Below are 106,488 nucleotides of genomic sequence, written 5' to 3'. Positions count from 1 at the left end.
CATGACACTCAACAACATGTACTTGTTGTAGAACTAGGGAAGATGAGTGATCATGACACTCAACAACATGTACTTGTTGTAGAACTAGGAAGATGAGTGATCATGACACTCAACAACATGTACTTGTTGTAGAACTAGGGAAGATGAGTGATCGTGACACTCAACAACATGTACAGAACATGTGATCATGACACTCAACAACATTGTTGTTGTAGAACTAGGGAAGATGAGTGATCATGACACTCAACAACACGTACTTGTTGTAGAACTAGGGAAGATGAGTGATCATGACACTCAACAACACGTACTTGTTGTAGAACTAGGGAAGATGAGTGATCATGACACTCAACAACACGTACTTGTTGTAGAACTAGGGAAGATGAGTGATCATGACACTCAACAACACGTACTTGTTGTAGAACTAGGGAAGATGAGTGATCGTGACACTCAACAACACGTACTTGTTGTAGAACTAGGGAAGATGAGTGATCATGACACTCAACAACATGGACTTGTTGTAGAACTAGGGAAGATGAGTGATCATGACACTCAACAACATGGACTTGTTGTAGAACTAGGGAAGATGAGTGATCATGACACTCAACAACATGTACTTGTTGTAGAACTAGGAAGATGAGTGATCATGACATGACACTCAACAACATGTACTTGTTGTAGAACTAGGGAAGATGAGTGATCATGACACTCAACAACACGTACTTTGTTGTAGAACTAGGGAAGATGAGTGATCATGACACTCAACAACACGTACTTGTTGTAGAACTAGGGTTAGATGAGTGATCATGACACTCAACAACACGTACTTGTTGTAGAACTAGGGAAGATGAGTGATCATGACACTCAACAACATGTACTTGTTGTAGAACTAGGAAGATGAGTGATCATGACACTCAACAACACGTACTTGTTGTAGAACTAGGGAAGATGAGTGATCATGACACTCAACAACATGTACTTGTTGTAGAACTAGGGAAGATGAGTGATCATGACACTCAACAACACGTACTTGTTGTAGAACTAGGGAAGATGAGTGATCGTGACACTCAACAACATGACACTCAACAACATGTACTTGTTGTAGAACTAGGGAAGATGAGTGATCGTGACACTCAACAACATGTACTCACTTGTTGTAGAACTAGGAAGATGAGTGATCATGACACTCAACAACACGTACTTGTTGTAGAACTAGGGAAGATGAGTGATCGTGACACTCAACAACATGTACTTGTTGTAGAACTAGGGAAGATGAGTGATCGTGACACTCAACAACATGTACTTGTTGTAGAACTAGGGAAGATGAGTGATCGTGACACTCAACAACACGTACTTGTTGTAGAACTAGGAAGATGAGTGATCATGACACTCAACAACAACAGAACTGTACTTGTTGTAGAACTAGGTTGAAGATGAGTGATCGTGACACTCAACAACACGTACTTGTTGTAGAACTAGGGAAGATGGGTGATCGTGACACTCAACAACACGTACTTGTTGTAGAACTAGGGAAGATGAGTGATCGTGACACTCAACAACACGGACTTGTTGTAGAACTAGGAAGATGAGTGATCAACATGGATCACCTTTGACACTCAACAACACAATACTTGTTGTAGAACTAGGGAAGATGAGTGATCATGACACTCAACAACATGGACTTGTTGTAGAACTAGGGAAGATGAGTGATCATGACACTCAACAACATGGACTTGTTGTAGAACTAGGGAAGATGAGTGATCATGACACTCAACAACATGTACTTGTTGTAGAACTAGGGAAGATGAGTGATCGTGACACTCAACAACACGTACTTGTTGTAGAACTAGGAAGATGAGTGATCGTGACACTCAACAACACGTACTTGTTGTAGAACTAGGGAAGATGAGTGATCATGACACTCAACAACATGTACTTGTTGTAGAACTAGGGAAGATGAGTGATCATGACACTCAACAACATGGACTTGTTGTAGAACTAGGGAAGATGAGTGATCGTGACACTCAACAACACGTACTTGTTGTAGAACTAGGGAAGATGAGTGATCGTGACACTCAACAACACGTACTTGTTGTAGAACTAGGGAAGATGAGTGATCGTGACACTCAACAACACGTACTTGTTGTAGAACTAGGGAAGATGAGTGATCATGACACTCAACAACATGTACTTGTTGTAGAACTAGGAAGATGAGTGATCGATGACACTCAACAACACGTACTTGTTGTAGAACTAGGGAAGATGAGTGATCGTGACACTCAACAACATGGACTTGTTGTAGAACTAGGGAAGATGAGTGATCATGACACTCAACAACATGTACTTGTTGTAGAACTAGGGAAGATGAGTGATCGTGACACTCAACAACATGTACTTGTTGTAGAACTAGGGAAGATGAGGAACATGCAGCTGTTGACAACGCTGGTGGCTGCTGTGCTGCTGTCATCTGGGGCTGACGGGTGCCCGCGTGAGTATTTAAGATAACCCTTCTTACCCACAGTGATTCCCCTGTAATATTGAGAGGCGGCCTTTAGAATTCACCACCAGAACTGAACTGAAAAATATTTTCAACTCAGGTTACATATGTTTTACAATATATAATACATATGGAAATATTTAGATGGAGTATTATTCCCGGAAATTCTTAAAAACATTTATAATGATATTACAGAATAGAGCGAGTTTTCTAAGAATACCTATCTCATTCTTATTGAATAATGTATACATTTTATGAAAATTTTGTCTGGTAGAAATATATGGCTTTACATATGAAATTTTAACTCGTGCATTTATAAAGTGTGAACCAACAAATAAATAATGAAATTCATCACCAATGTTGTTTCCATTACAACATTTACATACTTTGCAAATACGTCATAATACATTTTGACGTAATTTGTAAAAAATAGTTTTTAAAAGCACTGGCAAAACAATGCACTGTGTCGCCTGACTGTTGCTGGGTTATAGAGTGTCTAATCTCGCCTCGGAACAGGACAAAGTCAAAGGGACTGTATGAGATGTTGTACTTTATTACACTCGTTTTTATGCTACATGAGTATTGTGATGCATCGGGATATATCAGCGCTTGTGGGTTCCACTCAACCTTCCCAGTGTGACGGGACTGGTCATGGTTATTTCATTAACTCATGACATGCAACACAGTTTATCCAGTAAAGAGCTTAACATATAAGATAGACATGTATCACATACAGCTGCAATTCCTTTAACTACAATATTAAAGGAGTTTACGTTTCTAATCGTTTTTGTTCTGCACTGCTTGTGCTTCAGCCTACGTGGAACTTGCTACGACCACAACGTACAACTACCAGTCCCTTCACCAGCAGGGTGTGGAGTTAACGCCTGGAGCCACGTCGTTCAAGTTCAAGGTAAATCAGGAACTGACGTCATGCTTGCTTATACGTATTATTTTGGATTCCTGTATAAAAGGAAAGTCTAACTATTTCATTCATTGTGATCATAAGACGATAATATATTGAAAACATAAACTTGTTCTGTAAATTCGGAGTTGTAACCTTGAATCGTTTTCCGAGATCAGCGCGTCAGTGTTATTTAAGGGCGATGGGGTAGCCTAGTGGTTAAAGATTCCGCCTCTCGAACAGACGACGCAGACGACGCGGGTTTGATTCCCCACATGAGTAGAATGTGTGAAGCCCATTTCTGGTTCCCCCGCACCGATATTGCTGGAATATTGCTAAAGGCGGCGTAAACCCATACTCACTCACTCACTCAATGTTATTTACAGGTGGAAAAAGATGATTACAAATATTGTACATAGCAATGGTGTTGAAGGTCAGTTGTTTTCTCCAAGGTCCGTGCGTCAAACGATGCTCACGTGGCCCTGCTACAGGATGATGGAGTAACCGATCGGTACATATACGAGATTGTGATTGGTGGATGGAGAAACACCCAATCAGTGATCAGAACAGGCATGCAGCATGACAACAGGGTGACAGCTCGCCACCGACCTCTGAGTGCAACTCGGTTCCGTGATTTCTGGATTTCTTGGGATAGCGGTGTGATCTCTGTTGGAACTGGCACGGCTGTTGGAGCTGGGAGGTTCATGTCGTGGAGAGACCCCTCCCCTCACCCCGTCAGGTACATCGCTGTGTCTACTGGATGGGGGTCAACGGGTGTGTGGAGGTTTGGTAAGTAGTTTGGCGTGACCGTTATTAGTAAACTAGTAGCCTCTAGGTGGCTGAGCGAGTTATGCGTAAAAGCTTACAGTACTTCACCAATTGGTAGACGCTGATTGTAGACGCTCACACATTTTTACGAAGAGCTAGCAATTGTATCTAATGCAACTCCAAGAAGACAAGTGAACTACTCGTAAACTACAAGCAATTTTTGTGTGAAACCCATATCTGGTGTCCCCCGCCGTGATTTTGCTGGAATATTGCTAAAAGCAGCGTAAACGTTAACTCACTCAGTACATCCTAACTTCTTGTTGAATAAGGGTAGAATTTGTGTTTGACTAAAATCATTTAAAAAGTTCTATTGCACATAACAGCACTACAAATGTCCTGACCCTATTTTCCCTGCTGCATGGGTGCCGCCAGTAGGTTTTATGTTGCTATGGTCATGTTACAGAGCCCAACGTTCCATCAGCTTGTCTGGAAACGGGTGACGACTACCACTACCATTCCCTCGAGAATCTCGGTTTTCAACTCAACGGACAAACATCCTTCACCTTCTGGGTAAAGACCACTAATGACGCTCACATCGCGTTGCTTAGCAACAGAGACAACTACGATCACAGCATGTTCGAAATCGTCATAGGAGGCTGGCGAAACACCCAGTCCGTCATCAGAAACAGGAAGCAAGGACCAAATCTTGCTTCTGTGCGCCACATGCCGCTTTCTGGAAGCAAGCACCAGCCATTCTGGATAAGCTTCAGTGGTAGTAGGATCTCCGTAGGTTCTGGCAGAGTGGTCGGGAGACGTACCTTCCTGTCGTGGATAGACCAATCAGTAACACAGATCAGATATGTGAGCGTCGCCACTGGATGGGGCTCCACAGGAAAGTGGATTTTCTGTAAGTAAACCTCATGACGTTGCTGACAAATTGTTTGTTGTTTCACCTCAGGCTTTAATACAAGCCGTGTGGTCGTCTGGTATTCCACTATTAACTTCTTTGAGTAGCATTTCAAAATGTCTGTGATGAACAACGAGGAGAGTTCTATGGATATACAACTTTTTTATTATAAATATGAGTGACGTTTCTGTGTAGCTACTAACACCGTTAAACATCCAAATGGTGTGAGATCAAGATTTATCACCAAGATGATATTGCTACAATGAAATGACATCCAATTGCTTGATAACGGTTTTTGTAGTTACAATGAAAGCTCACTCACATCAAGAATAAAACAGCTGTATATCCACAGAACTCTCCCCATTGTATTTATTCCATTATTGTTGCTTGCATTCAGTAGACTTGTGGCTTACACTACAAAGCAAATACTTCTGGTTACCGCTATCTGTCAGTCTCACGCATTGTACAGCTGGAATAGCCACAAGTGACCACATGGTTTTGATATTTCTGTCGGTGTCTCCTTTACGTATTTATACAGATAATGAAGCTAGAAACATAAAGTTTATAGAAATGTGCAACAAAATTATACATGGTGCAAGTTCTAACATATTGCATTCCTGGCAGCATTGTTTTCAGTCAACCAAATAGTGTGAGATCAAGATATTTCCAATTAGGTATTGCTACAATGGAATGACAGATTGCGTGTTGACCATTGTGACGTTATCGGTTAGCATGACATCACAATCAATCAGTCTGAAACTCGTCTGCAGTACGTGTTACACTCAAGTCATTGCACATGACCTATTTTGAAACGATTGATGTTTTTCATTACGAGTTTAAGATTTTAAACCCCAAGGTTTACGTTCTCAATAATAGTTTAAGATTTTAAGGTGTACATAGATGTTGTAAGCTTTCGTCGTGTCGATTATTTGATGAAAATATACTCTGGTGACTTTTGCTTGGTTTGCATTAATGAAATATGTAAGGGTCGCTCATGGCAAAATGTTGTCCGTTTCAGAGTCAGTCGATCCACAAGAAGACAACAGGACTTTTCACTATTGTGAGCATGGGAGCAGCGGATACCTGGCCCCACCTGTAGACATATGCATATGCATAAACATACATTCTAATTCATAGGCAAAATAATACAGCCTTCCAAATATGAAGGATAATACTTTTTTCTGCTTATTCTGTTTTAAACAGATTTATTCTTGTATTTACTAAGAAAGTGTAATTCCAAATACAACTTATGTTAACTTATGTTAGATTTCTTTTATCTGATATAGTGGATTAATATTTGTTCTGCTAATTCTGTTTTTAACAGATTTATTCTTTATCTGATATAGTGGATTAATACCTTTTCTGCTAATTCTGTTTTAAACAGATCTATTCTTATCTGATATAGTGGATTGATACTTTTTCTGCTAATTCTGTTTAAACAGATTTATTCTTTATCTGATATAGAAATCCAGTAAGTCCTAACATTCATCACAATTATTGTATTCAATTTATTTACAGTATTCTTGTCCGTGCTGTTATGTACAAAATACAACGTGCATAAATTGTTTCGTACTGAAATAAAATTACTGAAATGTGGATGGGTTTGTGTTATACCAAATAACGTTGGTGTAATGTATACTTTATACCGCACTCAACATGGCTGCATTGTTCGGGGTATGACCTTGACATTTGTATATCTACCACCGATTCATGGTAGTTAAATTAGAATATCTTACCTCAAACAGAAAGGTTGTTTTCTGATTAACTAAGCGCTCTTCTATTATTTTCAATGTGCCCCGCTTACAAGCCAGTAACATTTTCTGTTACCCTTTGGGAATGTCGAATTGTGGGGATTAATTTGGTACTTCGTGTTAGTAATTCTTTATCTCGAATAATTGAGTGACGTATGATATACGGAAATAACCGATGTTTTGGAAATGCAAATCGATGGAAAGGAGATAACTCTAAATTTGTTTTTCTTGTCGTCTGACGTCGGTATTGGCTAATTGCCTAACTCTGGTACTCCTTGTTATGATTCGATACCCGTGCTTCAAACAGTTCAAAATTAAAATTGAGGTGTTCGGTAAGATAAATACGTTGTTCACTGGTCCCTCGGGGCGCGTGGGTTGATGTACCCTCTATGTTTGTTTGTGTTCCCGTCATAGAGGGTACATCAACCCACGTGCCCTCTGAGCAAACACTTTTCATACTATTCAACTGCCAGGAATATCTCTTCTTAATGCTCTTAACTCATTAAGGCCGAGAGACGCATATATGGGGCAAATTAATCAGCTCCTCACAGCGAGTGACGTGTTTATGGGGCAGGTAATAAGCAGTTTCTCACAGCGAGAGCCACATACAGTCGTCAACAGAAAGCACCTCTTATTCAGCGAGAGACGCACATGTGTGTTGTACTTTTAAAAATCGCACTGTACCTATTATTTCAACCAATTTAGCAGTACTGAGCAAATGTTAGCTTTTCTTACGGGAGATCCCACCTTTAGTATCAATCAGAAGAAGTATTTAAAGTGATTTGATAACAATTGCTAATCATTATCATAGGCTTGTACAGCGTTTAGCAAATGGACGCATGTCGGCGAGAAAGGGGATTATGATGTTTTTACAGAGGTATGTGTCTGGTACTCTTCCTTGGGAATGGATACTAAAATACTTCGTATGCACCTTGATTGAATTAGATGTAATGGTTTAGAGGTTACTAAAAATTATATTTCCTTCAACTGCCTAATAAATAGGAAACAATATACGAAATTTCAAGGACATACAAAGAATTCAAACACAATAGAATAGTTTGAATTTACTTTTTAGGCATCATTACGTTGTCATGTTTCATATACTGAAACATAATGTATGAACACAAGTAATTATACATCCAAGCTCGAACAGATTAAACATAATTGAACTTACTAATTTGAAGTTTACTGAATTGTAACTAGTTGTTTCCCATAATCTAAAGTTCGTAATGTTACCTAAGCGAATATAAAGTGATAAGTCGCGCCTTTGCATCCAATACATATATACATGTCAGTGTTATTACAACAATGAAATGTTTTACTACGTTTGTTACAAAAGACAGTAAGTTGGTAATTCAAAACATTGTCACACATGGACAGAAGTAATATCGTAAGTTATTACATGTAAGCCATACAAAGGTATTTCAAGCATTTTTGTTCAAGCTGTTGAAAGTTTCATGTTGATTTGAATTGTCAGTTTTCTATGCAATTTACATGAGCATTCTGTAAAACGTTTGTATTTGATCTGTGTAATTATCAAATCCGGTGCAATTATCACGTGTATCAATCAACTCAGTCTCTATTGATCCATCGTCAATAAAAGCTGGATAGTATATCAGTTACGGTATCGATACACATGCGTATAATCATTCAAGCAGATTACAGTAATGAGATAATTGAACGCCTCTTTCGACCTTGAAATAACAGCCTCCGGTAGAATGCATATGTAGTTACGTCCTTGTTGAAAGGTTTGTCCCGTGACAAGTTTGTCCCGTGACAGATGCGCTGTTATATCATTGGACATCTTGCTTTATGGAGTCACGCCCCTCTCTGTGATGTTTATACATGCATGCACATCTGTAATCTTATGAACCTCGTTTGCATTCAGTAAAGATATAGGCACGCCAACCTTCATAAATATTGGGGGTGGGGGTGTCAACTGCAAGTTTATACACTATAATAATTCAGTATAGTGTCACCTCGTGAATTCTGTAATGCGTGTACTCTAGTTTGGATAGCCATTCGTATCAAGGTGAAGATTATATTTACATGTACAGCAAACCATTATGTTTTATGTACTAGTTGTGTGCATAAAATGTATATGAAAATAAATACTACCTCTACTCAGTGGTTGGATTTCAATCGCTTTGTTTTACTTATCGAAAAACACTAAAATGAGGACAAATAAACTCGCCAAAGTGACTATCTACTCCTATTTGTCTTATGTGTATATTTCATACATCGTTACCAGTGTGTATGTTTACAATACACAAACTGTTACATGATAGCTTGAGTTGATAAAACCGAAACCCAGCATATCGACTGGTCAAGGATATAGCCAATAACTAATCTCTATCCAAGCTGCTGAGTGACCAAACGTGCTCTTCAGAAATTTCGCCCACGCCCCATCACCTGTCCTTTCCTCTGTGACAGGTATCTCATGATACGTTTGGTCGCAGACAACATATGACCAGCCACTGCATTGAACAGTTGAGATACCGAACGTTCTATTCGGGAAATGTGATGACGCCCTATCACGTGACTCCTTGTTTTATGTCTATGCAAGGAATATGTAGTATACATTTTGTATATGTATGTTTGTATGTTCACGTATGTTTTCTGCATTAAATCTGTATGAAATAAAGTGCAATGCTATGAATGTGCTTTGTGCTAGTCACAGACTAGCGTTATAGTACTTTCATTAAAATAATTCGTAAACACTAGAAATGTATCGGCAAAACCGCTATTTTCGTCGAAGATTATAAAGTATGAAAGTAAATTCTTCTTTACAGTATGTCATTGTCATAGATGTTTTGTAAATTTAAACCTCACACAATGATATAAGAGAGAGAATTTGTTAACGTGTGTCTCATCTGTTACATACAAAGAATACATGTGTATGCATATTGACAGACAGACAGACAGATAAGTATTTGTTAACATCTGTATGAAAAATAAATATACTCTCAGCTGTTTGGAAACCATGTCTAAAACCTGCTTGCTCTGGGGTGAAAAACTCTTCTTGCTCAGCCCATGCATACAATCTGCTGTTAATGACTTTACCAAATATCTTTCCTGAGACTTCCAAAAGTGTATTCCTTTTTATGTAGAGGAATAACAACACCTAGAGTCTAGGCTGACGGGTATGAAGATGGTATGGCATTGAATAAAAATGCAACATTTGGAAGCAACTGATTGGAGCATTTTTAAGAACTCTATGCTAATACCACTAAACCCCGGCGGCGCTTTACCAGACTGCATACCATCTACGGCATCGACAACTTCCTGCATGGATATTTCCCTATCAGTGTATTCCTGATCTACAGTAGGGGTAATGAAATCAACATCGATAGAGTCTACAAACGTTTGAACTAGTTCATAAAACTCTGCCTCAACATTTGACGTGCAAACACCTCTAAACAACGTTTTAAAGTAGTCAACCCACACAGAAGCATTAATCTTGTTCAGTTTAAAAGAACGTTTCTGATTAATGATTGCCCAGAATTATTTATTATCCCTCGTACTCAAGGCTTTATTAGGTGTTTCAACATACTCTTGAAACTGGCAAGACATTTTTGATGAACAAAGCTGCTTATAAGACTTCCACGCATCGATATACCGTTGTCTATCACTGAAACTGTTACTTGTATGAAATGCACGAAGAAAACGACGAGCCTCACAACGAGCTCCAATGCATTCTCCATCAAACCAGTTAGCTCCCCTGGCACCTGAAGAAACAACTTTTTTACAATGCATAGGCGGATCGAGAGGGGGGTGGGTGGGGTGCAGGGGGCGCACCCTCACTTTTGTCCTAGAAGTTTATTAAATTACTATTGAAACTCTCGTAAAACGAAGTGTGCAACCCCTTGCACCCTTTCTCAAGAGTGGGCGACTCCACCACCCCACCACCCCCACCCCCACCCCCACTTCTAAAAAGCTGTATCCGCCCCCTGCAATGCTCAGCACACGACTGTATCAAAGTAAGAAACAAATTCAAAGCTTGGGATATTTCACCATTATCCACCAACGAGTAGAACACATTGATATCTTCAAGACTAACTTTGTCCCAATTTCCATCAGACAGGGCTGGAACGCTCAGTGTTAACAGAGAGAGTAAACTGTAGGAGGATGTGAAGATTCCACTTCATCATCAGTATCAAAACTGTTAAACAGTTCAAAGGCATTTTCTTTACAGAGATCATAGTCTACAATACTTTGTCCATTATTTGTAAAGCACGTAATTTTGCCAATACCCTTATCGTTAAACAAACGACCATTACAAATTACGTCCTGTAGTATTACAAAAAGTCAACAGCTGATGTGCACGTTTGTTGGTTACACAGTCCTGGGATACACGTGGCTCAATCCCATCATCAGATTGGTAGCTTATGTCCTCATCAATTGGTAGATAGGTGGGGGTCATCGTTAATTATAATAATATGAAACGTGCAATGAGCAGTGGATGTGTATCTTTAACCACATTATTTATGTACAGCAACTGTTAAATAGAGTTACACATTTTGATATCTCTATACTGATATATGTTAAAATTCCTCCTGAATTCCGAATAGCACGATCAGATTTAGTGCTAACTTGACTATATTGGACATAGCCAGAAAGGGTGATAGTATCTTCCTCACTAGCCCATGTTTCAACCAATGAAATGATATAAAAGTCTTCGGAAAATTAATAAACGGTAGTTGGAACTTTCGTCTTAGTCCTTCGATTTTCCAATATGACTCATTGAAACATGTTTTTGAGTAACATGGGCCTTGGTCACGGCCCTATTTCTTACTGGATTGTCGTGTTGTATATCATCCACGTTTCCAGTGTTTTCACATGTTGAATATCATTACCTGATCTATTGAGTTTGTATAGCTCGTCATCAACTTCAATATGGCAAATTTATTTTCTGATCTGGCCTTGTCCATAAATGGTTTCAGTTTTTTACGGGTAAGCCGAACTTTCTCACTGTACTTGTGATGTGCGAATAGGATGATCCTTTAAACACTTTGATGCAGCACGTGCGCTATTCAGAGCGAAACTACACACAGTTTGTGTACGTGTATGAACACATTCAACATTTGTGTTTATTTAATGCAAACATAAAAAACACCATATGTTTAACAAACGGGGATATATTTACTTTTTGTGTCTATTCATTCTGTGGTACCCTAATTTGCTTTTAGTTTATTACATCGTTGACAACTATTGTCATGACTTGTTTCTTAACACAAGGAACTACATTGTTTTTCAGGAATTACAATGTTTTGTATTATGTGTATCAACATTTTACCTAATGCCAAATAACTTGACATCATACGTGTATTTTCTATACACAACGCTTAGTTTAATTCGTTACTGTATATCTTTGTATGAGTCCACCCATCAAAACACTTGTATTTCGGTTTTTGAAAATGATTGATATTATGCAATATAGACAAGCGGTGGGCTCATTTGTTTCTCATATTCATAGCAAATCTGCCTGTAAATTTAGAAAACAGTGTTATCATTACTCGATATTATGTCTTTATACAAAACAATTTTCTCTGATTATCATTTTTCTTCTTTTCACCTGTGGTGACGTTCACCCAAATCCCGGACCATTGCGAAACTCTGATCTTAAGATAATACATTTAAACATACGGAGTCTTAGAGATAAGCTAGATATACTTCAGGCTGAACTGGAATCATACGATGTCATTTGTTTTACAGAATCATGGCTGCACCATGGTATAGACAGCAATGATACATATAAAAGAAAAATCTATGATTATACTTCAACCGACATCGAAGCCCTTACTGATGAACTTAGTTCTCTTGATTGGAATACAATACTTCCTTCTCGTGACATGAATCAAGTAGCAGATCAAGTAACCAATACCATGATTAATCTATGTAACAAACACGTGCCTAACAAAATTGTAATTATCAGGCCAAAAGATGTGCCATGTCTGAACAACGAAACTCGGAGTTTGATCTGAAAACGTAATTGCTTACACAAGATTGCTAAACGGCGCAGCTTACCTTCCGATTGGGCAAAAGTCAGATTATACCGAAATAGAGCTACATCATCCGTCTGAACAGCAAAACAACTATATACAGACAAAATTGATAAATTAATTAATGACAAGCATGGAATCAAAGTCTGGTGGTGTCTGATTAAAAATATACAAAAGGCAAAATTCACCAAGCTCCTTTCCTCCAGTATTAAATAATGATCAACTTTATCATAATAGCACTGGAATTGCAAATATAATGAATGAATATTTCACAAATCAAGCAAAAGTTAGGTATCCAGACAGGAATATTGAAGAGGTTATTTTGTATACTGATAATTCTTGATGTGACGTTTATCTGAACCAAAACGAAGTTTATGATATTCTTTCTTCTGTAGATACAACAAAAGCAATAGGTCCAGACGGAATTAGCAATAAGTTTCTGAAAATGAACGCTCGATTGTTGGCTGCCCCTCTATCAGATGTCTTTAACCAATCCCTTTCTGAAAATACCTTTCCTCAAGTTTGGAAGGAAGCCTCTGTCGTCTCAATTCATAAAAAAGGTAGTATAAATGACTGTTCCAATTATAGACCCCTTGCACTCACAAGTTGTCTGCCTAAAGTTTTGAAAAGTTCGTTTTCAAACACGTCTTCAATTATTTCAGAGATAACGATATAGTTTCTAATCTCCAATCAGGAGTTAAACCAGGCGATTCTACTGTTAATCAACTAACGTATTTATATGATTTCATTGCCGGTGCAGTAGATAAAGAAAAGAAATAAGAGCAGTATTTTGTGATGTAAGCAAAACATTCGACAGGGTTTGGCACAAGCGTATCATTTATAAATTAAAAAGATATGGTATAAAGATATGGTAATTTGTTAAAATGGTTTGAGAGTTATCTTGAAAATAGAGAACAACTTGTCATAATTAGTGGATTTAGACCTGATACAAAAGCTGTATTTGCTGGAGTACCCAAGGGTTCAGTATTGGGGCCGCTCTTGTTTATTGTTTATATAAATGATATAGTTGAATGTATAAATAGTAATATACGCCTTCTTGCGGATGATACTTCTTTATATGCGATCGTTGATGATCCTGGGGTAACTGCTATTGTAATGAACGATGATTTACAGCGAATTGCCGAATGGGCAAAAAATGGCAAGTATCTTTTAATCCCAATAAGACAGAGTCAATATGTTTTTCTCGTAACTTGCAACCAACTCCAATGCCGAACCTATCCATGAATGGTAATGTCATTAATTCCGTACAAAGTCATAAATATTTAGGTCTTATACTTCAGCATGATTGCTCATGGAACGAACACATTAACGACTGTGCTAAAAAAGTTGCACCAATGGTGAATTGTCAAAGAAGTCTCAAATATCGTTTAAACCGAAAAACATTAGAAACCATGTACAAACACTTCATATTACCAGTTTTTGATTACTGCAGTCACATGTGGGATAATTGTACTAAACAGCAAGCAGATATACTTCAAAAGCTCAATCTTGATGCTCTAAGAACCGTGTGTGGTTCTGTTCGTGATATCAGCCATCATAAAATATACAAAGAAACTAATTGTCACCCGTTGTGTCGTAGACGGTACCTTCATAAAATGACCATGTTTTACAAAATGGTTAATAACACTACGCGAAGTTACCTTAGTAACCGTGTTCCGCCTAGAGTGTCAGATATCGTTGGTTATGATCTGCGCAGTGATTCAAATCTTCAGACTATAAACTGTAAATCTGTAAATTATGCGAGGTCCTTTCTCCCAGATACTGTTAAATTATGGAATTCATTACCGGCTGAACATAGAGAATCACCGTGCTTATCGAGATTCAAAATGTACTTTTAAATAATACTAATATCTACAGTCATTTTGACTTAAATTTCGGTAGCAGATTTTGTCAAATCATACATTCTCGTCTCCGACTTGAATGTAGTGACCTAAATGCGCACAGATATGAAAGATTTATCTGTCCAACATCATCTTGCTCTTGTGGCCACAACTATGAAGACTCTGCTCATTTTTTCTTCTCATGTACTCTTTACAACGATATACGTGTACGTCAAATCATGTATTTTTATACTAAAGGATTTGACCTAAATCAATTTTGATTGGAAACCAAAGCTGTTCCTCGATAGGAAACAAAGAACTTTTAATTTCAGTGCACTCGTTTATAAATTTATTAGGCAGATTTGATCCAAATAATTTCTTCATATGACATATACTGTTTAACAATGATTGGCGTTATTTCTCGTTTTTGCAACATTTATATAATCATTCACATTGTACATTCATTATGACATGTTAACTCTTCCTCTCCCCGGAGTGGTATTCATATAAGCTTATGCTTGTTTACCAATCCGGTTCCTTTCTTTGGAAATAAATATGTTTAAATCACTTTGATGCTTGCAGGATAGTCATTTTCTGTCTGAAATCTTCAACGTTACAAGGATAAGCCGGGATCCATGGGATTCAGACGGAAGACGTTTTACACGTTCCATGTCAACAAAGTCAGTAATATGCATGGTATTTTCAAGATCATCGATTACCTTTCTTGTCGTTTTACAGTAGGACTCCTTGGCTGATTCGTCGTTGTTAAAGAATATAAGGTTGTTCTGTCGTGAAGTATTTTCCAACATGTCCAAATTCGTGAGTAGACTATCAACTGTATTTACGTAGTTCAACATTCTCTGTGGTAAGTTCGTTCATGGTATGTTCAATGGCGTTGATTCGGTTCGTAAGTTTTGTGAAGTTTTCGTTTAACTCGGTCCGCATCTCTCTTATTTATTTTATTACCTCTGAAACGCAGAAATCTCCCTCTAATGTGGTTTGTTTCTTCGGTGGGCCAGGATTATGCTCAACGTCATTAGAAAGTAGTGAGAACAACGAACAAGGAACGAACAGCTTTTCAAGAAAGCACTCGCACATCTTAGCCCTTACAGCACGCGGGCACGCATGTTTGACTTGAGTTGTGCCTTCTTTATCTGGAGCAGGATAACAGCTGATTGGAAGCAACCATTTCGGCATCCAATAGTCTCAAAATCGCAGCCCATATTGTTGACACACAATACCTTGAGTAAAATTGGGTTTAACGTCGTCATCGAGAATATTTCGCTCATATGACGACGTGCATGCGTGTGTATGTGCGGCTTGTACTATCCCAAACTTAAGCTGGTTTCATAGTGCTAGCCCACTGAGATACCATGCCGCAGTGTAGCATGAATACCCCACTCAGACACATTATACTGACTCCGAGCCGACCAGTCCTTGTTGTACCCATTAATGCCGAGCGCCAGGCAGAGACCAACAAGTACCATATTTTAACGTCTTTTGGTGTGACGCGGTCGGGGATCGAACCTGCGACCTTCCGCTCTTCCGCGACACCACGGAGGCGGTCCACAATACCTTGAGTTAATTGTGACCTTCAGGTTTTTGAAAGTTGTTATCAACTTCATAATTTTCGACATTTCGTCAGAGCCCTGGGCCACGCGTCCTGACTCAACAACAGCTACTAAACTGCTGGATTTCACCAAGCAGAAAACCTGTACAAACGATGTTTTCGCTGGTATGTATTTGTATATCTGCTGATCAATAAAGCGTGATGGGGAATAGAGAGTTGTACCCAACGTGAAGTTATCATAATCGCTAAGTTAAATTAATGAACGAAGGCATTCTTCTTACGTATTTCACTATCGCATTGTTTTACGAAATTTGCTGTTTTTAATGTGTTATTACATTGCATATATACTCATGGAAACGACTAAGGGAACACAAGTACAAGTGTTCCTTTATTCTTGTCTAGGTTTCTTCACAAGGTATGTATTGCACTGCGTGAAATCTTGAAATAAATACAGGAACACTTGTTCTATCATGTGTTCCCTTTTTCGTTTCTATGAGTATATATCTTGACACATATTTATATATTTCACACATTAAATTAGCTGCTCAGCTTGTATGTCACTGTTGTACACGTGGTGCATGTGATAAGAGTGGTGATCAAAATAGCCGTAAATACAGATAAAGGCATTGTACCTTGGATCTGTAAGCTTAACTCTATCTGACTGGCATATTACGAGATACTGGTCTCTGATTATGTTCGATGCTGATTATCACTTATGACCCTTGGCAGGTTTAAGATAGTGGAACGTGGTCTGTTTGTTTGCACTATTTCTAAACTTACAATAAACATCTTACGGTTCCTATATTTGGGGCACAAGAGAGATTAGCTGCATAAATGCTGTACGGAATAGAGCCTGTAGGTTCGTTCTTGCCGTTGGAAAGAATCTAGCTGTTCCAGGTGACATGGGCTGGCCTTCAACAATGAATAAACAAAACATCGAAATTCTACGTTTTTGGCGTACATTGCGTTCCACGGAACAGAATAGAGTTTTGAGCACAGTCTGTAACTGGTCCAAGTGCGAAAATCTTGGAATAATAGTGTCTAAGCTGTACTCCGGGGTTTATCGCTGCCAGTCTGGAACTTACATGACATAGCAAGTACTAAATTCGCTCAATGAAAACTTTGGATAATCAATTTGGACTACTACTATTGTCTGCGTACTCTTTGGAACGACAGTGGTCAATTACATGGTATAAAACTTAGAACATATAAGGCAGTTTAAGTCAACTGTCCGTGCTGTCCGTGGAACAAGCCATGAAAATATTTATCGCGAAACTTCCTTCACTTCATTGAGTGAAAGGCGAAAATACTATAAATTGCTGACAATTTATAAAATGTATCATCGTTTATTACCGGACTATCTGTGCAATATGTTACCCCAATTAGTCGGGGAAAATAGTCGTTAGCCCTTACGTGATAGCACTTATTTGAGAAGCAGTTACTGCCGAACAACAAGATATGCAAAATCATTCATTCTAGACAAAACTCTGGAATTCACTGCCTCTCGAGGTTAGAATTTGTACGCCTCTATCTGATTTTAAAGCCCTTATCAAAGAACAAAATAAATGTAATGTTTACTTTGATGTATATTATGGTAGTAGAAACTGTCAAATAACTCACAGTCGATTGAAACAAGGATGCAGTGATCTAACTGGGACAAATTTCACAGATATATATCAGAAAACCCGGTCTGCTCTTGTGGGCACCAAATTGAGAATTCATATAATTATTTCTTTACTTGTACTTAATATAGCGAAATCAGAAATGCTTTCTTTTACATCCACGGATATGATCTAGAAACTATCATATGTGATAACAAGTTTTTATGCAAAAATCTGTTCATCACTTCATCACTAAAAGCAATCAATTTGTAAAATGCTTTCTAAAAGGCTAAACTCTTGTATGCCTGTATGTTCATTTGTTTTCATTGCAGCGGTATTTATATAAGCATAGAATGCTTGTTTACTAACCCAGGTTTCAGAAAATAAATATGTTTAAACCACTTCATTTCTTGAACCATACGTTTCTATGTACCTGTGCCGCTCTCGCCGTAGTATTATGAACAAGTTCCGCTCTGGCACTTTAGCCTTAGAAATAGAGCATGGCAGATTGATTATAGGAAAATAAGTCCTCGGAATAAAGTCCGTGGTAAAAAAGTACCGGAAAAACAGATTAAACTGATGTTGACATCAAAGTTATTGTAAAGAAAACATAAGGCGTTTGTGTATAATGACTATAACGAAGAACAATGATATTTTAACTGAGCATATCTAATACAGGATTTAACTTGAGTACTGTTTGTCAAATAAAATGCCATTTTAGCTGAATGAATCAAACAATAATTAGTGTTCACAACAAGATTGTTTTAAAAACCAACTAAGAGATCAATCCCCGAGTTTCTCCATGGTGTGGCCACCAATATTACACTTAATAAAATTCAGTAAATGTCAGCAAATTCTTGCAAATGTATCAGTGCAGATGCAAATTTACATTGTTGTATGTGAATAAAGTATTAAAACCCCGCAGATCTAAGTTTTTTCTTAACATTTGTTATAACAAAATAAAAGTAGGACTTTTGGGGAGGACCTTTTTCCAAGGCAAAATTAGTACTTCTTTAAGTTTCCTTTTTCCAATGACTTTTTGACTGAACACCGGCAGATTTACTCGTCCGAAAACGCCTTCGTGTGCCCGTATTTGCAAATGTGGTTGAAGATGAGGTACACTTTCTCGTTAATTGCAGTTTTTATTCGGATTTGCCATCTGATATATGGCAAGAAATAGGATCAGTTCATCCAGGTTCTTCACAGTTTACACCACTTGAGCAAACCGTGTTCGTCATGCGGAATCACTTGTTAGTAAACCCTCTAGCTGCATTACTTACTCAAATGTACAAGAGCCGGCAGTTCGTGCGGCAGTAATCAGCTGTAGCTACCACATCACTCTCACTCAACTGTACAAGAGCCGGCAGTTTGTGCGGCAGTAATCAGCTGTAGCTACCACATTACTCTCACGTTTGAGATTTGGTTTAAACATATTTTTATTCATGACAATGAATTGAGATTGGTGAACAAGCATTACTGCCTATGTTAACACCGCTCCCATGCAACATAAATGTAAATGAAAAATGAAATGGAGGATGGGATGTGATCGATATCGACCATTGCATAAATGTAATATATATACATATACATAACATCAAGCAAAACTATTCTATAATTATAGAGTTACAGTTGTGTGTCAAACAAACCATTGTAGAAATATAATTTTTGAGATATATATCTTCAACTTTTTAAATGTGTATACGTGCTTTGTTGTCGGCCTGTCGTAATGTAAACAATGACACGGTGTAGTCTCGGTTTGTTTAGTGTTAGAATGTGATAGACAGAGTGGAGTAGTTATAACATAATCAACCACAGATCTGTCTTTACAGGTTGCCTTACCAACATTATGATCTATTCCTTAACGACCATTACATATTAATAAATTAAGATGTTTACACATGTCAATAAGTTTGACTCCAAAATTATTTGTCCTATCTATATCCTTTGTTGATCTCTCATGGGGTAGGTTTAGTTCGTCTAGAACCAATTCTGGTTTAACACAATATTCAGTGCATTTAAGTTTAGTTCAAATTTATTTATAATGTGTTCATCAAATGCACAAAAATCACCCATATTTCAAATCTGTCTATGCTCCAGCTAATTCCAAGACAAATCTGTATTTCATCTTTGTTGATCAATGCATGTTGTAGATTATCCCTGATCAAGTAAGAAAACTACCTTATACTACCAATTGCGCTTAGGGGTGGAGCAGAGATCACAACCTAGTCAAGAATTCTGGGATGTTGTCCGAGCATCAGCAGGACAAAAAAGAACAATAACAAAAGCAACAACCACTCTCTGATAACTGCTCTAGATCAGTGTCTCTTTAGCAAAGTAAATCCGTATATGTGCAAGTTGTTGTCCATAGTGTATCGTGTTTATAGCCCCACTTGTCAAGCGTATCAGGAGCCAATTAGCAAATGCTTCCAAGCCAACCAAAAGGAAATTAATCAAAGATGAAGTTAGAGAGCTGTGTCGGCACCGGCCTTTCTTGTCTTGTACATCCCATCCCTTGTTCAAGACCACATAAGTATTTCCATCCAAGAATATGTATGTTATACAATAATTGAGATAAAAATCTTACCACCCTTCCCTCCTGTCGTAAATGCCATGGTCAATCGCTGATAGTTTTGTTAGCAGGTTGGTCCGCAGACACGCCATCTGGGGTTGTTAGGTAATATTGCGATTATCTTCTTACCACCTACATCGCGTAGTAAACTTTGACAGCATAGGGTAGATAACGCATCTGGGAATTATTACACCAGAGTAATCGTAAATGATAAACGGGTAGAGCTGTGAGGTATAAAATCATGAGGGGTTGCCATCTCAGGCACACTAACTTGAATGAACCTAAGGAGATCACAACACCGATCTCTCTTGCTTAAAGGTAAGAAACATTTAAACTTTATTCGTTTTTAGGTCTAACTTCTTATTTCGTTGTAATTATTGTCTAGAAATGTTAGAGTCGAGTTTGAAACATGGCTACGATATTGAAGCACTTTTTGAAATCCCACTCTAAATGCTAGTTCCAAATGACCCACTTCTTCTTAAGCACGATCTAGTGATGTTCCGTGCAGACTACGTCGGGGGTTCCTCAAGTTAATATGTCTTTACTGTACAAACGAATATGTCTATGTCAGTGCATCCACGTGTTTTCCCCGTCTACGTTTATACCTTCAGCGTGAGAGATCATCATGTCCACAACAGCTTTTAAGCGAATTGTATCACCGTAGTTATTTGTATATGTTATTTTTTCTTTACCCGACTATATGCAATGCCTTTCAAACCCACATGGTTTAAACATGCAATTATAGTTTCCATACCGTTTCTATTTATAAGAAATACGCGTAGTCAATGACAACACCGCCGTCCTAATACATTATCATAGTCATTTAACTAAGTTATTGTCTTGTTTCATAAAATGCAACTTCCGACCTGTTTCAATATATTTTTAAGAACAGAATTACCGTTTCGTCTCCAATCTAAGATATTGCCTAACTCCGTATGCATCGAAATTGCACTTTGCCACATACAACCAAAGGGTGTCTTTATATCAAATTTCAGAACCTTTTCGAGTGACATTATTTGATATCAACACTCCCTGGCTATTACAGGAAACAATGTGTATTGTACCTCATTATCTCAGTGATCATGACTCTCAACAACATGTACTTGTTGTAGAACTAGGGAAGATGAGGAAGATGCAGCTGTTGACAACGCTGGTGGCTGCTGTACTGCTGTCATTTGGGGCTGACGGGTGCCCGCGTGAGTATTTACGATAACCCTTCTTACCCACAGTGATTCTCCTGCACTGGGTACAGGTCACAGATAACTAATGAAGGACAGGTTTAGCATAGGATCACTTACGCTTGTGTTCGATTAAACACACAGTCGTTGCAACTACGAGCTCTTGTCTCAAATCACTTTTATCGCAGGCGATAATTCACAGCAATTTACATTCTCGACAATGGACAGGGACACTCAGAGCTGATATTGAAATGTTATTATTGGCACGATCTGTCGCAATCCTGTGATGTATAATTCACTCAGAGATAACATTACTTATATCTCAGTGGCACCTTCTGCCAGAAGGTACTATATACCTATGTACGTGCAAGCATCATACAATTATAGACTTTGTCGGATGTTAATGCAATGACTCGGATCAACCGAAAATGAAAGCAACAACTAGTATATTTTTTCCATGAAACTTAGCTGAATCTTTGTTTCATCAATCAACCTTCTCGTCGGCTATTATTTATAAAGGGAAGTAACTCTGAATCAGGATCGTCACATGGACGTAGCGACGTCTACCTTGTGCAGGTACAACAGACACGCAGGAGCAATGTTCAACCTTATAGTTTTGTCTTTCTATGTTAGTTGTTAGTCTATTAAGCTGGCGTGAGGTTAACATAACGTCCGACAAGTCGTCCAAATGAACATCCAACTGACCAGATGATGGAAGTTTAGGAGTCATATAATAATGCTACAACATCAGAGCCACCTCCTGCCTGAGGGTAATACCTCATGTTCCTGGTAGCATTACTACGAAGTCAGTAAAGCATATCTTCATATCTGATAGTGTCAATGAATAATTCATGGGAAGAGCAACGAAAACGAGAGAGAGATATAAGAAACTTACTTTTGCTAAATAGTCGTCGAAACATATATCAGATTTCCATTGATTATAATATAAAGAGTTGTTGATAGATGTAATGATTCATACCCATATTGGAAATACATATCTTTCATTCTTTGTGCAAATGCTATGATAAAATTTGGATTGGGACTGAACACTTCGATCACACCACACATAACCATAACCTGTTTTGTACAACAGTTGTACAACAGATCTCTAACATCAGTTATGCAATTTCTTTTCCCATTTTCGTCATACAATTTCATCATATCATATCATTTTTTCGGAAACCTATGGCATGGCATATGCAGTAATCTTGCTCAATACTTTATGGCTTTAAAGGAGGAATCTATAAACAATTGGAATCTACCTAATTCTCCGTAAACCATAATATTACATGTGTTCGGTTTTACACCAAGAAAGCTTTGCATGTATGTAAATGAATTCTTTCAATAATATCATATTGCAGTAATCCCCATATGTCACAGCCATGTAGACATATTGGGTTTATCTTCATATTCAATATTTTAAGGAATGTGTTAAAGGACACTTCACCTAATGATCTCATATTTTTACAAACACCGACTAAAACTTTCGAGGCTTGTACTGACGCTTGTTTTGTGTGTTTGGACCAGGAAAGGTTATTAGAGAAAGATACGCAAAGGTACTTAAACACTGGAAGTTTTGAATAGTTTCCCTTTATAGTACCAGTTTCCTAGTTTAGAAAGTGTTCCACATTTCTTAAATACGATAATTTTGGTTTTGTCTCTGTTAACACACAATATATTCTGGTCAGAAAATGTGTCTAATTCATCTATTTGTTTCTGTAAACCGCTAACAGTACTAGAAAATAATACAATATCATCGGAGTAGCAGAAATAGTTGTATTGTATCTTGGTGTAGTTGGATCCGATTCGTAAATGTGTCATATATTTGCATTGCCAATTCATTAATGAAATACGCATAAAGGAAAGGGCCTAAAATACAGCCTTGTCTAACACCGAGTTCACTAATAAAAGATACATATAATTTATGTTTATTCCTTACACACACACATTTTCGTGTATAATCTTCAACATTGTATTCATTTTACTACTAAGACCGTGCGATTGCAGAAGTTCCCATAGTCTATTCCGCTGCACAGAATCAAAAGTCTTTGCAAAATCCACGGATAATGCGTAGAACTTTCCACCTTCTGGGCTGAGATATCTTCGTATTAGACTATGCAGTATAAAGATATTATCCCTAAAGCCCGCTTGACCCTCTTATATCTTATTCATGACATCAGCCCATTTAACTAATCTTTTGTTGATAATATACTGTATGTATAATATCTAACTTGCTAAATATACTAAGTACAGTTATTCCACGGTATCTTTCGGATCACCTTCTTATAGATTTGAACAAGAATGCCACCTGACCAAGATTCAGGATAGTTCCCAGTGTCGAGAATAATGTTGAATATAAACTGCAGATATGGAAGTAAAAGATCAGATGAATGTTTGAAAAATTCCGGGAGGTTGTTGTCTATACCTGGTGATTTATTATACTTTAGATGTTGTATACTGTTTAATAGTGATGCAAGTTATTGTGCGAGCGCTCGTAGGTTCCAATCAGCCTTCTCAGTGTGGCGGGACTGCTCATGTTTATTTCATTAACACATTTTCTCCAGTGAAAAGCTTAACATATGAAATAAACATGTATCACAGAGAGCTAACTAAAGTTTGTTACTAAAACATTCAATATTAAAGGAGTTTACGTTTCTAATCTATTTTCGTCTGTACTGCATATGGTTTAGCTTACGTGGAACTTGCGACTACCTCAACGTACAGCTACCAGTCCCTTCACGAACAGGGGATGGAGTTATCTCCAGGTGCCCAGTCATTCAAGTTCAAGGTAAATCAGGAACTTACGTCATGCTTTCTTAAAAATAAATTGAATTGTTGATTCCTGTATAAACGGAAAGTCAAACCATTATTTCTTTCATCGTGATCATTAGAAGAGTATATAATGGAAAACACCTGGTTCTGTGAATTCCGAGTTGTAATGTTAAGTTGTTTTCTCCAAGGTCCGTGCGTCAAACGATGCTCACGTGGCCCTGCTTCAGGAAGATGGAGTAACCAATCGGAACATATACGAGATTGTGATTGGCGGATGGGGAAACACCCAATCAGTGATCAGAACAGGCATGCAGCATGATAACAGGGTGACAGCTGGTCACGGGCCATTGAGTGCAAGTCACTTCCGTGACTTCTGGATTTCTTGGGATAGCGGTGTGATCTCTGTTGGAACTGGCACGGCTGTTGGAGTTGGGAGCTTCATGTCGTGGACAGATTCCGCCCCTTCCCCCGTCAGGTACATCGCTGTGTCGACTGGATGGGGGTCAACGGGTGTGTGGCGGTTTGGTAAGTAGCTTCGCTTTACTGCAACTGATAGACAGTAGTGTTTGTGTGTATAGATTTAACTATTTGACTGCACTTTATCAACCGTAAATCTGTTATCACCCATATCAACCGAACATGTAAGATTGGCAACGTCATTTGCTAAGTCCAGTGAAACGGGTTAACATTTTACAATTTTCCTAATATGTCTAACATTTTCTGTGGATCAGCTCCGACTTCCGATGTCTCACTCACGACGAACACAGATTACCAATACCAGTCTCTGCACAGTCTGGGTGTGGATGTGGCGTCTAGAGCCACGTCCTTCACGTTCAAGGTGAGCCTTGTCAGATGTTTCTTGAACAGACAGCTAATTCATGCTAAATGACGACTTGTGAAAAGTGGAATCTGGGTCAGAAATCCCGAATGACCCTGTAGTAACATATGTTATATTTGGGTTTACACTTTCTTAGTAAAGTACAGATTCTATTACTTTTGTTGGGTTGAGTCCCATCCGGGATTCGAACACCCTCTCGAGGTATCCTGTAGTAGATAGTATGACCAACGCCCTAAAAATCATGTGAGTGCGATCGCAAGCTTGACCACGCGACGTGATTGCTTTCCACGCTAATGGCAATCAGGAAATTACTTTGCACCAATTCGCAGCTGGGTCCAAACCTGGAACAGAAGTTCATCATATATATGGCCAACAGTACAATGACAAATACTTACATGATTAAGTATAGCTTTACGAGGAGTAATACACTTCGTTTGTAAACATGCACTAGATAGGTCAGCAGTTGAAACCAGACACTCCTTCATGTCCTTTAAAGATAAAAATAATTCTGATTACAAATATTGAATATATGTCAATGGTGGTAAAGATAAGCTGTTTTCTCCAAGGTCCGTGCGTCAAACGATGCTCACGTGGCCCTGCTACAGGATGAAGGAGTAACCGATCGGAACATATACGAGGTTGTGATTGGTGGATGGGGTAACACCCAATCAGTGATCAGGACAGGCATGCAGCACGCCAACAGGGTGACAGCTCGCCACCGACCACTGAACGGCACTCAGTTCCGTGACTTCTGGATTTCTTGGGAGGATGGCGTGATCTCTGTTGGAACCGGGAAGGTTGTTGGCGTTGGGATGTTCATGTCGTGGACAGACCCTCCCCTCACCCCGTCAGGTACATCGCTGTGTCTACTGGGTGGAGGGCAACGGGTCTGTGGAGGTTTGGTAAGTAGCTTAGCGTGACCGTCATTAGTAAAGTAGTAGGTGAGGGAGTTATGCTTTGTACCTCTTTGTACAGTACTTCACCACGTAACAGGCGCTTATTGTGGACGCCTACACAAGAAATGTTGATGGAGCTGGAGGTTACATCCAATGCAACGCAAGATGATGAGTGAGCTACTTGTGCACTGCAAGTAATATAATCCCAACTTCTTGTTGAATAAAGGGAGAATCTGAGTACGACCGAAATCATACAAAGATATTATAACATAAATCACACCACGACAACTCACCCGAACCCATTTTCTCTGCGGTAGTAAGTAACAGGATATATTTTGATATGTTCATGTTACAGAGCGCATACTCCCATTGGCTTGCCTTGCAACGGGCAACGACTACCACTACCATTCCCTCGATGATCTGGGCTTTCACCTCAACGAACAAACAGCCTTCACCTTCTGGGTAAAGACCACCAAAGACGCTCACATCGCCTTGCTTAGCAACAGAGACAACTACGATTATAGCATGTTCGAAATAGTCATAGGAGGCTGGGGAAACACCATGTCCGTCATCAGAAACAGGAAGCAAGGACCAAATCTTGCTTCTGTGCGCCACACACCGCTTTCTGGAAGCAAGCACCTGCCATTCTGGATAAGCTTCAGCGCTGATACTATCGCCGTAGGTTCTGGAAGAGAGGTTGGAAGACGTACGTTCCTGTCGTGGACAGACAGAACCTTAACACAGATCAGATATGTGAGCCTGGCCACTGCATTCGGGTCCACGGGAAAATGGCTTTTCTGTAAGTAATCGATCTCTCACCTCATGAAGTTACTGGCTTAGGTTTTTTGTTTTCATTTCAAACTTTAATGCATGCCGTTTGGTGGTCAAAGGCATTCCACTATTGTTGCTTGCATTCAGTAGTAAAACAGACTTGTGTCTTACACAACCGATACAGCAAATATTCTTTTGTGTACATACGGCTATCTGCCTGCCGCATCCCCATTGTTCCGCTTTAATAGCCACAACTGACCACATAGTTGTGATATTTCTATTTATTTATTTATTTCTTAATTTAAGAATTTAGAGGCGCACCGACTGTGTTACTAAAAACATAATAGATCACAGATCTTTTGTATGGATCAAGTCTTGAAATACTTCATTAATGGTTGGTAATGTTTTCCATCATCCAAATTGTGTGAGATCAAGATTTGTTACGTTTGTAATAAAATTAACACGTGTTTATAAGATTTAATACGGTGAGGTGTAGCTTTTCGATAATAGTTTACAACTCCGAGGGGTATAGAGATGTTGTAAATGTTTGATATATTTGATATCTGATGCCATTTGCTATGAGGGAAGCTCATGGACAAATTGTGTCTGTTTCAGAGCCAGTTGATCCACAAAACAACAGGACCCTTCACAGCTGTTGCAAGAATGGGAAGAATACCTGGTTCAACTTCAACCTAAACATCACGTTCAGATGTACATACATACATTCCAATTCACAGACAAAATAATACAGCCTTCAAAATATGAAGAACAATAATATCCCTGCCAATTCTGTTTTAAACAAATTTATTCTTCATCTATATAGAACTCGTATATAGAAATAATTGCTAACATTCATCACAATTATTGTATTCCATATGTTTATAACATCTTTGTGTTGTTATATATACAATGTGTATAAGTTGTCTTGTATTGAAATAAACTGACTGCGACGTAGAAAGGTTTGTGTTATACCAAATAACGTTGGTGTGAGGTATACTTTATACCGCAGTCAACATGGCTGCTTTGGTCGGAGTATGACATCTGTATGTCTACCACCGAGTTATGTTAGTTAAACTACACTATCTTACCTCACACATAAATGTCGGGTTTTTCATTGGCAGAGCGCTGTATTATTTTCAATGTACCCCGCTTACAAGCGAGTAACATTTTCTATGTTACCTGCTGGGAATATCGAACTGTGGGAATTTGGTACTTCGTGTTAGTAATTCTTTATCTCGAATAATTGAGTGATGTATGATATACGGAAATTATCGATGTTTTGGAAATGCAAATCGATGGAAAGGAGATAACTCCAAATTTGTTTTTCTTGTCGTCTCACGTCGGTATAGGCTAATTGCCTAACTCTGGTACTCCTTATTATGACTCGATACCCGTGCTTCAAACAGTTCAATATTAAGATTGAGGTGTTCGGTAAGATAAATACGTTGTTCACTAGTCCCCCCGGGCGCGTGGGTTGATGTACCCCCAATATTTGTTCATGTTCCACTCATAGAGGGTACATCAACCCATGTCCCCCTCGTGACCAGTGAGACCCGTGAAGATCCGGGGTAGAATAGGTCTTCAGCAACCAATGCTTGCCACACAAGGCGACTATGCTTGTCGTAAGAGGCAACTAACGGGATCAGGTAGACAGGCTCGCTGACTTGGTTGACACATGTCATCGGTTCCCAATTGCGCAGATCGATGCTCATGCTGTTGATCACTGGATTGTCTGGTCCAGACTCGATTATTTAGCGACCGCCGCCATATAGCTGGAATATTGCTTAGTGTGGCGTAAAACCCAACTCACTCACTCACTCGTGACCAATGAACAACTGGTTTGTCACGAGTCCTGCCTTGACAGACACGTGAATATCTATCACCAAGTCATGTCAGTTAAGCATACAATGTTTGTGTGGAATGTTGCCTCGAAACTTGTGTATCTACCCGCGACGCTCTATGAAGTTCATCCACAATGTATGCGTTTATCTGCGGTCAATTTGATAGACACAAATCAAACTCATACATGAAAGAGAGGAATATTCTTGAAACTTAATTTTACCTCAGCTCACCTAAATAAAACAATGACATGACATTCGCATTTTCATCCTTGTAAATTGCCAGAGACATATCCTAGTTAGTAAAGTTGATGGTACATTGACAGGAAAACATTGTGAAACCACTCATACTCACCAATATCAAATCCAAAGCATATTCATGACATAGACATTAAATATTCAACACAACAACTTGAGTAGGGCAGTTGTTACGTGTGGCAGGGTGTTTGAAGGACAGATGATAAGCAGTTTCGCATTTGGAACAAATACAGTTTTGTTAAACCATACCCATGGTAAAGTCCAACCGACTTTAGTGAGTCAATATGGGGGCATGCCATTTTGTTTCTGTCATCACAAGCAAGCAACTTATTGTCCAAAACTGAACTATGTTTTAATAAGGCAAGCGGTGATGTCTATTTACTGATATCTCTTACCGAAATCTATATAAATGTCTTAATGAAATAAAGTATTATGTGCTTTTATAAATGTTAGTCAGGCCTTAGCTAGTGTTTGGAGAAATAGATTGTGGGTTAAATTATTGAAAGTAATATTAGTAAAACATGTTTAAATATACTTTCCAATGTATCAGCAAAGTTTATCCTGTGTAATTTGGGTAATTAATTCTATATCACCACTCTCAAGTATAATTATTCCGCTCTAATGTTGGCGTTAGACAGGGAGAAAATCTATCCCCTTCTTGTTTGCTCTCCATCGTGATTACTTCGCTTATGTGACAATTGTGTAAATGGGTTTTGTATTGTACATAGATTTATTGAGGAACAGCTTGGCATGTATATAACATTATTAGCATTATTATATGCAGATCACACTGTTGTTATCAGAAAGTGCTGACAATTTGATATTAAGCTTAGACAATTTTCAAAAATATTGCACATAGTGGAAACTTAAAGCTTTTTTAGATAAACCAAAATGGTAATATTTTCTAAAGGCTATGTACAAAACAAATTTAGACGTACACTTTTTGACGAGGAAATTGCAATTGTCCGAGTCTAGTTATACTTGGGAATTATACTTTACAGGAATTTACGAACTTACGCTGCTTTTAGCAATATTCCAGCAATATCGCGGTGGGTGGACACCAGAAATGGGCTTCACATATTGTACACATGTAGGGAATGGAACCCGGGTCTTTAGCGTTACGAGACAAACGCCTTAGCCATTAGGCTACCCCACCGCCCCCAATTTAGTTACAAACGGACTGAGATAAGTTGCCAATCACGGAGATTTGGAGTTTAACTTCATGCAGCCTGTTATATAAATCAATTATCTACAAAGTCAGAACACACCGATCTCCCGACAACCTCCAACATGGACCAGAGATTACACAGAAGCATCCCCGAACACTCCCAATGACGTCAATTCGTTTTACAGAGTTGCGTCCCTTACTCGAACCAAGATCCGAGATCGACTATACCATGATCCATATTTTGTTAGCACAACACTTTGTGTTTAACGATTTCACTGCAGTTGTAAACCACAATAAGCATACACGTTGTGACATAAGAAGTACGAGATTACTGTCCACGTACACAGCTACGTGGAGGTTACAACAGACAGCGTTATCCCCACGGTAATGTTTCATATATCTTGAATATTAACATATCAAATATAACATTAAATGAAAAACAACGTTTCTGTTTTTATTATATTCTCAACGGTGTGTTCCTCTTTGTTGCCATGGTTACAGCTGCGTTCATGTGCCGCCCTACCTCCAGTCTATAGTAGCACCACGTAACACTGCAGTACGTATATTATTCTAGTCGTACGTCATACTGTGATATTACCGACATACGATATGTAAGTGATGCTGCAGTTTGTACTTCATGCTGTGCATACGTTATACTACAATACGTACAATACGGTGCCGGATCCACTTTCAATGCGTAAAACCGCCTCCGTGGTGTAGTGGTTAGAGTGTCCGCCCGGAGAGCGGAAGGTCGCGGGTTCGATCCCCGACCGCGTCATACCAAAAGACGTTAAAATATGGTACTTGTTGGTCCCTGCCTGGCGCTCGGCATTAATGGGTACAACAACGACTGGTCGGCTCGGAGTCAGTATAATGTGTCTGAGTGGGGTACTCATGCTTCACTGCGGCATGGTATCTCAGTGGGCTAGCACTATAAAACCAGCTTAAGTCTGGGCTAGTACAAGCAGCCGCACATACACATGCACACGCATGCACGTCGTCATATGAGCGAAATATTCTCAAGCACGGCGATAAACCCAATTTCACCTCACATCACCTCACCTCACCTCACCTCAATGCGTAATACTAAACTATAGTTGCTGTACGTATTGTTGGGTTACATCCACCATTCTTGCCTCATGCCATATTCCAATGCGCAAAGCACACCTGGGGCTCCTTTCACGAAGCAACCTTTACTAAGGTTAACCTTAACTCCCATTCTTTAACATTGCACTCAGGTTATCTTAGTAACTTACGATCATCTTAGTGCTTTGTGAAAGGAGGTCCAGGTACATAATACCGTAAAGCGCACATAATATCATATATACGTAACTCTGTAATACGCGCTCCATACAAAACATACGTAAGTCTGTAAAGCGCAGACTATACAGAGCATACGTCATACGGTAATAGGCACGAACACAAGCCTACGTACAATTGTAATACGCACGGCACAACTGCAATACGTATTACTGTAATAGATACAGTATACCACCCATACGTGAGTGAGTGAGTTTAGTTTTACGCCGCAATATTCCAGCTTTATGGCGGTCTGTAAATAATGGAGTCTGGACCAGCATAGATCTACACAATTGCGATACGGTGACGTGTGTCAACCAAGTCAGCGAGCCTGAAAACCCGATCCCGTTGGTCGCCTCTCATCCATACGTAATGGGTAATGTTGTAATACGCCCAGGACACCAGCATTACACAATACTGTAATACGCACCACACTGCAATACGTAAAGCTGTAATACGCACGGTACGGCCGCAATGCGTAGAGCTGTTATACGCTCTGGATATGAGCAATACGTAGAACTGGAGTACGCTCAGCATACAATCCATACGTAACACTGAAACACGCACTACCCACAGTATGTCGTACTGTAACAGTCAGTCATCACATGAAACAAACCACGCGTGTCAGGATCTTAGAGAATATATTGTATCATACATTAAAACGTTGAACTGTACAGAAGTCCATACATATCAGGACGTCCCCATCACACACAGAAAACCTCAGAGCCGAGCAACTGACCGGCGGTTCCATATCCTAAACTGACTGAGTTTAGTTTTACGCCGCTTTTAGCAATATTCCAGCAATATCACGGCGGGGGACACCAGAAATGGGCTTTACACATTGTTCCCATGTGGGGAATCGTCCATATCCTAAAGAGAGTCTGGGACACAATATATGGGCCAAACACTGTAATGATGTCTCAGACAGTTTGTCAGAACATCGACTATGATATTTGTGATAATTGGCGTCCGAACCTTTAGGTCACTGACAGAAATGCAACGTTAATGACCAACACATGGCCAAATTTGCAGGATTAGTCTTGCTTCATGGACTTTGCCAAAAGACAAGACTTTAAGGTAGTTCTTCGGTGTCCAAATGTAAATACGAGGATGGAAGATGAACTGTCCAAAACGAATATGTATGTATTTCGTCTTTAACAGTCACGGATTTTGGTATGAACAACGTCATTCTTTACACACGAGTTTGCAAAATAAACTGTAAAAACCGAATACATGTATTTAGTATTTAGCAGTCACGGATTTTAGTACGGGCAAGGTCGAATCTTTAGACAGCACCTCGCCCGTGTCCATGTCATCCTTATGCATCTTCCTCAGGTGCCGCTGCAGAAGACCCCGGACAGTGAACTGCTTGCTGCACACATGACAGGCAAACGCCTTGGTGAATCGCGGCACTCGAGCCCGTCTCCGAGCCTGCCATTGTCTTATAGTCCCAGTCTGTGCCAATGCCTGATGTCTCATCCTGGCTGGGACAGGATTACTAATAAACTGGGTTTCGTCTAGTGCTACGAGTTCACAGTGAGTTTGGGCGGTTCTGCTGACATCTTCCTTCTGAACGTCCACTGGAGGTTTAGAATGTCCAGGGTGTGTTGGTAATAACTGTGAATGTAACACTTGTGATCTTGACTTCTGAACTCGGAATCTTGCAGACTCAGGGATTGGGTCAACATTGCAGCCAGTGAGATGATTCTCCACGTGTTTTGAAAGGACACGAACACTTGTTGAGCGGTAGAAACAAAGAGCACAGGCATAAGGCTTCCTTGCAAAGTCGTCGAAGTCTGAAATGAGTCTAGCAAAACGACCAGTATCAGGAGGATGAGCCAGTATCTCCCCTGGACTGGATGACAGTGAGGAGACAGACTGACTTGTGTCTGCTTGGGTTGATCTGTCACTGTGGACGGGTCTTTGTTTGGATGTGGAACATGGGATTTTGCAAAGTTGTGTTTCCGTTGCAGAACAGCATCAGAGGACTTGGTCCTGTTTCTTGACAACCCGGATTGCCCAAACTTCATCCTAACTAAGGAATCAGCCATTGCTTTCCGGCAGAAGGGTTTATGTTTGATAAGACTGGCTTCTTTCAAGAAGGGTTGGTTGCAGCCTTCACATCTAAACACTGTCGCAGAATGTTTGCTTCTGTGTTTCTGTAACGTCAAAACATTGTATGTCTGGAAGGAGCACAGACTGCAGCTGTGAATCCTCTGTGCTGTCTTTGATCCAAGGCAGGATTTCTTGTGGTTCATTAGCTCTTTGACCGAGCCATATATCCCCCGACAGTTCTCACAACAGAATTGCCTGATAGGCACTGTGACGGTAGCCTGCTTGCTACTGTTCAGAGACAGAAGCTCTCTGACTCGGCTCTGTCTCTGTAACTGACTCTTGCTACCCATATCAGGTGTTACCGATCGACTGGTTTTACCATTTTGTTTTGCTGTCTGACCAATCCGGATGTTTCCCTGAGAGTTGGCTGTGACAAGACCCGGTGCAGGACGAGAATGCACATAATCTCTATTCATTGGGCGATCGTTAACACTGTCATCCGTGACAAGTAACTCAGGGTCAGGTTTAGCCTTCTCCTGTTCATCATCTTCAATAACCACACAATCCCCGGCTACAGCATCCACGTGGATCCCATCACTGTATGGCGCACCTTCAATCTGATTTACAATCTGTGCATCTTCGTAGGTGAGAGTTGTGCTGCTTGTGTCTTGGAGAAATATCATATCAGGGATCGAGCCGTGTCAGCAGTGGGTTGGTGGTAGGGGTTGTAGTGTTGAACCATTGAGGTATGCGTTCCTTCAGCCCCAGCATCACCGCCCACGATGTTGTGAACCGTCAGTCTGTGATGGTCAACTAAGGCTTGTACTTTGAATGGCTTCAGACAAACATCACATGCAAATTCGTGGGTATAGTGACTCTTCATGTGACGGGTCAGGTCTGACTTGTAGGAAGTGGAGTAGGGGCAGATCTGACAGCTCACCATCACATTTCCTGATGTGGGGCCGCGACTGTTTGGGCATTTCATCTGGTGGAACACAAGTGTGGACTGGGATGTGAATGAGGCATGACAGTCCTTACACGACACAAGCTCTCTCCCATTAGCGTGACGTCTCATGTGTCTGTTGAGGTCAGATTTGTAGCTGGTCTTGTACAAACACAACGCACATTTGTACTTCTTGGGAAGGAACTTGGAATTGAGTTCCACCTCCCCGCGGGCGATGGTGTAGGTGGGAAAGTGGGAGTCCTGGTAATGTTTGCCCCGTGCCCCAGGGTGCCCCTGCTCCCTCCCCAGCAGAATCTCAGACACTGCACTGTGGGGTTTCTCCTGCATGGGCTTCAGCTCGTTGGTTTCCTCACAAAACTGGTCAAGGTTACCACTTTGTAGGAAGCTCCCAGATGTGGATGCAATGATGGCGTCGATGTCGTTATTGATGTCTCCTGCCATGGCAAGGGGGTCTGTCTGTTCTATGTGAAATGCTCTATTGTTTTGGGTTTCATTCTGAATCAGCTGCATGGGATAGACGGACCCCTCTCCTTCAAGCTCCATCGGCTCCGGTTTCATCGCCATGGTTACTAGCTGCAGCAAGTACAGCTATACCTGAAGTAAAAACATGCAAAATTAAGGCCAATCGTTCAAAATAATTTTGCATGCAATTTGAAGTTAGAATACACAACATAATGTTTATCATGACAACATGTAGGAACGATTGTCACCACCATTCAAGCACTGACAAATTACTAAACTAAAGTAGAAGCAACACACTGACAATTATCGCAGTGACTGGTACTTACAGCCATTATTTGAAGTACGGGCGATTACTGATTATTTGAAGTACGGGCGACTGCTGAGTCTAATTATGATGGGTTGCTAATTGTGTGTAACACCTCTGACACTCGCAAACAACATGAGTCGTACACTACGTGATGGGTGATTTGTTCTCGCAATTCTATGTGAGGCAGGGCTAATAGTTTGCACTGAGTCCGACAGAGACTACTAGTGTAAGGCAGCGAAGTCAGTCGGACACTTCGGCAGCAGCTGGACTGGATTGGCTGGTGGGTGTTCGTCCCTCCTTGTCCCTTGCTTGCCTTCTACTGGTCTGTCCGCGCTCTTCCCGCTGTCTGGCGGCTCCCCGATCCTGTCTGCTTTTAAAGGCAGATAAACGACTAACATTCTGCTTAGCTGTTCGCATTTGTGAATAGTTTGACACATATCTGACCAGTGTTTCTCGTGGACATAATCTGCATAGCAGCTGCTGGTCATATTTTCACCAGCTTGTCATATCTGTGACAAGGGCCCTTTCCTAATCAGAAACGTTACCGCTACAGATTTTTCTATTCTACTAATTCGTTTATGTAGTTAATCAATCATAACATACGGTCCTTATATATCACAAAAGTGATCGACAAGGAGTATCCATCGATTTCACAGTTATTCCATAATCAGAGACCATAAAATAAAACTACAATCATAACTAACAGGCGAGGAATAATACTGTCAGAATAGTAAGTGCGTTTGGTGTAACGCCGCCTCGAAGGGTATCTCATTTATCACAGAGTGTTAGCTTCATGTGGAGGGACAGCGCCAAAACTTTCATGATGATAATGATTTTGAGATTTTACGTGCGCTTTCCGACATGATGCGTATTTCGCACACGGGCCCTCAGTCTGTCATACAGACCCTGAAGCAAATATATCGAAGAAAGCCCACGCAAGTCTAGAAAATGTGGCAAGTCTAGATTTCCACAGCTTCAGGAAAAATTAAAATGAAGAAAGTCTCAGGGCTCCTTTTCATTATATTTTATTTTTTTATTATGAGCTTTTTTGTCTGTAAAATAATGTTCATCAGAGACTAGTTGTTAGTCTAACGGGCCCTCCAAGCCATTTGGTGTTTTAATCGAAAGATATGGTCATCTGAAGGGGGCGTTAAGGGCGTTAATTTTTGCATGAATCTTGTATTTTGAAATTGACCCGAAGTAATAGGGGGAGCTGAAGTAATAGGGGGAGCTGAACTATGGGGTTGTTTTGTTTTGTTGTTCAGCTTGTGTGTTTTGGTTTTTATATTGGTTCCGGTTGGTTATGTGGGATTGCATGCAACCTGGATGGTCGGTTTTGATCGGACTGACTGACTGACTGAGTTTGGTTTTACGGCGCTTTTAGCAATATTCCAGCAACATCAGGACGGGGGACACCAGAAATGGGCTTCACACATTGTGCCCATGTGGGGATTCGAACCCGGGTCTTCGGCGTGACGAGCCAACGCTTTAACCATTAGGCTACCCCACCGCCCCGGTTTTGATTGGAAATATACCTGGGGCTTTGGAGGTTTGGCTGTTATTTTGAGGGCTCAGGAGTGTTTGTAGTGTTGGGTGTGTGTTTGTGTCCAGTGAATTCTGGAGAACCATTCTGTGTTGGTAGTACATGCAGTGTAGTAGGACGTGTTCGGACGTTTCTGCTTCGTTGCAGTGAACGTATGCATTTGTCTGTTTGGGTTTCTATATTTTAAGCAGATATGAATATAAATTTGTGTGACCTGTTCGCAATTTGGTTATAGCCCTAAGATTATTTTTAGATTTATGGTAGATTTTTAGTTTTTGAGTGGTTTTTGGTGTAAATATTTTGGTTTAGGATATAATTTTTGGTACTTACTTTTCCTCTTTTTTGACGGTTTTTCTTTTGATTGGCTTTGATTTCGTTTTTAGATAATGGTATGTTCCAGTTACTTCTGAGAGTTTAAGCGCCGCTTTGCCAAACATGTCGGCATGGGATGCACATGAACCCCTTTTCCCTAAGGCTTGTAGATCTTGAGTGCTTTTGAATATTTCGTTTATTATTTTAGGTTACTTTTTTGTTTTTTATTGCTTGGAGCACCTGAGTCTTTAGGAATTAAAATTCTACTGTGTTGTAAGACGAGCGGGACATGGAGTGCTGCTACTTTACCCATTAGTTCTGTAATGATAATAAATAGGCTGTCTGGGAGTCTGTATGGTTTAGTTGGTCTTGACGGTTGTGATATGTGGGTGCCGAAACCTGTGCGTTTTGTACCCGGGTCATAGGATCCGTCTGTGTAAATGTAGCACCAATTTGCCCAGTGTTTATGTATGTAGACAGTGTTGTGTTTTTGGCATTGTTTTGGCATTTTGTGTTTATTTTATGCATTTTCGGTGTTTTGTTTTAGCTTATTTAGGTTGTGTTTGGTTATGGGGTTTGTTACGCGTTGCGATACAAAAGTGTCTTTTGCGAGGAAGCGCCTGGAGTTTTGGGCTTATGTTGGTATTTATGAGTTATTTGATTAAGGGTTTGTTTGGGTTGATGCCCAAAAACGTATGGTCCAAATTATGCAGGCCTTAGACATCATTTATCATATTTCTACATGTCCTGGTCACAGTAAGGAAGGCAACTCCGTACAGCGGATTTCCGCGTCTTTGTTGACATGGCCTTCGAGCCTACAATACACCGGGTTCCAGCAAGACGAGGAAAGCACGGGACAGTTGATAGTTTGCTAGGTGTCTTCCTATTCTGCCTACAGTCCCATTCTGCCTACACATTAAAACAGCATGGTACAGTCCACTGATCAGGAAGTAAGGTGCTGACCTGTGCTATACCCTTACTAAAATGAACTTTGTGAAATTGTTGAAAATTTTCTACACATCCTTTGTACGAAGCATCTTGTCTTTTTCCGTGCCATGTTGGTGCGGTTCTCTTCAAAACAAAAACAAACTTCTCAAGATTGTGAATATAAGTTACAAAATTACCTGTACACATTTAGACCATCATTCGTCCATAAATGATGGCAAAATTTTATCACATGACGGGAAAATTTTATCACATGACGGGAAAATTTTATCACATGATGGGAAAATTTTATCACATGACGGGAAAATCATTTCAGATTCATCACAATTGTTAAACTCTGAATATTCACTTTTGCCATCGGGAAGACATTGAAAAATAATACTTGAAATGTTTTTAAAATATACTTTCATGGACACTGATATATATCTGTACATTTGTTGAGTTAGTGTATGTGATTTATAGGAATACAGAAAAGTGTGCATATATGACTTGTATAATTATGTGTGTTGGTGTGTATTGAGCGTGTGGATTAATGGGTGTATTAATTTTATATTTGTGTCCATATTACAGTCCGTTTGGCTCAAAAGCGGACCGATGAATTGTAATCTAACTCGAAAACTAATAAACATAACATACTCAATGAAACGCTGATCATAATCAAAACATCATACCCACTCTGTGAGGTTTTTGCAGAAGTTTTGTCCTAAAAATAATAATGTTGTTTAACAATCTATCATTAAAATATTGACACAGTACACTGTTTGTTACGAGGGAGGAGTGCAGAGAAAGGGACAGCCAGGTGTTATTTATGCATTAACCTGTGCTGTGCCGTCTCCATCCGTTCTCGAACACCTGGCTGTCCCTTTCTCTGCACTCCTCCCTCGTAACAAATAGTGAACTGTGTCAATATTTTAATGATAGATTATTAAAAAATATATTTTTAGGACAAAATTCTGCAAAAACCTCACAGAGTGGGTATGATGGTTTGATTATGATCAGCGTTTCATTGAGTATTTTATGTTTATTAGTTTTCGAGTTAGACTGCAATTCATCGGTCCGCTTTTGAGCCAAACGGACTATAATCATCTATTATCGTAATTGCCATACATACTTTATTGTATCATGCTCTGTTTGATGCAAAAGGAATTCCCTTTCGGGTAATAAAGTGTTGTCTCATCTTATCTTATCTCACGTCACGCCTGGGCTAACAAACTGAACCTGCTATGAACACGCATGTTCAACCCTGATAGGGCCTCATTGCTGAGTCGGTCACTGTGACCCAACAAAGAGCGTTGTCGGCGATGTGCCTTGCTACCAACAGTATAATTACGTAACAAAGAAATAAATGGACAGTGTCTTTCTGTGAGCGCTTTTTCTAACGGTACATGAATGGCGTTACTGACTTTCAAGTTATATGAGGCGTAGCAGTCCGTGCTGTTAGTTTCTGAAAGTAGGTCAACCATAGAGCGAAATGCTCGTGAGCGCTAACAACAGCCATTGATCGCCACATCAGCAATGCTTACACCGCTTAGCTTCACTGTTCACAAGAAAATCAATCCTTTTGAAATACATACCAGTGCTTTTACAGACAGTGGGCTTGTCCCTTGGCGATTTTTGCTTGATATATCGTTGAAGCAGTTCTGCTTGCTTTGTGCGGGGAGTAAACACACTCCTTACCGCTCTCAAGCTTAAGTCGGGACGTCAGCTGCACAAGCAGTCTCTCTCTCGCTTAGGGTTGTGTGGTTTGAGCTTAGTCGCGAACCAACTACGAATGTGGATTTACGACTGAAGGAAATCATTTTACAATTCTTCATGAATATATGTAAATGGAAAGGAACGTTTTATTCCATGTTTTCATGTTATTTAAGTTAAGAGGTGATAAAATTTTAATTTTAATATATTTGATATTCATTTGTAACTTGAAACATGTTGTGTGTACAATATTAGAAACAGAAGTATGCATATGACGATTTAATCAATATTTTAGAATCATATTTTTAATAAAAATACAAATATCAGTAAAATGATATGTTTTATACATGTATAATCATAAATGAAAGAATAACACGGTATATTTCTATGGCTGTAATCAAGATGTTTAATTGAGCATGTGATCAGCAAATAATTAAATAGGCATTATTATTATTTTACCCAAATATTACAAAACCAAAATTACCTTTCGCGTATTATAGGTCATCAGACACGGCATTATTTTTGTTTACGTTTATTTTGTAAATCACGTCTTGTGAAAGTACTTTCTTCTTAATGCACACAAGTATCGGGTTATAGTTTTTCCGTTTTGTATTGTTTTGCATTCACAGTTCATTCCATGAAATGGGTAATTTAACATACAGATGATTGGCGAAATTCATAATCATTGTGGTTGTATTTTATAATGTACTGTGAATTCGACAGTCATTTTCCGTTTCTTTGCTTCCGTTGTTTTCTATGCAAGCACTTGTCATGACGTGACCTCTGACCTCAACGACATTCCAACATGGCGACCCGCTGTGTTTGTGTGAGTTGTGCTCGTGTGGTAAGTCACATTCTGTTGTTTCCGGAAATTGTGTCGAAAAAATTGTAAGAAGACTAGACGGTCATAAGTTACTTGTTACTTCACTTAAATCTCATTGAAAAATAGTATGTCTTTGAAACACAAACATTCTTTTTACATCTTCGAAATGTGTTCAACCTGTCAATGTCATTGTTGGGCAGCGAGTATCGTACGATGAGCTTTGTGAACCACGCGCCACTCAGAACGTGACTGTGAGACTAAATATAACACGACTAAGATTATTATGGTTCCTGTCACGTCTATGTGTTCAATGGTCCTGATAATCACCTCACAAAATATTGTACGCTGATTCATTGCTTCGGCAGTTCAGATAATGGCATTGCACGAGCACTGTATAAAAAAAAATTAAACCGGGCATTGCCCCTCAAAACTTAATTAACTTGCCTGCAGAAATTAGTGACCTGTAACAGGCTTGATTTTAGCAGATGATCATTTCATGTGTCATATAGAACAATTTTTTATGGATAACAACTTCTTTATTCCGTGAGTGTGACGTTTCGATACAGATTCTTGTACCTTGTCAAGCAAGAGTGATGTGTCTATTCATAATAAGCAAGCAAGGGGCAGTGGGTTAGCCAAGTGGTTAAGGTGTTGGCCCGTCACACCAAAGACCAGGTTTGATTCCCCACATGGATAAAATGTGTGCCGCAGATTTCTGTCACTGTGATATTGCTGGAATATTGCTAAAGACGTAAAGCCATATTTTATGTTGTTATTCATTTGTATTTTCGTCAAGCTCACCAAAACGAATTCCTTTTAACATGTTTAAGGTAATACAGTATTGTCTGTCTGTCTGTCACCACTAATAATCAGCAAGATAGGTCGATCAGGTACATATGCAAGTGACCAATTACCAATTGTGCAATGTTTGTTTGGTGCTATCACATTATTGATAAAACTATGTCGCTGTTGTAGCTTTTAGCTCACCTGCTGGGTCAGCATCAATCTTAGCAGCTCATCTCAAGAGACAAATAAATTTGAACAAGTGATCATGGTGATCTGATTTGATGATTTGATTTCATATATATTTTCATCATATCAATCACTGGTTTGTCTGGCCCAGGCCTAAAAAATGTTGTGGTTCCGATTACCCGACCGACCCTTAAATTCTGGTGCCGATATTTTTTTAAGTGGTATGAATAAAATAAGCTTTCGATACCATTGTTTTGCCCGGCACCAATGGACATTGGTCCTTCTGATAGAGAAAGTCGACATTATGGCCGCTTTGATTAAATAAACAATTGTACATTGATATATATATGTATATGTTATTATTAGTTAAAATGTAAGAAAAAAATTCCTACCTACCCTAAATTTTAAAGAGGTGTAATCAGAACCACAACATTTTTTTATTTGGCCCCAGATATGGCTTGAATATTGCTGCCTGTTTTAAACAATAAGAAATCTCTGCAGATCTCTGAAAGTACATCATCAGGACATGATATCCTGTGTCAGTCATAACAGACAGCATGGATTGTTGCTCTTGATGTTGACCACTGGTTTGACCAACCTCAGATATCTACAGGTCGTCATGACACAGTCCAATTATTGTTTACTCAGCATTATCAATATTCACTCATTCATGAGGGTCGGTGGGGTAGGGTTCGCTCATCACGTCAAAGACCTGTGTTCGATTCCCCACATGAGTACAATGCGTGAAGCCCATTCCTGGTGTCCCCCGCCATGATATTGCTGGAATATAGCAAAAAGTGGCATAAACCAAACTCACTCATTCATGTTCTTTTTTTCTGCAGATGTTATGAGGCTGTGTACCCCACCTGCCTCAATGCCTTACGTCTGTGATATTACCTGTGTGAGCGACACCCTGACGAGTCTGTGTCGCCTAGTCAACCATAATGAAAGGAAAACTAGTAAGCCACGCCAAACTACAGTACTACCGACACAACTATTGCCTCGTCTGTATGACAGGCATGCTGGGATGCCGGTGGCATCGATACAAGCAGTCTACAAGAGATAGTCGCAAGGTAAGGAGAAGCTCATCTTATGTTTAAACCATGTTTTTGTATAATATTGAACAAACTTTACGTAGGGAGGTCAGGCAGGGCGGCCATCTTGTTTTGAAAGTCAAACTAATCCAAATTCATCACATTTCACATTAATATCTCAAAAAGTTTTGACATAAATTAAAAGGGAAAAGTGGTTTTACTCACTTATGCATGAACTAAAAAGTGTGTACACTCCTGAATAATAAAATGCATGTACAAATTAGGCCTTCAGCAACCAATGTTGATTGTTTAAGGCTCCGTAATGGTTTGGATTTGCCATGATTGGTTGTCTCTGTACTTACGTCAGTGATTGTTGTCTAGGACATGAATCACTGGGTTTTCTAGTCCTGGGCCCTGTTCCTCAAAGCGATCGTAGCGCTAAGGTGATCGTAACTGCCATACTTTAACATAGACTTACGACTGTCGTAGCGCTACAATCGCTTTGAGGAACGGGGCCCAGATTGTTTCACAGTCATGGTAATATGGTCTGAATATTGCAGAGTGACCCTGCACATCGAACAAACAGACAAACCAGTTTTAGATATCAATCATAGGTTTATCTGGTCCTGACTGGGCAAGATTATTTAGATGCCACAGTCATATGGCTCGACTATTGCACATTAAGCAAATCCACTAATTGTAAAATGATGATAAATCTGAGGGTTCCAAGATATACTGGATTTAAATCTTGGGAATGTATCTACATTCAGTTGAAGCCACAGTGACTCTGAATGTGAGGCATGATCCGAGTGTTGGTAGTACTGGGTATACTTTGCTATCCTAAATCCTTCTTGTAAAGTCTTTACATATGGGACAGTAGTGGAGTGGAGGGGTGATGAGCTGATTATTAGTCGATGATCGCTGTCCCTACCCCATACTACTGTCACTGCGTGTATGCTCACCTGTCACAATTGACAGATTGCCATATATATATTTGCTGTAAGAGCCAAGCTCCAGTGGGGGCATGTCAACAGGTCCATTTTGAGGTGCATGTTTTAATCCCCTTATCAGGGTGAGTGAGTTTAGTTTTACGCCACACTCAGCAATATTCCAGCTATATGGCAGCAGTCTGTAAATAGTCGAGTCTGGACCACACAATCCAGTGATCTACAATATGATCGATCATGTTGATCTAGGCAACTGGGATACGATGACATGTGTCAACCAAGTCAGCGAGCCTGATACCATTAGTCGCCTCTTATGACAAGCATGGGTTACTGAAGATCAATTCTAACCCTGGATCTTCACGGGTCTCCCCTGATTAGAGAGAGCACAGACCAGTATTACCGACACACAGGACTACAAATACACTTTTCAAACAAAATTGTGATATTTTTTCTGAGAACTAATATATTGGGTAAAAGAATATAACAAGTTTTGTCATTACTATACTTTAAGCTAACATTTACACAGAAATTCATTCACAATTGATTAAACTCTTTGAAATTAACTGACAAAATTGCAAGAACAAGGAAATGATATTTTTCCCAAGTTGTATCCCCAGCTCGTCTATCCATAACAACAAAATGACTGACCATGGTGAATTGAAATTCAAGATAGTCCTGATTTACTTTACTTCCAGTGGTGCAGACGAATCAGAGTACCCACTGCTTCCAACCGCTATTATTATTCAATTTAGCTTTGCTCTGCTCTTTCTTCAGTCACAATTCCCCCATTGCAATCTGTGTCAATGAGGGGAGGTTCGAATCCCCACATGGGTACAATGTGTGAAGCTCAATTCTGGTGTCCCTCGTTGTGACATTGCTGGAATATTGCTAAAGGAGGCATAAAACCCAACTCACTCACTCACTGTGTCAATAAACTTTTGGTTAGCTCAACGCAGTGATGCAATAATTTTGGTTGCACTAAATTGTTCACAACAAGCACAATGACAAAGAAAAGTTGATTGTACCATCAATATCATGAATGGAAACAAGGATGATAGCGACTGTAGAACCAATGATAGTGATGTTGGATGGGATTCTAAACTGGTAGACGCAGTCGAAGACAGGAGCAAGTCTGCGTGGGTGACAGTTGGCGGTTTGTTTTGGCGGGGGATGGTTGTGTTGGGGAAATTGAATTAAAAGGAAAGACTATGACTTTTAAAGGTTGGCAGAGTTGTTCTGTCACTTCAAGATTGAAGACCATACAAATAGAGACATTTAACTGTCACTCTTAAAAGTTAATGTTTTGTTTTTTCTTCCCAGAATATGCAGGGCATATCCTGTGATTATACGCTACACGATTCTGGGGGGACACACAGCATACAGGCGATATACAAGTTTACAGATATTCAGCTTCATATAATGTATGTTGGTTAGAAAAGGAAGAAAGAAATTCTTCCTGTCTAACCTAATTTTGAGACTACTCTTATTGAAACCACAACATGTATTTTTTGGCCATTAGTATGTAGAAAATAGAATGGGCATATACAATCAGTGTCACTCAATCGGATTTTACACAACATGCAAATGTAGAGAATGGGAAAAAAATTCACTGCATCGAGAAGGCCACACTATATTATTTATTGTACCCACTACACACCTATGACTTTAAGATTTTGGTAGTTTCATGCCACGTGATTAATCTTTCATTCCAGGTTCTAAAGAAATTATCAAAACGTACAGTTCTCTACACTGTTACTTCACAGGACCCTCATATTTCCCACAAGGACCCTTAAAACTAATAAGGGCGGTGGGGTAGCCTAGTGGTTAAAGCGTTCGCTTGTCACGCCGAAGGCCCAGGTTCGATTCCCCACATGGGTACAATATGTGAAGCCCAATTTCTGGTGTCCCCCGCCATGATGTTGCTGGAATATTGCTAAAAGCGGCGTAAAACATAACTCACTCACTCACTCACTTAAAACTAATTATCGGGGTCGCTGAGACCCCATGTTTGTGAGTCGAGGTAAAACCGTGAGTCACTTTCAAACACTGTCGCAATACATAACGCAATACTGATAACTGTATATTATTATATTGCAACACACTTTGGCAATATTCAGCCCAGATTTCAACATTAATATCATGTGTATCAGTTAGTGGTTTTTCATCTGAGGTTGTGTTTTTGGAGTTTTGGTTGTTTAGAGTTTTATGTAAAACTTGTAGTTTCATCCTAAGTCAGTAAGTGTGAGCAAGACGTGAATATCTCGATAACCCCGTCAGTTGTTACACAACTAATGTCCCAGCTGTGACTGGTCCAGTGTTCAGCTATATTCACTGACTCAACCACCCACTGACTCACTGACAGCTTACCATGTCCCTCTCACAGTCCCTGAACCACATTGAACCACCCCCTTTTGTCCTGAAAGTTTATTAAATGACCAATGAGATTATCTGAAAATGGGCTCCTTTTCAGTTTAAATGGGATTATTTGTTAATATCAAAATTCTATATATTCAGAGACTATGTGTTTGTCTATACCATCTGTAACAAGCCCCATATCAATATGATTACACACACCAGAAATACGTACACGACCTGTGTGGGCAAATTTAAAGGTACCTGCCTGCATTGATAGATATCAACTGTGACAAATAATGTACATTGTACATGTGTCGTATGTACGACTGACAAAATGTGTACATGTACTGTATTAGGCCAAGCAGCTATGAGACAATTACAGGAGTTCAATGAGTGGCTTGTGGTCTTGGTGTTAGCAGAAACTTATCTCCTGTTCTAAATATTGTGTGATAATGTTGCCTCAGGAGTTTATTTTTTTTTGTCCGTAAACAACAGAGGGTCAATATTACTTCAGTCTTTTAATTCACTGCTTGAATAATGTACGTGGAATCAGCTTTAATTGGATTTGGATTTGCACTTTTGATGTAACCGGGAAGAGCTGCCATGTTTTTAATCCTGTGTTCAGAATCTTTTGTTTGTAAACATTACCATTACAATTCATTGCAATAGGCAGTACAATATTGGATGAAGAATTGGTTCAAATGGCTCTGTACTTTTATAGTGGTGTTAAATTTGTGATGAAAGGTATTAGATACAGTGGGATAATTGCTAACCATTATGGATGCTCATTGGTGCTTCTCAAAAATGTTTATGTGACAAATCCAACATAAAGGTAAATTTTCAAAATCGTGAATTAAAGTTGTAGCTGGTACCAAGTCAAAGCTACGTGATAGCTCGGATTCGAGATGAGCAAGCAAATATATATATAGAATCTCACCCGAGTGTCTTCAGATATCAAAATAAGTTTTAAATAAAAATGTACATCTCTGAACACAGTACTGCATTAGATTTGTAGTGCAGCGATGTCATCGCATTGTGACGTCATCAAGTTCATGACGTCATAGCATTGTCATGGCATTGTGCAAAATCTACTGTCAAAATGATATCTTCTAAGAGATATCGTCTGATCTCACACAAGCGATATCTCCTGTGGAACACAGTTTATACTGGTACGTAGTTTCCGTCGTGTGATAATCTGTACATTCAAGATGACAGGGTCTGTTTGCATTTACTTCAAGTAGATGAAGGGGTTTTGAAGCAGGTTTTAGGAGTCCAACATACGAATACCGCAAACCGCAGACCCAAGGGTTCCATTCTTTTAAAATGTCACTTTGCCAACTATGGTCAAACTATCCCAAACCATACTCCAGACTCCCCAAAACAACATGTCTAAATGTAGGCTGTGCTACAGTCTGGAGTTCATTTCCTGTCTACATGGTCTAGATGTAGGTGACAGGTTGATCTGTGTGAAACAGAAACTTTGTCCATGTGTGATCAGGGCAATTGGTTACCATGGTAACCACTGGTGGCCGTTTTACTTTTATCACACATAGTTAAACTAACAAAAGTATGTTTTGAATGACTTTAAGTCAGTATTTCTAGGAGTGCCAATTGCTCTGAGCTGAGAGCCCCAAGCTGTTATCGTGGCCCTCTTGGCTGCTTGTTCTGAAGTTGCCTAGATCATCTGTTGGCTGTGTAGAGTTATGTCCCTTTAGGTGTGCCAGACACCTGTGACATGTTATATTTGGGATTTCACTTTGTGCTTTCTCAGATTTAGTATTTTTGGGGTTGGGTCCCATCTTAGATTTGGACCTACAATCCAGGGGTGGAAATAACCCATTGCCTGACGTCCGAGTCCAGTGTTTTTCTGTCGGGCAAGCAATTTTGTATATCGTGCTGTACCGGTGTCCAGTTGACTGTCCAATATTACTAATGTTGTTTCTATTTAAAAATCAACAAGAAAGAAACGTCCGGTATAGTGGAAAAATGATCGGGCAAGTGATTTTGCATGTGCATGTACCGGAGTACACTAGCGGAGTACACTAGCGGAGTACACTCAGCGACTTTAAAGTTATTTCCATCCCTGCAATCTCACGAGACATAGATATCTCGAAACCAAAGCCTCATTTGAGGCTTCTTCCCACATCAAGCCTCATACTAGCTAGTAATAGTAGAACGAGGATGCAGTGAAGTGAAAAGATACAATGTAGTCCACGTGATCAATGCATGAGGACTACAGCTATTCAGTTGTATCAGAGTTTTTAATGCGTGTTCAGTTCTCACAATAGCTATAGCTTACTCTGTTTGATAGAGTCCATTAATTGTCACGTAGTCCTACACAACAGTCACTTCCTTATCTGATAAGCTTCAGTTGAAACAGAAATAAATGCCGAGAAAAGTTTCATATATGATCCCCAATGGTTTGCTCCTACGTTCAGATATTGCACAGGGTCTCAGGTTGATAAAACACTCAATTTCCTGAAGATAAGGATGTCGAGAATAGTCCTGTCAACAACTGATATCGTGTCCTCTGACATGTCAGAATCTGTCAGTTTTGTAAGTGTAGCAACACATGTCTGTCTATGTATATGATTGTTGTAACATGTGGAGATACAGATTAATGCGAAGATGATGTGCATTCTAAGTATGACAAGGCTGTTGCTCGAAATAAACACACACAATAGTGCTCGAGGATCAAATTTAACATTAAATGCATATGCATTCAATGCACTTGATGATAAATGTTGCATGACAGCCATTTCCTGAGACCTGTAAGTGAGGTATATGTAAGACACTGACAATGCCTATGTGGCTGTCTCACCTGTACGTCAGGTATATAACCAGCCATATTAAGCATATGATTTGCACTATTAACCCAGTCTCTGTATGATGTGCCCCAGGCACGTCTAGTGGCCGGTCAGCTGACTTGTCAGGACGTGAGTGGATGTTAGAGTGGTCATGTGACAGGTGTGTTCTACCTGCAGGCATTTCATTGACTATTGTTGTCTACCTCCGGTGTATGGCGCCATGTAGATCACAATGATAATAATGCTCTGAACATTCAGTTGACCATGAGATAGACATTAGACAAACCAGAGTCAATATGGGAAACCCACAATAACCTGTAGGCGGTAGAAGACGCTCTACCCTCTATACCACGTAGATGGTTGAAGACACTCTACCCTCTACTCCATGTAGATGGTAGAAGATGCCTACCCACTACACTAAGTAGATGGTAGAAAACTCTCTACCCACTACACCATGTAGATGGTAGAAGACGCTCTACCCACTACACCATGTAGATGGTAGAAGACACTCTACCCTCTACACCATGTGGGTATGGTAGAAGACGCTCTACCCTCTGCACCATGTAGATGGTAGAAGACACTCTACCCCCTACACCATGTAGATGATAGAAGACGCTCTACCCTCTACACCATGTAGGTTGTAGAAGACGCTCTACCCACTATACCATGTAGATGGTAGAAGACGCTCTACCCACTATACCATGTAGATGGTAGAAGACGCTCTATCCACTATACCATGTAGGGGTAGAATTCCCTGTAAGGTATAAAACATTGATTAACCACAGATGCACTAGACTGTTGACAGTCACACTACAATATTTTCTAACCTGGACATTCTGGGAAGATGCTCTATACTGTACACCATGGAGTTCCTAGACAGTTAAGTCACAGCAATCCATGGTTACCCTTTAGCTTCTTGGTGAGTGAGTGAGTTTAGTTTCATGCCACACTCCGCAACATTCCAACTATATGGTGGCGGTCTTTAAATAAACGAGTCTGGACCAGACAATCCAGTGATCAGCATCGATCTGCGCAATTGGGAACCGATGACATGTGTCAACCAAGTCAGCGAGCCTGACCGCCCGATCCCGTTCAAGTCGCCTCTTACGACAGGCATGGGTTAGTGAAGGCTCATTCTAAAACCGGACCTTTACTGGTGTTTGGCTGCTTGGTAAACAGTCTTATTTCAAACCAAGTGACTTACTTTCGGTGTAGAACAGGATTATTCCCAAGAAAGTCTCGGGAGTCAAACTTGCTAAGCACAGTCCCCATCCACCTACTGTATCAGAGGCCCAGATAAGCTGTGTATCCGGGTAAAATGCGCATATAAAATTTCCAATTACGCATTGAAAAATAATTGTTGCGTACCAATTACGCAGTTTAAATGTTAGATACGCAAAATGTTTAAAACAAATGCGTACGGAATATATTGATAAAAATCGCTTGTTTAATGAAAAAGACATCGATTGCTATCAAGTTGTACTTGTTAGTATAGGACAAGTGTTGTAATTGTCAGTAGAGGATGACTGATTTTTATGAAATCATTTCCATTATATTTAAGTTGGTTTTTGATTAGGTATGACATAAGGTAGAACATACCTGCTTAGTAAACCTACTCAATGACATAATACTTAGGTGAGTAAAATGACTGAAATACGCACATACAGTCAAATCCCGATGAGTCGAATCGCTGGGGACCAAGTAATAAATTCGACTTATCGATGTATTCGAGACATAGGTAAGTCAATGAGGGTAGAAAAAAAATGATGATCCAGTCCTAATTCCTCCGCCTGGAGCATTTGTTTATCTAATGATTTCCATATCTCTAATAGGGACAATCTTTATCAGTTCCAGTCTGATTAGCACAGACAGTGATTTCCGTAAAAATCACTAATCTGCCTTTTGATTAACTCGTCAATGGCGGAAAGGTGTGAGCCGCGCTGGTTTGTTAATTGGATCAGTCTGCTACACCAATCAACTTCTCATTGACCGACTTCGGCTTATGTATACAAGATTGCTGCTGTTTTGAATCTCATGGGACCAAATTTCCTTTCTCGAGTCATCGTGTGTATTTATGAGACGAATTTGTGTAACCGGTATTCAAAATGATGACAATTATAACAGGGAATGGTCGGGACCGACAGGTACTTCTGAGTTATGCATAATATTCGGAGACACCGGCATTCGACTCATCGGGATTTGACTGTATTTGAAAGTAGTGGGTAATGGGAAATGAAATACCCACTCAACATTCATAATACCCACTCAAAAAAAAAGATTGGGTACAGTACCCACATGAGCTAAATCTTATCTGAGCTCTACTGCATGCAACTGATGGTTGTTTTGCGTGCTGTGCATTGGAATGTAGAAATTCAGACTTTCTTGTTCAGCGCCTCATCATGTTACCATGGCTACTAATCCACCTGAAGCTCATGCAAGAGCTTTATATGTATCCCTGAAGAACTGTTGGTAATTCTGTTTATGATTTGTTTTGTGGGAACTACGTTTGGGACCTTTCAGCTGACAGTTTACAACCCCAACCGTAGCTTATCTAAAATGTAGAGTATGTTTTCATGTCTACATGTCATGTTTTTGTTTAGTAAGTACATGTACAAATGGGGCAGTGCGGTGGCCAAGTAGTTAAAGCGTTCCCTCGTCACACCGAAGACCCAGGCTCGATTCCCCACATGGGTACAGTGTGGGAAACACATTTCAGGTGTCCCACTCGGTGATATTGCTGGAATATTACTAAAAGCGGCGTAAAACTAAACTCACATGTACAAATGTATGGTTAGGACATACATGTAGTAATTGAAAATTTACAGGATTGACCGTGGCATCATGGGTTAATCTAAATCTCACGAAGGCCCACTTTCTGCTTTGACATCTGCGAATAATCAGTGAAATTCATGATAGAAAATTCTCAATTCATATATTTTTTGAAGTTGGCATGTTTTTAGCTACTAACAGAACCAGAGGGAGAGGCTTTAAAGTAAAGACATTGAAGTAGTGAATGAATACAATGATCCTGAGATTAATGTGGACTGATAGAAGAAACCACACATTCAAGACTACAATTACAGGTGGACAGACCATACACTTTCCAATAGTAGTCTTCAATGTGATATTATACTCAATTTTACCTCACACCTGACCCCTGACCCCTGACCCTGTCAATAGCGTTACCAGGCCCTACCAGACCCTACCAGGCCCCAAGAACATCACTGTCTTTATGGGCAACATAATTGCCTGCTATGATGTCCCAAGTAGTTTGTACTGAAATATATGCGTTGATATATTTGTCCTGTCAAACTCATTAACTTGGTGAAAACTGTCACATATATATGTATGTTTGCTCAGGAGATAATAACATGTTGTGTAATATGTTCTAAAATTTCTGCAAAACTATATTTTGGTTGAAAAAACGAGCAGAAGCTGTGTCCTAATTGCTGTTTGGTTGTAATACGAACATCTGTTTGCTCATTCTCAGGCAATGAAATGTATTTTGGAGTCACCAAAAAATGAAATGATTAAGAATGAAATCTTAAAGTGATAAAGAAAATTGTTTGGTTTGTGGAAAGTATAAACTCTCTCTGGTGAATGGAACGAGTATGAGGTTTTGAAGAACACTGACTGACCCCGTCCACGATACTTTGAAGAAGTATACTAACACACTGGAGATTTGAACAGGAGGTAACGCAATTATCAACTGTTACTTCAGAAGTCTGAGAGATGATTGGTTCACAGAGTATCAACTGAAGAACATGCACCGGATCCCGTGTGACAGGAATATACACAAATGGGATTCAAAGGGAATATTTTTCAAAAGCAAAGTTAAGTTAGTGTATGTTCGGAAGAATATTACATGAAATAGTTGACTCTTGTGAAAACATTCATACTTACTAGGTTTTCATGGGTTTTATGTTTAATCAGAAATGTGACTGTTTAATATCTCTTTATATCAACTTAGAGTGAGTGAGTGAGTTAGTTGAGTTTCACGCCGCACTCAGCAGTATTCCAGCTATATGGTGGCGGTCTGTAAATATCGAGTCTGGACCAGACAATCCAGTAATCAACTGCACGAGCATCGATCTGCGCATTGGGGAACCAATGACATGTGTCAACCAAGTCAGCGAGCCTGACCACCCGATCCTGTTAGTCGCCTCTTACGACAAGCATGGGTTACTGAAGGCCAATATTCTAACCTGGACCTTTGTGGGTCTATATCACCTTAGAAGAAAACCAGGGCATATGTCTCTGAATATATAATTTTGATAGTAACAAACAAGCCCATTTATATTGAAAAGGAGCCCTAGGGAGACCAGAGGAAATCTAGACTTGCTTTATTTAGGGCTTTAGCACTGCAGAGAGGGATTGGCAGTAGGGCAAATAATGTGGTTCAGGGACTGTGAGATAGACTAGTGGGACCTGCATGGTTACTGGTAGATTAAGGTGTAGTGTTGGTGCCACGGACTGGCAGTGTAAGGGAGACGACTCTGTCTGGCATGTTACAACACTGAGGGCAACTGACAGGTCCCCTGTACTTCCTGTACAAATGAACCCAGGGAAATACGCTGTGTTGTGCATTAAACCCTCTAATCAGGAAAGCACTCAATAAGTGTGTCAGACTTTGAAATGCTTTGAAGTTCTCTGTGCTTTCAGTTTTGACAAATTTGTCCAGCAAGGACCAGCTGCATATGAGAGGAAGAAGGAAATATTGATATAAAGTGAGTCTGTTGGAGAGAATGTCTGCCTGATTCAAACAGCTGGGGAGCTTGTTGCTATGCAGATGACTGCGTTACACTGCGCTCGCAATAGCTGTGTAACAAGTGACAGTAACCAATTTGAGTCCCAGGCAGACTGGTGGTCGATACTCATGAACCTCAGTCAATCAAGGCTGTTTTCTGAAGTGGTAAACATCTGCTATCTTCACTTCGGTTGTTTCTCCTTCATTTATGACATGAGTCACAAAGGGCAGGATTTAACTGTGGCAGAATTGTCCAGTTTTGAAAGTGCAATGACCTTTTGTGATCTGTTTTGATGACCTTCAAAGGATTCTCTAAAAGGAATCTCTAAAATGTAGAAATAAAGTTAGTAAATAGAAAACAAAAGAGATTCCAGTCCAGCATGACGGACTGACAGACATGTTTACTGAAGGACGAGCATGGTTCTCACAACATAGGACACACTGACACTGGGTCCAGGACATTCCATCCTGGTGAGTCTCGCCATCTGTATGTCATGTCCACCAGTACATACCCACACACAGTCAAGACAGATCATACATATTGATGGGCAGCTCACATCCTCACTTCCTACACTGCTTCATTTGATTGCCCTTTTAAATTAATAATGGTTAGCTCACCTGACATCTGCTCACTTCTAGATTTGCTGATAGCTCACCTGTCACGCCTGTGTTCACTTCTAGATAAGTGGTTAGCTCACCTGTCACCCCTGGCTTCACCTCTAGATAAGTGGTTAGCACACCATATGCTGGTTTTCAGTTCTAGATTGAAGGTTAGCTCACCTGTCATCCCTGGCTTCAACCTCTAGATAAGTGGTTAGCTCACCATATGCTGGTTTTCAGTTCTAGATTGAAGGTTAGCTCACCTGTCACCCCTGGCTTCACCTCTAGATAAGTGGTTAGCCCACCTGTCACCCCTGCCTTCACCTCAAGATAAGTGGTTAGCTCACCTGTCACCCCTGGCTTCACCTCTAGATAAGTGGTTAGCTCACCTGTCACCCCTGGCTTCACCTCTAGATAAGTGGTTAGCTCACCATATGCTGGTTTTCAGTTCTAGATTGATGGTTAGCTCACCTGTCACCCCTGGCTTCACCTCTAGATAAGTGGTTAGCTCACCTGTCACCCCTAACTTCACATCTAGATAAGTGGTTAGCACACCATATGCTGGTTTTAGTTCTAGATTGAAGGTTAGCTCACCTGTCACCCCTGGCTTCACCTCTAGATAAGTGGATTAGCACACCATATGCTGGTTTTCAGTTCTAGATTGAAGGTTAGCTCACCTGTCACCCCTGGCTTCACCTCTAGATAAGTGGTTAGCTCACCATATGCTGGTTTTCAGTTCTAGATTGAAGGTTAGCTAACCTTTCACCCCTGCGTTCACTTTTGGATAAGTGGTCCGCTCACCACCACTGAAAGAACTGTATCTGCTAATGGAATCTTGCATAGTGTATTAGGAACGACTTATTTCTGCTGCTGTGACTTAGGATGTCATGGCAATATGTTCATTTGACGCACGGTATAAGGAGGTGAGCTACAGACCCTCATGTGTCTATCATGTCTTGATGGAACAGCTGCCATGTCTAAGGTTGTCAAGGCAGAGTGTTGCCTGATTACTAAATCATCCTATTCTGCATGGATGCAAATGAATGGCTTTCCTCTGATAGCTGGAGTGCTTTAGGGAGGAAGTGCTCTGCCGTTAACAACCCAAGACATGGTGTGCTACATCCTATAGTAATTATTTCTTTTGGGCCATGTTACCCTCAGCTGCCCCTGAAATCACTGGTTCACTTGGGTGAGGGAAGAAAGAGCCTTCGCTCATGCTCTGTCAGTCATTCCATGTTGTAGGATATGTAAACAGACAGGAGGGGAACATTCTAATTGGAGATTTTCAGCACATGAGTAGATATATCATTTTTGTGTGTTTTTCATTTCGAGGCATTTTTCTTGATGACTTTTACTTTCAAAATGAAAAAAGGGAACAAAATGTTTTTAGAATGTTGTACTTCCGTTTAAGTAATGAGGTGTAACTCGTCATCTTGTGTTCGTTTAACGATTTATTCACAATATAGTGACAATGGTTTTATGTAGTGTCTTACAACCTCATTAAGACAAGTTTTGAGGTAAAGGAATTGGTTTTGTGTGGAATGTGGAATGTTGTGATAACACAAACCTCACTGATGCTACTCCAAAACTATCTAGGGGTGTCGTCATCACTTGTCCGCTCACTTCCTTACTTGCTTTGTTCACCTCCCCACCCACTCACTCACTCAAGCACTCTTTCAAGCACACACACACATGCATGCAAAGACAATTGGAGTCTGCATCCTCCACAAGTCCATGTGTGAAGCTCATTTCTGGTGTCCCCCGCCGTGATGTTGCTGGAATATAACTAAAAGCGGCATAAAATCAAACTCGCTCGCTCACTCACTCACTCACTCAATGAATCAATGAATCAATAAATCACTCACTCAATGAATCACTGAATGAATGGGATGATAAGAGCCATATTATAGGTCCAATTCATTTCAGAAAATTATACAGTTTGTTGTGGTCTAGAAGCCAGCCCCTCAAAGTGGTGAATATGTGTTGCAGTTCTGGCGAACGACTGATGTGATTTCACAATCAAGAATGATTTATCTTTGATTTATAGCCGTCTGTCATTAGCATGACTAGCATGCAGGGCCCTTTTAAGGTGCAACATCATTTCAGTTATGGTAAGACTAAGAAGTCTAGACTTGCTTGATTTTGGACGTTGCATTGTAGGAAGGGTTGGGCAGAAAGTTTGGAGTAAGAGACAGAATACTGCCATGTTTAAGGTCCCAGCAATACAGAGCGAATGTGGTTCTTACAAGGAGGGAAACGCATTTCTAGAAAAACTGATCTCCTAGTAATATTAGTATTTGTATTTTGGAAAATAAATGTATAGATCTGGGCAGTCAGAAGATTTCCTTCATTTAAAACAAGCTCTGCTGACCCCATCTGGTGACCTTCAAGTCTCTGTCGGAACAGTTGACTACAGCTGACTTGGTAGTGTTCATCTGGATAAGGTCTGTCAATACTTTAGGATTGACGTATTGGCAACGTTCATCAGCTGATGAAGATGGTGATTCATGTGAGCCAATTCCATGATGGGTGAACTATTGTCAATTCTGCTTGACTGACAACGAGTCATGGGTCATACTGAAATCGGGAAATAAACAAGAGTTGGTCTTCTAGTATCCATATTGGCAAGGTCATCCCTATGTCAATATGTATGTATGATTTCAAGGTTTTCCGCGCAAAATCTAATTGTAAAGCATCTAACTCGTCTGCCAAAGTCTATACCAACTTCTGTGCATGTATTGAATAGGTGATAGTGATTATATATAACTTGAAAATTCCCTCTCTGAGGTACGACTTATGCAGAAACCAGTTGATATTGGCGACATACTTTGTGTTGTCTGTGATCGAATTTGGAATGATCTACAATCCACATCATGAGACTGACTCATGCTGCATATATTCATTGACCATTCTCACAGGTTCACAAATATGTTGGATCCATAAAATGATCTGGGGTCAAAATTGATCTTCAACTGCGGACCCATGTTGTCGTAAGAGCGAACTAAATGTGATCGGGTGGTCGTTCTCACTTCTCTTGTTTGATGCATACATTCCCACTCTGCTTAAGATTGCGAAGATCGATGCTCATGTTATGTGTAACTCTTTTGTGTAGATCATTAGATATTACTTAAACAGAGGCCTGGATATATTTCAAAATTATAGAAGAAGCAAAATGAAATATCTAAGAATCTCTTTGAGAAGTAGGCACTTAATGGTTTGTATTTAAAGCAATATGTTTCTGTCGTAATAGATCTTCATCAAATATTCCTCTGTGATACAGGGATGGAAATAACCCATTGCCCGACGTCCGGGTCCAGTGTTCTATTCTGTCGGGCAAGCAAATTTTTATATCACACTGTACCGGTGTCCACTTGACTTTCCAATGTTAATTATGTTGTTTATTTACAAAATCAACCAGAAGACTGCCAGTATAGTGGAAAACTTATCAGGGCAAGCGATTTTACATGTGCCACTGTACCGGAGTACACTAGCAATTTTTGAAAAGTTATTTCCACCTCTGTGATAAAGTTGCAAATAAGTTTGGACTAAATCGTCTCCGTGGACCTTCTTCAGCTTCATATCTGTGCATGTAAACTTCAATGTACAGGAACATGTAGCTGCAAGAGGTTGAACCTGTTGTGTACTTCAGCATGTGGATATGGACTTGAAACATGTTCCCGTGATCTTGACATTGTTGACATTAACTAACATGTCAACAGGGAATACACCATGACTATTAAGAACAATAGACACGAATTGATATGAAGACAATGTTGCTTGTGTTATGATGACATGACAGACTCATCATTCTTTGAAGAGCAAAGAAAGGCATCAGGAATAATAGAATAATACATTTAAGAGCCTTGTGTAATGTTGTGTGATCTTCATGACAGTCCAACAGTATCTCGTCATGTTTGGTATCGCTGATACTGTGTAAAACATGGAGCTGTTACTGTTGAACAGACATTATGTAATATTTTGCTGATCTTAAAACAAAGTACCAAGTCTTGTTTATTTGTAATAGTTTTTCATGAATACAGTGCCAACCAAACGTGTATACATATGATCTTCAAATAATATAACTGAATTAGAAACAAACATAATATTAGTAAAATGCCCTTTAATTTGTGAAGTTAAACTCATATTTTTCTCATATGCTCTTTCTATTAAAATTAACCTTTGACCTTACCAAAATATTTTTGCGATGGGCATTTATATAATATTATTGTCCACAATTTTAAATCATGATCTAAGCATTCCAATACTACATATAGAGTTAATAAATTAAACCATCCAGTTATCGGTTAAAATATTACCATAACTGAAATGATATGTTGCACAGTAGTCATTTACGGTAACTTACAATGACAACTGGCTTTAAATCAAAGCTAAATCATTCTTGATTGTGTAAGATATCAGTCGGTCGCCAGAACTGCACCATTTTCACAAATTTTGGGGTCTGGCTTCTACACAAGAATTCATACAATGTGCAGAGAGGCCAGCACTGAATCTGTACAGACACAGGTTGTAGTCCCCGTAGTTACTTCTAACAGTGTGTGAAGCCCTGCAGTTTGCCCTGCTGCGACCTCAGTTCTGATAACACTGACTTGAAACTACCCCACCCTCCCTACATCACTGGGGGTGGAGTTACACTCACTTGTTTACCCTCGACACAGTCAGAAGTTAAGGGTCTGGGGTAACTTGAGGTTTCCAGCTATTGTGTCTCAATCCTGGATCCATGCTGTTCCATATTGAGTCCGAGACTGTAGAATGAGAGGGAGCAGCGACATGTCCTCGCTGATAACTACATTTATTACCTACAATAACTACATTTATTACCTACAATAACTACATTTATTACCTATAAGGGCGAAAATATCGGTGTTCATATTTTTCATATGATGCCCTAGGGCAAAATATCTCTTTGTCATAGTGACGTGACGTCATGAACAGTGCTTTGACGTCACATTTCTTCTGTGACGTTGCATTCTACATACGGCGACGGCTGGTAGCCAGCTTATGTTTGAAAGTAGATTTGGGTTCAATTTCAATTTGATGACTTCGGTAATAAACAGAATACATGTATTATATTCGTACCCATATCATACTATGTTTACGACACTTGCTTGTGCCTAAATATCGGTATATCCCTCGCTCTCGCTTGGTAAATACCAACATTTAGGCACTCATGTCGTAAACATAGTATGACATGGGCACTCATATAATATCCTCTATATACCAGGAGGTAGATCAGACTTCTGAAGCAGATTGTTTTGGCAAACAAGAAAAACATATAATTTAATATTAAAAAATCTCTTTCCCCCCCAAAATCTCTCTCTCTCTCCCCCCAGGTCTTATACCAACAGGTTGGTTGGTTGGTTTTCTCATACCCAGCAGTTTGGTGGATTGGTTGTCAACCCATACATATTTGTTGATTTGTTGTCAACCCACACGGGTTGGTTGGACGGTTGTCAACCTGTACATTTTGGTTGATTTGTTGTCAACCCACACAGGTTGCTTGACGGTTGTCAACCTGTACATGTTGGTTGATTGGTTGTCAACCCCCTACAGGGTTGATACATAGTTTATTATATCAACCCGTGTTTTGTCAGGTCATGACTCCATCATTTACAGACAGCGTTCGTGCAGCTGGAGTACATCTTCTCTATGTGAAGCAACAAACCAACCAGACAGGTGTTCTGTAGAGGGACAATCATAGCTAGCAGCCACAAGCATCCACAAGCCACTATCGTATAGACACAACTCACATGCCTAGTGATTAGAAGTTCATCAGTACCCATTCCCTTGAATGCAATCAGAAAACATTAAGTATAAATAAAACATGTTGTGCTGTGAGTGTCAGCTTGAGGCACGCCTGATGGGCTGTAGCTGTGCAGTCAGGGTGCAGCAATGTGAGTTATGTGTGTTGTGATGTGAGTGACAGTCAGCATTATCCTCAACAAAACACAGCTCACACATCATTAACTAAGACAGCCAGGTTTTATCATCCAGAACCAGCCCCCACAGGGGATGTCACTTTGTAAGATCAAGCGATATCTACAAGATAACGCTACAGTGACTTGTGTCACAACGCCTTGTACACCATTGTGATGCATGTATCAACAGTCGCATCTGGTCACAATCGAATGACATCACTTATCTCTCTACAACTGCAGCTCCTAACATTTTGTATTTTTTACACAGAACACACTGTTTATTATTTTTTAGGAACTGAAAAAGTCGGAAGAATGATTTAGATTATTTATATAATCTCCCCATGTGTGTTTTTTTATCAAACAAACCTTTGTCGATGAACGTTTAAAACTGCTCACCAAGCATCTTGCGTGGGTTTCTTTATGTAGAAATGTCCCTATGTTCACAGTGGCAGGCTGGAGGGGAGTTGCCTTCTGGTTTGAGCGTTTATTATCTGGCTGGAGAACCTGGGTTGATTTCCCAGTGGTTTTGACTCAATACCTCAGTTGTGTCCCCTAATTTGTGACTTAATCCCATGATTGTGTCCCCTGGGTTGAAACAGCTGGAATATGGTCACAAGTTGTGTAATATACACTCACTCACTCTTCTCAGGAAACTCGCTGAAGGTTGCCACCAGTTGTTAAATCAGTCATTTTCCAGTTACGGAAACTCATTTTACAACCTACTTGGTTGTACTGACTGAACCAAGGGTTAACCAGGAAATAGGTTATATATTGGACGCCATATGTTCAGCAGCTGTGACACCAAGGAATAAGTCCATCTTGGATGGTGGACAGAATTATGTATGAAAGTCAAGGCTTGTCACCATGGTGTTGATGTAACATGTATATTGGCGCCTTGGTTTCAACACTACAGGAGCATACATTAGGGAACACAGGACACTCTGTAATTTCCACAGATGATTTAAGTAGTTCCAGGGTTCGAAATACCCCATATATTAGCATGCCATGGCACAGTAAATATTGAAATGGCAGAGATAAAATAGGTTCTCGGTGCCCTTAAGGCATGCCTGAAGTTTTAGAGACATAACTCACCTCTAGTCATTTAATCCCCAAAACAAAACACTTACGCAATGACAAACAGGCAAAAACATTTATTGATTTTATCACCCCGGAAATCAGTGGAATTATGATGGATGATATAAAAAATGTGGTTGTTTTTACATTTAGACTGATGGGAGAACTGATAGTTTGAGTATTGAGGAGGTAATTGTGTATGATTGATATATTGAACAAGTGAACCTGTCACAAAATTCTTCAACTTATCATCATCATTGCTACGGTCATTTATTCTGAAAAAGATGTGGGCACACTTGATTTCTGAAAGGCACAATTAAAATCTTTGTCTGGTGCCCTAAGGCACACTTTACAAAAAATGTATTTCTATCCCTGAGTTCTGTTGAGGCATGGAGAGCGTGCAGATTGTGTTTACTTTTGGCAGTTTGGGATGGCTGACCAGTAAAACAGTATGAGATTACACAAAACCAAATGTTTTCCCATAGACTTCCATAGTAACATTATATTGTCTTTAGAAATAACCAGGTCGTTAATAGACCCTAAATGTATATATAGGCACAGTATGGTTTTAAAGCCACAATAATAACACAAATTTTGGCTCGGTTAACCAATTCCTTTTCCGAGTACAGGAAGTTGAACACACCAACCCTAGTTCCACACCAAATGTCACCTACTTGAAAATATATCTCACATATCCAGCATAAGTCATTGTGTTAATAGACACAGCACTAAATGTTGAAAAATATGGTCAGTTTTAATTACTGGATGGATGCACATGAATAAAACACAAAATCACCAAATGACAGCTGTCAGATGATTCAGTCTTCACTGAAGGTTCGGGACAAAAAGTGTTTGATATGGAACCTGGTTTGGTGTAGTATAACATTACCATGAAGGGATGTCTTGTCTCAAGTCTGCTGAGGAGGGAGAGTGTGCAGATTGGGGCAGTTTGGCAGCAATTAACCAGTTAAAGCAATGGCTGACCAGTTAAAGCTCTGTACGAGGAGATGACGTTGGACGCCTTGTTACAGCTCTGTTGAGGAAGGGAGAGCTAGTCTGATGCTGGGATGTAAGCCTTGTTACAGCTCTGTTGAGGCAGGGAGAGCTAGTCTGATGCTGGGATGTAACGCATGACTCGATGATCCTCGGGGTCACACCTGAGGCTGCTTGTGTTTCAGGGTATTGTGTTCCACAGAGGGTAAAACATTAAAGTAGATTGGCAGCTTCAGATCAGTTACTCATTCCCATTGTGCTCAAGTGTCCAGACCCTCTCTTCACTGTCAGAGATGGTCAACTTGTAGGCCTAGACTTGCCAAGACTTGTTGTATGTTAGAGATAGAAATTAATCAAATGATACAGAGGGACTACTTTCGACAGACTGTTGGTTTGTTGTTTAACACCACACTCAGCAATATTCCAGCTATATGATAACAGTCTGTACATAATCAGGTCTGGACCAGACAATCCAGTGATCAACATCATAAGCATCGTTCCACACAACTGGGATACGATGACATGTGTCTTCCCAGACGGTGAGTCTGACCATCCCGTCCCGTTAGTCGCCTCTTACGATAAGCATGGGTTACTGAACACCAATTCTAACCTGGATCTTCACGCGTAAATGATATTAAGAGTTAACTATGTTATAGTTCTTCATGAAGCCTGAAGCTATGACAGTCCCAGGCAGTTTTGCAATCATGATATTAAGAGTTAACTATGTTATAGTTCTTCATTGAAGCCTTGCTGCAAGGCTATGACAGTCCCAGGTAGTTTCACAATCAGGGTGTCACATGTCACAATCCTATAAATTCAGCCTGGCAGTGTTGAGTTGAGATCTAAGGTAGACCAGGAATTGTTTGTTGTCCCTTTGTGATCAGAATTATTTCCTGTTGACGGGGTGAAGTTAGAAAGCTGGTGTAATGTGATAAACTTCAACAGGCCGGTCACGGATGTCATGAAGGTCAAGGACACACCTGATGAGGAATAAATATGTTTTGTTGTTGTTGTTGATTGTCACCACCAGTCATTCCCTCGTCACTCCATCCTGGCTTCAATGCTGACTTTTTTATGATTATATTTTTAAAACATGATGACCCATATTCCTACTCAAGCTATTAAAAGCCCGAGTTTAGTAAAATGTCTTCAGTCCAGTTAGCTTAATTTAAAAAAGTATGTATTTAAAGTCCCAGTCATACTTTAGAAAAAACAACAACCTTAAAAGCACTAGTAGACAAAACTATATTTGGCGCAGAATGTTTTCCTGAAAAATACACACAACTGTTGTTTTATGGACTTACGTGTGGTTTTGTTTCACAGGTGACTTATCACTGAATTGAGTCTTGTATTAAGTGTTGGAAACTTCAGAACATCCATGTCATAGTTAAAATATTAATTGATTAAATATTTAGGGGCCCTTTGAATTGAATTCCAGTGCATCAACCCTCAAATGACACACTGTCAGTCAAAGGACTAAAATGTACTGATCACTTTTATCAGTTGGTTACAATTCTGTACAAAGTCAAACCTTGAAATCATGAGTGAGTGAGTGAGTGAGTGAGTAGCAATATTCCAGAAATAATGTGCATGCAAGGCAGTTGAGGATAAAGGTGTTTCAGGTATAACAGCAGGTGTGGGTGGAGGGTAGTGCATGCAAGCAGGTGAGGATAAAGGTGTTTCAGGTATAACAGCAGGTGTGGGTGGAGGGTAGTGCATGTCACGCAGGTGAGGATAAAGGTGTTTCAGGTATAACAGTAGGTGTGGGTGGAGGGTAGTGCATGCAAGGCAGGTGGGGATAAAGGTGTTTTAGGTATAACAGTAGGTGTGGGTGGAGGGTAGTGCATGCAAGGCAGGTGGGGATAAAGGTGTTTTAGGTATAACAGCAGGTGTGGGGCAGGTGAGGATAAAGTGCATGCATAACAGGCAGGTGAGGATAAAGGTGTTTCAGGTATAACAGTAGGTGTGGGTGGAGGGTAGTGTGCAAGAGGTGGGATAAAGGTGTTTTAGGTATGCAGCAGGTGTGGGTGGAGGGTAGTGCATGCAGGGTGAGGATAAAGGTGTTTCAGGTATAACAGCAGGTGTGGGTGGAGGGTAGTGCATGTCACGCAGGTGAGGATAAAGGTGTTTCAGGTATAACAGTAGGTGTGGGTGGAGGGCAGTGCATGTCACGCAGGTGAGGATAAAGGTGTTTCAGGTATAACAGCAGGTGTGGGTGGAGGGTGTAGTGCATGTCACGCAGGTGAGGATAAAGGTGTTTCAGGTATAACAGCAGGTGTGGGTGGAGGGTGAGTGCATGTCACGCAGGTGAGGGATAAAGGTGTTTCCAGGTATAACAGCAGGTGTGGGTGGAGGGTAGTGCATGTCACGCAGGTGAGGGATAAAGGTGTTTCAGGTATAACAGCAGGTGTGGGTGGAGGGTAGTGCATGTCACACGCAGGTGAGGATAAAGGTGTTTCAGGTATAACAGTAGGTGTGGGTGGAGGGTAGTGCATGCAAGGCAGGTGGGGATAAAGGTGTTTTAGGTATAACAGTAGGTGTGGGTGGAGGGTAGTGCATGCAAGGCAGGTGGGGATAAAGGTGTTTTAGGTATAACAGCAGGTGTGGGTGGAGGGCAGTAAAGGTGTTTGTTTTAGGTATAACAGTAGGTGTGGGTGGAGGGTAGTGCATGTCACGGCAGGTGGGATAAAGGTGTTTTAGGTATAACAGCAGGTGTGGGTGGAGGGTAGTGCATGTCACGCAGGTGAGGATAAAGGTGTTTCAGGTATAACAGCAGGTGTGGGTGGAGGGTAGTGCATGTCACGCAGGTGAGGATAAAGGTGTTTCAGGTATAACAGTAGGTGTGGGTGGAGGGTAGTGCATGCAAGGCAGGTGGGGATAAAGGTGTTTTAGGTATAACAGTAGGTGTGGGTGGAGGGTAGTGCATGCAAGGCAGGTGGGGATAAAGGTGTTTTAGGTATAACAGTAGGTGTGGGTGGAGGTAGTGCATGTCACGCAGGTGTTGATAAAAAGGTGTTTTAGGTATAACAGTAGGTGTGGGGGAGGGTAGTGCATGTAACGCAGGTGAGGATAAAGGTGTTTCAGGTATAACAGTAGGTGTGGGTGGAGGGTAGTGCATGCAAGGCAGGTGAGGATAAAGGTGTTTTAGGTATAACAGTAGGTGTGGGTGGAGGGTAGTGCATGCAAGGCAGGTGGGGATAAAGGTGTTTTAGGTATAACAGCAGGCGTGGGTGGAGGGTAGTGCTTGTCACGCAGGTGAGGATAAAGGTGTTTCAGGTATAACAGCAGGTGTGGGTGGAGGGTAGTGCATGTCACGCAGGTGAGGATAAAGGTGTTTCAGGTATAACAGCAGGTGTGGGTGGAGGGTAGTGCATGTCACGCAGGTGAGGATAAAGGTGTTTCAGGTATAACAGCAGGTGTGGGTGGAGGGTAGTGCATGTCAAGCAGGTGAGGATAAAGGTGTTTCAGGTATAACAGCAGGTGTGGGTGGAGGGTAGTGCATGTCACGCAGGTGAGGATAAAGGTGTTTCAGGTATAACAGTGTAGGTGTGGGTGGAGGGTAGTGCATGTCACGCAGGTGAGGATAAAGGTGTATACCAGGTAAAACAGCAGGTGTGGGTGAAGGTGGTGCAGGTAAAGCCAGTGGGGATAAAGGTGTTTCATAGGTAAAAGGTGGGAGGGCAGTGCAGCTAAACTTACCTAGTCATGAAGGTGTATCACAGGTAAAAGGTGTGAGTGGAGGGCAGTGCAGCTAAAGTTACCTAGTCATAAAGGTGTATCACAGGTAAAAGTTGTGAGTGGAGGCTAGTGCAGCTAAATGTACCTAGTCATAAAGGTGTATCACAGGTAAAAGTTGTGAGTGGAGGGCAGTGCAGCTAAACTTACCTAGTCATGAAGGTGTATCACAGGTAAAAGGTGTGAGTGGAGGGCAGTGCAGCTAAAGTTACCTAGTCATAAAGGTGTATCACAGGTAAAAGTTGTGAGTGGAGGCTAGTGCAGCTAAATGTACCTAGTCATAAAGGTGTATCACAGGTAAAAGGTGTGAGTGGAGGGCAGTGCAGCTAAAGTTACCTAGTCATAAAGGTGTATCACAGGTAAAAGTTGTGAGTGGAGGCTAGTGCAGCTAAACTTACCTAGTCATAAAGGTGTATCACAGGTAAAAGATGTGAGTGGAGGTAGTGCAGGTACACCTGGTTGGGGATGGTTTATTCCAGGTAAATCTTGATTGGGGCACATGTGTTGTAGGTGAGAATACAGGGGTAGGTGGTGTATTACAGGTGAGACTGACTCCGCCCACACAGGTAAAGCTGCGCCAAGGCAGGTTGTGATACAGAATGTCAGAAGTCAGGCAGGCACCGCGTCAGTTCACGTCAGATTATGCAGTGGGAAGGCTACTTTGCTTGAGCTACTCCCATCATAAATCACCAGACACTGTCCTAACTTCTCAACCACCACAGTGACCTTTGTTGAATATACAGCACGGAATTTTCGGAAACTGAGGATTTATTTCAACTGGATTTCTTACAGCTGGGATCGTTTTGTTACATGTCAATGTGAGGCTGTATCAGAGATCAAGCTAGGTAACCTGTCTGTGACTGAGTGTATGTGGCTATAATCAGTCCCCAACTCCTGTCGCTCTAGGATAGAGGGACTGTTTAGGATATGTGTGATTTGTTCCTATGGTAACCAGATGTTTGGGAAAATGTATCAGCCTGTAAAAACGTTATAATTAACCTTGTATAAAAAGCAACATATTTAAGGAGTTGGCGGTATAATACAACAGTGTTGTTGATGTGAGGAGTTCCGAACTGAAATGTGTGCTGACTGACGGATCCATGTGATGGACGGACAGCTGATTACTGCTGTATATGAGCAGCAGTGAGTAGCAGCACGACAGCTCTCGCTAGTGATATAACGCAACAGCATCGGCTGTGGGGACTGGAGTCCACTCATCTCCTGCCTCCCCAGCAGCATCGGCAGTTGGGTTCATGTGTTCACCAGGATGGCCGACTATAGCAAACATTCTAAAGGTGGGCGGACCACTAGAAAGGTAGATATGTTAAAAACAATTTTAGACAGGGTTTCTTATTGTTGTATTGTGTTTTTATTTGTGTCTGTATTTTATCAATGATTTTGACAAATAGCATTTAATAATATTTTCATGGTTTTGTCAATATTTCATATTTCCAAATTTAAAAGAATATTGTGCAGGGAACTGTACAGAGTGCTTGTGACACAATCTGAATATGTCATTGCTTGTGTTAAAACAGTTTCTAGATATTACTTATTATAAGTTATAATTCATGCAACATGAATTTATAGGTTTTATATTTGCTCATTGTGCAGTGTTCACGAATGGTGTTTCAAAGTAACAGGACATTGGGTCCTGTAAGTTTCAGGTGTCTGACCCACTGAAAATTCACAGGACCCAAAGAATAAAATTAAACACACATTTCAGATTTAACATTTGTTATAATAGGCATTAAATTATTAACAAGTATAAGATTTACAAACAGCAAACAAGTCACATGGTCATTTGAAATATACAGTCAGACACTGGGGCCGGCGGGTTGTAGACTTCTATCAGACCTTTTTCGAATCTGCCAGATTTGTCAGAGGGTCAGATGCTATTCAACACTGATTGTGGGTATGAATCTCCGACAAATCTGTAAGTTCACATTAGGGTATGTGACATGAGGATTAGTTCCCAGTTGATTGCTCTCATTGACTGATGGATATGTGTACATTCCAAATTCTACATTAATGGATAAGTGTTGTAAACCTGAAGTCACCCTGACTTTCTGCATCAGTTGTTCTGCTGTCTGGTGTGGAAGTATGTAGGCATGGATCTTCAGGAACCATAAACAAAGATATAATACACTCTTGTTTCACCTTCACTGATTTCGAGAAGATAAAAGATAAAATTCAAGTATCAACATCAGGTCAAGAAATGTAAATTGTTTCCAGAATACAATGGCCCCACTGATAATATAAATGACACTTTCAAAGACTATTCCCCTTCAAACTGATAACATCACTTATAATTACAGTTGTATGTTTGACAACAAGTCCTTTCATTCCAACAACTTCAAGGTAATGTTTCTGTGTTTACGCAGCTTGTATTCATGTCAAAACACATTGAGGGATATTAGTGGCTTGTAAAAACATGACTGTATCTGGGTAATGTTGTGTATCTTTGTTGATTGTCTGCCAGCAAGTCTTGTTATTAACGGCCTCTATATAGACTGGGACAACCCTTCATTGTTGACTAATGAAGATAATAGGAGGATGGCAGCCAGCTTATCCTTGATGACTTTCACAGACTTCCTTTGACAGACTGAGATATGTGACAATCTGACACAAGATGCAAGTTCTGGAATTGATATTATCACTTGATGAGAGGGAAATAGTATCTGGTGGATAATCTTGATCGTTGAGCTGGAGTACTTTTTAACCACATGTTGCCAAGCTTGTGCCCATTATTTCAGAACAATTTCTGAAATTCTTTGAGTGCATTTTAGAAGTTGATAAGTACAATATTGACACAAACTTTATGGATTCTTTTGGTGAGTGCGACATTTCGTTACAGATTCTTGTACCGTTGTCAAGTTCTGAAATTTAAATATTTGAAGATTTTGGTATGAGTCTGTAATATGTAATTAAAAGAGCCCTGAGAATATCTTCTTTTCCTGATGGTGAGGCAGTCTTGACTTGAGCATTGTTGGCTTGGAAGTTTCAAGATAACTTGTCCTGGCTTGTGTGCAAGACTACTAGTATGTACCTGGCTCAATTTCCCCACATACAATACCAAACAAATATTCAGAGAAATATTTGTGATCTCCAATTTTTGTTGTTCAGTAAACATTCAGCTAATAATTTAAGTGTAGGTTAGCGCTGGATCGTGCCTATTATAACATTCTGACATTATTTGAAAAAACAAGATGTCCGTCCTTGGGAACAAATATCCACGACCATTTTGATTATAAGATGAATGAAAGAAATTGTTTAAATAAAGAATCCTAGTCCCAAAATATTACAGTTGGATCCCAGACAGGCAGACAGTAGTGAAAGTAAGAAGTCTTGAGGTCTTAGTTGGTATTAACCTCACTTAATGTAATGTTAGGATCATGACAAGGACCCTTCACTCTGCTTGACATTGAACACTGGTAAATGTGTGGGTTATCAGGTTACTGGGGAGTGTGAGGGAACTGGGATTGTTTCTGTGTGAGGGGAGGGAGGGAGGGACAGTCATGAAGCCGATGCTGGACTTAGACTGAGTGTTGAGTGCTACGTGTGTAAGACTTCCTGAAGCACTCATGGGTTCCTACTGATTGGGTCATCCATGAGGTCAGATGCAGGTCAGTCTCAATGACCAGTCACTGGAACTACGGCCAGACATCCTGACAAACTGTCACTGCGTAAATGACGCAAACTGTGGATGTACGGGAACAGATACACTGAGCACATCATTTCTCTGTGTTAACGACATCAACTGTGGATGTACGAGAACTGTTACAGTGTAGGACATAATTTGTGACAATGTGGACTAAAGTGAAGGATTTTGGAAAATGTCTTGTCAAGATGGTGAGTTGTCATTCCACTCTATTACAGTAGAATCTGTTAAAACTAGACTCTGATTAATCTGGATTTCTATCAATTCCTCACCATGTGTTGTCCCAGATTTACTTTCTGTAAGGCAAATATTTCTTTTATGTTTTTTTATGACATGTCATTTATGATTTGAACTATCAGATTCAGTGTACTCAGGAATACACTCAGGAATACACTTTCAGTCCCACACAATGTGCATGAGTCCAGTTTAGACAGATTCCACTGTTTAATGTCACATGGTTGGACGAGGTACACATTTCCTTGAACCACAGTATGTTTTCCTTTCCCCTGCCCTTTCTTCAGTGCAAAAACTGTAAATATAGCAAATCTGGATATTTCCAAAGATTCAGGTATGTACCGTTCCCCAAAGTCATTGTAGCTCTATGACAGTCGTAAGTCTATGTGTTCGTACAGGAGTTATGATAGTACTACAGTGATAAGTTATAGGAACTTAGCTCTACGACAGTCGTACGTCTATGTGATCGTACAGGAGTTATGATAGTACTACAGTGGTAAGTTATATGAGAACTTAGCTCTACGAGTCTCACGACAGTCTATGTGATCGTACAGGAGTTATAATAGTACTACAGTGAATGTGGGGCCCAGAATCTTCCAGCTCACATGGATTCCTTTTCAGTTTAAATGGAATTATTTGGTTCAAAATTATATATTTTCGAGCGACTAAGTGTTAGTCTATTGTGGAGAGCCTGACATTGATTAACGATATCTTGTGAGGAGCTTCAGTTGTTGTACCTCCCTCATTACTGCTGAGTCGGGATGTTGCATGTGTCTTCAGTAGCTTTAAGTATTCTCGTGTAGACCTGGACACCAAGATAGATTGTTTTACAAGTTGCCAAGACCATTAATCAAAAGTTGAAACATCTGAATCTGGATGAGATCAGAGAAATAAACATGGCCGTCAGTGTTGACTGGAGCTGCCTGGTCAATATCATGTGGTGGGTAATTCTTCATCGGACTTGTAAATAATCCTGTATGCCTTCTATCTCATCTGTCTGGTTATTATAAACAATGGTTCAGCATTAAAGACATGATAGCACAATAAAATAAACCCAACACTAACTGTCTTGACAAGTCCTCTTCATTATTGGCTTGTGTTGTTTAAGAGATTGCTATATTTGACAGCTTCAGCAGCTGATACTGAACCACTATAACTTGATAAGAAGAACAGATGAGCCACACTCTGACTGATTCCAGGAGAGTATTTTACATAGCTGAAATATTCCATCTCGGTCTGTTGAATACCTGTGAAGATCTGAGTTAGGACTGGTCTTCAGTAACCCATGCTAGTCGTAAAAGACAACTGAAGGGATCGGCAGGTCAGGCCTGCTGACTTGGTTTACACATGTCATCATATCCCAGTTGTGTAGATTGATGGTCATGCTGTTGATCACTGGTTTGTTTGGGCCAGACTTGATTATTTACAGACTGCCGCCAAATAGCTGTAATTTCATTGAGTGCGGCGTTAAATAACAAACCATCCAACCAATGGTCTGTTGAAACTACTACATTATCATATGTTCAACGTGTATATAACATGTATTGTCTAAAGTTTTATGTACACTGATACTGAGATCAGTGTATCCAAGCATTCATCTATGCAGAGGGAAGGGGTGACATGGATCAAACATTGCAGTTCACTGTGAAGAGGTGTGTCCTTTCCCTGCACCAGATCTCAGATTGGAATCTCAGTTTGTCACCATAGCCCTGCTTGACTTTGCAGAGCTATAAATATTTAGGAAATCGTGATGTGTTAGAAATGAAGCTCTAATCAGCAATTCATCAAGACATTTTGGAAACAAGTCATTCTCAGTTTTAATGAAAGTGGAGTATTACCAAAGCGAGGAAACATCTTAGACCTTTCCATTAACACCACTACTAGGCACTAGACGTGCATTTATAGAACATGAATACTGGGCAAGCAGTTGCACTCACTCACTCACTCACTCACTCCTCACTCACTCCTCACTCCTCCTCTCCTCCTCACTCACCTCCTCACTCACTCCTCCTCCTCCACTCACTCACTCCTCACTCTCACTCACTCCTCACTCACTCCTCACTCACTCACTCAGTGTATTTACAAGTGTATCCCCTGCCAGTACAGCCATCAATCTTGGTGTCCCTGTGTGTGTGTGTGCCCAATGTGACCTTCTGTGAGTGCAGTCAGTTGTCCGGTGGAAGAGATAACAGCATGGGAAACTGTGGGATTGAGGGATGTGTCTGTGTGGGAGTAACCTACGGATGTTGTCAATATGTAATCACACTGAGCTCCTGGACAGGAAAGCACATTTGTCATCCCAGTAACATAGTGATAATATCACAGACTCTGAATAAGGATGACATCAAGGTGTCTTGACTTATTCCTGACATAGTGATAATATCACAGACTCTGAATAAGGATGACATCAAGGTATCTTGACTTATCCCTGACATAGTGATAATATCAAGGTGTCTGAATTGACTTATCCCTGACATGTTCTGAGGAGTGTATCATGAAGGTAGAAGGTGTCTTGACTTATCCCTGACATGTTCTGAGGAGTGTATGATGAAGGTAGAAGGTGTCTTGACTTATCCCTCACATGTTCCGAGGAGTGTATGATGAAGGTAGAAGGTGTCTTGACTTATCCCTCACATGTTCCGAAGGTACACTGCCAGATGAAGGTAGAAGTCTCTAAGACTCCCCAACTGACAAGTTCTGTTTGGAGTGCAAATGTTTCTCATCAAAATAATACTGGAAGAAAGTAATTTTGATTTTGATTAACATCTGCTCATGAGACGATGAGTGTGATAAAGAGATCCTGCCTCTAACAAAAGTCTCTCACGTTCTCTCAAACCCTTAGGTCTGTCTCCCAGCCCGTCATCCCTTCTGCCCAGCCCTTTCTGTAATACTGATTACCAGAGTGTCTAGGCTTCCTCAGGTTCTGAATCTCCCATCTCTCTAGTGGCTCTTTTTTCAATTTAGGTTGCGGGTTTCGATCCCCGACCGCGTCATACCAAAAGACGTCAGAATATGGTACTTGTTGGTCCCTGCCTGGCCCTCTGCATTAATGGGTACAACAAGGACTGGTCGTCTTGGAGTCAGTATAATGTGTCTGAGTGGGGTATTCATGCTTCACTGCGGCATGGTATCTCAGTGGGCCAACACTATAAAACCAGCTAAATTCTTGGCTAGTTCAAGCAGCCGCTCATACAGATACACACGCATTAACGTCGTCATATGAGCTCTGGTATTCTCAAGCACGTGATGTTGTGGAATATTGCTTCACCTCACCTCATGTTCTGAATCGCCCATCAGTCAATCTGTCAGGAAGTCAGTCAGTCTATATATTCCGAGTCAAGTTAGTGCACTCAAAGCCCTAGATGGCTAGTTATGATACTTTCAGTAAATGTCCATGATAGTAGGACAATAGACAATGAAGGCGGCAAGGGAATGGTCGACTCAGTCTACCAGTGTATTATGTCATATAGCAGTATGTGGACTATTTTGGGGGAGACAAGTGCACTTTGGGGTCAATCTTGAACCAAAATAGATGTGTCACCCACTCAGTGTGAGTGTCATGGCGTCAGTGCGGTATACAACCAGGGAGTGTAGGAACTCGGGGAAACACTGTACCCTCCGTCTTCCGCTACTCCAGATCACAGCATCTTCATTCCTGTTGGCAGGACACATTGTCAAGTCCTGAGTGGTGGATGTAGATACAGGTGATAGTCATCTCTCCACATCACCCTCCACATGAGTGGAGATATATCTACACACAGTCCAACCTTGATGGCTAGCTCAGGAGGTGCTGTTAATGGGGACATTATTCTCTCTCATCTTTCTGTAGGCACTATGATTCACAAATGGAGACAACAGAGTTGACTAATACAGAGATCTGACAGTCCTGATGGATGCTGTCAGCAGTGAGTCTGTTGTTTAACTCCAGACTCAGCAGAACAGACCAGAAAATCTAGTAACTGCAGATATAAGTAAATTCTGTTGTCCCATGCTGTGCTGCCTAAGTTATTGTAAAACTATTGATTCATTCACTGGACCACTCATCAATACAATGTGTGGCCCATTTCTTGCCGTGATATAACTGCAGTAATGCTGGTGGTGTAAAACTTGATTAATTCACCCTCACTCACTCACTCTCACTCACTCACTCACTCACTCACTCAGGCACACATATACGCGCAAGCAAAGACAATTGGGGTGTGAATCTCACCCAGGTCCTTCACAAGTCCATGTGTGAAGCTCATTCATGGTGTCCCCTGCCGTGATGTTAATGGAATATTGCTAAAAGCAGCATAAAATCAAACTCACTCACTCACTCACTCACTCACTCACTCACACACACACTCGCGCAAAGACAATCTGAATCTCACCCAGGTCCTTCACAAGTCCATGTGTGAAGCTCACCTGGTGTCACTGCCTCTGGAATATTGCTAAAAGCTCATAAAATCTCACTCACTCACACTCACTCACTCTCACTCACTCACTCACTCCCTGTTGTGTGATAATTAAGGTCCTAACATATAAAAACTTAATCTGGAGATATAATGAATTTGATGCGGCAACTTAACAGAATAGTTACTTTTTCTAGACAATTCTTTCACTTACGAAAACTATATTGAGCACAATCATGACAATTTTATCAGTGCATAACATGTTTTTTTCCAAATGTTTTTGTGGTAAGAACCACAAGGAACAGAACCCAGTGAGTCACTGAGTGGCAGTGATGTATGGTCAGTGTGTCTGGCATGTAAGGTCGTGTCCACACAGAGCGGCACTGTGTGGCATGTATGGTCCAGTGTGTCCACACAGAGCAGCACTGTGTGGCATGTATAGTCCAGTCTGTCCACACAGAGCGCCCTGTCAACCAGAAGGGAGTCTACACTGTAACTCTCACTGATAAACCTCCTGGTGATATAAACAGTCCCAGATCCCGCCCCCTGCATTTACTGTAAGCCTGCATGAAGTGAAGCTCAGGCAGTGTCAAATAATTACTTTAGAATTCTGTTTTCAATTTGTAGTGTCATCAATCATGGCTTGCGGTGAGAGATTTATGAAGTTCCACCCAATTAGCATTCCACACTGATCTTCCCCATTGCAAGGCAGCCATGGTCATTTGTCAGCGTTTTGTTAAACATTGTCAGTTGAGCTCTCTGGAGCTGGGTGCACCTCCACAGAATACTGTACCGTACTGAGTCCCAGAATACAGCCAGTGCTGTACTGAGTCCCAGAATACAGCCAGTTCTGTTCTGAGTCTCAGAATACAGCCAGTGCTGTACTGAGTCCCAGAATACAGCCAGTGCTGTACTGAGTCCCGGAATACAGCCAGTGCTGTACTGAGTCCCAGAATACAGCCAGTGCTGTACTGAGTCCCGGAATGCAGCCAGTGCTGTACTGAGTCCCGGAATGCAGCCAGTGCTGTACTGAGTCCCAGAATGCAGCCAGTGCTGTACTGAATCCCTGAATACAGCCAATGCTGTACTGAGTCCCGGAATACAGCCAGTGCTGTACTGAGTCCCGGAATGCAGCCAGTGCTGTACTGAGTCCCAGAATGCAGCCAGTGCTGTACTGAATCCCGGAATACAGCCAATGCTGTACTGAGTCCCGGAATACAGCCAGTGCTGTACTGAGTCCCGGAATGCAGCCAGTGCTGTACTGAGTCCCGGAATACAGCCAGTGCCTTACTGAGTCCCGGAATACAGCCAGTTACCATACTCAGTCGCAAAATACAGCAAGTTCCTCTCTCAGTCCCAGAAAACCAAGGCACAGTAATAGAACTATTTTTATAGTATTAGGCTCTATTCGTACGTACGAATTGGAATATCTTAAGAACCATTCTCTAGATTCATTTCATATTTGGTACCTAGTTTCATCCCAGTATAAGAAAGGTCCAACTCAGGTTTGGTGACCTTGACCTTCATTTCAAGGTCACAAGGGGACTTTAATGTTTTACCTGCATGTTAAGCTATATCAAGTAACCGTTCACTGGATTTTCTTCATATTCAGTACCAAGCTTTATCTAGGGAAGGCGCAGGGCCCATTCAATTTTGGTGACCTTCACTTAATTTTCAAGGTCACAGAGACACTTTGAAGATTTCAGCATATTAACCTACATGTTATGCTTGTCAGCGAGATACTTCAAGAACCATTCACTGGATTTTCTTCATGTTTGACACCAAGCTTCATCTAAGGAAGACCCAGCGCCCAGTCAATGTCACCTTCACATAATGTTTAGGGTCACGGCAACACTTTGAAGATTTCAGCATGTAAACCTGAATTGTCAGCAAGATATTTTAAGAACGGTTCACTGGATTTTCTCCATAGTCTTTTGAGACTTCTCGTGAATGTTTTTCAATAAGCAATTTCTTTAGTACTAGTTTTGCATATTTCATACACTATGACATTCATGTCAAGGTCAAAGTCAGTCTTGAAAATATGTGTGTGTTTGAACAACTAAAGAGTCAGATATCAAGAGAGGTTGATTAGTCATGTTTTTGTTGACATTTAACTTCATCTTAAACTTTCATTACGTTATATTTGATTTGATAATTTGCGGCGGGGGATTATGTCACCTGAGTGACAATGCTTGTTATGATTTGTGATCGATGATGAAATCTCACAAACATTCTGAACAAACTCTGCTACAAACAAAGAAATTTAGCATTCACTCACTCACTCACTCGCAACCTCACATACATACATGCTCAGTCATAGATAGATCCAGTTCTTTGTGCAAGAAACTTGAAAGTAATAATTTTAGTATGTTACTATAACAGCTACTGAAGACAAGAGTGTACCATCATGCTGTCATCAAATATTCCTGTGTTCCATTAATTTCATGGGTACAATGTGTGAAGCCCATTTCTGGTGTCCCCCACCGTGATGTTGCTGGAATATTGCTAAAAGCGGGATAAAACCAAACTCAGTCAGTCAGTCCTTTAATTTCAAACTTGATCAGGAAATATGACATGTCTTTGACATTGTTGACAGTGACATCTATCAACAGTCCCTCAGTGCAGAGAGACATTTCTTGGTTGACTCTGGCAAATCAGAACCTGTTCTACAACTTGAATTCTGACTCCATTGTCTGACTCTAATATGAACTCAGTTTAACTCAAGGCAATAATCAGCAATAATCCCCAGGAAGAGAGCTATTCCAGAAGAGCCAGGTCCTCCTCAGATTGACTGTGCCACACATTAGACACAACACATGGCACCTCCTGACATCGGAGATAACTGGAGGTGTAGCGATGACAGCACAGACATTGATGTGGCAGGAAGTTCCAGATTGTCTGTAGATACACAGGAGGATCCACAGGTGTGGGCTGGTGATGCTCACCCTGATTTTAGAAGCATTAACATTGAAAGGTGGTGATGCATCAGTCTGTATTCAATCCAGTCTGGAACAGCCAATCCAGTGATTCACACTATTAGCATTATAAAAGCATGCTTAACATTGATATATGCTGACATTGACAATCCAGTGGCTGACTGTATGAACATTGACCCATGCAACTGGGATACAATGTCTTGCAGTCAACCAAATCACCATTCTGTTGTCTTTTATGACAAGACATATAGTCTTACCTAATATCCCGCAAGTTTGCTATCCCCCGCAACAACGAAGTTGTGGGGATGCTCACACGTGTCAACCATGATCCCTAAATGTGCCTTAGACCCAGATGCGAATTTTATTTTTTGCGGTTTCCGTGACTTAGGCTGTGACTATGAGGATGTCATCTTGTCCGGAGCAGATCTCCCAAACCATACTTGCTAGCTTCATCATACTTGGTACATATGACAAGCATGATACCTAGATGAGCCTTTTGGGGGTTAGACCCAGATATGAATTATATTTTTTGTTGTTTCCATGAAAACACGATTTATGCTGTGACTATGAGGATGTCATGTTGTTGCATTTGCATGGCAACAAGTTAGGCTTCAACTGAATTTGGTGATAGTGCTCCTTTCTGGAGCAGATCTCAAAAACCTTTCAATACTCTCCTTCCACTTTGCTGTATACATTCCCAAACATAACTAGCAGACATATTCATAAATAGTATTTTGCCTTTTGGTGGGGGGGGGATATTGATGACTTTGTCTTCTTGTTATATTTGAAGTACAGCAATGGACATGTATTTCTGAGAGTAAATGTCGTTCAAAGTGAAACACATCAACTAAAATATGTGCTTGTTTTCAACAAAAATACCTGACAAACACAATTGAACTAAAGCACTGTTTGTATTTATTTAGTGCTTGTGAAACAATATGTACCAGACCTTTTCTGAAAAATCATGGACCGGTGGTTTTTAAACTGTAACTCCCAATAATGGTCACTCCTGCGATGGCTCTCTTACTAGGGCATAAACTCTCTTACTAGGGCATATACTCTCTTACTAGAGCATATACGGTACCCTGATGTTAATGCGACTCGGCATACATAAAAAAACTGATAACAGTTTTGTCCTGGACAACTGCCATTATTTATTGGTGAGACAAAGAATACATACGGCTGACTAGAAGCAGGGTCTGTGTTTAATGGAGAATAAATCTAACCTTCAAGAAACAGCAAGATAAAAGATAGGTCAATGATGGCAGCGGACCAGTCAAAGAGTGGCGTTTAAAGTATGTTTATGTATGTCAAGGGTCGTAATCACTACAACCTGGGAAAAAATCATCCCACATGTTGGATGGAGATAAGATTCTGACATAAAACATCGGTGGGGTAAGTGGGCCTCTTCCAGAGACTGACCACCTGTTGATGTGGAGAGATTGGAGAGGGTTGTCCGGGACTGAGATAAGTCTCCTAACCTCTGGCAAATGTTGGACCATGTTCACAGACAGGATACTTGTAACAACCTGCTGGTCTTGTCAAGTCTTCCAATGTGTTTGTAGTTTGTCTCAGACTGCAGCTTCATCACAGGCAGTCTGGAAATAATCAGAGTCAGACAAACCAGTCTTCAACATGAAGCAGGCATCAAGTGAACCTTGTCATAGCTCTGATGCTAGTCTGTCTCACAGTCCCTGAACAACAGTATTTTCCCTTCTGCCTAGAGACCGCCTCTGTGGTTAGTGGTTAGAGCGTCCCGGAGAGCGGAAGGTCGTGGGTTCGATCCCAAACCGCGTCATACCAAAAGGCGTTAAAATATGGTACTTGTTGGTCCCTGTCTAGCGCTCGGCATTAATGGGTACAACAAGGACAGGTCAGCTTGGAGTCGGTATAATGTGTCTGAGTGGGGTATTCATGCTTCACTGCGGCATGGTATCTCAGTGGCCTAGCACTATAAAACCAGCTTCAGTCTGGGCTAGTACAAGCAGCTGCAGATACACATAGTGACATACACACACATGCACGTCGTCGTATGAGCAAAATATTCTCAAGCACGAAGTTAACCCAATTTCACCTCACCTGACCTGCCTTCTGCCTAGCCTCACCTGCCTTCTGCCTAGCCCCACCTGCCTTGTGCCTAGCCCCGCCTCCCTTCTGCCTGGCCCCACCTGCCTTCTGCCTAGCCCCACCTCCCTTCTGCCTAGCCCCGCCTGCCTTCTGCCTAGCCCCACCTGCCTTCTGCCTAGCCCCACCTGCCTTCTGCCTAGCCCCACCCCCAATGCTGAAGCCCAAATGTCCTCAGGTTCAGGTTCTGAATCTCTCTTTTCACTGGGGCTACTTTTCAATTAAAAAGGAATTGTTTGCTTCTGTCAAAGTGACATATGTTCAGAGTCTAATGGTGTGTCTACTCTGATGTTAATATTTGGATATAATGGAGGTCCCTACTTTCAAATGCTATAAAATATTTGTGAAGCCATTCCTGTCAAATGCTACAAATTCTTGGTTCATTTCAAAACCAAGCATCCATGTCCTCAATGTAAGATCGCACATGCAGGTGACCGAGGCACACTACCCATTTCTTAGTCAGGCCAAATAAAAAAGAGGTTGTGGTTCCGATTACACTTCTTCAAAAATTAGGGTAGGTAGGTAGGAATTATTTTTTTTACTTATTTTTTTAGAAGGAAAGTACAAACTAATAACACATGTATCAATGTGTAATTGTTCATTCAATCAAGCTTGCGGCCATCATATCGAATTTCTCTATCAGAATGACCGATATCTGTCTGTGCCGGTGAAAAAACAATGGTATCTGAAAGCTTATTTTATTCAGTCCGCTTAAAACAAATAGGGTTCTTACCAGAATTCAATTTCAAGAGTCAGTCGGGTAATCGGAAACACAACCTGTTTTTTATGCCTCACCTCCACTGACTGTAGGTGGCTGGAAGAACATACTGAGCCAGGACCCATGTCTTTCAGGTTTTAGTTTCATATCCACTTATTGTGTTGTCAAATCCGTGTGATTTCCTGGTGCTGTCCTAGGTGTGAAACTGAGTACCGGACTCTCGTTCCCTTTTCTTGTGAAACATCCTTTGAAAGGTACTATGGCTTTGAACTTTTGACGGGCCCTGTTCCATAAAGCAAGTGAAGTCTACACATCTTATCAATCTTAACTCCCTGGGGAGTATACAACTCGTGCTGCCACAAGGTGCACCGAGTTATGCAGCTTTCCCATCCTTACGAGGTACCCATTTACAGCTGGGTGGACTGGGACACATAGTCACAGTACTTTGTCCAAGTTTACTGCACGTTGCTGTACCCGCAACTAGGTGTTTGCACATGTTCATGTGGCCACCATCTGGTCAAATACCAACGTATTCTTGGGTTCTTTTAAGTGCACAGGGTTTGTGTACTGTACATTAGGGGTTGTGACAACACTGAAAGACACAAAGTTGACTCCAAGGTTTTTGACACCTGGTCACAGATGGGCTTGATCCCGACACCTCATGCCCGCTGGATCACTAGCCAGCACCCCACCACACCCCACAAGAGAGTGTATGTGGATTCAAGGACATTAGTGTTAACAATTTCTTACATTTTCAGCATTTACCAGGGTGCTGTTGTACCATACCACCTTAGCACTACCACTGTCATAAATCTGTGGTATGGTATAGGAGTTCTGATCACCTTAGGGTAGCCTTGCTCCAAGGCTGTACCGAATGCTAAACCCATGGGTGTATGATAATTCTTTCCTTTAAAGAGGCAAGATTAATATGTTTTTTTTAGTTACCATTTAAACAACTGCAACCCAGGTCCCTTGGCTTCATGTTTAATTTAAACACTGCATATTGAGATACAGTGAGACAGAATGTGATACAGTGAGATTGAATGACTGCAATATCCCCGTGAAATGTTAAAAATGAACTTTTTACTTAGGGCACAACTTGAAAGCTTTTAGCTTAAAGAGAGTAAGGGTTCTGATAAGAGGTTATGTTTAAACCTTGTCTATATCTGCAGAAGACATTCCTCAGGTGTACATAACTAGCTGGTGTGGAATGAGACGTAAACAGCTGGGGGGTTTCAACCGCCAGGAGTTCCCCCGCCCCAGTCAATGTCAGACAATCTCATGTCAACTTGTACATTCCTTGGAAGCTGAGTTAAATGTTAACTTCTTCACTTTACTTTTCAAACATGTGATTGTTTATCTTGTTTATTTCCTATTTGTTGAAATGTCTGCCAATATGTTGATGTGTGGAAGTCATTAGTTGTGATGGGTAAGTTGTGAGGTGTATAACATGTTGACTTCCACGCCTCATCTGAGACACGTGTAACGCAGGATGAGAGTTGCACGGCCAAGTCGCAGGGAAGATGGACTTCACAGATAAAAACAACACTTCAACGATTTTCTACAACGAAATGAGAAAAATATTACTTGTTCACTTTTCATCACATATGACTTAACACGTTGAAAATAACATACTTAAATGTTTAATTACTTGACGGGAGGATTGGGCAGATGTATGAGTTGGTGAGCAGCTGGGGGTAATTGCCGTCTTCTGATGGGGGGAAACTCCCTAGAGTGCACTTCCAGGCTGCATCTCGTCTGTGTCTTGACTTACTCCACCAGGTTAAGTTCTGGTCGGCCAGGAGACTTGTGTCAATGTGTTCAAGAGGCAGCAGAGTGTGTTCCCACTAACCCACTTCCCTACTCCACACCTCATTGGGCTTGTAGGGTCACCTAGTTGAATGGTGTGGTTAGTTGTAGGGTTTCATCTGGCACTCTGATATCTGTTGTGTTGGAAAATAGTTTTGAAGAGAAGTCTCACTTAAGATTGTCAGGGTTCGAAATACCCCATATATTAGTGTGCCATGGCATAATAAATATTGAAATGGCATGACTGAAAAATGTTCTCTATGTCCTTTTGACACGCCTAATTTTCTAGAGACATAACTCACATTTAGTCATTTAATCCCCCAAACAATTATATTTTTTCCAAATTGAATAATACCATACATATCTAAATGCTCATAAACCCATTTCTTTATTTAACAATAAATTTCAAATTTTCATCATCATTGTCATTTATTCTAAAAACATGTTGGCATACTCAATTTCTGAAAGGCACACCTAAAATATTTGTCTGGTGCCCTAAGGCACACTTAAAAAGAAAAGTATTTCTATCCCTGATTGTGGTTTAGAATAGGTCATTGCAAACATCCGTAAAAGATTGTTTGATCAGCATTCTTGTAGTTTGTGAGTCAACAATAAGCATACGACTCTATGGATGCCAACTTGTTGTTTATTGCATAGAGTGAAGTTTCACTGTAGATTCTTACAACATTAATAAGAAGAAAGGTACATTATTGGATGGGGCCAGGTGGGGCGCAAGAACAACAAATAAGCCGTGAAAGGTGACCTAAACTTTGTGAGGGTACGTGTCTTGCTTGTCATCACACTGTAATACTTTGTGTAAAGTGGCAATGTTTGTAATTTCTTTTTTTAAAGTCCGTGATATTTTGTTGGGGTGTTAAAATTAATTCGGGAGAATAGTGAGCAATACGGTCATTATCAATAATATTTTTTCAAAATGAACTTGGAAATATCAGTTGGGTGTTTCCAGTGCTGATTGGTCAGTGTGCTGGTACAATCAGACAAGGAGCGATGGACTGGAGGCCTGCAGTGGCCACTGTGGCGAATATATTACATCATGAATATTGGGTAGTGAATACGAAGATTGAGTAGTGAATATGAAGATTGGGTAATGAATACAATAACATGTCGGCTGGTGATGTATTATTCATTATATCCAGTGAAACAACATAATTCTTTGACATATTATAACCATGTTGACGGGGTTAATTCATCATGCGAATGACCAGTAACCACATCACTGTCATTTGAATATATGTGAACTTTAACTATTATCTTGCCTGATGTGGACATTCTATTTTTCAAATCGTGCATTGATAAATAACACCCAAATTCAAGTAAGACCACTCCATTTTAAGAAAAATCATGAATATTCTATTATAGTGATCGAGAATATGAAATTGAATTCATGAAGGGATACAGTTAGATTCACTGAATATATGATCCAATTGTAACAGCTGCAATGAGATATTTTTTTTGCCTGCTTCGATACACAAGACACCTAGGTGTGTGATGATCATGAATGTGTTTGAAACAGTGGTTGTTCTGGGATATCATCATCAAATAACCAGGTCCTGTCAGCATGGGCTACTGTGCTCGGTGTGTGTACATGTTGGAGAAACTCAATCAAGTGTCAGTTTTTGACAGCAGCAATCAGTGGAAGTCATTTCAATAGAGTGGCAGGTTTGTTGTTCAGCTACTTGTAACAAAGTTCCACTTCCTGTTTAACAGGAAGTGCATCCTCTATGCAGAGATGCATATCTATCTGTCAGTGATTGTGTGAAATAAACCCCTGACACAGTCCCATGTTTTAGTCCCATGTATCTCAGACCCTAACACTATGGTATTGTCACTTCCCTCCAGCCCTTTCAGCAGAGCAAAAGCCCCAAATGAAGCAAGACTTGATTTCATCAGGTTCTGAACCTGCCCGCTCACTGGGTCCATTTTACAAGTTATTGGAAGGACTGGATGTAATCAATATTATGTATTTTCAGAGAGTCAGTGAGTGAGTGAGTGAGTGAGTGAGTTGAGTTTCATGCCGCTATTAGCAGAATTCCAGCAATACCACAGCAGGGGACACCAGATATGGCCTTCACATATTGTACCCATGTGGGGAATTGAAACCATGTCTCTGGCGTGACTAGCCAACGTTTTAACCGCTAGGCTACCTAACCACCCCTTTCCCAGAGAGGAAGTAGTAGTCTATCCCATGTCAGTTTGTTGATTACTGCGGGGCCTGTAGCTAATAAGGTGACAGACAGGCTGGCTGCTATAGAGGCAGTGGTGTTCACATGAGGTTGTCACATTCACACATCATCAAAATACAGGAAGTTTTCCCATTGCTACATGCAGAGACTACCCTTCTGAAGCTGATGTGAAGTATGGCATGTGTGATGGTCTTGGAGAGTCCAAACTGTCCATCAACCACAGTTAAACAAACACACGAAAAATTTAGTGCCGCTCCTGATGGCTGCTTATAGGATGGGCTTCTCACTGCCGATCATTCCTCTCTATACCCTGTCTGTGAGATGAGATTACCATGTGTGAAAATGTTATCTTTTTTGTGACTTCATGACCATTTAGTCTCTGAAAGGACTTCATTTAACGAGTCTGGAATATTCTTGTATATAATTACTTCTCGACATAGCAGACAGTTGTGTTGAATGTGTATAACTGCATCTGCTCGGCAGGCTCACCTGAGGTAAAATCAAGAGTATTAGAGACCTTGTGGTCCAGAGAACAGTACGCCTGAAGATAATACATTCGTAGATCTGTAAATTCAAACTTTCAGGTAGTTCAATACATGAACAAGTGCTTGCATTTAGCTGTAAATCTTCTTTGAGTTTAGTTTTCATATTTTGCTGCATGTTTGGCAGGAAATGGAAAAGGCAGGGGCCATTGGGCCATTTTGCACATTAGAATAAAAATGGCCCATGAAAATTTTGAACTTTACAATGTGCAATGGCCATACTAAATTCAAAAAAATGGCTAATTATCCTGAAAATGTCCCCTTTGCAAAGTTCTCTATCCCAGTCCCTGGTTTGGTATTATCAGAAGACAATTAGTGAGAAAGCAAGTGTCAAGTCTGAAGCTAACAATTTCAATTGTAGTTTAGAGATAGACATTTATTGTCTGAGCTTACGAGACTGAATAGAATATTCCTGCATATGGGGCCAGTGGACTCATGGCTAAATTGGCAGACATTTGCCATGCTGAGTTTAAGGCTCCATGTTTATGATGTTGTGAACGAGCCCGAGCTGCCCAATTTCCTACCAGGAGTAACACATAATATGGCAATCTGAAGTTTATATGGAATATCATTTATCAGCTGACAAGTACTTAAGTTGAGTGATGTGGAGATGCTTGTATCTGTAAGTGTTTGTTTGAAACTGTCTCATGTTTCATGTCTCATGCTAACTTTTGGAGACATGAGTATGCTCCTCTGTGACTGTTTCTTGTTTTTGAGATCTATATCACAGGGATGGATTAACCAAGAATGTCTACTTGTCCAAAATGACTTTACACATACCAGTGGCCCCCCCTCACAAAATGTTCTGCAAGACCTGTTCATGTGTATGAGATTTATGTTTGTGTTTCAGCAAGACCTGACCTTGTGTTTGACATTTACGTTTGTGTTTCAGCATGACCTGACCTTGTGTTTCAGATTTACGAGTGTTTCAGCAAGAACAATACTCTTGCTTGTCATTTACATTTGTATTTCAGCAAGACCTATCCTTGTGTTTCAGATTTACGTTTGTGTTTGACAATTGGGTCATTTTCAAAATTGGTAGGATTTTCTGTCCGTTCCAAATAAAAAAAAAATCTGTTAACTTAAAAGGATTTTTTTGTGCTAGAAAACATATTTAGAAGTTTACTAGTCAGGAAATGTGGTATATCATTAGTCTTATCATTTTGAAGTTTATATTTAGCCACATTTTAGGGTCAAAATTGGCAGATTTGCTCTGTCCGGAGGTGACGGTCCTGATATCAATGTTCACAAATAATGTAAACATAAATGCAAATAAACAAACTAATTCATATTATGCCATTTAGGATTGAACAGGCATACTCAAACTGCATTTATTTATTTTTTTAACTTAAAAAGTTTTTTTCTACAAATTGTAACATGCTTGTCCTGTCATTTTGTGTCCTGACCGTTACCAGTGTATGAAATTCCTGCAATAATTTCCCCCTGGAGCTGGATTGTAATTCTACTACCTGTGTCTGCTTGAGCTAGTCCCTGTGGATGTGACAGCAAAAGAAATAATGACATTATTTCACATTTTGCAGAAAATTGACACCATCAAATAAGTATAAATGTTATGTGTCAACCTTAATTGTCCAGACCGTTACCAATGTATTTTGTGTCAAATATATATCTTTGTTTTTTACATTTCAATGGATATGTTGCCCACAAATGGAAGAGGTGGAAGGCATGTCCTTTGAAATCTTTTAGGGATCATTCATTTTTTTATTTTAGATTTACTTACAAATTGTCTTGACCGTTACTGTCCAAACCGTTACCATTCTGCAAAAGTAGCGGTTTGGACATCCTAACGATTAGGGACAAAATGATTTGTATTTCAAAAAGTTGTTCATTACTATTTGAAATATAACAAATTTATAATTACTTTAACGGTTAAGATAAGTTTAAGCATGGAATTTTACTGTTCAAAGGAGTTTTGATGTAGTAGCATAAAAAACACAGTCTCTAGTAACGGTTTGGACAAATAATAGTAACGGTCTGGACATATCTTTAATAAATTTTAATTTTAAAGAATATGTTCCATGGTGTGGTAATAATTTTTTATTTACTTATCTATCTGCTTTAAATAATAACAACCAAAACGAATTTATCACCTTAAGTTTCTATTTTCTATAAGATCTATAGTCTTTATAAATTAAGGGTAACGGTTAGGACATCTATGGGTACAGTATTCCAACCTTTAAAGATTTTTTGGGTGTAAACTGTTTTAACTTTAACTGTGAGATATGTAAGATTACCATTTACTTTGAATATTTGCTAGGTGCTAATATGTTGGCCAAACCTTTGTATTTCATAAATATGTGTTACCATCTCACGATTAACAAAAAGTAAAGGTATCCGAGTGAATGAAAGAAGGATATTTCGTGGAGACTAATATTGCACCATAATATCAACAGCAAAATGACATCTATTCAGTGGCCTGTGTAGCATGACCATGTGTACAGTATCATAGTTGTTGCAGTACCTTTCAGAATTTAATCTTTTGGATCTTTTTAGAGGGATAACATTTGTTTGTTACACTGATGTCCTGACCGTTACTAATAATGTCACAATCGTTACTATTCATTCAATTTTCGTTCCCCAATTGCACTCTTCTTTAGATTATAAGTGATTTTCAACCTAGACAGGTGTGTTTTTCTATTCTTTAGAAGCTACAGTTTGTTTTTATTCAAAAGCCTAAATTCATTCACAAGTTTCATATTGATATAACAAATGTCCAAACCGTTACCACAGCATGGAAGAAAACATGTCACATTTGTTACAAGTTAAAATTTCTAATACACATTTCACTGTCTGTCCAAAATAGGGTTAGCAGTTGAAGTAAATAATATAATTTTTTCCTTTCATGTTACCTGTTTCTATGTTGAATTAAATTGTTTAAGGTTTATGTCCAGCCCGTTACCATTCCTGTCCAAACCGTTACCACTATTGTCCTAACCGTTACTGCTGTTAATTGACTGCTCTAATTAATTCATGATAATACATGAAACACTTCTCTTTATACTGGTGTCATCTAAAGATGTCCTGGGCTTAGTAGCTGATGTTATTTTTAGACAATATTACCTGCGGAAAGCTATATGCACAATAATGTTTTAGAAAAATGCAATGATTTTGTGGTAAATATATGAAAGATACAAAATAACACTTTCAAAAATAATGATAATAGTTTTTACCTTCAAGTTTGATTAAGTCGGTGTAAAAGCTGTGTCTGCCATCTTTAAAAGATTTTTATGAATTATATTTTAAAATCCTTATTCTGATTAAGAAGTGGTAACGGTCAGGACTTTCCCTCACCCTATTAATTACTTATGTATCAATTAAAAGGCCAATTAGTAAATTTGAGCCTGGATGTTTGTATTATTGAATAATTAAGTATTTGAGATTTCATTTGAATAAAACCTAAATCAATTTCCATGAGTTTGATTTTACTGTAATAAAGAATTGAAAATCCTACCAATTTTGAAAATGACCCAATTACATTTGTGTTTCTGTCTTTTTGTTTGACATTTATGTTTGTGTTTCAGCAAGACATGACCTTGTGGTTGAGATTTACATTTTGTGTTTCAGCTAGACCTGATCTTGTGTTTGACGTTCACGTTTGTGTTTCAGCAAGACCTCACCTTGTGTTTGACATTTACGTTTGTGTTTCTGACTGTGTGTTTGACAATTACATTTGTGTTTCAGCGAGACCTGTTCTGGTTCAGCCTCTTCTGTCTGACATTCCTCTACATTATCTTCTACTTCTACTTCTGGCTCATCGTCAGAAACAGCTTCGATGACCTCAACTGGTGAGTATAATACCGTCATGTCACTTGGTACACAAGTATGTTGTGACCTCAACTGGTGAGTGTAATACCTTCATGTCACTTTTTACACAAGCATGTTGTGATGGTCAATGATGTTGATATGAAACTGGTTTGATTTCTACACAAATGTTATAAAAGTCATTAATTTGATATTCCCCTACTACTTAGGCTACTTGTCAGTAGCCCTTGCGGCCTGGTAGAACCAAACTGGCATGAACCCAAACTGGTTCATGCATGCTCATGCTCACACATATCGAATCATAAATGCAGTGAGTGAGTGAGTGAGTGAGTATGGTTTTACGTGACTTTTAGCAATATTCCAGCATTATCACGACCGGAGACGCCAGAAATGGGCTTCACACATTGTACAAATGTGGGGAATTGAACCCGGGTCTTCAGCGTGATGAGCTAACGCTTTAACCACTAGGCTACCCCAGCACCTACTCTAAGGAAGAAGGAACGAGAGAGAAATGTCCACAGCAGAATTGTCTTGACAACCATTGCATGGACTGAAAGCATGCACCTCCACCGCCCCTCATACACGCAGTACTTTGAACATGAAGTCTTCATAACAGGACTTGTTGACCTGGTAAATGCATGTTGTTGTTTCCCATGTACAACACAGAGTGTTGCTCTTTACCTCAATCACAGGACTGTCTGGTCCAGACTTGAATATTTTCACAGACTGTCATCATATAGATGTAATATTGCCTGGTGTAAACAGGATGGAGGAGAGGGGATTGTTGTGTCTTGGAGTCACGCTCGGGGTTCTCTTTTTGGCAGCTTGTCTTGAACCGCGTGGAGCCTTGACAGTACCGTGTGAAGCCTTGACAGTACCGAGTGAAGCCTAGACAGTACCGAGTGAAGCCTTGACAGTACCGAGTGAAGCCTAGACAGTACCGAGTGAAGCCTTGACAGTACTGAGTGAAGCCTTGACAGTACCTGACAGTACCAAGTGAAGCCTTGACAGTACTGAGTGAAGCCTTGACAGTACTGAGTGAAGCCTTGACAGTACCGAGTGAAGCCTTGACAGTACTGAGTGAAGCCTTGACAGTACCGAGTGAAGCCTTGACAGTTACCGAGTGAAGCCTTGACAGTACCTAGGGAAGCCTTGACAGAACTGAGTGAAGCCTTGACAGTACCGGTGAAGCTTGACAGTACCGAGTGAAGCCTTGACAGTACCTGAGCCTTGTACCTAGTGAGTGAAGCCTTGACAGTACAGTACCTGACAGTACCGAGTGAAGCCTTGACAGTACCGAGTGAAGCCTTGACAGTACCGAGTGAAGCCTTGACAGTACCGAGTGAAGCCTTGACAGTACCTGACAGTGCAGAGTGGAGCCTTGACAGTACCGAGTGAAGCCTTGACAGTACCCGAGTGTACCTTGACACAGTACCGAGTGAAGCCTTGACAGACACCTGAGTGAAGCCTTGACAGTACTGAGTGAAGCCTTGACAGTACTGAGTGAAGCCTTGACAGTACCGAGTGAAGCCTTGACAGTACCGAGTGAAGCCTTGACAGTACTGAGTGAAGCCTTGACAGTACTGAGTGAAGCCTAGACAGTACCGAGTGAAGTGAAGCCTACTGAGTGAAGACAGTACTGTACCGAGTGAAGCCTTGACAGTACCGAGTGAAGCCTTGACAGTACTGAGTGAAGCCTAGACAGTACCGAGTGAAGCCTTGACAGTACCGAGTGAAGCCTTGACAGTACCGAGTGAAGCCTAGACAGTACCGAGTGAAGCCTTGACAGTACCGAGTGAAGCCTTGACAGTACCGAGTGAAGCCTAGACAGTACCGAGTGAAGCCTAGACAGTACTGAGTGAAGCTTAGACAGTACTGAGTGGAGCCTTGACAGTACCGAGTGAAATCTTGATGGTTCCAGGTGAAGGCTACTCTCTATGTGGTTTCTGAATTCAGGCATGTTTGGGCTGCTGTCAAGATTATCAGGGTTTCACTGTAACCATAGCTTTTTGTTTCAGGCACATGTTTGGACTCCTGCGGACATGGGTTCCATGGTACAGGATCATCCTGGGTCTCACCTGCGCCGTGTTTGCCTACTTCATCATAGTCATGGTGGGTACCGACAGTGAACTGACTGCCACGTCACTGCTACTGCCCTTACATTAGGTTGTAATGGCCTAAAGCTGTGAGATTTGAGCACGTGGGTATTTTGGTGCCTGAATACTCACCTTATTGATATTCAGGTTTGATTTCCCTTGTGAGGTCCAATGCTGAGGTCAGACTTGGTGCTGTGACTGGAATACTGGAGGCAAAGTTTCACATGATCTGCAAATATTTGCAAGTTTCTACTTGTCGTGGGTTTGAATCCCAGATTCAATTCAAATAAGAACTTTGGTTTGTAAACACCATACCTGTGTTTCATTAGGCTTGTCAGCATCTCTCACCTTTGCCATATAAAGCTCTGCTCATACCTGAAGCTGACACACTGTAAAGTTAATAAAGTACAGACTTGTTAAACACGCTCCCTTCCCTTATCCTTGTCATAAGAGGCGACTAACTGGATCGGGTGTTCAGCCTTGCTGACTTGGTTGACACATGTCATCATATCCCGGTTGCGTAGATCAAAGTTCATGATGTTCATCACTGGATTTTGTCTGGTCCAGGAATGATAATTTACAGACTGCCACCAGATAGCTGGAATATTGCTGAGCATGGCATTAAACAACAAACTAACAATATACTAATATTTCCAGCTTACATGCTGAGAGTAGATATTTTTAATCATAGCTTCAAGTCTACCCCTTTGAGTTTGATCCCACCTTTACAGATGATCTTGTGCTGTTCTCTGACTGTTGTGTAATGCTGTGCTTGCAGTGCCTGGTGCTGTGCCACGTCCTGCACGGCCACCAACTCTACATCCACCCAGTCCACATCGCTGTCATCATCTTCAGCCTGCTAGGCTGTGTCGCTGTCACGGTTGCCGTGGAAATGATGTGGCAGTCTGAATGGACGCTAGTATTACTCTCTCTTAGGGTGAGTTCCCCTCGTCACTTCCACATTAGTTCCAGATCTTTATTACCCACGTGGTCAATGTATGGTAAGTTGCATACTGATCTCGTACGTCACAAGAGTGTCGTATCACGTTGACCTGTGTCTTAACGACTTGACCGGAGATTCTAACGATTTGATTAGATAACCGATGACCTCTCAATTAGGTCACATTGTGACGGAAGTACTTTTTCATTCATTGCAAACAAGTGAATTCATTCATTCTACAACTTGTATGCATTGTTGGGAATGTAAACATTGCGAACGTTGTCGTGTTGTTATTTAATTGTGAGTCCAACTGAGACATATCCATCGAAAATCTTAAACGCAAAGTTTCCACCAGTGATGTTTCCCGAGTGAAGCAACTGCAAACCAAGAAACGGGGTGCTACGGAGTAGTTTAATGTTGGAGGCTGTACGAGGCGATGACAACTGACATGCATCGGGACGTAGGTTACCAAGGGGGCAGACGAGCAAGGCGTAGTGGCGTCATTACAGTGTGACGTCATGCAAAAAGTGTACTACAGAACAAAATTATTCTGCAACCTTTTTATGAAACCATAAAAATAACAAAAATAAGCTATTTCGTCAATTTAATGCATGTAAGACATGGGTAATAAATAAAATACCACACTCGGTCTCATAACATACGAATTATACAAAACTCGTGACCTTCCTATGGTTTCTGACCTCGTTTTCGCTCGGTCAGGTACCATAGGAAGGACACTTGTTTCGTATAATTCATATGTTATGCGACAGAGTGTAGTATTCTCTATATATTCTCCCTCAAAGACATCATATGATAATGCCACCCTTCTTGCAATAATTTTTCCATCTGTGATTTTTTAATTCTTCTAGCCAGTAACTGTTGATCCTGAGATATTTGCCCTAAATCTGATTTGTATCATCCCACTGGGGTTCACATAGTCACGAAAGTTAAAAAAAAAGCTCTGCCTTTGGACTTGCTGTGATATAATTGAAATATCGGTCAAAGTGATGTTGACCCTTTGGCATCAGCCTATACTTGCCGGGCTAATGGGATCATGCTCTGTGAACCAGCCTATGCTTGCCCGGCTAATGGGATCAGCTCTGTGAACCAGCCTATGCTTGCCCGGCTAATGGGATCAAGCTCTGTGAACTAGCCTATGCTTGCCCGGCTAATGGGATCAAGCTCTGTGAACCAGCGTATACCTGCCTGGCTAATGGGATCAAACTCTGTGAACCAGCCTGTACTAGCCTGGCTAATAGGATCAGGCTCTGTGAACCAGCCTATACTCGCCCAGCTAATGGGATCAAGCTCTGTGAATTCATTGATGCCTGTCATCATGTCCCAATTACGACTCAATGCTCATGATGTCAATCACTTTATAGTCTGTCCAGACTCACTTGTTTACAGACCCCCGTCACATAGCTGGAACAAATGTTGCTGACTCCAAACAAACAAAGCCTGACAATAACCTACTCAGTAACTCACAATAACCTACTCAGTAACTCACAATTACCTTCTCAGTAACTCACAATAACCTACTCAGTAACTCACAATAACCTACTCGGTAACTCACAATAACCTACTCAGTAACTCACAATAACCTACTCAGTAACTCACAATAACCTACTCAGTAACTCACAATTACCTACTCAGTAACTCACAATAACCTACTCAGTAACTCACAATAACCTACTCAGTAACTCACAATAACCTACTCAGTAACTCAAAATAACCTACTCAGTAACTCACAATAACCTACTCAGTAACTCACAATAACCTGCTCAGTAACTCACAATAACCTGCTCGGTAACTCACAATAACCTCTCCGTAACTCACAATAACCTGCTCAGCAACTCACAATAACCTGCTCAGCAACTCACAATAACCTGCTCCGGTAACTCACAATAGCCTGCTCAGTAACTCACAATAACCTACTCAGTAACTCACAATAACCTGCTCAGTAACTCACAATTACCTGCTCAGTAACTCACAATAACCTGCTCAGTAACTCACAATAACCTACTCGGTAACTCACAATTACCTGCTCGGTAACTCACAATAACCTACTCAGTAACTCACAATAACCTACTCAGTAACTCACAATAACCTACTCAGTAACTCAAAATAACCTACTCAGTAACTCACAATAACCTACTCAGTAACTCACAATAACCTACTCAGTAACTCACAATAACCTACTCAGTAACTCACAATAACCTACTCAGTAACTCACAATAACCTACTCGGTAACTCACAATAACCTACTCCGTAACTCACAATAACCTACTCAGCAACTCACAATAACCTACTCAGTAACTCACAATAACCTTCTCAGTAACTCGCAATTACCTACTCAGTAACTCACAATAACCTACTCAGTAACTCACAATAACCTACTCGGTAACTCACAATAACCTACTCGGTAACTCACAATAACCTACTCGGTAACTCACAATAACCTACTCGGTAACTCACAATAACCTACTCAGTAACTCACAATAACCTACTCAGTAACTCACAATAACCTACTCAGTAACTCACAATTACCTTCTCAGTAACTCACAATAACCTACTCAGTAACTCACAATAACCTACTCAGTAACTCACAATAACCTACTCAGTAACTCACAGTCACAATAACCTACTCAGTAACTCACAACTACCTACTCAGTAACTCACAATAACCTACTCAGTAACTCACAATAACCTACTCGGTAACTCACAATAACCTACTCGGTAACTCACAATAACCTACTCGGTAACTCACAATAACCTACTCGGTAACTCACAATGAGGACCATGGAATTTTTGTATTTGAGGTTTAGGTACACCTACAGAATACTGGATACCTACCTGCCATATTGTTTAATGTCATGTCACCCTAACCCTAAACCTATGCCTAAACCTTACCCTAACCCTAACCCTAACCTCAACCCTAAACCTTACCCTAACCCTAAGTAAATTTGCATGCTTTCAAAGATGGCGGAAGGTATCCGGTATTCTGTAGTTTTACTGAGGTTTACACTTAGATGGGGGCCCAATGGTGTACTGAATCTTACTAAAGTTTCTCTGACAATTATGAAGAGTGTGGATGAATGTAAGTAATTGTTGTGATGGTGCTTTACAGTACTGCATGTGGACAGTCTGCTCTGTTCTGTGTTGCAGTTACAGTACTGCATGTGAACAGTCTCCTCTGTTCTGTGTTGCAGATTACGGGTCCCTTCCTCCAGATAGGAGCAGTTGTGCTGATGACTCTCATGACATGGATTATCTCCCTTCAGTGGTTTAAACTCTCACATTGGGGTAAGGCACTTCTGTTGACACTGCTTAGAACACCACTCAAAAGCAAACTCATGGTTCAGAAAGATGATAGTCAGATTAGTCTCTTAACCTCGTGATGTCAGAATCTCTTATGTAGCGCTATGAGCAGACACTTTGTGTCTGGATTTGGTGCATTATAAATATACTTATTATTATATTACTATTATTCATTTAGGGAGGTCCGGTAAGGGTTAGGTGTCTTGTACCAAGTAATCAAGTCCCACTGTGCTACCACAAGAGGTCTGTAAGGGTTGAGTGTCTTATACCATGTAATCAAGTCCCACTGTGCTACCACAAGAGGTCTGTAAGGCTTGAGTGTCTTATACCATGTAATCAAGTCCCACTGTGCTACCACAAGAAGTCTGTAAGGGTTGAGTGTCTTCATGCCCAAGTAATCAAGTCCCACTGTGCTACCACAAGAGGTCTGTAAGGGTTGAGTGTCTTATACCAAGTAATCAAGTCCCACTGTGCTACCACAAGAGGTCTGTAAGGGTTGAGTGTCTTATACCAAGTAATCAAGTCCCACTGTGCTACCACAAGAGGTCTGTAAGGACTGAGTGACTTCATGCCCAAGTAACAGAATAAAACCATACCACGACTAACATTTGTTTTCTGAGATTTAGATGTGAACTAATTAAGTTCAAATGATGCAACTAACAAGAATGGGTGGTCAATCTCGCTGGCGTGGTTGACACATGTCATCGTTCCCAATGTGCAGATCCATGCACATGCTGTTTATCACTGGATTATCTGGTCCAGACTTAATTATTTACAGACCGTGTAGCCATATAGCTGGAATATTGCTGAGTCGCGTTAAGCAACAAACAAGCGGACCAACACACTTTACTTACATTGAAATACATGAAGGTTTGTGATGAAGTGTTGTGAAAGCGTTGCAATATATCAATGCTATTGCTACATTCTATCTTTTGAGGCCCACAAACTGTTCAAGGAAGTATGCAACCATGTTGAGTGATGGCGAACAGTGATGGAAGCTGACAGTGTATTAGATTAATGTGGTATAGTTGAGTTTTGGACCTGTAGTTTACAGTGTTTCGCAACTGTTTTGATAATGTTTGTAATTGAATGATCAAATCCAAGTTTCAAGTGTATACTTTCTATTGCTTGACAGTCTTATTTACTGACACAAGTCATTGGTCACTTTCTGCCTACATGTGCTCTTCATGTGCCACACCCACTCGACATTAATACGTTCTGTGTAACCCCATCAGATTGTTTGCTGAAGCAGCGATGACAAAAATCATTATATATACAAGTGTCGGATTAGCGAGAGTTGACTGTATACCATCTGTTGTTTTCTTTTTTTTAAATGGATCAAAGGTTCAGGGCGTCTGCTGTTGTTTTTAATGTTTCACAGTTATCACATGTGAGGTTGTCTTTAACAAGGGTTATCTCCCTTTACAGGCTATTAATGGCCTCATTAGCTGTGTGCCCTCTGACCTGTGAGTGTGATGAGAGGAGGGCAAGCGGTGCTCATTTCACAGATGTGTCTCATTATGTTCACTGTTAGCCACGTAATGAGACAACTGATTCAACTCGTTGTGGAGGCTCGGCATCTCACTTTCACAGGAATTGTTAACACCCTGAAACTATTAAAAAAATATTTGATGGAACAATTATTCAAATAAGCTGGGTTTTTATTCATTTTCGCACATGAACAACCTTTGAAATTCATACTGGACTACTAAATTGTGCAGAGCAGGAAGAAAAAGTGTGATGATGGTGGTCCATGCAACTAACACTTCACCTCTGAATATATACAATTTGATAGAAGCAATAACTCCCTTTTTATCAAAAAGGAGCCTGTGGGAAATGAACCTGAGGCAGTGTTCACAAATAACGTCTGACCCACTGACAAATCAGGCAGATTAAGCAGGCGGTCCAGTGGAAGTGGCCACAATGTCCGACTTGTATATTTCCTGTGACTTTGACTGAAGTCAAGGGCTGGGCAGAAGGAAATCAATATGGTTCAGGGACTGTATGACTAGTAATCAATTGACACAGCATCTGAGGGTTATACTGAACCAGTTCTGAATGCTCAGTTTTGCTACAAATTAGAACTAAATAAAACTGATGGAATATGTACACATTGTAAACAGTTTTGTTTCAATCAACAGTACTTCCTACAATGTCGGGCAACTATTAAGAATACTTCATTAGTCCTTGTGACTAGTCTTAGGGAGAAATAAACACTATAGTGTTCTACATTATTGTACAAACATCTCAAACGTGTATATGTTTCTCTGTCCTCACACAGTGTTAGAACCTACACCGAAACATCGCTCTCGAGGTTGTTCACAAATATAGTGTTATCCTTCCTTAATACTGCAGTGTTCAATATAGGGGGCATTTCCTATTGTTCCTGAATCCAAGACACCCTTTAGTCTGTATCTTCAACATCTCCTACAAGGACCCTTGACTTCCATGCTTTAAAGGTCTCAACACAAGCCATGGGTCACTTTCTGCCTACATGTGCTCTCAATGTGCCACGCCCACTCCGTGTTATGTGACTTGAGTGTAACCCCACAGATGTTGATTGCTAAGTCAGGTCTGGGGGTCTGATGGTGCCCTTAACGTGAGAGTTATTGCTCCTTCACACACAGCTAATTGTCATTGACATATATTGACATGCAAATGTCATCAGGTTTCAGATCTACATAGGATGTTGTGAGAGGTTTTGGCCTCAGTTCGTGACTTGAATGTGATACCTGCTCATGAGTTTAAATCATGTTAGTACGGAAGAGTCACTTAACTCAAATTAGAAAAGAATAAGTTGTCACTGACCCAGGATTGCATTTTTCAGGCTGCTACACTTAAACACAAAATATGTACAACTGTTACACACCTACATGTCTGAACCGTATTGGATGATTCCAGGCTGGAGTTGCCCAGCAATCATTGTAAGGTCAGGCTTGATGACTGGGATGGACTATCAGTCTCTGAAATGAACATATTTTGCAGAAAAATACTGTTCATAAAAATAATCTTCAAATAAAATGAAAAGGAGCCTAGGATTGCCACATATTCTAGATTTGCATGGGCTTTCTTGGATATATTTGTTTCAGGGTCAGTATGACAGACTATGACTGGGGTTATGCAGGTTTTAACTTAATCTCTGTATACTATTTTCAAGGGTTCTTACAGGAAATATGAGTGTCCCCGAAACTAAGGGGTGTAGTGTGCTCGTTTGTAGGAATGTATAATTACTTTGATAACAGGACCTTTAATTTTGTTGTCAAGAATTTGGTGCAGTGAATATCATTGTACATCCCTCGGGATGCAGCGTATCATTGTACATCCCTCGGGATGCAGCATATCATTGTACGTCCCTCGGTATGCAGCATATCATTGTACATCCCTCGGGATGCAGCATATCATTGTATCTCTCCAGCGTCCCTCGGGATGCAGCATATCATTATCGTCCCCTTGGGATGCAGCATATCATTGTACGTCCCTCGGGATGCAGCGTATCCCTCGGGATGCAGCATATCATTGTACATCCCTCGGGATGCAGCATATCATTAATGCGTCCTCGGGATGCAGCATATCATTATACGTCCCTCGGGATGCAGCATATCATTGTACGTCCCTCGGGATGCAGCATATCATTGTACGTCCCTCGGGATGCAGCATATCATTGTACCTCCCTCGGGATGCAGCATATCATTGTACATCCCTCGGGATGCAGGTGTATCCCTCGGGATGCGTCCTCTCGGGATGCAGCGTATCATTGTACGTCCCTCGGGATGCAGCATATCATTGTACGTCCCTCGGGATGCAGCATATCATTTCTGTGTCTATTCTTAACATTTTGATTCTCTGGACAAATTTGTGCCAAGAAAAACCCTGGTTTGTTGCATTGATCGTAGGTCACGACTCATAATGTCAGTCACTGAACTGATGTTGACACTTTTCCTTCTCCCTTTACTGAGTGGGGGCGGTGGGGGTGTAGAGTGGTGGTTCGAATCCCCACATGGGCACAATGTGTGAAGCCCATTTCTGGTGTCCCCAGCTGTGATATTGCTGGAATATTGCTAAAAGCGATCACTTTACTGAGTGCCTCTCTGTTTCAGCGTTGAAGCTGTTGTGGCTGACCATGTATGTTGCTGTGATGATAGGACTGTACATATCACCTTAAGCAACTCTCCGTGTATTATCACTCATGCCGATGACTTGCCTAGCAAACCCTGATACTGGCCCACCGAGGGCATCAGAGGTTAGTAGTGCAAATCTGGAGGCTTCTCTTATAGTCGATACACTCCCATAGCATCCCGCGACATATGCTGGCCATAACATCACAACATCATCACTCTTATAATGCCCTCTAAGTTGGACATAACATCATAACATCACTCTTATAATGCCCTCTAAGTTGGACATAACATCACGACATCACTCTTATAATGCCCTCTAAGTTGGACATAACATCATAACATCACTCTTATAATGCCCTCTAAGTTGGACATAACATCATGACATCACTCTTATAATGCCCTCTAAGTTGGCCATAACATCCCGTGACATCCACTCTTATAATGCCCTCTAAGTTGGACATAACATCATGACATCACTCTTATAATGCCCTCTAAGTTGGACATAACATCGCTGACATCACTCTTATAATGCCCTCTAAGTTGGACATAACATCATGACATCACTCTTATAATGCCCTCTAAGTTGGACATAACATCGCTTAACATCCTCTTATAATGCCCTCTAAGTTGGACATAACATCGCTTGACATCTCTTATAATGCCCTCTAAGTTGGACATAACATCATAATGCCCTCTAACATCATCACTCTTATAATGCCCTCTAAGTTGGACATAACATCATGACATCACTCTTATAATGCCCTCTAAGTTGGACATAACATCCTTAACATCACTCTTATAATGCCCTCTAAGTTGGACATAACATCATGACATCACTCTTATAATGCCCTCTAAGTTGGACATAACATCCTAACATCACTCTTATAATGCCCTCTAAGTTGGACATAACATCATAACATCACTCTTATAATGCCCTCTAAGTTGGACATAATAACATCATGACATCACTCATCACTATAATGCCCCCTCTAAGTTGGACATAACATCATGACATCACTCTTATAATGCCCTCTAAGTTGGACATAACATCATCTTAACATCACTCTTATAATGCCCTCTAAGTTGGACATAACATCATAACATCACTCTTATAATGCCCTCTAAGTTGGACATAACATCATAACATCACTCTTATAATGCCCTCTAAGTTGGACATAACATCATGACATCACTCTTATAATGCCCTCTAAGTTGGACATAACATCATGACATCACTCTTATAATGCCCTCTAAGTTGGACCATAACATCATGACATCACTCTTATAATGCCCTCTAAGTTGGACATAACATCCGCGACATCACTCTTATAATGCCCTCTAAGTTGGACATAACATCATGACATCACTCTTATAATGCCCTCTAAGTTGGACATAACATCATAACATCACTCTTATAATGCCCTCTAAGTTGGACATAACATCATAACATCACTCTTATAATGCTCTCTAAGTTGGACATAACATCATGACATCACTCTTATAATGCCCTCTAAGTTGGACATAACATCATAACATCACTCTTATAATGCCCTCTAAGTTGGACATAACATCATGACATCACTCTTATAATGCCCTCTAAGTTGGACATAACATCATGACATCACTCTTATAATGCCCTCTAAGTTGGACATAACATCATGACATCACTCTTATAATGCCCTCTAAGTTGGACATAACATCATCCTCTAAGTTGGACATATAACATCACTCTTATAATGCCCTCTAAGTTGGACATAACATCATAACATCACTCTTATAATGCCCTCTAAGTTGTCCATAACATCACATCACTCTTATAATGCCCTCTAAGTTGGACATAACATCATGACATCACTCTTATAATGCCCTCTAAGTTGGACATAACATCATGACATCACTCTTATAATGCCCTCTAAGTTGGACATAACATCATGACATCACTCTTATAATGCCCTCTAAGTTGGACATAACATCATGCCCTCTAAGTTGGACCTTAACATCACTCTTATAATGCCCTCTAAGTTGGACATAACATCATAACATCACTCTATAATGCCCTCTAAGTTGGACATAACATCATAACATCACTCTTATAATGCCCTCTAAGTTGGACATAACATCATGACATCACTCTTATAATGCCCTCTAAGTTGGACATAACATCATAACATCCACTCTTATAATGCCCTCTAAGTTGGACATAACATCATAACATCACTCTTATAATGCCCTCTAAGTTGGACATAACATCATTCAACATCACTCTTATAATGCCCTCTAAGTTGGACATAACATCATAACATCACTCTTATAATGCCCTCTAAGTTGGACATAACATCATAACATCACTCTTATAATGCCCTCTAAGTTGGACATAACATCATAACATCACTCTTATAATGCCCTCTAAGTTGGACATAACATCATAACATCACTCTTATAATGCCCTCTAAGTTGGACATAACATCATAACATCACTCTTATAATGCCCTCTAAGTTGGACATAACATCCGCGACATCACTCTTATAATGCCCTCTAAGTTGGACATAACATCATAACATCACTCTTATAATGCTCTCTAAGTTGGACATAACATCATAACATCACTCTTATAATGCCCTCTAAGTTGGACATAACATCATGACATCACTCTTATAATGCCCTCTAAGTTGGACATAACATCATGACATCACTCTTATAATGCCCTCTAAGTTGGACATAACATCATAACATCACTCTTATAATGCCCTCTAAGTTGGACATAACATCATGACATCACTCTTATAATGCCCTCTAAGTTGGACATAATGCCCTCTAAGTTGGACATAACATCATGACATCACTCTTATAATGCCTCTCTAAGTTGGACATAACATCATTGGACATCACTCTTATAATGCCCTCTAAGTTGGACATAACATCATGACACATCACTCTTATAATGCCCTCTAAGTTGGACATAACATCATAACATCACTCTTATAATGCCCTCTAAGTTGGACATAACATCATGACATCACTCTTATAATGCCCTCTAAGTTGGACATAACATCATAACATCACTCTTATAATGCCCTCTAAGTTGGACATAACATCATGACATCACTCTTATAATGCCCTCTAAGTTGGACATAACATCATAACATCACTCTTATAATGCCCTCTAAGTTGGACATAACATCATAACATCACTCTTATAATGCCCTCTAAGTTGGACATAACATCATAACATCACTCTTATAATGCCCTCTAAGTTGGACATAACATCATAACATCACTCTTATAATGCCCTCTAAGTTGGACATAACATCATGACATCACTCTTATAATGCCCTCTAAGTTGGACATAACATCATGACATCACTCTTATAATGCCCTCTAAGTTGGACAAGTAACATCATGACATCACTCTTATAATGCCCTCTAAGTTGGACATAACATCATGACATCACTCTTATAATGCCCTCTAAGTTGGACATAACATCATTAACATCACTCTTATAATGCCCTCTAAGTTGGACATAACATCATAACATCCACTCTTATAATGCCCTCTAAGTTGGACATAACATCATAACATCACTCTTATAATGCCCTCTAAGTTGGACATAACATCACTCTTATAATGCCCTCTAAGTTGGACATAACATCATGACATCACTCTTATAATGCCCTCTAAGTTGGACATAACATCATGACATCACTCTTATAATGCCCTCTAAGTTGGACATAACATCATAACATCACTCTTATAATGCTCTCTAAGTTGGACATAACATCACTCTTATAATGCCCTCTAAGTTGGACATAACATCATGACATCACTCTTATAATGCCCTCTAAGTTGGACATAACATCATAACATCACTCTTATAATGCTCTCTAAGTTGGACATAACATCACTCTTATAATGCCCTCTAAGTTGGACATAACATCATGACATCACTCTTATAATGCCCTCTAAGTTGGACATAACATCATAACATCACTCTTATAATGCCCTCTAAGTTGGACATAACATCATGACATCACTCTTATAATGCCCTCTAAGTTGGACATAACATCATGACATCACTCTTATAATGCCCTCTAAGTTGGACATAACATCATAACATCACTCTTATAATGCCCTCTAAGTTGGACATAACATCATGACATCACTCTTATAATGCCCTCTAAGTTGGACATAACATCACTCTTATAATGCCCTCTAAGTTGGACATAACATCATGACATCACTCTTATAATGCCCTCTAAGTTGGACATAACATCATGACATCACTCTTATAATGCCCTCTAAGTTGGACATAACATCATAACATCACTTATAATGCCCTCTAAGTTGGACATAACATCGACATCACTCTTATAATGCCCTCTAAGTTGGACATAACATCCGGACATCACTCTTATAATGCCCTCTAAGTTGGACATAACATCATGACACATCACTCTTATTGTACATATATATGTTGGACTTAACATTGTAACACCCAATCTCATAGTGGCAATCCCCTAGCCCACCATAATCTGATAATGCTCATTAATTTTTAGAGGTTAAGTATTTGACACATTAAACCTGCACATCTGCACCATAAAACCCAGGCCCCACTTTATTTCATTCAGGTTAAGTGGAGTAATGTTAAAACTGGAGGAAACAGCATGGTTCAACTTTCAACATGCTGGAGCCCAGTGGTTAAGTCATGTTGATTTTTCCGCCAGAAGTATTTGATTAAATGGGCACTGCATCTAGCCATGTCAACAATTTATGGCTGGAATATTGCTAAGCAATGGTTACAAACTGGAGTCAGTCAGTCAGTCAGTCCAACATACAACAGGTCTGTGATAACAGTGTAATCACTCTACACCATGGCGTGTTTGAGTAGCTTGGCTACAGCAAGGTTTCTAAGATACATACCTTTCCTGTTTGTAGATTTTACCTGAGAATACCCTGATGGCATATGACTTTGCCTACCAGGATGGGATGGTGTGCAGGCGTGTTGACGTATCACACCTGCAGCAAAGTTTCTAAGATACATACCTTTCCTGTTTGTAGATTTTACCCGAGAATACACTGATGGCATATGACTTTGCCTACCAGGATGGGTATGCAGTGGAGAGTGGCGTGCAGCTGCAGCAAGGTTTCTAGATACATACCTTTCCTGTTTGTAGATTTTACCCGAGAATACACTGATGGCATATGACTTTGCCTACCAGGATGGCGTATACGGCGTGGAGAGTGGCATGCAGCTGCAGCAAGGTTTCTAAGATACATACCTTTCCTGTTTGTAGATTTTACCTGAGAATACACTGATGGCATATGACTTTTGCCTACCAGGATGGCGTTAATACGATTGTGGAGTGGCCGTGCAGCTCAGGTGAGTGTAACATTCTCCATCTGGAAACTGTTTTTCTCACAGTTTCCTCACTATGTCTTTAAGAAGAGACTGTTTGCTTTGAATCGTCCCCTCACAATGTCAGTTGCTGATGCTGAGCATGTGTGTGAATGGGGAGTCCCAGGGTTTTGCTCAGGCCATGTGATGTACAGGGCTGCCGGATTCTTCTTCAAAATATGACTTTGTGGATTCATTGTGGAGATGCTGCAGCTTGTTCAGCTTGACCTGAGCTACTCTACATATGCATGACCGGGATGTCAAATGGCACAAAATGACGGTCGAGTTAACTTCATTAAATAGGGTAGCAGAGAATGTTATTAATGTTGCATTCATACATGGATTCATTACAGTCGAATCGAAACATCAAACCATGTAGCTTCTTTTTTTGAAGAAAGTTAGGACAAAGGTCCACCTGTCTCGCCTATTCGGACATGTTGACAAACAACTGACAATGGTGCACCCCTTCACAATAATTGACCCAACCAGTTGTGACACGGTCGGCGTAATTCATTAGTATTCACTTGATCAGGTCAAGCTGAACAAGCTATTACTTTGTGTTGTGTTGCTGCATCTTGTGAAGTTAAGCAGATCTGTATTAGAAGCTGGAAGTGTCATCAGTTCTACCACTGTGTATGAAGATTGGTTTGTGCTGGGTGTAGACTCTGCCTTACAGTTACCGCCAAGTAGGAGATTCATTGTTAGAATTAGCCAAATCAGCCACTGCTTGGAAAGGCGGCCCAAACAATCAAACTCAATGTAATCATTATATGATGTGTAGCTGCTCACAATATCGATCTCTGGATCTGGGTACAGATTTGATGAGACTCGAACCACTGCACTAACACTGGAATATTGCTTCTGAAACTTGTGTTGACCAACAAACAAAACACACAAACACTGATGTCTTCTGTCTGTTTCAGTTTTGGACTGTGTGCCCTTCATCCTCCATGACAAGAGTTTGGAGAGGACAACAAATATTAAAAGAAGTTTTCCCTGACGAGATGAAATGATGATCCGTCGATCTTTCAACATGTCCAGATCTGAAAAGGCTGGATGCTGGCTAAGTGGTTTTACAAGTGAGTATTTGCTGAACACTGAAAGCCACCTGCTTTCACTGGATAACAACTTCTTTATTTAGGTAGGTCACCCGCGTTTGATACAGATTCTTGTGCCGTTGTCGAAGCAAAGAGTGACACTCTTGTGACAACTAATCTCTAGAATCTGTATCAACTTTGTCACCTCTAATCAAAATTGATATCAACACTATTCCATTTTTATGCGTCTCAACTTCTAAAAATGCCACTCAAACAAGTCACCTTTCACTGCTTACTTTGACTTTGCTTGTGTGGAGTTACTCAACTAGAAAATGTCGGTGAAGATCTGGGTTAGAATTGGTCTTCAACAGCCCATGCTGCAATGGTCGTGGGCGACTATTATTGGGATCTGATGCGTCAGACTTCGCTGACTTGGTTGACACATGTCATCACCTCCCAATTGTGTCAATCAATGCTCATTCATGATTGATCACTGGACTGTCTGACAGTCCAGACACAATTATTTTAGACTTCATACATAGCTGGGGAATATTGCTGCAATTACTAGCGTTATATATCAAATTCGACCAATAAAACTGCATTACCTCCCTTCTTGCCAATTTATGTAAAGATTGCAAATATGGACAGAGTCCATGCCACCACTTCTCTGGATAAACAGTTCGATTAAAGAAGATTACATGTACATGGTGAAATATCGAGATTCATTAGGAGGTGACAAAACGTTTGAAAATTGTCAGATTAATTGGTTGATAATTGGCCATTACGGAACTGTTTGTTAAATACAGAACAAAGTCAAGCCTGTCTCCAGCAGTTCATGCTTATGTATAACATACTGACACTCTGTGGACACTGTTATCCAGTAAAATCATTCAGATTATGACGCGGCAGTCTCCAGCAACCTCGTCAAAATGAACACCACCAAGCCAACAAATGTTTGGGTATTTATCGTCAACAAAGGCAGGTTTACAGATTAACGAGTTAGAGTCAACTGAGGTTCATTCTGTGCATGGAAACTGTTGAGCATGTGAATTAAGCACTGACAACAATTTTTACCTTTCTTCAGAATGACCCTTTCTGGACATCGAGTTGACCGATGTTCAGCGGAGGCATAGCCAATCAGACATTGCCTACACTGGAAGAGCTTGCGATTGGGCAGGAACTACAGTGACAGTGTGTTGATGTTCGACCTGCTGGCCACCACATTCGCATCCCTGTTACAACCTGGTGTCAACTACGCCACCACATGCCCACTCACTCAGGCGGGATGCCGTTACAAAACGTAAGGATGGCGGTGTGGGTGAGTGGAAGTGAAGACACGATATTGATTCTGTTCATAAGAGCTATGTTTGGCTTTGTGACTGAAAAGAATATGGCATACCAGTCATCCCACCTCTTTGACAACTTCCCCACAGGAGCACCATGACACCAAACACACGCACC

The 106,488-nt window shown here is 40.4% G+C and overlaps 4 protein-coding genes and 1 long non-coding RNA gene across 5 annotated transcripts; 3 read left to right on the top strand and 2 right to left on the bottom strand.

The window, feature by feature from the left end:
- The first annotated feature begins 2,378 nt into the window (after nt 1-2,378).
- On the top strand, nt 2,379-6,666 carry LOC124273644. The gene is made up of 5 exons (XM_046708918.1): nt 2,379-2,485; nt 3,307-3,404; nt 3,848-4,184; nt 4,627-5,070; nt 6,089-6,666. Coding segments are annotated over exons 1-5 (954 nt in total). The 5' UTR covers nt 2,379-2,412; the 3' UTR covers nt 6,091-6,666.
- A 17,689-nt stretch (nt 6,667-24,355) lies between these two features.
- LOC124273641 lies at nt 24,356-27,555 on the top strand (the record flags this gene model as incomplete). Its single annotated transcript, XM_046708916.1, has 6 exons — nt 24,356-24,370; nt 24,543-24,879; nt 25,086-25,192; nt 25,759-26,089; nt 26,444-26,766; nt 27,475-27,555. Coding segments are annotated over 6 exons (1,194 nt in total), but the record flags the coding sequence as incomplete, so codon positions are not given.
- Nucleotides 27,556-32,049: 4,494 nt separating this feature from the next.
- LOC124273640 (oocyte zinc finger protein XlCOF8.4-like) lies at nt 32,050-39,732 on the bottom strand. Its single transcript, XM_046708914.1, has 4 exons — nt 39,585-39,732; nt 34,171-35,035; nt 33,623-34,048; nt 32,050-33,398 (listed from the first exon to the last, which is right to left on the bottom strand). Exons 2-4 carry the CDS (start codon nt 35,003-35,005, stop codon nt 32,662-32,664), a joined length of 1,998 nt encoding a protein of 665 aa, XP_046564870.1. The 5' UTR covers nt 35,006-35,035; nt 39,585-39,732; the 3' UTR covers nt 32,050-32,661.
- Nucleotides 39,733-40,465: 733 nt separating this feature from the next.
- On the top strand, nt 40,466-96,042 carry LOC124273642 (glycerophosphodiester phosphodiesterase domain-containing protein 5-like). Its single transcript, XM_046708917.1, has 7 exons — nt 40,466-40,546; nt 42,340-42,570; nt 88,044-88,147; nt 90,143-90,236; nt 90,999-91,157; nt 94,370-94,463; nt 95,907-96,042. The coding sequence occupies exons 2-7, from the start codon at nt 42,442-42,444 to the stop codon at nt 95,912-95,914; spliced, it is 588 nt and encodes a 195-aa protein (XP_046564873.1). The 5' UTR covers nt 40,466-40,546; nt 42,340-42,441; the 3' UTR covers nt 95,915-96,042.
- On the bottom strand, nt 73,915-80,283 carry LOC124273643. The gene is made up of 3 exons (XR_006897705.1): nt 80,099-80,283; nt 76,825-76,834; nt 73,915-73,924 (listed from the first exon to the last, which is right to left on the bottom strand). It is a non-coding gene; the product is annotated as an uncharacterized LOC124273643 (long non-coding RNA).
- Nucleotides 96,043-106,488: the final 10,446 nt, after the last annotated feature.

This window comes from Haliotis rubra, unplaced genomic scaffold (assembly GCF_003918875.1).
Source record: "Haliotis rubra isolate DU_JTF1 unplaced genomic scaffold, ASM391887v1 Scf1823, whole genome shotgun sequence".
Taxonomy (NCBI): Eukaryota; Metazoa; Mollusca; class Gastropoda; order Lepetellida; family Haliotidae; genus Haliotis; species Haliotis rubra.
The sequence above is the reverse complement of the archived record's forward strand: the minus strand, read 5'-3'. Positions and strand labels throughout refer to the sequence as shown.

Bases quoted from the DNA above. Each gene is read 5' to 3' on its own strand.
- LOC124273642 (XM_046708917.1), top strand. From the start codon at position 42,442: ATGAAAGGAAAACTAGTAAGCCACGCCAAACTACAGTACTACCGACAC. The intron at 88,148-90,142 runs GTGAGTATAATA...TTTTTGTTTCAG, and splicing joins AGCTTCGATGACCTCAACTG to GCACATGTTTGGACTCCTGC. The intron at 91,158-94,369 runs GTGAGTTCCCCT...TCTGTGTTGCAG, and splicing joins TAGTATTACTCTCTCTTAGG to ATTACGGGTCCCTTCCTCCA.
- LOC124273640 (XM_046708914.1), bottom strand. From the start codon at position 35,005: ATGGCGATGAAACCGGAGCCGATGGAGCTTGAAGGAGAGGGGTCCGTC. The intron at 34,049-34,170 runs GATCCCTGATAT...TGGATGCTGTAG, and splicing joins ACCCACTGCTGACACGGCTC to CCGGGGATTGTGTGGTTATT. The intron at 33,399-33,622 runs GTCTGTGCTCCT...TCCTCTGATGCT, and splicing joins ACAGAGGATTCACAGCTGCA to GTTCTGCAACGGAAACACAA.
- LOC124273644 (XM_046708918.1), top strand. From the start codon at position 2,413: ATGAGGAACATGCAGCTGTTGACAACGCTGGTGGCTGCTGTGCTGCTG. The intron at 3,405-3,847 runs GTAAATCAGGAA...GTTTTCTCCAAG, and splicing joins CCACGTCGTTCAAGTTCAAG to GTCCGTGCGTCAAACGATGC. The intron at 4,185-4,626 runs GTAAGTAGTTTG...GTCATGTTACAG, and splicing joins AACGGGTGTGTGGAGGTTTG to AGCCCAACGTTCCATCAGCT.